Source organism: Nyctibius grandis, chromosome 9 (genome assembly GCF_013368605.1).
Source record: "Nyctibius grandis isolate bNycGra1 chromosome 9, bNycGra1.pri, whole genome shotgun sequence".
NCBI classification, from domain to species: domain Eukaryota; kingdom Metazoa; phylum Chordata; class Aves; order Nyctibiiformes; family Nyctibiidae; genus Nyctibius; species Nyctibius grandis.
The window spans coordinates 28,101,997-28,246,175 of NC_090666.1; the positions used below are offsets into that span (position 1 = coordinate 28,101,997).

The 144,179-nt window shown below is 43.3% G+C and overlaps 2 protein-coding genes across 2 annotated transcripts in view; both read left to right on the forward strand.

Annotated features, from left to right (window-relative positions):
• Positions 1-1,999: 1,999 nt before the first annotated feature.
• IQCA1 (IQ motif containing with AAA domain 1) lies at positions 2,000-116,596 on the forward strand. The gene is made up of 19 exons (XM_068408100.1): positions 2,000-2,043; positions 19,436-19,778; positions 23,351-23,464; positions 25,654-25,842; positions 26,557-26,628; positions 38,488-38,675; positions 61,362-61,446; positions 68,408-68,539; positions 73,453-73,528; positions 79,704-79,810; positions 80,073-80,168; positions 86,962-87,023; positions 89,788-89,870; positions 92,693-92,800; positions 96,774-96,973; positions 105,533-105,619; positions 107,999-108,176; positions 111,934-112,172; positions 116,483-116,596. Exons 1-19 carry the CDS (start codon positions 2,000-2,002, stop codon positions 116,594-116,596), a joined length of 2,517 nt encoding a protein of 838 aa, XP_068264201.1.
• A 12,681-nt stretch (positions 116,597-129,277) lies between these two features.
• The window catches only part of ASB18 (ankyrin repeat and SOCS box containing 18), a 15,155-nt gene continuing 253 nt past the window's right edge, over positions 129,278-144,179 (forward strand). Inside the window, exons 1-6 of the mRNA XM_068408109.1 lie at positions 129,278-129,368; positions 132,411-132,936; positions 133,941-134,208; positions 141,831-142,329; positions 142,991-143,104; positions 143,995-144,179. The exon at positions 143,995-144,179 is cut by the window's right edge and continues 253 nt beyond it. Of these exons, the coding sequence (XP_068264210.1) occupies positions 132,696-132,936; positions 133,941-134,208; positions 141,831-142,329; positions 142,991-143,104; positions 143,995-144,179 (1,307 nt within the window). The 5' untranslated portion in view covers positions 129,278-129,368; positions 132,411-132,695. The remainder of the gene's footprint in view (positions 129,369-132,410; positions 132,937-133,940; positions 134,209-141,830; positions 142,330-142,990; positions 143,105-143,994) is intronic.

Sequence of the window (144,179 nt, forward strand, 5' to 3'; positions counted from 1 at the left end):
AGTTCACATGAATGTCTATCCTTAGGTGCTTCCCTCCCTGGGACCCACGCGCAGGCTGGGGGCCGAGGAGTGAGAGCAGGAGGATGGGTCCCCTCCCCAACAGCCTATGGGTTCCTCCATGGCTTCAACCCACAGGTGGAGCAGCATCCTCTCTCCTGGGTCACCCCGAACAGCCCAGGGAGAGCAGGAGGACACGTGGGATGCTCTGAGCAAGGAGTCCTTCAAACCCTGCCCTCTGCTCTGCACAACATTTGGGGCTGCCAAGGGGCTGGCCACATCTGTTCGAGCAGGATGAAGCCACAACACACCCAGGTCTGGCCACCTGATTTCACCTGTCTCAGGCAAAATTATTATTTTGGGGCTGGACTGCTGCCTTTACAGTCCCAGATCTCATTTTCAGATGTGGGGGGAAGAAAGCCTTTGACCCATTAAGTGCCTTTGTAAAGGACTCACTGTTGGCATCCGACTCTCGGCAAAATAAATATACAGTCATTTAGGTTGGAAGGGACCTTTGGAGGCCATCTGGTCCGATCCCCTGCTCAAAGCAGCAGTAAATAAATCGCAGCACAATCCTCTGCTCATGCAGCCAAAGGCACAGGCAGGGGACACATGAGGAGCAGGGAAGGATGCAGGAGACCTCAACACAAGAAAAGCCTCTCCTGCTTTGAACACCACCATGGAAAACAAGTCTCCTATCTGAGAAGAGGCAGCTAAACCACACATTGCCCTGACTGACCACCTTATCTCTCTGACCTCTCGCTCCAGAGGCTGGGAGGGTCTTCTCTCCCCAAAAAGCAGGTTTTAGCCCTCAAGTCCCAACCAAAGAAACATTCAGGTGCATAACTGACCTGTACCTGCAGAAACAAGTGTACTTGGTGCCTTTAGTCTAACTTTTATCTCTTTCTTTCAAGGGATGATGGTATTATCGTGCACCTTGTAAAACAGTCCTGTCCCAGCAAGGGTCTACCTGACTTCATTTGCCCTATGTGGCCAACCTGGGAGAGCTGTAACTGCAGTCTCAAAGTGTTTACGCTCCCATATGCTAGTCTCAGATAAAGAAAATGCTGCAAAGCCTCTGTTAACTGAGCAAATTCACCTCTTCTGTGCTTTGATCTTGATGCAGGAAGCAGAAAAAAACCCTCTCAAACTCAGACAAAAATCTTTCCCAGTGCTTACTCCTAGCTACAACCCCGCAATAGTTACGAGCTGTTTTCTCTCAGGCCTTTTTATTTCATCTCATCATACCAAAAGTAGAGACGGGCCTGGAAACTCAATTGCAGCCACCAGTTTCATTCATAAATCTGGCCGCACCCTTGCAAAGCGAGTTATTGTTGTTATTTCTCACCATTTACCACCTCGAAACCAGCGAGTATTGTTTTTATTGCTATTGTGAGAACAAGAGAAGGGGAAAAAAATAATCTTGAGCTTCCCTTCCCCTCGCAATCAAATATAATGGGAAAAAAAAAAATCCAAAAAAACAGGGCGGATGTCAGATCCTCAAGGATTTTTTTTTTTTTGAGCTATCTACAGGAGCTCAGCCTGGTGCTGCAGGTTTCTGAGTCTGGATTTTATCAATGGGCTGCGTTGGATCCATTTGAAAGGACAGCAGGTGTTCGAACAATGAACCCGGGGCTGCCTCTACATCTGGCCTACAAAAAGCCATCGCCGTGTTTACAAGAAACAGGATAATCAAGAAAACATCCTGCCACAGGCACCTAAAAAACTCCAGCCCCTTGTTATTCATTTTTCTCTCACACCACACTGTTTATTTATAGCACAAGAAGTTGAACCAGGAGGAGGAAAAAAAAAAAAGTAAGAAGTTTCACACTCATTTCCACGCAGAAGTGACGCACGTGCGACATGGAAGGCATGGACAACCAGACACTTGGCTTGTATTGTTCCTTCAGCTCTAGGTAGGACATTATTAACCCTTGAGCTCTTGCTGTAACTAATTAATTAGCCAGGCATAAGTTGCTGGTTTTGCTTCTATCACGCAACCATGATAGTCAAACCTAACTCATTCTGGGACACTCCAGATGGAAAGTGAGTCCCGACATACTGGATGCAAAGTCCCTATAGCCTAAATATAAAGAGATGGACAATTATGGGGGAGGGATCATGAAAATTGTTCATCTGTCTTAGCCTTCAGCACTTAAGGTTGGATCCTGATGGGCAGCAGACTAAGAGAGGCTCTCCCAGAGCTTAGAGAGGACATAGAGGGTCCCCTCCCAAGATACCCTCTGGAGGAACCCCTTTCCCTGCACAATGCATCAAGCACATCTGCAGAATGAAAGGTTACCACCAAATTTCAGGTGCTGATGGCTTGTGGCTCCCTACAAAATCACTGTATTTTGGGGTTACTTTCTATTGATATTTTGTTCGTTCTTCTTAATTTTAAGCACAAACAAAGCATGACGCATCCAATTTAGTAAGTGGTTTGGTTTTTTTTTTCCCCTAAACCAAATTAGCTTTCATTGAAGATGCACCAAAATGGAACCTCTAGAACATTTCTCACCATCCTCAAGAACGACTTGGGAAGCTCCAAGGCATCTCCCCGTTCCAGACTAACATTTTATGACTCAGGTTGTCCTTACATCCAGCAAAATCAAGTATTCCCTCCCATTGTATCCTCCCTTCCCTGCTCTAATAGTTTCACTTCTGGAAGCCTTCAGAACACACCAGCTAGAGCCCCTCCTCCCCCAGAAATCTGGGGAAATGAGAGCTGAGCTGCTTGGCCTCTCAAGCAGTTTGACTTTCTTGCTTTTGAGTTGAATCAAACGGGATTAACTCAACAGGTGCTTTACTGGAGAGTGGGAGGGAAAACAAAACACAACACAATGAAACAACAGCCTACGTGCACAACTAGCAGATGAATTCCTCCTCTTCTGGGCAATGAACTGCTAAAACAGATGGCTAACATCCCCTTCTCCTTTAGACCCAAGTCACTCTCAGTTGCTGGCTTTAACGACATCAGGTCCGCCAGAGCTCAAACGCTTCCCTTCAATCAGACAGTAGGTCTGGAAGGAGATCTTCCTAATCCAGACTTAACCCCTGGAGGGCTGAGCTGCCTCCCCTGCCCCTTACTTGTGGTCTTCTCTACCCTGGTCATTCTCAGAAACACCAGCTCCCCAGCTGGAGAGCAAAGGACTTTTCAACAGCCTCTCCATGTTATGCATTGAGTAGGACAGCTGAAGCCAAGACTGCTGCCCTGTGTATTCATGATAACACCACACAGCTATTTTTTTCCACGAATAGAAAGACCATCAAACAGCACACATATAAACTGGCCACATCAGGGACCAGCATCTTCATCCCCCTCCTGCCATGGAAAGCAAGAGGCACTTTGCTGTTCTGAGTTCTCACCAACCCAGGGCTCTCCCGCAGGTTGGTCCCACCAAATCTGTCCGCTTACCACGGCATGAGACATGGGGGGTCAGGTCAGCTAAAATCCCACTGCAATCGAAAGAAGACAGTGACTTATGTTGTGTAGCATTTTCTCCTTGTTTGCTTAAAAACGTGAGAATTTTTGTGAAGTTTTCAGTGATTAATGTGCCCACACAGCCAGTATTAACAGTCAAACTTCTTGTAATTTTTCCACCAAAATCATAAGAGAGAAGTGTATACAACATTTTAAATTGCTGCCTGGTGAGCCTATAAAGTGAGTAAATGGTTAGAGGATCTGTATATCTTAAAAGAAATGAAATGGGTCTGTCCAGAAGTGCCATTTCACACACAATATCGAATACATCTTCACATTACACAACCAAAAGAAATGCTACTTATTTCCAATATTTGTTTTGCAGAATAATATAGAAGCAACCTTTGCCCTCCTCAGTGACTAAAGCTTGACACAGTGTTTGTGTTAATTTATTAAAAATTTGCTAGCTGAAGCCAAACATTCAAGCCAACCAGTTTTCTAAAACCTCTACTAACAAATTACTTGGATAATTGCCAGAAGCCCAAGTCTGATCCCTTTCTCTATTTCCTTCTCACCAAAAAAAAACATCTGATGCGTGTTAATTGTCAGTCTGGATCAACTGCTAGATTTATGCTCGTAGGCATCTTTAAGAGCAGCATCCTAGATAATTAAATAGCCAAATACTAATGAACAATTGTCGATACAGAATAAAATCAATACGCTCCCTGATGTTTCCTAATAGAGTGCTGATGCCACTTGAACTGGCTTCTTTTGAAAGGTTTAGTTTTATCGAACAACATTATTTCAGGAGAGATGATTTGGGGCTTTACTTTTTAACAAAGAGAGAAGTGGAGTGTGGCATGACATTTAATATCTAGCTGAGATTTAAAACACACACTCCTTATAAAGTATGACATTTTATACCTGAAACCACAGGAACATTTCCCACGTTTAAGTGGCAGAGGGAAAATTCTTTAAATTAGATTTGAACTTTATACCTTCTAATTCTGCTCCAATCCTCCTCCTCCATGTACCACGGTCGGGCCTGATGAACACACTGGTGCCGTATCAAAGTCTAATAGACCTAACTGCTGACAAATCCCCTTCGCTTACCCTTGAAACAAGCAGCAAACCTCCTGCAGATCTGGTAGTTAACGTTAACTGGCAAAACAGCTCAGCGACTCATCACAAGGCTAAATGAACTGGTCAGTGCAGCCCAACCAGCAGAGCCATCCCTCCTGGGTGTCAGCATGAGCTGGAAGCTGGCACTGAAGCCACAAGGCAGACCAAAGTCCCCAAGCTTGCAGCAAAGAGCCACCCAGAGCTCCTTTACACATTTTAATCCAAGCCTAAAGGAAAGTCAAACGCCCATCTGCAAGGAAGCCCTAAGCAACATCCCCCCAAGCTTGCCCATCAGAGGTCCTGCTTCTCACTTTCCTGGACTCACGGGTCTGCTGTGCAACTCAGTTGCAACCAAGTCCCCATATGGGGACAGTTGGCTTGCTGTTAGTGCTGTCACTGCCACTGTCCCTTGCAGGAGAGCTCCTCCGTCCAGCCCTCCAGGATGAGGAAGATAGTGGCACGCCGAGGTAGGGCTGCAGAGCAATGTGTTTTTTCAGTGTGAGACATCCAGCAAAATCCACTCTCCTAGCACTTCTTCACAGCCCCAGCTTCATCCAGCTCATTAGTAACATGCCAACAGGTCCCTTCAACAACCCCTCATGTCAGCAAGAGATGCCTCAGAGCACATGACATCCTACACCCCAGGGAGGTGACGCACAGATATCTCACGCCTGTCCCCATGGCCAAACAAGCAATAAGATCCTTGACTCCCAAGTGGTGGCCCAAAGCCTCAGCTCATCCATCCCACATGATGGAGAAAGCCCTGACCCCACCCTCTCCCTTAGCATGCTCTTTGGGCCAGCAACATGCAAAAAACAACCCCATTCCTCCTTCTGTCCTGTGCCTTGAGGGACAATCCAGACCTTTAAGTGCTTTGAAATATGAGTTGCAAAGGCAAAACATTTTCTCTATTATGTTCCTTGCTTTACTTAAGCCTCTACTCAATAAGAGACAGGTGCACTAAGCTCTTTGCCAGGGACTTGCCTTCAGAGGAACAAGGCCCTCCAGTTTTATATGTTATCCCCTTGTAAGCTGACTAGTCACCTCTTAAGCTCATAATAAAAGAATTTTTTGAAAAATGATGGCACCTAGTTTCCAAGGTAGCAGAACTTTAAAGCTAATGTTTGCAAGAGCCTAAGGAATTACAGATGCCAAAAGGAACACGTTGTATAAACCCCATCACCTATTCCTGCTGGATAGATTAAATAACACAGTTTTATTTTTTAATGCAAAGTGATCTGGAGGAGGAAGTCGCTATCAATGCTATACAAAAATGTACAGCATGTGGAATAACAGCAGAGATCTCAGATGGTTTGGTGCCTGTAGGGATTATTAGAGACATGTGATCCTGGAGTGGAAAGACTAAGATACTTCACTGTTTTGACTGACCATCAATGGTCTGCTGAACCTCAGCTGCAATTCAGGCTGCAGTGCTTCAGGGGAAGAGACGAAAAGGGAGGTAAAGGAAAGGAGAGGAAAGTTGGAGATGGGGATGGAGAGCAGCTGCAACAAACCTAAAGCAGAGGTGCAGCCACAGCAGAAAATGTATCACAGGGCAGGCCTTTGAGGATAGCACCATCTGAACAGCCCAGGCAAACCTGCATCCTGTCGCTTCAAAGTATTTGAAAGCTCAAGGATTCAACTGGAAACCTACAGCAAACCAGAACATTTCACGCTCCCCAGTTTCTGTTTATAAATGTCTATTTTCTCAGGCTAAACCAATTACTTATTCACTGTCGTACGCTACTCCCATTTCTGCTACAAAGTGAGCTCCTTTCCCATGGAAAAAAAAATCAACTCTGCTTATTTCATAATTAATTTTACTGCGTGACTTTTCCCAGCAACGTTATTCTTTTTTTTTTTTAAGTTGCCTACATACTGATGAAAATAAAAAGCCCCTCAGCTCATGCACAGGCTCCCTGCACACTCTCACACACATCACTTTTTTGTGGCTTAATTTCCCATTTTTAAAAGGAAGATGTTTGTTTCTCCACAACTTTTTTTGGGGGAGTGGAGAAGGAGAGGTGAAGTGAGTAACAGGCATTGCTTCATCTGTAATACAGTTTCTAGCACAATATAGACCATCCTTTGCACTGTGGCACTAAGGTGCTAACAGAGGACAATAAATTCAGATTAATAATTAACATCCATATCATATCAAGTAATCTTGTTGCTCTCATTTCAATTGCTTCAGAAAGCTTCCTGCTTTTTTGTCTCAAACTCATGCAATGGATTGCTTGGCTATTAATTTTAGAAGCTACTGAGTGATGCATTGCAGAATAAAAGAACTAAAGTAATTTTCTATTCCGACTCTAATTCCTGAATTTACTTATTGAATTGCAAGCATTACTCCCTTTCTCTTGGAGATTTAGGAACAGTATCTTGAGACCTATAGGAAAAGGTATATTGCTTAGGGGTTACAGTCAAATTAGTCCTTAAAACCACACACACTGATAGAGACAGTATTACTGGGACTCTGCGGGTAAAACTCTTGGCTGAAAAAAAAGTTTGGCAAAAAAAGTGATGGACAAATGCCCTCATTAATGGAAAGACAAATGTGACGTTCCCATCCAGGCTATGAAGACTCGGTTAAGGTATTTAATAAGAACAAAACACAAGTTACTTACTGCTTTTTGAGATCCCTCGGACTTGCAGATGGATGAGAACAGTCACTGAAAGGAAGCAGACAAATTTCTGATGTAAGCCACACCAGCATGAAGAGCCACTTTCACAGTGACACAGCTAATTACAAGCGGATTTTTACACCATTTTCCAACCCTCCCCAAAGAAAAAGCAACAGGTACTCAAGCTTGCTTACTCCCCAAAAAAAACGCACCAATCCAATACACCAAATGAAATCACACAAGGGGTATAACCGTCATACAGCTGAAAAAATAATACACCTTCCATGCTTTTTATTATGGTCTTGATCCTTCAAGATTCACATTTTTAAGCTTTTCTTCCAAAACCACGGGGGCTAGGAGTTTTATTTTGAAAACTCGATAGCCAAGAGTCTCACCTAATTATAAGAGCTGTGGCTTTAAGGGGACAAAAAATAAAGCAAAGGAACACAGACACCCAGAGATTTATGGCAAAAAAACACAATTGTTAGCAAAACATTTATTGTCCTAAACTTCTTGCTTTTTCCCTTCCCCACCTGCTCTGCGGAGGAATGCTTTTTTTCCCCCCAAAAAAATGTAACGTGCAGTAATCCTGTCTTGCTAGCCTTGATTTTTCCCCTTTTAAAAAAAGGAACCTTTTAATGTTCTCTAATGGATGATTCTCACTCTGCATACAGGCAATAAAATAAAACAATTATTTTTAAGAACTGTAGCTTCACTGCCAGCTAGACATCATTTACAAGGAGGTGAAACAGCTGTATTGCCCTCAAAACCAGCCTCCTACCAAAGCAGGGCTCAGAAATTACAAGTGCGATTTCACAGGCTACATCACAACATGCTCCCATTTCCCCCATTGCTGATTTTTTTTTTAATATTAAAAAAAAAAAGAGGAAGCAAAAAATGAGCAAACTCTGTGATGAAGTGCCAATAGGTGGGATGGAGACAGACATCGCCAGCCACTCTCGGTGTACAGATGTGCTCAGTTTGGGGATGCAGCCGATAGAGGAAATACAATGCACAAGGCAGGTTTCCAGCTGTTATGAGAGAATAAATAATAATAATAATAAACTGTTTTTTAAGTGGTACGGGAATAGAAAACCACTAGAAACTTGCCTTGACAGGTACTTGGGGGGAAGAAAAAAAAAAAAGAGGAAAAACGCTAATGCAACTGAGACAACCCCTTGGGAGGAAAAGGAAAATAAAAGGGAAAAAAAGAAAGGGAAAAAAAAGAAGAAAACAACGGTGGAAACAAAACAGAAAAAAAAAAGATGGGAAGAAAAGCGAAGAAAAGCGAAGAAAAGCGAAGAAAAGCAAAGAAAAGCGAAGAAAAAAACCAGGAAAACCAGGGGGAAAAGGGAAGACGGAAAAAAAGGGAAAGGAAAAAAAAGAAAAGGAAATTTTAAAAAAGGGGGGCGGGGGGGGGGGGAAAGTAAACCTCACTTTCTTCGCAGGACCGGTCCCGAAGCAGCACCGGGTGGGGCATCACCTCCCCCCCGCGTCCCATCTCCACGGTAACGGCGGGGTCGGCGCAGGGCGCCCGGTTGCCCGGGCCGCGGAGCAGGCGCCGCCAGCCGGGTCAGGGCGGGCCGGGCCGAGGCGGCTCTGCGGCGGCCTGGGGATCGGTGTGGGGGCGGCGGGCCCGGCGGGCAGCCCCGCAGCGGAGGAGCGGCCCCGCGGCGCCTCAGAATGTCTCAGGCGTGAGTAGCGCGGGGGCAGGCGGGGGGCGCGGAGCCGCAGGTGCCCGGGCGAAAACCCTCTTTAAGGGTGGGGGAACACACCCCACCGCCCTCGCCATACCTGCAGGGGAGAACACGGCCGGTGCTACCGCGGTGTGTCCGGGCCCGCCGGTGCGACGCCCGACCGCCCCTTCCCGCCGGGACAGGCCGCGCCGCCCGCTCGCGGCCTCCCCTGCAGGGGCGGCGGGGGTCAGGCGGCCCAGCGGTGCTTTGAGGGGGACGGGATTCGGCTCCCAAAGGAATCAGGTCACCTTATGCCCTGTTAATGTTATTCGTGCTCGGCCACTGGGCCTCTTTTCTGCTTTTTCCTCTCCTACAGACCAACGTTTGCATGTTTTGTTCTGTAATGAGCCCAATACAAAGCTTTAGAAGTTCACTTGCAATGACGGAACGCTGATGATGGCATTGCATCAGCATGCCTGCAAGGAGCCGTACTCATTTCTCCAGAAATAATACTGCGATACCAAGCCCCTACCTTAAAAAAGCAGCATTATTGCTGCACTGCAAAGTTAGAAACTTAAGTAGGAGTCTTTCATGACATTATCCCTTGGTATTTTGCTGTTTGCTGCCTTCAGATGCAGCAGTACAAAAGCCTGGGCACAGCAAACCCCGTTTGGGGCAGCTCTTGTTCCCAGTTCTGAGCTGGAGGTGGCTTGCTCAAGTTCACTAAAATAATAATAATAAAAAAAAAAACCCCACACAAAACCACACCTCAGGCAGTATTTGCTGCCGCTCCTCTCCTGCTCTGACCTGGTCAAACCTGACCATACCCAAACTGCTGCCCAGCAGGTTGTGAGCACTGCCACTGCTGGCTTCTTACCCATGGTCTTCGCCTCTGGCATTGGCTGTAGCCCCCTCAAAGCCTCCTGTTTCTTTTGCTCAGTGTTCTCTTTCCAAACTCCAGCTCTTTGCCAGGTAAAAGCCCTCAAACTCCAAAACATCCTTCCAGCCTCAGAACTAGAGCAGCTCTTGTCACCTCCACATTGGGTCTGCTCCAGCCTCCTAACTCGACACATTTGCAAGTCCCAGCCAGGTGTCACCACCAACTCCACTGCTTTCCAGCCAGGCAGCTTCGTTTTCCTTGCTCCTTGGCTCAGGAAAGAAGGGGGAACTGAAAGGAATAAAGAAAAACATCACCAAGGGCACAGGAGAGACTGTCTGGGGGCTCTGTCCGAGGACACAGACTAAGCACAGCCTCCAGCAGCCATAAGTTTGAGGAAAGTTTGGTTAGGTCCCTGGCTTAATCCAGTGCAGGGCTTGGCTTGGCACTAATCGTGCCTTGCACTGGGCACGGCGACTCAGTTAAAGAGAAATTCACAAAATAATGGATAGTTATCTAAATTGCATTGTTTAAAAGAAAAAAAAAAAAACACAACAACAAAAACAGAAACCCACAAAAGTGGTGTTTGACCTTTTCCAAGAGTTATCTCAGAATCTGTCATCCCTACTAAGTGTCAGAATCACGGCTGCTCTTATTTGAGCTAGATTAACACCAAAGGAATTTAGTTGAATATAGCTAGAAAATACTTGTGCTTCAGCTGTTTGGCCTAACTGGGTTTAATTTGAGTAGAGACAGAGGTTTTTAGCATTTCCTAATGCATTGCCAGCATTGAACAGCAAATCCATGTAAACATGATAACAGCTCTGCACCACATGACAAAAATATATACAGTTCTGTTTCCAGACGAGGCAGTGACGCTGGTAAGGGACTGCTGTTCGACGTTGAAGCTGCCTGGCTCGCTTAACTATACTCTCTCTATAGTTGTGCACAGCACTGCATTTATAGCCAGGCTAATGCAGTCCTTTGTAAATACAAGTCTCTATACACCAGTTCATCAATCATGCATCTATAGAGCTTAAGTTAAGCAATGGGCTGGATAGTTTTGTTTTTTCTACACCTCAGTGTACCAGGTTTTATGGACAGTTTGTGATTTTCTTTATTGCCCCAGCAACTGGATTCAGGTTATCACCTGAGAATCTCAGCATTCCTTTTTAAAAAAAAAAAAAAACAAACAAAAAAACAAACACATAGAAGAAATGTGAATCAGAAGTGCTCCCAAACCACCAGGAAAATAGAAAGTGCTAAATTCTTACCTAAATATATATACATGGCCTTAAAGGTTTAATTTCATTATTTTTAAATGGTTGGGGCTGACAGTGCTGGCAAATCCATAAAAAAATTAATGTTTACTGTTCGCAGCCTTGTGCGTTCCTCCCCAGCACAGAGCTGAGTTGCAATCAGTGCCAGTAGTTACGAAATAGGAGCACGCTTTACTTTTGTCCTAGGCTATCTTGTTTTGCAAGGTACAGCTAAGTTGATTCTCAAGTAAGTTACCAAGGCTACTGCTACGTGATTGTATGTAGTGAGGTTATCCTGGCTAATGCTAATTTAAAAGAATTTTAAAAGCCACGTGACAAAAACATCTTATAACAAACTGCCTTACTTGGAGGCAGTGAAGCAAAGAACTAATAATGCAATGGGTTTATGAGAAAGAACTTTGGTACTTTGGGCAAAAATATTTTAGGGGACTTCATCTTATCTGGCTGGGAATGGCTGCCTGTCTTGCCATCTCACATGTAAGACAGACTCCATACTACAAAGAGGTAGGCACAGCCGAGTCTATAATCCTGATTTTTCAATACTGTACAGCCACATCCTGTGTCCCGTTATAGAAACGCTACACAGCACATAGCGTTTTTTTTGAGCTTGAGGTAAACAGCTGCTTTTTTAGACATCTGGAAGAACAGCTGCTGCACACACAGAGAAGTTGCATGCGCCTCGTGCAGCCGGTGGGACGTGCTAGCCGTACTAAGCGTGCGCATGGGGCAGTTGTCTTGCACGCGCCCCAAGTCAGAGCGGTCAGGCGGGCAACTTTTGCAGCACAGAGTCACACTGCACATAATTTACGTGTCTGGGATTTCAGTATTTCCAGTCAGTTCATGAAGCGTGTTTGCCATCCTCAAGGCCCTGGGATTTTAACAGAGGTTGCGGAAGCGTGTTACTCCACTGCTTCAGTCAGCTTTGTATCAGGATAGAGACAGGACACTGGGGAAGTGCTCAGCTATACTCTCTGAGGGTCAGTAAGCTCCAGCAGCCAGCCAAAAGACAAGTCAGTGTGTCCAGACATGCTTGACGTTTTCCAAGGGCAGTTGTAGTGCTCACGAGCGCACATGCCCATTACAGTTGCTGTAGGGTTGATTCAGAAGTGCTGGATGTATCGCACTTCCTAAAGTAATCAAACCCCAGCATTTGCATACAGATGTGCATTCTGTTCCAGACATTGAACAGGATATTAACAAAGATTTTTTGCATTTATGTTTTCCTGCTGTGTTTCCTCCTCTTTTACGAATTTGTTTACCATTTACTTGACCTGTAGGATCTTGACCAGTAATTTCTTAACTTGTTCTAGCCGCCCTAGTCCAGACACGTTCAAAGCTAAGCCTTGGCACTGCTACCATTTCTACCAGGTTTTAATCAGTTACAAGACATTTGCCACTGCCACCCAGGAGCTTTAAACAATCAAAAAGCTTTAAAATTTAATCTCATGTCACAAATAGAACTTATATTCATTCAGTGCTTAAATATTGATCGAAGACAAGATCTTTAGCATCTCCCCTTCTGCTTCTGATAGAAACAACTGAAGGAGAGCTATGTATTTTTTTATTACATCCCCAAAGTCAGTTAAAGAAAATTAAGGTTGCAAAAACAAAATGTAAGAAAATGTCAGTGCAACTTTGAATCCCTTCTCTCTCCTCTACTTTACGTGGCTGCATTACGGTGCAGTTTCTTATGTTGTGATCACATCCTATTTTCTTCCCACAGGGCCCCAGCCTCATTCAGGAATTGGGCTGTTGTTGAAAATTTCTTTTTATCCCCTCATTCAGCGTGTGGCCCCAGGCCATATTCTTCAAATTCCATCCAAACGCCACAATTATTAGCTTCCTCCTGAGCATTCCTAGCATGTTCTTCTCTCATACATCTCCCAAGCATTCATCTTTGCCCCTCTTTCCACCCCTGGTGAGCATTAACATGTCATCCTGCTTATGTTAGAGCAGGAAAACAGAGATGGAATTCAAAATGATCACAACTAAGGCTCAAAGCTCCAAGTCCCTCCCTTGCCTCCCTTCATCCTTAACGAGCAGGTAGGGAAAGATCTTGTGCATTACTCGTATGTTGCCTCCTTTGGGAAAAAGCATTGTCAGTGGAAATATCCCAGCAGCACTTGTGCTAGAAAACAGTGAAAGAAGAGGCTACAGTTTTCAAGAAACTAAGGAGACAGCATTAACTTTGAGCTTAAAGCCTCCTGATCCTAGCAGAGGCAGAGCAGCACCCAGACACAGCATTTGCCCTTTGTGCATGCAACTGTAGGCAGCTGGACAGGCAACTGCTCACTCTTTTTGTTAAGGGAAAAAGAAAAAAATAAAGTGATGCACACAGGATGGTTAATGCTGAAATAAACTTCATTACAACACTCAGTAAAATGTGGCATAGGCAAATGGTGCTTGGAGCTTGAGTAGGTAACGTCTTTTCAGCTCTGGCCTATTTCTGGCTATCCATCTCTCAACAGAGCGCTCACTACAGTATCTGCTGCAGCAACGCTACACAGAAATTGGATACAAGTTACCAAAGCTCCCCTTCCCTTTCATGTTTCCCTGGCCAGGAGGAATATTGCTTGCAAGGGAGAGAAGGCTGCTGCTCTCCTCCTCACCTCAAAGCAAAGGGCAGCCTCCAGCCCAGGCAGGAGCTGTGGCCTGACGGGCAGAACGACAGCCCTTGGAGCCTGCCACAGCAAAGTTCAGCCTGGAATAACATCTCCCCCACCTTACTCACTTTGCTATGTCCTCCTGTAAGAAAACAGCCATTTTTCCAGCCAGCCTTATGAGAGTTTGGCTAGAACAGGTGCTGGAGACCTGCTGAGGTGCAACATTGCCACTGCTGCTTAGCAAAGCAGGCTTCCTCGCCTTCCCTGCAGTTTCCCATTACATTTATGCCACAAAATCTTTTATCCCCTATTCGCTTTCTGTCAGAGTACCAAAGACTGCAACTGGAGATGACAGAAGCATAGAGCTGTTCATGTTAACAATGCCAGCAGGCTGTTTTCTTCCCCCGTCACAACCAAAGCCTGTTGAGGTTTATCCTTTATTTTCCCCACATGCTTCAAGCTCTGTAAAACATGGCTAGAGCAAACAATGTTACGGGAAGTCATCTGGCAGTGTTACACTCACCACCAGCTAAGAAGTTTGGTATAATTGTAAGCCTGATCTTATTTTAGGAGCAAGGCAAGCCTGACTGAGCTCAGACCCCTGAGTCAGCACTGCTCCAGACTGCAGGCTAAAGGCTTTTACAACAGGAATTGATTCAGACAACCTTTCAGTCAGTTTGGTTGTGTCATAGGGCCACACTGATCTCTGCTTCTGTCTGCACCTCTCCACCCTCAAAATAGTTTTGTCTATAGTAAGACAAAAGAAAAGAGAGGGCTGCTCATATAATATATTTAGCCCTGCAATCTCCACGCAATACCTGAGCAGGTTGTAGTGGGGGAAGAGGTAACTGCTGACCTGAATAAACCAGCAGTCATTTTAAGTCTGGTGACTTTTAGAAAGAGAGAAGGAAAAAAAAAAAAAAAGAAAGAAAGCAGCAGCATCTGTGCAAGCCCCTTTTCCTCTTGGGGCCTCACTTTCCCCTCCCAACCTTTGTCTCTTGTTTCTTTATTTTACAGAGGCTGCAGGGCAGGGTTTCCCTCCCCCGTGTTTGCCCAGGGCTTAGCACAATGGCTGACCTGTCAAGCCCCCAATATCTAGAGGAGACCCTGAGGTCTGGCCTCTGCACGCACTTCCTTGTCACTTAGACCCACATCTCAGTCACCTCTCATCTGCTCGATGACTCTTGTCCTTATCTGCGCAGTGGCAAATATGTGCTGGGCTCCTTGTGCCAGCACACAGATCCCTGCCACAGCCCAGCTCCGCACCCCCTTGCTCTCACAAGCCCTTCTAGTGTTTTCTCCATTCCCTGTTAGTTGGCCCAACACAGTGCAGTCTCATCTTCTGAGACAGAAGAAACACAGGTAGCTTGCAGTGGCACCGTATATGCTTCAGAAATGTTTTAAAACGTGATTTAACACTCATTTAATCAAGAGTTTCCATATGAGGTGAAGAGAGCTGAGCCAAGTCAAAGTCAAACATTTCCCCTTCCATCTCTTTACATGTGCCCACCCATCAGAAAAAACAGTAGGGCCCATGCAGTACTACACTCTGCATTTACATGGCTGGCGTGTGAAAGCGTGAGATATTTCTGTCCTCTGAGGTTAGCCCAGGAAAAAACAGGCATCAAAGCAGCCTGGGCTCGGCCCGTATACAAATCCAGAGACAGACACAGCTTGGAGTGCAAACTGTGCCACGTCCTGGAATAACAGAAATAGCGTTCCCTTTGGCAGCTAAGCAAAAACACCAAGACATTTTGGGGGGAAAAAGAAAAACCACACACACAAAGGTAACCTCACTGATGCCAGATTCCACTTCTGGCTCCAGACTGGTCTGAAGGACAGTTTGCACGCTCAGCACAAATCCTTTCCAAGAAGAGCATGCTTAAGTCTCAAAACCAATTCAACCCAAGTAAGCAGGCTAACCTCAGCTGTACTCAAAACAGACTCATTTTTCTAAGTGTAAGAAGAGATGGGTGTCAAGCAAACATGCAGAGCTAGAGGACTCTACAATATTAAAATGAGGCAATGCATAATGTGGCAGGATTTTAAACATCTCTTTACAACGTGAGCAGAAAAACATATTTCTAAGCTTCCCTCTAAATAAGCAATAATAGGCTTTATTTTGAGCAATAAAAGTGAGATTCAAGCTAAAAGTCATTCTATGACAAAACAGTCATCTTAAGCCATTGTTTTAGATTCCATTTCTACTTTGTGGGAGTGAAGAGAAGGGACATCAGTTAGGAGGTAAAGCCTTGACCTTCCCTCCAAGCTGTAAACTGCCAAAAAGCACTCTAGGGGCTCTGGAGTTAAGTCACTTTATGTGGTTTTCCCTCATCCCATTACAGCATTACTTATTTTCCCCATAACACTCCTATTTTGTAGTTGCTATGACAATTTGCAGCATTATTTATACTGCTATACACATGCAGAGATCAAGAGACAGACTTCCTTCTTTTCCTGGATTTAATAATCTCATGCCTTGAGTAGGAAAATTATGCTCTGTCCTGCTGGTTACCTACACTAGTAGGCTAGTTAGATGCTCTAATCCAATCTAATTGTGATGCAGTATCATCCTCAGGCATGGATACAGCTCACAACCTGCGCGTTACAGAATAGGAACAAACCTACAAGCAGAATCAGTAACAGTAAATAAACAGCCAGTGTGCTCACGGCTGTGTTGTACTCCCCCTTCAGTGCATGGAAGCAATTTTGAGGGAGTTTACATCTTAATGCAGAGAGAGACCAAGCAAATAAGCAAAAATTCAAATAGGGATTTAGGGGTCGCATGCTGTCTGATGAACAGGCAAGGAGAGTCAGTCCTGTCTTTTGCTTTTAACGCGTAACCTTGAGGACATGCATTACTCCTTCTGACTACCCTTGAACACGTTTGTCACCAAAGCTGAAGGGCTCCTCAGGAATACAGCAGCTCCGCTGAGTCCCCCAGCAACACCAAGCACATCTGATCCTTCAGACTAATCCAAAAGTACTCCCATTTGGATACTAGTAAAACCTGAAATAATTATTTTAATCCTGTTTTGGGGAAGGGAAACAAATGGCTGTACATGTGTGCTCTTGTTTTTAATCAGGGTGAACCAAAGAAACACTCTTCACATTTCTGCTTGCGCTGTCCAGTTATCAAGTAGCTGCTGTTCCCCATCATGTGCCCAACGAACTGCAGCACTGGGGGCAGGGCCCCCTAAGGTGTCAGTCACCCTGACTGCAACAGGTACACAGGAGCTATTGGCTTATCACTGCTGAAAATTTAGCAGTTCCACATCAATCTTTTCCTTCAATACTTCATTTTCCAGTGGGCCTGTCCCTTCTTTTACCCTCATTTACACAGAACGTCACTGCTGCAAGAGCTACAAACATGCCTTATATCCATAGTCTTAACATCTGACCCACAGCAATGTGCCCGCAATCATCTTAATACTTATCTGATAAACTAACGCTTTACGGAAGCAATTATGTTCCATCTATATTGCCTTATGTTAACATACTCTGAAGGACTAGAGTGCTTCGCCCCCCTCCTCTCTCAAAAAAGTCATTCAAAATATAAAAAGAAATGGGATATTAGCTGGCTCAGCAGGAGGAACCACTTGACATTCCTCAGTCAGAGGAGGCAGAAAGGGAGGTTATTATAAATTAGAGTGGACAATCGTGGAGTCGGTTCTTGTTGCGGCACAATCTTGACTCCATGCAATAACCTGCATTTGAAACACTCTAGCCCGAGGATACCCACTGTTCATAAATCAGCAGTATGGTTGTGGGGACGACCTACAAGGCTTCCTCAAAGATTTATAACCTCCCCACTATCAAATGGTCTGTGAGTAGGCACAGCTAAGCAAGTACAATACCGCGTTGTTTCCTTCTGGGCTGGAAAACCCCACGAACCTCACACCAGCATACGTTCTTCCGTGTCCTGACTTCAGAGGAAGCGTACAAAACTCCCATTGACAAACCACCAGCAAAGCTGTTAGGTCAAAGCTAGTGCTAGTCTTGTTTGTGCCAACCTTCTCCACTCTGCTGGTTTTATTTTGTTTATCTCCTGCACCTGGGTTAATTGCTGCAATTGAGTGATTCGGATGGTGCAATAGGATGTAAATGAAGTAGGAAAAAAAAAAGGGAAGGGAAAAGACCTGGGTGGGCTGCAGAGGCATTAGGAAAAGCAAAACCAGCTGCATCCTGCAGAAACCCAGGTCAGCTGAAAAGTATAATATGCACTTTAAAAAGTTAATGGTGCAAATTCAATAGCAGGGTTCAGATTGTTGATGTTTTTGCTGATGGCTGCAGGGAGTCCCAGCAGCCCCATCAGCATCCTGGACATGCAGCACACACCCCACACTCAGGCGCTTGTGGGCTGGAGTTTGTCCTGTCCACCCCTCTGGTCCCTCTTGCAGCACAAGCCTCGGGTCATTCTGAACTCTGAGATTGGGAGTGATAAGATCAGCTGACAGAGCTCCAACATTTATTATCAAGCACGAGCAATGTTAACAGCCACTCAGCTTTCTTGTCGGAATTAATATACAAGCACTCCCTCAATGCTGCTCAGACCAGCCAGAGATCTGCTCTGAAAGCTCATCTAATGGAGGCAGGGGCCTTTTACTGTCTTCATCCTTCTTTGAGAGGCTCTAGAACAGCAAGCAATAGCTAGGTTAAGCACACAGATGTGTCCAGATTGCACCATTGAAGCCAACAGCCTTTGTTTCTAGGTCTAAGAAACAGAAGTCAGCTTTCCCTGTTACCTTAGCCCAGCTTTCCCCTCCTGCTGCAAACCCGGCAACATCAGTCAACTGTTTTTCTCCCAGCATAACCGAGCCTCAGTACAGAAGAAATTTCTTAGCTCTGCTAGTAGAGAAGCATTTTCAAAGACGTAAGATTTTTTGATACCTGTCACTCCCAAGAGAGTGTCTCCACTTGGCAAAGAGAGGTTACAAAGTAGAACAGGACCTAAAAGGGTCTTTCACTACCATAGACATTAGCACCTTTAAGTGACAAACCTGCTGCTTGAGTTCTCTGATGAAAAGCCTCATTGCCCAGAGTCCATGTCTTCCTCCTTTAGGATGATTTCCCACAATATTCTGCACTGATCTGGCTTTTACTATGAAAAGCCACTGACAGACAGTCCATGCTCCCATCAGAGCTCCACCTATTCCTACCAAAACTACCAAGTAACAGCATTATTGCTTCTGGAAATAAAGCTGGCCTTAGGTAACATCTGCCATGTCACGTAGTCCTCTGGCTACTGGACCAGACATTAGCAGTTGTTTAGAGTGCAACAGTTGCTGCCATAGAAATAAATTATTTTCCTCACTTCCCATTTGAAATAGTGCCCACAGCTATGCTCTAGCATTAGCACCAATACAGCCTTTACCCTATGACTAGCTCTGAGCAACCCCTTCAGAAAGGCAAAAAAGCAACACACACTTTAGAAACATCAATTGGTTCTCATCCCAAAGACAGAAAAACCTAAAAGAGACCTTCCCCCATCATAAGGGCTTTAGGGAAGTCACATTTTCTATTAAATCGTTGTCTCGGGTAGCGTAACTGAATGAAACTCACGACTCTATCAGGGTTGCAGCTTCAAGCCTATGTTAAGGACGAAGTCAAAAAGCTCAACTTTTAAGCTTTCATTAATAAAACAGGATTTTAGTATTCCTATTTTTAAAACAATCAAAGAGAAACTTTTGCTAATAGTTTTTAAAGTACATTGTAGTTAAAATCTCTTTATAAATATTAACGGCTCACATTTCCAGGCTTGCTTTTTGGAGAAATCCACATACATAGAACCCTGGCGTCACTGTGTGCTCTTACTTTCATGTTGGGTTAACATAGTCTCCTCTTTTCAAATAGCACTTACAATAAGGTGTGGGCAGATGCCCAGAAAGACCTCGACATCCAGCTCCAGAGAGAAAGAGAAGAGTTCGTCCAGCCAGAGAAGGACCGCGTAAAAGTATTCGAGATGTTAGCCACTTCCTACATCAAATATGTGCAAATCTGCTGTAAGTTGGAGACAGCCCATGACCAACTCATTCACCGGCAGAAACGGAGAGCTATTCGGCAAGTGCTAGATGGTGTGATTGGCCGGATCCTGGAGATAAAAAAAGAGATGGTGGAGCTGGAAAACTCGGAGTTTAATTACATTGATAATATCCTAGAAGATCTAAAGCTTCTCCCGGTAGGTCTGCCTCTATTATGAGCAAATTCATAGGAATTTGTCTGTCCTCTGTTTTAAGGATAGTCACATTTACTTGTACTCTGTGAAGTTGTGCCAAATGATTTAGCTTCCTGCACATTCACTAGTATTCTCTGTGATCAGTCATTATGGCATTTTTATTAAAGATTGGAGTATATTTGATCTATGATGAGTATTAGGTATTGAAGCGAGATTTTAAAAGCTGATCTGCTTGATCAGTGTGTTGCATTTCTGCATCTCCATAGCAGCACAGGCTCTGTAGATGTTTTACTGGCACATGTCCTAACATGAAGTCATATTAGCTTAGACAGCTTCACTATTAATGACAGCAGCTTGACTCTGCCTGATTTTAGTGTGGGATTAGATAGAAGAGATGGGCAACTGATAGCTAAAGTGCAGTCCACTTCAGTCTGCCCTTTGCATGACTATGAATCAGCCTGGCCTCAGGCCTCTTCCAGGGATTACAGGCAATGCTAAAAGTTGCACAGTCTGGTCTACTAGTTTGTAGTACAATGAACTACTAAAATGAGAAATCTAAGACAAGTCCCTTACTGTAAAGGAGGCAGGAGCGGGGAGCGTGTTCAACATCCAGGGTTCAGGACTGCATGATGTAAAAGCAGCCCCCTGACAGACAGCCCACTAAATGGATATGACAATAAGGCAAAGTCTTGAAGCTGTTCTCTAAAAGCAGTATGAAAAATTAGCTGCAAAGACGTGGTTACTTCTCTCGCAGACAGCTCCACCTATTGTCAAAGTCATGTACCGCTGCTTTTGTAAAGAGAAAGAAGAGTGGAGCTTTACTCCCTTTTTTTTCAGGATCCCAGTTAAAGTGAGATAAATTGCCTAATATATATAGTATTATTTTAAGGTTTACAAACATGTTTATGTTTGCAATTGCACGTGGATTTCACTCTGCAGATTTAGGATAGTAACTGCCATGAATTTTCACCAGCTCTTTACCTTCTACGTTAATCGCAGCAGAGAACTATTTTAAACTGCGAGAAGCCATAACTGAGAGCATAACACATCTCCAGGGAAATTGATCCTTCAGATCATATTTTCAAATCATTAAGCAGTACACTGTTTTCACGACTTGTCAGTAAAATCCACCTGCAGCAAAAAGTTGGCAAGTCTGAAAAGTCATGCTTGGCATCTATTTAAAACAAGCACAAATTCAAATTCCTGCACCCCACCTTAATTTTAAGAAGGCATAGCATACCTACCTACTACAAAAAAAAAAAAGTCACTGAAGAGATTCAGGGTTTTTTTAAAGAAAACATTTTCTGTAGCAGATAGGAATATTTTATTTAAAAAAACCCCATAAATCTGTAATCCCATATTCGTGGTTCCAAAACAAAAGTACTGGCCAGCACTTGACAAATAACTGCTGTTCCTTAAAGAATCTGCCCACAAAGGATATCTCTAGTCCTTCCTTTCACTGTATTATCACAGGCTAAAATCCAGCATGATTGTAGGCAAAGAACACAACAGAGGAGTCTCATTTTATATCTTATGCAATAATATCACATACTTTTTACTATATCATTGTAGCGTCAAGCTTCATCTTTCTTTACTTCTGTGCCTCATATTTTTGTACAGTTGCTTTCCAACACTCAGTCACTCCATTTCCTGGGGTAATTGTAAAAGTATTTGGATACACAAATCCCATATGGAGTCGGGAGTGGCTAAAAGGCTGCAAATTTGACTTGAGAATAAACATCACAAACTCAACTTTTCAATGCTTGGCCCCAAAAAGAGATTAGGAGAAGCAGTCTCCCTACTTGCTACCCCTTCCAGCCCCAGCATTATGGCTTTGATCTCACCTTCACAGTCCAGAATCACTTGTAATTAAAGCCCAGGTTAGACAGAGATACTCATCACCCCTACACTGACCGACTTGCACCGCTACCTGAGAACATAAAAAGTATCTTGTCCTATGCTATTGTGTCCAGACAAACCGCTTTATTTCTTATACCTAAAACCAGCCAAATTTGTAATCCATTCTAGAGCAATTTGCACTATTAAAGTGCAATGTATAATCATTTCCATCAACAGTCAAGGATGTTAGAAAGTGCAAACAGGGAGCTTAACAAGACAAATATTCAGAAAGTTTAGCAGAGCAGAGCTCTGCATTGATAAAATCACTAAGGATAAACACAGTCCTACTTGGGAGCTTTCTTACGCTGCCATAATAGGGATGTCCCCATCTGTACAGTGTGCAACTAAGGGAATAAGTAACGAAACCTTTAAGTTGGCAGTTCACAGGGCTTTTTTTCATTGGCTACAGCCTTCCCTGCAAATTCTTGCTCCAGGAATCATAAGGCCTTATTGCTCACAAGCAGCACATTTACCATGCGCTTGTGTCAGGGCAGGAGCCCCGCTTGTTCTTTACAGCCAGTGCTTTTCTTCTCTGTATCTGTCCCCACCAGAGATGGCATTAAGGCTGCAAAGGATCAAGTCAAATGTCTCCCTGAACAGGTCAAAGGCCACCAAGTTTCCATATCAGGCAGAACACAGAGCACTGATAGCACAGCATCAAGTCTTGTACCTGTCTTGGGCTCCTTGGGGAAAAGGACCGAATGTTCACATATACCTCGGGACAAATTATCGCGTGACTTGACTTGGCAACTTCTCATGAATAGCACAACAGGGTAACTACTGCCTGTCTCCCCCATCCCTCCTTCTATTCCTCTGAGTAAATCATTTGTTTGAGGAGAAATTCTAGATGTTCCTGAAACAGTATATAGGGAACATGGCACCAGTATGAACCAGATCTATGAAGACACATGTCCCCCCACCCTCCAAAAAAAAAACCAACCAATACTTACCAGTAGATATTCTTGGAGAATTATCTCTACTCTTCAATAGATAGAACAGGTTATGTCACTCCAGAGCATCTTAACTTTTGCAGTGGTTTTTTTTTGTCTGCCTGTGTCTTTTTTTCATTTCTCAACAAGAGTGAAATTCTACAGGGGAAGAATTCGTATAAATGTAAATCAGTTACATCTTTTTAATGACAGAAACAAGTAAAGACCACCACTTCTAATCATGCCTGATTTTGAGAAGTGGCTGAGATATCAGTCACAAACCGTGACAGTTTGTCTACAGGTAGAAATACCTGTAGACAAGCAGAATTGTGCTTTGGTTCCTTGTGACGGTTAACACAAAATGCAAGAGAACAGATCTATGTTTTCATGTTGATTAAAAAAAGAAGTGGGATGATCATACAACCAGAGGTATTCAGTTTGGTGGAAAATCATGTTTAAATTTCTGGCAACCCTGCCAAATATTTTAACAGTTTGATAATATAACTGAGCCATTATAAAAAGAAAGATTTCTAGGCTACTGTTGTTCAGAAACTGTGTTGATTTATTTGTTTTTTGTTGAAGTAGGCCTTAAGTAACAGCTCAGCAGCTGTTACAGAGGTCAAATTCCCCAACACTCCAAAGTATTCCACAATATCAGTCCAATGTAATTGCTTTGTAAAGGTATTCAATTAATAAATTGATTTTATCCAGTTCTAAAAAGCATCTCATGACTACTTCTTCCTCTAGCAAGACATAGAAGTACCTATTCCAAGGTATTTCATTAAAGAAAAGCTGGAAGTCCTGCAGCAAAGAGAGAAAATCCTTGATCAAATTTTGCTTAATGCTGGATTGCAAACACAGGTAAGCATACCGCGTACCTACATAATAACATGCTTAACTTTTTTAGTTTATAGCCACATGCATCTGAACACTAGCCACTGAAGTGAAAAAGTACTTTTATAGCAGTTAGGAAGTAAAAGTCTGTTTACAGATAAAGCACAAAGAAAGTAACATTCAATTTTCCTTTCTAACAACATGCAGTCACATCTTGAGTCTGGTTAAGACCAAAATGAATCAACTCTTCTTTACGCGAGTGTGTCAGAGAAAGGGCAGCACGTTGGCCAAGTTTAGTAGGTGCTTTATTTGTCTAGCATAGCTATTTGTCTTTATTTGTCTCATCACGTAATTAGTCCTACTGAAATCAAGTTGGGCTTAAGTTTTACTGAACCAGGATTCCTGACTGGAATGGGCAAAACTCAAGAGTTCAGGTCAGCGCAACTGTTAGGATTCAGTTGTTTATAACCCCTGAACAATGACTGCAGTCTCTACAGCTACAGAGCTACAGCTGCTAGGAGGAGTAGAAAATTGAGTTTTGGCAGAGCAAAAGTCATTACTGAGAAGTACATGAGCGCTCCAGTGAAGACTTTTGGATTTGATATACTTTTGACCTTTTGGAAATGGCGCATTGCCTACAAGCAGTCATTGCTAACCCCTTGAAATAAACTGTGCCTACATGTCAAGATGACTTAGATTCATAGATGTTACAGCCATAAGCGACAGTCCTGATCAGACCACTTAGTCAAACTGCTGCACTGCCCCAATCCTTGAATTCTCCACCAGTAACTGTGCTGTTGCAGGAAGTCTGCGTATTGATCCCAGAAAGCAATGGGGGGAAGGTTCCCGGGGAAAGAAACAGCACCAGTCAGAGGCAATCCACAGAGACAGAGCACAGGCTCTTTACTAGATTACTTTAATGGGCAGCTGCAGTTCTCTTGGCCTCCACAGTAAATCTCTGCTCTCCTAGTACTCTGATGTTGGTCTGTGGACATCCTCTGTTTTGGCACATTACATCTTGAAGCCTTTTTGTTTCCCACAGTTCTGCTCTCACCCCTTTTCAGCGTGGCGTCTCTTACAGATGAGACTATCTGATGTGCAGCCAGCTCACCCAGGAGCACCAGGCTCTTGCACTTTGGGCTCTGGAAGAGTCCAAGTCTCCCTTGCAAAGATGCTACAAGAGACACACAGGATTCAATAAACACGAATAAAGTAATCTCACACAGGATGAGTGCAGTGCCCTGTGCTGCACTTCCAGTTCCCTCACCGCTGGGATTGCTAGAGGGTTGTCAGCACTTCTGCATGCAGCGTAGCAAGCCATGTACACTCAGGAAATCCTAACTGCTGTGTAACCAGCCACTGTCTTCTTCAGTGTCCGCGGCAGTGCTGTTACAAGCAGTCTAACATAAATCAAAAACAGTGGAGTTCATCAGAGGAGTCTGCTCTGCAGATCATTTATGCTTCTGTGTAATTCTGTTACAGAAAGCCCTGCTGAAAGTGTACTATAGCGAGCTCCACACAATATATAGAAGCATCAAATCTGAACTGTCTCCAAGAGGGGGATTAATGTCAAGAAAGGACAATAATTCAGCTTTTCTGTGGGGAGAATAAGAGTTTAACAAGAGTTCTCAGGAGTAAGAAGGGGGAGTCCCTCTCCCAGCTGCACTGTTATGATGTTTTTCCCCAAGCCTTTACTGTTCGGGCTGTGCTGACCAGGCCTGGGCTGGCTCAGAACAGCCTGTCCTCCCCTTCAGCAAGAGAGCTGGGGTCCCAGCAGCACATCCAGAAACCCATCCCTTCAGAAAACTAAAAGGAAGACGTTCCATAGCCTAAGAAATTCTCCTTATATTAGGACAAAGCCCTATGGTTCTTTCTGTCTTTTTTCTCACATGGATAAGTTCAGTGCGATGCGTAAGCCATATAGAGCCGTTCTTGCTTCCCACTATAGCATTGGGCTTTCCTTGTCACACATCAACACGTCAAGTTCACTTTCTACTAAAGGTCCTCAGAACAACACATCTCTCAAGATACAAAACTTCCAAGATATTACAAGATAGCACTGAAACAGGAGTCTCTGTGACAGGGATTTTTTGTCTTAGAAAGTTTCCACAAGAAGTTCATTGGTTGTTTCATTTGCTAACGGAGGTAAGCAATTAACAAAACACATAACTATAATACTTTGCTTTGTCCATTCCTTTTTGGCTATGCTGTTGAAGAAATATGTCCAGGCCATAACATTTGAAGAAGCCATTAAAGTGATCCAGGTTGCAGAACGGGCTCGCCAAGGCCGTCGTCGAGTGGCATTCATGAAGCAAATTTACCTTGAAGAGAAGAGAGAAAGACAAACTAAACTTCAGATCCCGATGGGTCCAAATCCAGATGATGCTGCCACTTGCATTCAAAAGGTGAAATCTCCGATTTAACAACAGTTCTGGCAGAACTGAATAACGATGTTTGTAAGAACAGCAGTAGACAGAAATACAGCTTATAGGATGGGAAGCATCCTGAAATAGCAGCTTTCAGGGTGCCTAGCAAGGTGAAATGCATCATTTAAACCACTTAACAAAATGAGACAGGACCCTAGCTGTGAGATCAATGGAAACAGTCCTGCACTGGCAATGCAGGATGACTTTATAACCTACTTGTTTTTCCATTCCGATTTTTATGACCTCAGTTGCTCTTTCTGGCATCCCCTTGGAATCCAGTGCATCTCAGGGAATTCATGCCTTTTCCTGTGATCTCTAGGGAAAGAGTTCATTCCATAACTTGAAAAGATGAGAAAGGGGGATCACTGCTAAATTCCAGGAAAAAATCCTTGCACATGGATAATTCGGACAATTCAGCCTGGTGAGAACAGGAGCTCAGTTTAAATCTTAAGTCTAAACACTTCTTGAAACCTTCGTAGTGTTGTGTTTAGAAGCTAGATATACCAGTATGAGGGGATAAACCTCAGACTTTGTTTTTTAAAAAAATCGCAGATGGAAACCTGTTAAAGAGTAATAGTTTCAATTCTATATTGTGCCTTTCCTTCCTCTATTTGTTTTTTTCCTGTGTCTGCCACAGTAAAGGAAGCTGTAACAAGGCCCATTTATCTCATTAGAGTTTTGTTTACAATTCAGGTTTGCCGTGGATATGTCCAGCGCAAGAAAACGGAGAAAATGAGAGAAGAGGAAATGATATTTCTGGGGATGGTAAGTAGTGCTACCTAGAGAATACAGAATGCCACACTCTGTTTGTTCTTCAGACTTTTGTGATTTAGCAGAAGATGAGAAATTAATTTCTAAGATTCTTCCTATTTTAAAAGGAGCCTCTAAGGAATACAGAACTAAACTGAAATGACAGATGGCACAGAAGTAGTACAATTTGTCTTATGCTTTTGTGCTGTATATACATAGTCCAATGTATACGGCAGATGTGGAAACAGGCGGTGTAGAATTTGCCCCAGGTTCTAGGGGATTTGACCCAGGCATGACAGAGCACACAAATTTTATTAATCAATTTTTAATTCTTAATTCCAAGACACTTGAGCTGCCTTATTCCTGAAGCAGAATTAAAGCAGCAAAGTCACCTTCTCCCATCCCTTTACAAGCCAGTGTATATGTATGTCAAGAGTAGGGAAAAGGGACATTAACTACCACATTAATATATCAATATTTCCATAAGTCCATTTGGAAATAAGCAAAATATTCCTCATGTCGTACTCCAAAAATACAGGGAAATGAACAGCTGTCCATGGTCAGCTTCTGTGGGGTGAAAGACAAAAATGAAAGCACCCCCTCCTGAAGAAGGAACCTCTTCCTCCCACAATCAGAGAAGGTACATCTCCTCCTCCCACCATCATCTTCGTTCCTAGCAAGCACCTGAGAAAGAGGATAAACTGTTTACAGTTGACATTTTCTTTGGCCACCACCAATCCTTTGGGTGCCTTCATTAGGCACCAATGGGTGTCAGGCCTCACAGGTGTCTCCAACTCCAGCTGCAGTAGCACAGCCCTTGTACCAAGTTATTGTAAAGCTGCTTCACCGAACCACATTACAGAAACATTCATCACTGCTCTGTTTGGTAGGTTTGTTTATACCTACATGTTCTACGGTTCTTAAGTGATTTAATTTATAAACTAATCATTTAATTTAGAATTAAAACATGCTTTCTGCTTCTCCCAGACAATATGGATGATTTTCCTACCCAGCAATGGAATTGCCCTTAGCTACATTATAGGTTTATGAAAACTAATTGTGAATACATCATACACCTAACAAACACATATCATCAGTTAAGAATGACCTTAAAATCTTATCTTTAGGAAGTAACACATATATCTACCTAAGTTTTGCCATGTTAAATACAAATAACACCTTATGGATTATTGCCTTTAATACCTGCTGGTCATTAACAGTAAATGCAGCCAGCATAGCTAGACAGAGCTTTGGGTCCCGATTCTGCCTCTTTTTAAGACAAAGAAACTTCCCAGAGATTTTGACTAGTGTGGACCTAAAATGGTGAACATTTGGGATGCACTGAAAATGAATTGGAAATTTTACCTTTTGCAAAACAAAGGATAGTTTCCTATCAAAACCCATGACAGTTTCTATCGAGCCTTAAAACTAGAGCCTTAGGAAAGAAATATAAGTCTGGCATCAGTTATTGGAGGGTTCACAGCCAAGCAGTCTTTTCATGGTGGCTGACAGTAGGAGTAATTGATAACTAGGATGTAAATAGCCTAGTTTATGGGGAGAAAATCTATATGATCATAGGGATGAAGGGAATTAAAACCAAACACATATAGCATATTCATTTCCTGACCTTCATGTAGGAGCAAGAGAACTGATGTTTGCAACTCTGCACTCAGACTCATTACTCTTTATCAAGTATATAATAAAGGAATTGGGGAAAAAATTGATACCTCTAAAAAAAAAATCTGTTCATCTTTCCAGTGTTTTTATATTCCCCATTTGTGTTTCCCTTTTACTTTTCATCCCTTCCACAGTCTCCAAAGGAAGCGAGTGGCAAGCAGGCATTGGTTCACACTGATAGATAGGCAGTGAGCTCCAAAGGTCAAGTCCCTTTGATGTATGATCATGTCAGCCCTCTAAAAAATGACCACAGATCTTCATGTGTAAATATGTTGAATTTGCTTTTCTAATGCTGCACGACTTAGATAAATTAGAATACCTAGCCATCCATTACTCCAAGTCCATCCCAAAGGAGACTTGGCCTTTACTGCAATAAATATAATTTCTCTTATAATTATAGCTATTTAAAAAATGTCTATGTTATTTTCATATAAAGACTGCTTTACAAGAAGAGCTAGTCTACTTGAAGTTCTGAATAATGATTTTTTTTTTTTAAATTCAGTTACGTTGGCCAAAAAAAAATACAAAAATATGCACAAAGACCAGGAATTGTCCAGTCTTACTTAATTCAGTATTATTTTCTTTACTGTCTACTTCAGAAAAATTTATTTATCTTCTCTGGAATTTGATTCTGTTTCATCTTTTGCTTGATGACAGAGTAAAAGCCTGTGTTCCAGAGATTTTTCTTGGCTCAAAAGTAAAGGCTCATTATTATTATTATTTATTAAAGCTTAATTGCAGAAACAGCATGATTCCCTCAGCACATGTTTTTCTAAATCTCTGATAAATCACAACTTGCAATACCGGTTTAATTTGTAAAGAGAAGCAAGCCTCACTAAGAGCACATATATCTTGATAACTGTATCCTGACCTGTTTCCTGATCTTCCTCACATTGCTGCCACAGCGCTGTTTACTACCAGCTCCAGCACGACCACCATAACCAATGTTCCAGGCATAGGTCTGGCATAAGCCACACCGACCACACTGATGTTGCAAAAAAACCCCACTTTAAATTGTCTTAAAAACATACAGGTTTGGATAGCACATGCATTTCCTTGCTCTGACTATTTTACCATTACAGGCCAATTATAACATACCGTTTTTCCAGTTTTTAAAATGGTGTGTAATTCCACTTGACTGTTTCTGGCATTTATAAGTTCCCTATCATTAAACATCACAGTTAGAGGTTGCTGGGTTTGTTTCATTTTGCTGCAGTGCAAACTAGCTATCAGCCTGGTGTAACTGGATGTGTGAATTGGTTTTTGGCAACTACTTTGTTTCAGGGTGGTACAAAAAAGCCCAAGTCTAATAATGGATCTACACTCAGCGCTCTCGCCAATAGACTCTCCTGACAGGGTAGACCCTGCAGGAAGTTATAGTCTCGGAACACAGGCTACTGGAAAGAGGAAAAGCTGTTTTTAACATAAAATGGTAGGATAAACAGTTTGCAATCAGACTGATTTATGGACAGGTAGGAGGAGCCTAGGAACAAGGAATACAAAAAGACAAGACAAAATCCATCCCAATGTAGGGGGTCAGCCTACTGTTGCAACTTTGAGGCAGGAGTACTCTGAAGGCCTGGACATCCCCTTGCTCATGTTTTCACTTAACGAGCACAGATAATCAATCCCATTGAAGCCCAGTGCTCTACATGCCTAAACAATTTATAGGACTGAGCCCTGCATACTTTGAAAGTGCACACACGTAAACGCCTTCTTGTCTCACAGATACATCTATAGATTTACAGTTACACAGCTCTCACACTGCTCTATTCCGTAATTTCAGCCCTTACCAAAGAGTTAGTGGCACAATACACACTGACCTATGATTTCTCATGTAATATTTCCACCATTCTTCCTTCTTCTACATCCTTTTCACATCAAAGGATCTATGTGTTCTTGAATAAAAAAACCAGTTCTCTACTTCTTACCTCTTTTAAACATACCCTAATTTAGGCATGTTGTCTTGGATAATGCTTTTATTTATATCTGAGAAAACAGTCTGCCAGGCATTCCTTGTTCTTTGAATTCCTGATAAATATAATTCATTTCATCCAGTCAGAAAAAAAAATTAGCATTTCCCAGAATAGCCTTCTGTATAAACATTATAGGCTATGGCTAAATAAATGTTATATGGGATTTAACGAACTGCAAACTCCACAAGTGAAATTTAAAATATTTCTTCATCTCTTGAAAGTGGGTAGTTACAATAGCAGTACACACCAGGCCTTTTTTTATCAAGCATAAGATTAAAATGACTTTTGTTTTACTTGCAACCTAGATGACATTTACATGTCAGCACAGAGTTATGCTATTTCACCAGCCATACGTATACATCTAAACAGCAATAACTAATCTGTCCTGTTTTCAGTAAAATTTTTAAACCTGCTTATTCTTGGAATAGAAATATGCTGGGAAACAAGAAGCCTGCTAAATAATTTCACTTTCATTGGCCGGAGTCACACTAACAATGAAATCACTGTCTTTCAGAGTGCAAAACATACTTGCCATTTTTAGTACAAGTTTGACATCATGCCCAGGTATAATATCAGAAATAAACATAACCAACATTATTGTAGACTTATATGGTCATGAATATAAATGCTTTCTTGACTTCAAATTTTCTTTCTTTTATTTGATTTAAAAGTATTACATGTCAATATTTTAATATATTTTTATATATAATATACATCTATAAAACAACCATTTTCAATATTTTTCCAACTAGGCCTCTTACTACAAATGCTTTGTTTGAATGCATATGACAATTACTTTAATTGGCAAAGCCATTGAAGTGAATCATATAGTAGGGAAGCTTTAATGAATGCAATGTATTTTGCTTAGTTGTTCCTTTTTGTGCCTAATTTAGGAATTCAGCCATATAATTGATGTGGCTATCACCATTTGTGTACTGTGGAACCTATATGAATACAATCGTCATAAGACGAGAGACCTCTTTAAAATTCATTCTTCCCACAGCCACACAAAACATATTGAGTAAATGAGAAAGCAAGGACATAACTAACTCCTGCATCAAACTTCTAAAGATAATTTGGATCCCTGTTTAAAATGCAGTGGAATAACAGTCATGAGTAAAGAACAGGACCTCAGTTACTTAAGTGGTAAATTCCTTTAGTCTGCCAGTAAGGAGTTACTAGCCTGTGTAGTCCAAATGTAAAAAAAAAAAAAAAAAAAAATCTCACTTTCATGGCTGGTGAAAATAAGTGACCATTAAAAATACTTTCTTTGCTTAGGAAGTAAAGTCCTCCAGAGAAGCAAACTATACTACTTCTGAAAATAAGCAATCTACAGCAAAATGCTACACAACTAGTACATCTATCAAAACATTACAATTAAGGACAACACTGTCTATAGCAGAACACGTACTGAAGAGGTCCCATAAAACCATTCAGCATGTGTTTCAGCTGTGCTGTTTCAGAGGTCTAGGAAGCTGTCCTAAATTAAGTACCCAGTAATAAAAGCTGCAGTAAATCTACCTTTCAGCCATAATATGAATGTTTGCCTTAAAACATGAAGTAAAACAAAATGTATTTATTTCGTTGAAATGAAGACTATCTTTCCTTGCAAGTGTAGTTGTAATGGAACAATTGAAGACCAGTTAGTTCCACAGCATGGGGCCTCCTATATGTAGAACGGTAGCCTTAAGCATGTTCAGCCAGCCTGCACACCTCTAAGTGTTTTATAATGAACAATAAAGCAGTGTCTGTGTTGGAAAGAGCTGTTAAGCTGACTAAGCAGAAAGGCAGGCTTTTCAAGCTAGGAAAGAGTGATCTGTGCCATTGAGTTCCTAAGTCTAAAAGGGAAAGCTTACAGAGACTTTCAGCACATTGGCTTACCTAGGAGGTGTAGGGAACTCCTTCCTTCCTTCCTTCCCATGGTGGGGGTCTTCCACTTTCACGAAACATCAGTTCTCTTTGGGGAGGATAGGAGGAGAAGGAGTAAAAGAGCAGAAGAATCAAACAGCGCTCCCATCAGCATACTTGTGACTGATGAGTTGGAATAAAATTCTCTTTTAGATAAATGTCCATTTTGCCTTATTAATTTAAACAAGGATTTTAAAGACAAAGCCCATCAAACATTAGATAAGCATTTTAAGTTAATGGACCATGTAGTCCTATTTTTCCACAAACTCTAGAATCTTCCTATTATGTCCTATTTTTACAGCAACATCAATTATTAATACGTATACTTTCGCTGACAGAGGACCACACTAAAAATGTGAGTTTCGTTATCCAGTTCTGGGTCATTAACTGTGAAAAGCTTCTAAATATAATGGTTTATTCACATGGGAAGCCTTCATTAAGATGCATTATTCTACAACTGATGTGGCAGCATTGCATTATCAAGTTCACTGTCTCCATCTAATATTTGTAATTTGTTTCTAAGTGAGTTGCTGTTTGTAGGGCAAGTTAACAAATTTGAATTTCACATGGCCAAAGAAATTTCTTAAAGATGGGAAAAATGCTTCTTCCCCCAAGGAAAAGCTGTTTATTAGTATCTTACTGTAGAATGCCTCCCTTTGATTCAGAAGCAGAAACATTAGAGGCGCTGAGAGACGTGATGTTAGAAATAAATTGGCTTTTGCCTTCCTTAACGTGCACATTAAGTATAGAGGGCTATAAAAGCAGCACTCATCATATTGTCTCAGTATAACTCTTTAGAGCTCCAGAACAAGCATGTGGACACACGGAAAGTCAATCCGCAATACTGGAAGGCACAGGTCAAAGATTGGCCAGCAAGGAGGCATTACTGCTGGAGCTGTTTGAAACCATCCTCTCACACTGACCATCTGGTCCTAACACTCTTTCTGCCATTTCACTATCTATTTTCTCTTGCATCCTCAGATGGCCAAAGTTTTTTCAGACATACTTTCTCCTGAAGCCTGCTCCTTGACAAGAGAACACAAACTCCACCATAGCTGTCATATAGACTCTGTCTCCCTTTGAAGACCTAAGAGTGCTTGAAGATGAATATAAGGTCCCAGGTTCTTCAGTTGCCTCCTCACTGCAAGAGCAGGGTTAAGCATAGCTTGAACTCTGCAGCTGGTGAGGTTTAGGATGACACATACTTTTGTGATTAGGACAAGAACACTGGACAAAAGAAAGCAAGCTTAACGTACTGACTTTCTTCAGTTGTAAAGAAGACAGAACCACTATTCTGTAATTCAGATTGCCCATGCTATTCAAAGCCTTTGGTTTGTTTTTTGGGTTTTTTTGTTGTTGTTTTTTGGGGGGTTTTGGTGTGGTTTTTTTTTGTTTGGTTAGTTTATTTTTGTTTTGGTTTGTGGTTTTTTGTTTGTTTGTTTTTTTTTAAAGGTGTTGCAGTAGTCTAAAACACTTCATAACATCCATTGGGTGCCTGAAGACTTTTCTTTCCTCAGTTTGAGTCCCTTTTTTTTTTTTTGACAAAAGTAAAGCATTTTCTATGACAAAGCATCACAAATGCATAGCAAATGGTAGAGAATTGACAGCTAAAACAATGGTACAATCATCCGGACATCTGGCTATATCTCTTCAGCACCTCCTGCCGCTGAAGTGCCTATTTTTAGGGTAAGTTGCTAAATTCATTTCCACACTCAACTTTTATCTAGTTCATCTTCTTATTCCCTACCTATACTTTACCAACCAATTCCTTTCCTTGATCATTCACACCCTTAAGTACACTTGGATCAGTTCTTACAGGCCAGGGAAGCAGTTTTTAAGATAGTCTCCATTTTACTTAGCCCACATACACAAGTTCTTTTGATGCCTCCTCATCCTTGTTTTCCTCAAGTTCAATTTTTTTTTTTTTACGTAACTGCATTGATTTCAAAGTAGCAGAAGAGAAAGTCAGGCCAGTTGTAGAGTCGCCTGTACTGCTTTACTTAAAATCAAATAACCATGGCACACTTTCCTCACTGTTGTTCAGTGCTTGCCTCCTCCTCCTCCCCGAGAAGCCAGCCTTCAGTTCCTGACACATGTCAGCCTCCTGGTCTTCCCTCAAACAGGGCATGCTACGTCTATTCCACATTACTCAGCCACGAATCCTTCAGGACTCATTTATCACAGCCAACTCTGCTCTTCATTTCATGCTCTCCCCCACCCATCTGAACTGGAGCGTGTTATTGCCAAAGCTTTGCACTACAGGAGGAGCCCCTGGTTTGGCAACTGTCTGTCCACCGCTACTCATCTCCCTGCTACTCATCACAACAGCTTGCCTGGCAGCACCAACCCCCGCTCAGGTCAAGTGTCTTTTTGTATCTATCATCCTGTCTTGGTGGCTCCTCTCCAACACCTACTCTCCTCCCCAGCTTACTTGGCCATCCAGGTCTGAGCCAGCTCCACTTTCCCAGCAATGGAAGCAATCAAGCAACAGCACATTTCGCATCAGCGACAGCCTTTTCCTCCATGTAAATAAATCCTTTTCCATGTACCTTAATTTAGAAAATATTAATAACAAGAAGTCAATAGGATTGGGAAAAAAGACTGTGAAATGACCATATGGTCTTACCAGCTTTCCCCTTCTCATTAATTCCTTTCTTTATTAGGTTATCGCAGGTGGGTAACTGGACTCTCGTTGGTAGAAGTGGCTTGTAGTAAAACAGTCTTTGGAAAAGAAAATGAAAAAAATACAAAGGGCAAATACAACAGAGGTTCTTTTCATAAGCTGTTCTACAAGGTTATGTCTGTATTTCAGCCTTAGAGCTTCAAGTGCAGCTCATAAACTAGTATCAGCAGATATATTGATAATTGTATGATGCTCTGAAAGGTGGCTGCCCAAATATTGACTCAGGGCTTGGCTGGATTTTTCTGACCAGAGCATGTTCTTGTAGCCCTGTTGCTATCAGCATCTGAGCCAGCTGGTTTAGAGCTACCTGGACTGTATCCACACCAGCTTCATGACTCTGGACTCAAGCATAGACATGGTCTGTATTAGTTCACTTAGACAGGAGAATCTCCTACTTCTGGTCTTGCTCATGTGGGCACATTCTTGCCAGTTCAAACAGTTCTTACCTCGTGTGGCTTTAGTACTGATGAAAGATACGCTGACAGTAAACTCACAGTGATGAGTAGCTGGTCATCAAAGGCTCCCTCAGGACCCAGTAGAGAGCAGCTCAGAGGAGGAGCCAAGCAGAGAAAAGGTTCAGAGATGGCAAAGAAGAGCTCTCCTGTCTGATGCTGCATGGGCCAGCCTGCTCTCCATGTTTTTCTGGTCCCAGGCTCACACACCACTTCCCTTGCTGTGGCTCTGGCCCTCTTCCTTGGCTGGCTGATTAACCACATTATACTTGAGAATTAACCCAAGGAGGTTAAGGGGGAAGGGAAGATAAAAGGGATTATTTTCCACTTCTTTGAGAATTGTACTGGTTCACTGCATGGTCAGGTGAGTGCCAGAGCCTGTGCAAGAAAATTCAGCAGTGACCTTGGTTTCTCTAAGAATAAGTACAGCAAGAGCCTTACTGCACAACATCCCTACCGCTGCCTCAGCGATAACTACAAACTTCGAGCGTTATCAGTCCTGGAAGCAGACACTGTCTGCAAAACATGTAGTTAGTTTCAGAAAGTGCAGTTACTTAGAGGAGACTTAGCTGAAAGTAAAAATCACTGAAAGGAAAATAGGCCTGGTTTAGGCCAAACCAGGACATTGAGGGACCACACATCCAGCAGTGTGGGAGGGGAACTGCTCCTTCCCAACACCAAGAAGCTGTTCATCTAGCGAGCCATCTCATGACATTTCACCCTTAAACATTCAGATGTGTGCTGTAGAGTAGCCTGTCTTTCTCCATCAGCTACAGATCAGCCTCGCTAAAGCTGGAGATATCCTTGTGCCCCTTGCACCAAGTTGCCTAGGCTTGAATATTGATTCTGTCATTTCCCAAACAAGACACAGGAGGGGAGACCTTCTGCTCACCCAGCAAGACATCATCAGCATTCACAACTACCTTTGCTTATGGAAATACTAGTTCAAGTCCCTTTCTTGTGCTCCCAGATTTCTTTCCCTTTTCCCTTTCCTTCTAACATATGTTCAGCAGGAAACGCTGCAAAATGTATTCCTAAATGAAACAACCCTTCTTCAGCTTCCCCTGGTGAGCATCTAGTTAGGAAATCAAGTAGGTTGTTGTCCTCTGTGTGTAATGCAGCATCTGTTCAGACTGTGCTACAGCAGTATGCAAGGACATGGAAAAGTCATGTTGGCTCTAGCTGCTCATGTCTTCAGGAGCAGCCCTGCTACCAATACCTCTAGGCAGCAGTACTCTGATGGGAACTTCTCAGAAAAATGATCCCTTGAGCATTACTGTAGTGAAGCAGATAGTTGAGTGGGAAACTGCCTGAGGGAAGTGGATCTTGTTTCTAGATCTCAATCTGGGAAGCAAGCCTCATGGGTCTTCCTCTGCTTTCCAAATGAGCCCTGAGAAAACATTATCGCATCTGGCTATTATGAGGTTCATTTAATATTAGTAAGGCAGACGGTGGTGAAAGCCAGGTGAAATACAAATAAGTAGTATTAATGTTAGTTGTGCCATACTCAAAAACAGGTGCTGTTGAAGGTGGAGATTGGAAATGCTTGACTTCTGTGGAAACTGAAATGTGAGTGAAGGTAACACCTCAGGGTAAAAGGCAACGTTTTGGATCATATATTCGGGAAGAGAGCACATCCAGCTGCCTTACAAAAGCATGCTGCTCTTCTGGTTTCCTCCTGAATATTTTCTCACTGGTGGCCTTGACCAATTCCTTTTGCATAGTGCGAGTCACACACTGCAGATGCAGGGAAGGCAGTAAATTGCTTTCCTGAACAGAGGCCTCTGCGCTTACTTTGGATATAGTATGCAATCCCACCGTGTACTTTCTGAAACCAAACCTGCTTGGCACTTGTTAGTCATTTTTGGAACCTGGTCAAAGCATGGAAAAACACCGAATAACATATCTTAAATATAAGCTGGCCAAACCTTTGATAGAAGTGTTTTTGTTCTTTTTGCGGGAGACCTTTGGAAGTAGGACTTGGAGCACACTAGAAAATACATCACCAGAGCAAGGAGAATGTATCACTAAATTACTCTGAAATGTGCTGATTTAAGTACAATTTCTATACATTCTGAAGCTGGATGGCCAGAGCAGAATAGTATAGGGTTTTTTCATGCAAACCAACAGTCCTAGGCTTTTGTTCACATACGCTGCCACCTATATGCCACATAGTCACTAACTTTGATAAATAAAATGCACCATATTACAAAAACAGATCACCATATTTTCTCCTCTTTTCCATTCTTAAATTTGACATATACTATCAGACAATATAATTACTATTCCCCAAGTACATGGAAAATATTTTGTTCTAGATTTGAAAAAAAACCCGAAGCTAATCTACAAGTTAATTTTTAAAACATACTTGTCTACACTTACAAGGTAGTAATAGCTTGTAAAACACTGAGAATGTCTTAAGTTTATGAACCATTGCAAACTAAAAAATGCAAAGTTTCAGACCACCCACACAGATGGTATTTTTCATGCTTCTGTATTTGCATACCAGAAAGACTTTCATTTTCCTCTCTCAAAGTACACATGTAAAATCAATCACAAAGCAGAAATTATTGTAAGACTTTAAACTGTCTTAGAAGTCCTGCTTGCCAAGGTTATCAAATCATGGGAAACCCGGGGAGCTACGACTTTTATTACAGTGTTTGGGGGTTTGTTTATTCTTTTGTTGTTGTTGTTCCTCAAGGGAAGTTCATTTCCTAAAGGAATAGGACCAGCTGCAACAAAATACCAGGAAACCACTCACCAAGCAGTGCATATAAAAATTTCAGTGAACAAATTAAAAACAATACTGGCTAATTAAAAAGTACCAATGGGAAGTCCAAACATTTGAAAATTCAATTAAAAAAGTCTCTGGCACCTTTCTGACATGGATAAAGCTGGCATTTGCAGAACAGCAGCTTTCTCACCTGTCTCATTGAGATCCCAGGATCCCACACTGGAAAGGTTGTTTTTGTACATTGCAATGTTGTTAATTAATGCTGAAACACTAACAATAGACTATTGTGTGCATCCATGCACTTTTTGTGAGCACAGGGTTTTTTCCTGGCTTCCCACAAATAAATTAAGGCTTAAGCTTGGATTCACTGTCAACCTGGCATTCCAGTTTATATTAAGTTTCTTTTAATTGACACCTTTCGCTTTCTCCTCTTGTCATTTTCAGAGCCTCCCTCCTCACTTAAAGGCAGTAAGTGTTTCACAGATGCATGCTGGGCAAGTAAATGCCCTGCAAGGTGAGGTCCAGGAGAGAGAGGAGGAGGTATTCATCAAGGACACGCTGAGAGAAATGGAGGGGCTCAACATCAAAGAAACTCTCCAGGATCAGATTGGCCAGTGTTTCATCGAGTGCCGGTGAGCAGAAGTCAACACTCACCCCTTAATAAGTCCATTTGCCCTAAGGAGCCTGATTTTGCAGTTCTTACAAATTGCAAAATCCATTTTGCAGTGATGAGCCCAGTCCCAGCTGCAGAACTAAGTTCCTGAGCAGCAGGACTCCTAACTGGGGAAACCAGGATAATGCATCACTCCTTGCACAGCCCAGCAGGGATCAGAGGTGCACCTTGAAAGACTGACTGCAGAATCGGGTCCACAGACATTGAAGTGGGAACACGTTCAGATCGCGTGTTAGCTTGGGCTCCGGCTTTGTAATTATAAGCAGCATACTTAAAGTTTAAGAACACTGACTTATTTCCCTCTCTGCATACATAAGGTTTAAGAGAGAGAACACAGTCTTCCATGAGATAGAAGTATAATTATTTGCTATAGCAAATCACATCACGTCACTGGTACTGCAATCCAGGTGCCTGCTGGTGGTATTATCCAGCAGCCGATATGAAACTGAAGTACATTCGTACTTGAGGCCTGACCTTCAAGACACTCCTCCAAATGTAACTTTAGTTAAGTCATGCTGCTGATCTCAGTGAAACTTCACGTCTCAGTAGAGTTAAGCACATACTTATACGTTTTTAAACTGAGTGCTGACACCTATATAGTTCTCTTTGGAAGTTTACTTTAGCTGACAAAGTTTTGAGACTGGCAATTTTAATATGGCAATACTGTAAGCCTTGTACTGAGGAATACAGGTTGGTTTTATGACATAGGTAATTTTTTTAGGATTTACCCCAACCAGTGGGTTAGTACATAAAAGTAAATTGGGAAGCAATGCCCAAAAGTTCCAGGATTTAGCAACAAGGTTTCAGCTGCTCTGCATAAAACTGCTCTGCAAAAACACTTCCAGTGGTTTTGTGTCTTGAGCTGCTTGGTGATATTACAGGGCTTGTATTTGTCTTGTGGACTAGTGTTATGTCCATTACTCATTCGGCATTTTTTTTCAGCATACTGGACCTGCCTTCAGCACGCAGTTTCCAATTGGAAACACAAATGCATTCTGGTAAAATCCTGCTCTATTTATTCCTTGCCTACTTTAATCAGGTTTTGATAGTGTTAGGAAAAAAAAGGCAATCTTAAAAATAGCACTCTGACAGGTCTGCCACAATCTATTTCTCTTCTTTCTTGTAATTTTGCCTCTTAACAGACACTCAAGACTCTGGCATATATTTACTGCATCTAGCTCTCCTTTAGAAAAAGCTGCTGGTTTTAGAAACCTCAGTTATTACAAAGCACTTCCCCCTTCCCTAAATCAACCCTGTTCCTAGGGCCTGTTCTGCACACTTCTTGAGCTGCCATTTCCTGCTGCTCCCCACAACTCCCAGCATGTTCTGAGGTACAGAAAGATCTTATTTCCTTTGCTTAGTATTACTCATCTAATGGTAATTCTCTAACGTAGGTCAATCGTGTCCAATTAACTTGGCTCTAGAGCTTGAGAAGAACTAGCTGAAATACTGTGTGAACCAATAACAATGTTTCTTTAGCAGATTAGCAGAGAATAGTCAATCTCCTAGAGAATAAGGCTGAGCCATAAACATCTTTAAAGACAGTTATGAGATATGATTAAAAGTAAAATCCATTCCACAGAGACACTTAACAGCAGAGCCAGCCAAGAGCCTAACCAATCCAAAGGATCATTTGGAAGAAGCCAAAGCCATCATTCGATCAAGGGAGGTGGGGAGGAATGACTGAATGAGCAGTTCATCAAAACCCTTGCTGCCTAATGTATAAGCAACCTCAGTCTCACATACCTATGAAATGCTCTGAAGATGTAAGGTGGAGTGTAAATGCTGAGCTTTCTTATTCCATAGCCCTTACAAGGGAAATGGGACCCTGTTGTTACATTTATATCCCAGATGTGCCCAGGGGCCCAACTTTAGGTGAGACTTCAAGGCTATCGGCAGGCATAGTCAGTATCCCAGCATATAAATATGTGATTAAACAAGTTATAAGGAGCTCTTTAACTAACCTTTAAGTTGTCTGGTCTGATCGAAACAGGTTCAGTAGTCTTGAATCTCATCTAGACTTGAAAATGAACAAAGATTAAAGCAGATGTTTGAATATAAGCACCACATTAACTGATCTTGGATAGCTTTCCTGAGCAAGTGATTATATTAAGTAGAACTAAGATATACCCACAGAGTTAATCAATGACACCACTGCTTACAGACAAGCCTTTAGTAAGTCATGATGTTCTGCTGCAGCTGAGATACTGAGAAAACAGCTCCCCTCCTACATTGTAGGATAACCACAGAGCAAGCTGCTTCTCTGCCCACCCATCTGAAACTGATCAGATATTTTAAAAAAATAACCAAAGCAGTTCTAAGATAAATCAGACCATTTTGGTAGAGCACAGTTAAAGAGATGCTTCATGTGCAGTTACACAGTGTGCCTGAGTGCAAGGTCACCTCTGATGGCAGAGGAGCAGTGGCAGACTCCATGCAGGCAGAGCCAGCATGTTTGATCATACTCGCTGTTACTCTCCCCTTTGAAATTAACTGTCCAGCATCATCTCTAAAAATCAGTAAGGCACATTTCAGCCAAGACTGGACAGATCTCATTGATAAAAGCTATTCTGGTGATTTAGCAGCATTGTAGATAAAATCCTACCCCCAGTGAAGCCGGTGCTGCTTCATCAGCAAAGGCTTGACATCACCCAATATTTTAGTTCCTTTGAATCTGGCTGAGTGATGCAGTGATTTACAGGACTGAGATGAGTCAGAGTGCACTGCCTGCCATCCTGCTCTTCACAAGAGGCCTGTATTTAAGTGACCAAAATAAGTTTCCCCGCAGACCTATTCACTTGCATCCAAAATAGGTAAAAAAAAAAAAAACAATCAAATTTCTACACATGGAGAACATGTGTGTCACACAGAGCCAGGCTTTCCATGTGGCGCATGCCAGAGACACTGCAGCACTAGCAGTTGTGTCCTATGGGCCGGATCTGAAGTGTCAAGGTTTGCATTAATTATTACCTGCCAGGATATATTTTGGCTCTCCACTAAGCCAGTCTGCAAGATCAACAGCTAAATGTAGCTTATAAATTATTCTTTAACTAGGCTTTTTGACAGAGTTTACCATTTTCCATAGTCTATTAAATAAACAGCTAAAGGGGAACAAAGATTCTTTTGAATAAATTTTGCTGTACGTACTAAAAAAAAATAAACCCAAACTTCCATATTTTATCCCTCAACTGGAAAAGGATGTGATAGGAAATACAATTAGCAGGTATTGTCTTTCAGCACAGCTGCTATTAGATTACAAAAGCAATGAGCATGTATTAAATTTCTCTACTTGTAAGAACTGCTATAAATATTTACCACTTTCTTTGCACGAGGGAACAATCATTTCAAGACCCAAAGACAGCTTCTTATGAAGATAGGTTCTAAAAAAAAGAAAAAAAAAACACCACCAAAAAAACCCCCCAAAATAAAAGAAAACCCAAAGGAACAGATTAAATGAAAACATTCCAGTTGCTTATAGCAGTCCCACTGCAGAGAAGACAATGTTTTTGATATAACACTGTGCATTTCACAGCCTTACCATTCTTCATTCTGTTTATCTCTATTGACTTCTGTCAGCTGTTCTTATTCGGCTTGCAAATTATTCACATAAAGCTTTCTAGATTTCTGTTTGGTCTTGTCCCTATGCACCATACTAGAAAAGATAGGTATTTTTTTTTTAAGGCTTTTTTAGAAAAGCATCATGCAGTATACCTACGGGCCTCCCTTTTTTTCAAGATAACTACATGATTTGTAGAGCAGGAGTACAAGCATTCCAAAATTAACAGTCACTATTGATTATACACATATGAGTCCAGATTTTAATCACTCAACTCCTGCAGATTCCGTCCTTTACATTAATAGCAGAGTTTCATATTAAAATACAGCAATTTCATAGCTGGGGTTTTAATGTCCTGTACTATTCCAGACCAGAAACATTGTTCTCTAATGTCACAGAGTTTTGCACTGCATATGCAAAAACTGTCATCATCATCACCTCCACTCTACCCACTGTACATGCCAACAGTTCCCTAATTACAAATCTTCCTTGGAGTCGTCCCTGAAATAAATTAAAAAAAAAGCGGTGGGGAGAAGCAGGGAGAAGGATCCCCTTATTATACAGAGAAATATAGTAGTATCTTTGTCTAAGAAGAGTCTTTTCTGACAGAAATCAATATGAAGGATAGGAAATCAAGATGAGGTTTTTATTACCAGAGATAGCCTCAAGAATCACAGGGGAGAGCCAAATACACAGGCTTTGCTGTAATGTATCTCATGCCCTCTAGCTGTAACAGATTACACTGTGAAGTTCTTGCAGGATATATATGCCGCTGCTCGGTGCTCTGGGGAGCATTTCATCAGTGGCATTGCTGACCTAATAACAGGGGATCTAAGTAATAGCAACTTTTATGTACATTATGCGTTATTCCCACAGATCTGAGGATTGGTTTTCTGGAGGAAGAAGGCAGCGAGGGGTAAATGTGCTTTCATAATAGGTTTAAACTTTACTGATTAGCTTTGAATGATCTTCTTGCTCTGCCTGCTGACTTGAGTGCTGTCAGAAAAAGAATTGGCCAAGCTTCATGGTGAGTGAATGAGACTCCTTCTGAAGCAGGGGGTTCCTGCACTTTATTTATTTATTTGGAACATTCCTGACAGCCAGCCCAGGCTTTGATGCAGAGGAAAGGAGAAAGAAATAGGAAGTGATCGGTGTTCTATTTCCCTTTTTCACAAGACTGTTGTGGAGCTGAGTTTACTGCCAATACGTCTGTTCACGGGGCTCCCTAGGTAGCAGGGGGTGGGGAAGGAGGAAGATGAATGGAGATAGAGGTTTTGCACTGAAACTCCACAGAATAGGGAAAGTATTCATTTGTGTCAGGCACTGCCCGTATCACATTTCACACTCTGTGCGCACTGCTTTTTATGAAGTTAATGTTAACGTGCATGAAAGCTGCCAGGCGATCCATCAGCAGCTGAAGTCTTGCCAACAGGACAGAGACAGATGACACCTCGGCAGTGCCAAGCACTGGCACCCCCTCAGCTCTAGTTCAGAGGGATTGTTACTTTAAGTCCATCCGGACCTGTGATGTTTTTCAGTCCTGTCTGGCTCATGGTACGTGCCCCTCGGCCTGCCAGAAATGCTTTCCAGGTAACCAAAGAGTATGGAGTGCAGTCTCTACATGATAAGGCAACAGTTTACAAAACAGCTGATAGGAAAATTGCTTAATAACCAGTTTTAGTGCAATGAACCCCTACAGCAAACAGTTCTCTTCAGGAGCAAGCTCCACTCTGCAAATCCTTGGAACACAACCAGAGACATCAGCAGCCCCTTAATCACAGTCCTCTTTCCATACAATGCCCCATTACTCTGGAAAATGCATTCCCTTCTTCCCTGCCACTCCTGCAAGGGCATTTCTCCTGTAAGAACCTACCAACAAATGCCTCTCTGGTACCTGGTACTTTATATTCAGCACAGATAGGAGTTACTGCCCACAAGAGCCATTTATAGATGGGTGATGAACCGCTCTCTTTCACCTAATCCATTTTGTCATTACTTCTTGTACCTGTCATCATTAAAGGACTGTCACACACTCACAAGCTGCTTGTATGTCACATTCCACTCAGGAGCAAAAATTACCAGCCAGAAGCACCTGTGAGCTCACCAGAAAAATCAGGATATTCTACAAATAGGGATAAATAAGGGGTTGTCCGCTGATTCCATAAAATAAGGAGCTGAACTAAATTAGAAAGAGGTCTGTATCTGCACCACAGTTTTCTCCTGTCCTTACCCATTCACTGGAGTTGAATATATCTTCTCCTACCCTCTTGTATTTTGTGCACTGAAAGCCTACACAAAACAAATTCTTTAGGAAATAGCACAAAACCAGTTGAAACTTCTTCTGAATCACTCTGTAGCCAGTCTGGGTTGGGTATCTTCTCTGAGCCTTATCATTTTCCTTGGAAGAGTGAAGACAAGCTTTGAATTGTGGAGATGAAGCTCTGAAAGAGGATGGCACAGGCTTGGGTGTCCTCCTCTGCCCAGATATTTTGTCTTCCTGCAAAACTACAGAAACATTAATAGATACAGTGAGCGGGCACATTTGATGAATGTTGGATAATTAATAAGCCGCCTACTGTGTTGTTCTTTCATCAGGCCTGCTGCAAACAAGAAAGCAAGCTCAGGAAAGCTGAAAAATAGTATTAAAAAAAAAAAAAGAGAAAGCCAAAATATCTCTTCCACAAAGGAGATATTCCTGTTGATTTCTAAGTCAACTGACAGAGAATAGATGGCATATTTCACACTGGGACAAAACCCATCTTTTACAAATCCTCCAAGAAAGGGAGGACAACATCCATTTTCTCAATCAATAGTTTCACCTCTGTTTTCTGACAGAACTAACAACTTCAGATTTTGCAAAGGCAGCAATCTCTGTATCACAACAATTAGTGCTGGTACAAAGTGCTCTCTGAATGCCTTTCTCCCATGCCAAAAAGCCATTCTGCAGGAGCATCTTATATTTACCATCAATCTTCCTGAGCATGGCTCAGCCTGCTCCCACGTTTGACTGTACCTCGTCCAGACAGTCAAAGCTAGCTTCAAAATCCAACAGGAACAACACAGCCATGGTAGCACATAGCTCTAGCAGCAAAACCTGTCCAAGACCCTGCGTAAATATTCTAGCAGCTAGACCGTGCGGAGCTCCTCGCTGCAAGCAGCCATGCTGCTGAGTTTAAAGTACATCTGTGGGAACTAAAATCCTGCCTTTGGGCTCCCGGGTGAGACAACCTCTAAGACTGATTAATTAACATAATTAGGAGCTGTAAACATTAATGGGTTATGTTCAAGCCTTTCCTAACACATTCTTAAAGCTTCCACTGAGTAGTTATCTATTGACTAATTTTGGCAGACATCTTTAGGGCTGGAAGGAGCAAGGGAATGGAATGCAAATGCATCACTGGCTTACCGTAGGAGTACCAGAGCAAACAGCCCACCAGGTTTGCTTTGAACAGAGGGAAAATAAGTTATCATAAACAAGAGGATTGTTTGTGTATGCCAGGGAGAAGTGGAGCCCACAGCTCTGCAACCTGTTTTCCCATTGATTAGAATCAACTATCTAGCTTTGACAGCCATTTTAAAAGAAAAAAATCAAACCTTCAGTCCTTCTTTGTTGCACATGGCAACACCACATTGTCCACTTTTAAAAGTGTGAACCCCTCTAATTCTAAAGGAAGGACAACTATTATTAAGTCCATCTGCAGTTAATCTACTTTATTGGGTGTCCATGGATTTACAGGAGGCAGGGGACACCTGTGGAAGCTTCTGTGCAGTGGCAGAAGTTTCCTGCTTTGGTGCATGCTAAAAATTTATGAGAGTGCTGACATTAATGGAGGTGGCTTGATGGCTTTTGGGGGGATCAGCCGGAAGCCCCTGGATGCATATATTTCTCATATGTGGTGAAACACAGATAAATCTTGGTGGTGGATATCTGAAACAGTAAGACCAGTTGAACCCTGGTGTCACACCTCCAGAGAGGCATTGATAACATCTCTAGCTCTGCTTTCTAAATCACCACAAACTCTGACATATGTTGCCTTTCCAGTTTTGTAAGACTCCTTGAATTCACACTTCAATTTATGATTGCCACCTCTATACAGTGATTAAAAACATATGCAAAGGACTCTGCTGCTGATCCTTAATTTTGCTCACTGAACTAGCAAAAGTTCGAAATAATTAAGGAACAAACAGAAGATTCTTAAAATATCTCAGGTGCAAATCAAGATTCCCAAGGGGTTTTCAACATAAGTTATCCTCATGAACTATTATTTAATCACCAAGTGCACCAACGCTGCACATAAGCACATCTTCACCAGCTTTCCAAACACTACTATTCCCTTCCAGAGAGACATTTAGATATCTTAAATCACAAAGGTGTTGGTGATCTTCCCTGAACGATCTCCCTTTCCCTGATAGCTTGTTTGCTGACTTCCCATTACTGAAAGTAGGGTCAGGTCCTGATATTGTTTAACACAGCTAAGTCCTTATTCTAAGCAGACTCCCATTAACTTCCAGGGGGGTTCATGGAATAAGGCACTGTTGTTTCTGAGCAAGTTTGTCAAAATCAGAGCTTTTTCAAACACATACTTTTGTTCCCCAAGGACTTCACCAGCAGGACAAGATCAGGGAAAACTGTTCCAGTACCTTGGCACTTTGGGCTTTTCCACTGAAAAGCTGTCATAGGCTTTCTGTGATGGGGCCTTTCCTCAGCATCTTACAGGTATGCTCAGAGCTTCAAGCATCTGCAAGCACATTCATCTCTTCATCAGGCATGATTTGCATTGCACACCTCTTGCCATGCTTGCATATAAATTACACATTAAGGACATTAAAAGCGCATTCAGATCCGAACAGTCACACGTAAGCAAAGCCATAATGAGTATGGTTCTTCTTCAGATCAGTCTTTCCTCCTCCACATTTCAACCTGGTTGCTTCTAAATCACTTTGCCCAGAAAGATTTAACCTTTTCCCCACCCCATTTCAGTCCCAGTTTCTGTCTCTGCAGTTTTCAGCTGTATAGCTCTAAATACTCTGGTGACTGTAGACCAAAGGCAAAATTGTCCAGAGCCTACAACTCTGCTTCACGAGGTAAGATTTTTACAGGGATAGCAAAGATATTTCTGTTCCAAAGGGCAAGACAAAACTCCTTGTTCTAAATCTTGGGAGCAAAAGGATGGGTCCAATTAGACAATTTATTTAGCATAAGCAAAATTATGGCTTTAACTAGTCTCCATCTTGAAAAAACCTGAATCATTTGAGCCAGTATTTTCAGACCTATATATTGTAAGTAGAATGCTCAACATCTAAACTTTCAGTCCAAATGGTTAATTGCTTGACAAATCCATGATCAACTGAGAAACAGAACTTTAATGGATCGTGTCAGGCAGTGACACTGGGGAAGTGCTAAAACCAGAACTGAAAAATTAGTACAGCTGTTTTGGTGCTGTCAGTCCCTGCTCAGTGCACTGCAGAGAGCACACAGCTGTTCACACAAGACAAGACCAGGATAAGGTTAATCATCAGAGGTTAGAATGCAAGAGGGACAAGAATGAGTGGATACTTGAGCACATGAGACACGTCACCCATGAAACCCCAAATAAGACACCAATGACAGAGGAAGCAAGTTTTACACCACCTTTGTCCCCCCTCAGTGGTGTCAATGACTGAGCTTTCTGAATCCCATTTTTGGTGCATAATTCTTCCAAATATTGTATAGGTACCCACAGCCTCCCAATTATAGACCCAGCAAGTTAGGCAGCATAGCGTGGTGACAGCCATAGGTGTAGTTCTGCACATACAAACAGTACAACCCTTTGTTCTCACTCTCTCATTCCTAAGAGCACAGTATAATATAAGAGTAAAATGGAGGCAATGAGCAAAGCCAAAGCAATAAGCCTCAGTGCACATATTTGGTGGTACAGCTGCTGTTCAGCAAGGAAAAGTTAGAGGACCAAAAACACAGTCTTGGTACAAGGGCAAGTTGATCTTTGTCCTATCCTGCTAGTCACTTCTAGCCCTATTTTTACAGACATGCCCATTCTGAGCACTGTTCTATAGGATTAATTCCTGGCTTCATTTACTTTCTGCTTTTTCATTTGTAGCATTACAGAAGCAACACAGGCCATTACAACAAATCTAGATTAGATTCCCTTTTCTACCTTTCTCAAACAGTTGAAAATGACCCCCAGAGTCCACTGACCTTGAGTCTAAGCCTCCCACTTAGCATTAAAGCTCCTAAAAATATTCACTCTTTTTTATGTCTGGAAGTCTGGAATCAGCTAAAGTAAATAGCATTACTCTGAGTTGGTCCCAATTGCAAACAAGAACAAAATCTTGTAACTAATAATTTCATTTTCCTAAAGTACTCATACCCATCTATAGTAATGCTTAGGAATTAAAAGTCTGAAAATGCTAAGTGTTACTGGCATAGTGAAACAAACCCCCCACTGATATCAAGGACACTTCCCAAACATTAGATTTATTTGTTGTCATAGATACTTACACAGACACAAACATCAGTTACATTCAGGGACTCACACTTGCCAGCAGCTTATTATAATACAGCTCTACATGTTTTAAAGACTGAATGGGGCTTTTTCTGCAGTAATGTGCCCTGTTCAATGGATGTGTTATGTTGCAGTTCTCCCACACTGCATTTTCTTTGTTCCTTTCTCAAGCAAAGTCCTAAAGCAGCAGACAGGATTTCTGAAGGCAGGAACAGACAAATGGGGTGTTTAAAACTGATAACTGGGGCCTGATTTTCACCTCAGAGCTGGTTTCTGTTCCAGTAGTCCAGCTAGACACCTGCTCTGCTCGGCCCAGAGGGGTCTGCTCTACCATCTGTTCTTGGTTTGACCAGCATAGCATAGTTCTAATCAATGAGAAAGGAAGAAAGGAATGAATCCCAAGGGGAAGAGGAAGAGACCCAGCTCAACTATTTTTTCACTCCACTGCAATAGGGAGAGGTGTCTTCTCCAGCAAGTTAATGCAGAGCAGGTGGAAGAACCTATTTTCTCACTTTCCCATTTCCAGCAGCAAAGTGAATGAAGATATGCTGGGATACAGGAACAAGAAACAGGCAGGGGAAAAAAGAATCAGGAGTCCCACTGGTGCCTGGTAGAAGGACAGAGAGGCACTGAAGAGCCAGTGGCTGGCAGAGGAGAGGTGTTTGAGAGATATTCTGGGAAGAGAAAGACTAAGGAAAGGCTTAGAAGTAAGGAGAACAAAAATGAACACAAAGCACAGAGCAGTGTCTCCCAAGCTACAGCCCTTGCTCCACAGAACGATCTCTTTGGAGAAGCAAGCAGAGGGGGTAGAAAAACACATTTTCTGCCTTGGCTCTGTAGAATATGAAGAAGAAAGGAGGCAAGTGGGGAAAAGAAGAAACGTGGGATGGACTGACACAAGGAGAGCAAAGGGGTAGCAGAAACAGTCACAAGGAGCTAGAGAAGCAGAATCAGAAGAGGAATGAAAGGGGTACATAAGTGGGAAAGAAAACCTGTATAAGTTATCAATTTGAAAAATGGGGATAAGTGAGAACCAAAGACTGATAGAAAATATTAAGGGTGTCCAATGCAAAGACAAAAGACCAGTCCCCAAACGTGTACGCCAGCAAGCAAGCTTAGGTGGGTATATAAAAAAAAAGACTTGGTTATCAGGAAGTCAGATTTGATGGAGAGGATGAAAGCATGCATGTTATGGCTGGGAATGTGGCTGTGAATGACAGCCTGTTATTCATTCTCACAAGAGAAGAGGGATAGATTTAATGGTGAAATAGAGTTGTTTCAGTGTTTTCAGTGACAGTGGGTTTTTTTGGAGTTTACGTACTGGGGACTGTAGCAGCAGAGTGTCTGATGCAATATAAGGCTGATTCAGGGCATTGTGGCTTCAATATGCCAACGTGTTTATTTGAGAAACTGTTGACAAGTTACTTAAGTGCTTGATTTCAAGTGAATTCCACACACAGGAGACTAGCATAGAAGCATCTAGCATAGACAATCCAGGCTTACACTGGAAATCAGTGTAGTATCTACCACATCACTGAGAGCACATCCTCTCCAGTCTCATTTCTCCTTGCCCTCCCTCACCCATACCTTGGACAAAAGAGCTTGTTTCTTTTTTTTGAGTCAAATGCCAGACATGCAGTTAGACTCCAACTCAGCTGCCATAAGGTGCCACTAAGGTTGAGTGCACAATTTTAGTGAAAGCAGGTTCTTAGGTGGTTAATAGAATATCTGAATTCCAGTGGGGTTAAGCAGAAACGATGGTGAGTTGAAGGAGGGGGAAGGACATGGGTGGCAGAAGCAGGTTACCCCCATCAGCCTCTAGACCTCCATAGTAGCCTAGCTGCTACAGGCTCCAGGTGACATCCATACACTGACTGCAAGCCCAGGGTTGGCAGGCATGTCAAGGGCACATGAGGCAAGGCCTATTTTTTTTTCTCCGAGCTGATTATTTCCCTCAAGAACCCCAGACTACCCCTTTGTTCTGCGGACAGCGTGCTGCATGGTTTGGTAAGCGTCTAGGTAAACTCTTCCCAATGCATAGTTAGCTTTAAAGTTGGCCCATCCAAATCTTATACTTAGATTGAATCTCTGATTAACACTGAAAGGGTTTGAAGGTAGTATTTTTGTGGGCAGAACAAGAACTTGCCTGAAACCTAAGTCTCATCCATTCCTTCCAGAGTCAATATGTTTCAGTTTTACTGAAAATTTCAGTGCATGGGAGATTAGTCAGACTCCATCAAGCAGGTTGTTTTTATTATCCAGGTCAGAGTCCAGGGCTTTTAAGTCATGCTGCATTTCAGTCCTGGGCAGATACAACAGAAAAATCTAATTATTGACAGTAATTTAGTTTAAACACACCCAGCTATTAGCATCACAAGCTAGCTATGTTGTGCCTGCTGTGTCAGGCATCTTCAGGACTTATGCAAGAGCAGTATTAAGAGTTATCATCCCAGGCTGAATAAGAGACATTTAACAGTACATATAAGGAGGGTTGCTAGTTCTCTTTAGGCTCTACTTGTACAAAATAACTATGTTGGCATAGTACCGTTCAGTAAGATACCGTACCAAATACAATATTGACTTGGACAAAGAGCATAGCACCATAAGAGATCTGGGTTCAGTATTTACTGAGATATTTACTTAATACCAGGAAATTGCATTACCCTTAACTAAAATCTGTTCAAATACTCCCCTCTCTCTTCTTAGAGCATGTTACTGACGCAGTGATCCTTTGGTGGCTTGGAAAGGAAGTTTACTCTCTTTTTTTGTGTTCCCCATCACACAGGGAGACTGGCTCTTTCCTGCAGATTTTTCTGGAAAGTGTCTATTCCAGCAACCAATTTTGAAGATACTGGTTTAAAGCATGGCTATAAGTTAAAGGCTACAGTCTGTGTAGCTGCAGGAGTCCTCAAAGTATTCCAAGTTGAAATACAATTGCTCCAACAGAGCAAATTCCAGAGCCAGAGCTTTGCCATCTTTCATATTGCATACATGTGCTTCCCATCATTGGCTCAGCTCTCATAGCTGCTACAGAGGGGGTAACGCTATGCCCAAAATATCATTTCACCTTCATCCTCTTCTGGGAAATCATGTATAATGCATGGTTTTATTCTTTATGTATTGCAAGGTTTGCAATCACAGGAGGCTGGGAACTAGTGGGAGTGAAGGTGGGAGCAGCCGATTGTAGCCTCTCCCACGTATGCACCTGTATTTCATTCCTGTCCAAACCTAATCTTTACATTCTTTGCCCGGGGGAGCTTTGCTATCCTATAATAAGGCCATTCCAGGCAAATGATTCTCTGTACAGGCCTGTGCAGCAATACATTTAGATCCCCAGTACTGAAAAAAAAATACAAGAGAGCCCTAAGATATAGCAAGTGAGTAAACCTGCCCTTCAAGTCTCAACCTTCACATTGCACTTCCCACACCAATTTACCTGTTAAACTGCTTTGACAGAAAGGAAATTACTGATGTTTGGGCACTTTGTTTCTACCAAGAGTGGGCTGCAGTTCCAGAGGACATCCTGTGCCTGTCCCAGGGTCTCCAGCCAGGTGTCTGCCTCTTCTGCCATGTTGCCAGCAACTCGGCAGCACAAGCCACATCTACCAAAGAGATACTTAAAAAGCACATTATTAAGCCATCATTTAAATGGACAATAATAAAAAAGTGTTCCATTTTGTGCTTATAATCGATTAAATTTGAGTGCATCCCACTGAGTAGCACATGCAAAAGAATTCAGTCATTTAGAGAGGCAATGCCAGAGTCCTACAAAAGGCTTTCGATTCTTTATCAGTCTTTAAGGTTGTCCACATTTTCAGCCAATTTAAGGAGACTATAGATCACACACCAGAGACACACCAAACAGGTACAGAAATACAGCACTCCAATTTTTATTTCACAGAACTAAAAGGTGAGGGTTAATGAAGTTAGCATCTCAAGGCATTACAATGTGTTTCTTGGACAGCAGAGATGACTGGGTTTTACAGTTAACACTGGACGCTCTTACTACCAGCCTGAGACTGGCTTCTAGTTGAGCTCATCTGGACTGTTTCTCCTTGTCTTTTCTTACACTTTTTAAAAGCAGAGATTCTAAATTATTTTTCTTGCTACTGACCTATTTGGTTATTAGCATTGACTAGGAGTCTGTAAACATCTCTAACTTTATATACAGATTCTCTGCAACATTCTTCAATATCAGTCTCAGTTTTTTCCTGGTTTTACACTCTGTACATCTGATAGTGATTTATTCAAATAAGGCTGCACAAGCCAATTGAGATGAACATTGAAAAAAATCAAGCACTGTGACTGCTTTCATATGCATGAAATTGCCTCAGATTTATCATTAAATAGTTCATTTAAACACTCAGGCAAACCACAGAGAACTGGGTCTCTTTAAGAAGACAAGAATGTTAGCAGCAGTAAAAGAGAGAGCAGCATATTTGTTTGCCTTCTTTAAAACTTAGGAACACACTATGTGCCATTTTCAGCTTCTCATTCCCTGGTGAAGTTTTTCTGCTGCATCAAAAGTGCTTTTCAAGGAAGCACAGTCTTAGTTACAAGTAGTGCCATTAGAACAGCACTACACTATTGGTCTTAAATGAAGTAGCAAGCCACTCTCCCAAGCAGTAATGTGATGCCTGACAGATGCTGATTACACATTGTCCTTTACAAACGCTTAAAGTCAAATCATGGGCAGGCAGCAGGTCAGAGGCACAGTGATCCATGAATGGGACAGCCACGATGTAGTGGTTGAAGAGAACAGGATGCACATACAGATCATTTTAATCCTGGGAGACAAAAAACAAGGCAAGTTTAAGTTATGCCAGACTGGACTGTATTTCTGCATTAATACCATAGACATAAGGCAGACTTCGAGATACAGCTACTGAAATGTGTCTGATGCTACCTTCAATATCACCTCAGATTTAACCCTCTTCTTCACACTGTGAAAGAATGCAAGCAGTTGCAAACCAGAATCACTTCATTTTACCACACTTGCATCAGACAGGCTGGGTTGTTTTAACCACTGACCCAAAAGGCCATGTATTAATCTTACGTGCAGTGCTGTATTTATTCCAGTATTTAAATAAGGGTAGACCAAAGCACAAAGCTTCTCTGTTCATTTTCAAGCTCTTGTTCCCCAATTTTTTAGACAAAGGGTGCATATGCTGCATAGCACATGCAAGGAGTTTGACATGCCCCAGGTGCATTGAATTTATTATGCATGCCCACAACTATCCATCCAGCATATGAGCAATAGGTTCAGGGAGACCACTCAGAGTTTTTAATCAGCTAATACCCTTGAAATACTTAAAGTACCTTTCACAGGCAGGTGGTGGCAGAAGAAATACAGCATATGCAAAACCATTTCAGAACAAGGAGGAGGGCAAAGTCTTGAGAGAGCTGACGCAGAGCTTGGGTGCAAATGGCACTTTTCCAGGTGGGCAACCTGTCCAGGGCACCATTTCTCAACCTTCCCCCAAAGCATTATCTTCAGGTTAAAGTGATGGGCCATGGCAAAACAATTTAAAGCAGCCATGCTCAGTCTACAGCCTTCTTTCCCTTTCATAGAGATGCATTTTGTTTTGCTAACACCTTGACTTCTAAGAAGCAAAAGTGATCGCTTGAGTTTCTCAAACAAATCCAAAAAGACAAAATGCTCTCTACACTCCATTTCACTCCAAATCCCAAAGAAACTTGTGATGTTGGAGGGCAAGTTATTTCTTTTGGCTGGCCTTGCTACCAAAATCGCATGATTTTCCTCACTACAGTATTCATATTGTGTTAATAAAGTACTGTTGATCCCCTCTGGCTGACTCTGCAGGAACGCTATTCTTGCAAAAGCTTCTAGTCCGAGTTAAAGTAATCTTGCTTAAAACGGGTCATAATTGTTTCAGTCTCTTAAATTTAATACTAAGCACAGGAAATATTGCCAATTTGAGTCAGGGTTCGGCATTCTGTGAAGGCAGGATAAGCTGACCAAAGGTAAGGAATTCAGTAAATGCAAGGGGAATTTGACCTGGCGTTTCTCTGAGCCAGCTTCTGTATTGTTGACCTCCCTCTAAAGAGAATGGAAAGAGAGAAGAAAATAAAAAGAGATGAGAGTTTTATGAGAGCTGCACTCCCCAGTATGCTCATTACTCCATCAGCCAAGTGGCCCAGATATGGTGCTGGGCCCTGAGGGGAGTTCTTCCTACACAGGAAGGATTGCTCAACCCACTCCCCCTTACAGCCAGGTTGACAGGATCGCATTCCTCGAAAGGCTGTAGACAGTCAACAGGAAGCTGACACTGGAAATAAGCCTGGGGACAGTCTGGCTGTGAAAAAGGGGTAGCAGTCCTTCACCTTTTGAGATAGCCCCTCGAGGGAAATAGCCTGCTTCACAGCTCCGGTAAACACAGGATGATGAACAAGTCCAAAAGAGAAGGACAAGCACCAAAAGAAGCGTAGACCTGGGAAACAAAACACGGGTGCAGTGTTGGATGTCAGTATCTGTTGTGTAGCTTTCAGAGGAGCAAAGAGGCAGGATTTCTGGTTCTCTCAGGCCTGTTTCTGATAAGCAAGGTTTTACCCCAACACAAATCCATACAGTTAATTTGATGAATTTCTCACTAACAAGGCAGTTACTGGTAGACCTGGCAATGCCAACAGCAGCAGTACTGCAGACCAGAGACTGTTATGTGACACCATGACATGCCCTGCTCCTAGCTCAGAAACCATTCCCTCCAGGAGCAGCAATGGGACATCCAAGTGTCCTTGGGTCCACCAGAAGATGCTTTCACTCTTAACTGCAGACTGCCTCACACCGAGCTTACCAGCAGCTCTGCCCAAGTCTGTTCTGCATTGCAGGAGTCAGGCCAAAAGACCCTAAATAACCTTATAGGAATCTGCTTTCCAGTCTCTTTAATCTTATTTCCAGTTCCATGCCATGGTGTGTCAATTTAGTACTCATCTTTCTCTAGGTTTGTTTAAGCTTTCAGTAGGGGTTGGGGTGTAATTAACTGTCACAAAAGAGTTCAGTTACTTAGGTCAGGATGTGAATTCTCCCAGTCATGAGTTAATTCAGTTTTGAGCTCCAAGAAAACTTTTTTCAAGCTCTTCTTAGGGGTAAAGAGGGACATGCAAAATCAGCAGCACCAGAACATTTTGCAAGTGTTGATATGCCAAATTTTTCTTCTGATTTTTTTTTTTTTAATTGAAGCTAATATTGGAACTGCAAAATAAACTTTTTTGTTTCTCCTTGGCATTATGCATGCCCATATTGCCTTTTATTTCTATTTAAAAACTTAGCAGTAATTTTCAGTGCTACTTTCCCACGTCTCCAATTCATTTCAAGGGGAAAACCTATTGCCATTTTAAACCAGGAACAGTTTTTGTCAGAATTTTTGAAGTATAGAATAGGTGAAAAAATCCTTTTCCCTCATAGTTCACAGCAGGAGGCAGGATAACCAGGAGTCCTGTCAGAGAAAGCTCATGCTCAAGTCTGTCTGAATGGGAAGAGATTCTCTTTTTTCCAGTCCACTGATTACCTATTGCTATCCTTAAAAGACCAGGAAGACCCTTGAAAATGTAAAATAACTTTATGACAAAGCAGAACAGACTATTTTGCCATAAGAACTCAAGAAGCTTAAGAACAACTGTACTGGGTCAGCCAAAGGTCTACCTTTCCTGGCCAATAATACTACATGTAATAAAACTATCAGTGAGAATTACCACATTCAATGTTTAGGTCTCTCCCCTCCAACAACTGTTCCCAACTATTACTTAGCTTTGAAGCTCACTTCTACCATTTCAGATCTAAGACAGGCATTGCGTACCCAAAAGACCATCTATTGTTTCTAATTATGTTGGTTACTGTAATAAAGGATATCACCTTTCACCACAAACCTTTCATACTCATTCCTCCATGGGAATGTTTCTTCTTGCACATTGTTGGTCTCACAACACTTGATCTTAAATTTTTAAAGCTGAATATTTGTCCAGAACAATAAAGTTTCCAATCCTCCAAACACTTCTCCCTGCAAGTCACTCCACTGAATTGCTTCCATGCATAACGATCACACATACAAGCAAATGCTTGGAGGATCAGGACCTTAGATAAAACCTAAGTTGTAATATGCCTGTGTCCAAACTTATTAAAAATTACAAGAAGCCTATAGAAATTAATCTTGCTTTATAAGTAATTCTATATTTGCATGGGTTATTTTTTCTGGAAGTGATTTTCAGAGAAAGCACACACACAAAAGGAAAGCAAGTGTCACAGCAAAGACACCTAAAATAAGCCAACACTGCTGTTTGAGAGAACCTGTATCAGGTGGGATTACAGGAACAGGCAAGAGCTACAAAATAGCGAGGGGTTTATTTCTTTAAAGATTCCCCCCCACCCTTTGTTTGTGTTCCTTCTCTGCACAGAACACTCTGCTGTCCCTGCCTAGAGTGTACAGCCATCATTCATCCTTTTCTTCTGCACACAGCCCACATCCTTTCTTCCCCTGAAAAGAGTTAAACCCTCTTTTTCCTCCAAAGAAAAATTTTTTTATTTTTCCTGACAAGGCCTTTTATGCAATTAGGTAGAGAAGTCATAGCCAAAAAGAAAGAATAACACATGTAAAATCATGCCAGAGAACAGAGTAGGTAGTAACTTGTTGAGTCTATTACCAGACAAAATATTTAAATCAATGGTGTGTTCTCATAAATCAACAGCCAGACTTAGCCTTAACTATAACCATCCCTGAGCAATGTGGAAGAGAGAGAAAACACTTCAGAAAAAAAACAGTGATGCTCCTGAAACAAGGAGGGGAGGGAGCAGCAGATGAGATGAGCACAGTGTAGGGTCATCAGCCAGACAAGGAATTTATTTTATGGGTCAGAATCAAGGTGCTGCAGCATTCAGGGCTGAGCAGAGACTGCCAATCACACCAACTCACACCAAGTCTTGTGGTGATTTGGAGATGTTAAAGAACCATTCAAACCTAGTTAAAACCTGTGCATTGTGCGCTAAAACAAAATTGAGCCCAGAAGAGCCAGAACTCTATGCTACACGATCAGAGACAAAAGGGTTTGCGTTGCAGACCATAAAAGATCATTCTTTTTCAATTACACTTGACAGATCTAAGTTATTATAAAAGAAATAAGTTTGGAAGAGGGGAGAGCAGTAACAGTGAACCAGAGAACAGAATGTAACTTGAGAAACAGCACAAGAATCTCATCAGATCCTTCTCTTTTTTTAGCTGGGAGTGGAAAGTCTTTTTTCCCTCCTCCATCTTTGTTCATCCCCCTTACTCTTCCAGTTGAGCTGCTTTGATTCAGATTTAGGGCCCCCCCCATTCATTCCAATTAGATGGCTTTTCTGTAAAGCTGTTTACCAAACCCATGCTATGCTCCCCTTGACAGGATTTCACTGCTTTCCAGAAAAGTAATGGATTTCTCACATACTACAGTTTCTAAAGGTCCCTTCTCCACAGCCCTTCAGCAATGTCCTCCACAGCACAGAAACATTCAGTAGTTCTGTTGAAGCAGTGGCTCCAACCTAAATAAAGATTTTGCCTACTGTGAGCTCAGTTTGATTTGCAGCAGTGCAAGCAAGGCTTCCAAACACAGGTTTCTGTTCAGCAGCCTGTGAGCAGCCACAAGGAACAGGTCACCCACAAGAACCAGCCTCAGCTCCTTGCCTGTAGACTGGGAAGCAGCAGGCTTTGGGGTCTTTAGTATGTAAGGGGCTTCCTGAGGATTGCTAACATTTCTCACAAGGTGGAGGTTTCTTCCCAGCCCTGCCCTTCAGTCTTACCTTATTTGATTTCTGTGCAGCCATCAAGTCCACTCCTACCAAGCAGCCATATTTTCTTACAAATTTCATTTGTTGATTTAGGCAAACAGTTTTAGCATCCTCCATATGAAATCTGATGGTTGCGATAGAATTTACTTCTGCTTTTGCTTGCAGTCCTTAACACATTGTCAGCACTCCCACTGAAGCAATGGTGCTGAAAAAATAAGAGTTGCTTCTTCCATCTGGCATTTACACTTTTTTATGAGAAGCTGGAAAAGCATAACTGGATTTTTTTCCCCTGCAAATGTTGAGACAATAATAAGTAGCAGATTGATCGTTTTGACTTGCCTCAAAACCAGGTGTTTCTGACACGTACCATGTCTCTCAAATACATTACATACTCCAATATTCTTCTTACCAAGAGCTTAAGCTTTTTACAGTCTTCGCTCCCCCTCAACATGTAACAAGACTTTCAGACTTTCCTGACCACCGGTTTAGTTTTTGCATAGTGCTGCCTTTTCAGTGACATGCAGAGAAAGCATCAGGGTGCGTGAATTTTGTGGGTAATCTATCAGCTAGATAGTGACTGACGTGCAAAGAAAGTGTCAAAGTACTACAAATAGCAAAAATAACTACTGGGAAGATTCTGTGCAGATTTACAGGCCAAATGAATCCCTGGTTTAACCTCTGAACTCAGAGGGTTTCATAAAGAGAGGAATTTGTCTGTAAGGGTCACGCATGTGCATGCTTTCCAGGCATTATAAGATTGAAGTTGTAGTCATTTAAGCCTAGAAGATAAAGAGGAAAACCCACAAGATGTCAGATAAGGAAATGAGACTTAAGAATACTGTTCCCTGACCATCAGACAGCAATTGATATGCTAAGCAACAGCACACAGGAAAGGATGAAGTTCAGAAAGAAAAAACATATGTCCTTGAAGAATTAGCATGACAGAAACACGTGGTAGGTGTTTGCTCTCAGGTAACTCATGACCATGGGAACTTACCTTCTGCATTGCCTGCACCCAAAGACCCAGTCCCCAGTAAATGGCTTAACACTTCTCTTCCACTTGTGTGAAAAGATTGGCATTACCTTCTCTTCACCTCAAGTTATTTTTCAGCATAAGTGCTTGCTGTAGCTGCTACAAAGAGATGAGCCACGTCATTCCAAACAGCTGCACCAGCTGTGAGAAGAATCACACAAATACAAATTATAAACAAACCGTAACACACTTCCAAATTTGACAATTTGATGGAATTTCTACAGCACTCAGATATACGCTCATCATACACATCCAAAGGATAACTATTTCCATCTCCAAGAGCTGTAAATGATTTAAAAGTGAAAAGCCAATACAAATACCAAATGTAATACTAAAATATTGAAAGCTGGCACAGATACCACATTCAGTGGGCAGTGGACTCCAAACTGATTCTTCACCCACGGTGCATATTGCCTTTCCTTCCTCTCAGCTGGCATTACTAAAGTAGCACCAGCTTTAATATCAGATTTTGAGAGATTTGTTGCTGTAAGCCAGGCTTGCATCAGCATTTAAAAGAAGATTGTATTTAACATAAAATCGAGCTGTTTTCTGTCTGTTTGTAAAAAATGAAACATGATCTAACATTAAATGAACCAGATGATGCAGGTTTTTAAGGCCAAAATCCCATTCTTAGTGTATTTTTTTAAGAAAATCTAGTAACAATGACACCCCTTTGTTCATGCAGACTGATTTCTGGGAATGCAATGACCAAAGTTTTGCATCTGTTTGCATATAGAACTAGTAATTGTTGAACACTCAAGTCAGAGCTTACAATCACAGACAAATGTTTGTTTATTCTTTTGTAATTTGTATTACATTAATACTAGCTAGGGATCCAAACCGTACACATGGTACTATAGAAACATAACTGATGCTCTGTTCCAAGGATCTCACTTTAAAATTGAGTCTACTGCTGAACAGTAGGCTAGGAAAATCCCTTAAGGTACTAGTTTTTTTAAAAAAAATGAAAGCCATTTTTATGAATCATTGACCTTTCTGAGCTATTTTCTTCTCAAGGGAAATTTCCTTTCATTTAGAGGAAACATTACCATTTTGTTTGAAAGTAGCACAAGGATTTTTATGAAGTTTCAGAATTTTCTTTGGAACAGAAAATCTTCCTGATATTACCAAATAAACAGAAAGTCTTACTGATATAATCCAAAAAGCTACAAAAGTGAAAGAAGTGAAACATTCTTAACCATATAACTGGCCTTCAGATTGTAAGTGTTATTTATATCTTTTAATCTCTTCCTGAAAGGTCTGGAAGCACCATATGTTATCCATGCCATCCATGAAATTGTAACCACAAAGCCCCTCATTGCCCCCTCCTCAGCTTCCATCACCGCCTAATTTTGCAAGGACGCTGGAAATTTTTGAGGGTGGACAGCTTCACATGGAAATAAAATCTGGAATTTGTAGATCAAAACCTGATTTAAATAAAATTATTTTTTTTTTTTTAAAGCTGAATGTTGAAAGCAGAGAACAGAGGTATAAACATAAACACTAAGTTAAGTCTCTCTGCTATGAATTGATGCACAGTCCTAAGAAATTCCCTGAGAACTTTCAATGTTTGATGGGCCACAGGACAAGAGACATGGGTTAGTAAATGTTTTAATGAATTTACTGGACAAAACACCACTGTCATAAGAAGCAATCCAGCTGTCTGTTTTCAAATAGGAGGTGAGGGAGGGTGTGCTTCCCTGCCATCTAACATATTTGTCAACCAGTTGAAAAACTATAAATTTTAATTCATTTTCCATCTATTGTTTCTCACACAGGCATATCATAGGCAAGTTTCCTGACTATCCCACTGAAGAGGCAGGAGGTTCAATGGCTATTCTTTCTGAAAAAACTCCAGAGCAGGTACTGTCACTCCTTTAATGAAAAAGGTTAATGGGATTGGGAAGGAATTGCCACAAAACACGTCTGTTTATAGAAGCAGCAATTTTTCATAACCTGCTTTGGCAGGGGGTAGGACTAAATGATCTCCAGACATCCCTTCCAACCGTAACCATTCTGTGATAATCTCTTCCTCTGATCATCTGGGTGTCACCTAAAGAATGTGATTAAGGCCAGTTGGAGCAGTGAAGGCAATGGTTGGCCCTCAGAGCCAATTCCACCCTCCACAATCATCTCAGCAGGATGATGAGTCTATTGAGGGAAATCATAAACAGGAAGCCCTGCACACAGGAGCAGGATTTGGCCCCTGCATGAACCAGGCATGGTGGCTACTAGTGGGCTAGGAAAACTAAACTGTCAAAAACTGACCTCTCTGGTCCTTAATGCTGCCCTGTTGAGACAGACTGTTGTGTTCATTAACTACCTGCAGCTAATGGTCTAACACAGGTATGATAAAGCAATATTTTGGATTCAGTCCTTCCTAGAATCACAGGGAAAAGCCTGGGGGATGCTAGCAGGATCTATGTGGTTTGAGGGGATGTAAACACAGACTAATGCAGCATAAAGCACAATACTCTAACCATTAGTTACTTTGCTTACAAAAATATGTAAGAAAACCACTACAAACAGCTCTCTGTGCCTCACTAAAACTGAGCTCAGGGCATACTCCTGATTTTAGCTAAGTTCAGAATACGCTAAAGTCAACCCCACCTGCATGTGTATCTAAACCACTCTGTTGTTCAGTCCCAGACAGAGTGAAGGAGACCTGTCAGTTAAGTTTTCAGCATCTAAAGTAGAAACACATGCCAGAGTCAAGGCAGCTTTGCTGGCTGCTCTGAGCAGCAGGGGAGCCACCCAGCAAGTATGGCTTATTGCTGGAGAAGGCTTCAGGGGACTTTAGGCTAATTAGACCAGCTGCCACCAAGGGTAAACACCATTCAGAAAGAAAACGTTACAAGAAATTGTACTGAACAAAACTGAATATGGTAGTAAATTCTGGAGAAATATATTCTTCCTGTCCTACTCCCAGCTTTGAATTCCCACCTTCAGCTATTTTGCTGTCTTTCCTGGGCATCTGCGTTCTCCTTGTATAAAAAAAAAGGAAGCCAAAAGTCTAGAGAGATTGTTTTACTACCTGTTTTTCCCTTCATAAAAGAAAAATACCTGGAGGAAAAAAATGCAGCTATTTTCCCAGCAAATTTTCACTAGCGATTATCCAATTTTCAAAGATTTTTAGGCCTGTTTTTTCTCCCTTTTTAGCCAGCACAACCAAGAGCAGAATGTATGTCACATAACCTTAACAGATATCCAGAATGCAGTTGGCAAAAAAAAGTTTAGTATGTTCATGATTTTACCTGAATGTCAGACAAGTAAAACATTTTTTCTTCAACTGAGTCATCCACATATTAAAAATCCCTAAGGCAGCTGGTTTTGTTCCACATGGGTCTACTGGGCAACATAGTAAAAGAAATTCTGGCCCCATTGAAGTTAATGGGAGTTTTGTCCTTGACTTCAGGGGAGACAAGATTTCACCTCTTGTATATATTAGCTTCTGGGGATGGGTTGGTTACTCCCAAGTTAAACTCCATGAGAAATCAGGACCGAACTGTATTTAAAAAGCAAGCATTTTATAAGACTTAGGTAAAGACACTTTGGGGAAAATAAAATACAAATTAATCACTTCACGAACCATTGCTGCATTATTATACATTCTATATTTCTTTACCCTTTGACAACTCTGACCTTACTTGACTTTGTAATGTAGCTGGCCTTCTGCACAAACTGCTTTCATGACATTTTACAAATACCTTTCAAAAAGATACACCAAAGAGATCCCAAAGCAAAGTACTTAGTGGTTTAGTCAGAAAAATATGTAGTCTCTTGACGGAAAAAGCAGCTTTTCTCTACTTTACATACTCTTCAACAGAAATTTAAGATTCTGCAACATCCGTGTAATCTGCCTGCATCTGTTCCAGATGTCCATCCCTGATGGCTTTTTATGTTTTGCTCCAAAGATAATCATCAAATGTGGCAATTTTTAGCTTTGCCTTCATACTGCTGCCAACAACATTATGATCTCTTCCTGTAGTTCATTAAGTCTCATCACCATGAAAATAAGCCAAGAGAGTTGCCATTTAGCAGACATTCCCCTTCTCCTAACTCCCCCTCATTTCCAATATTAAATAACTTACAGGAAAATAAGGCATGCACTTACCAAGATTTTGATTGTACATTCAGTTGCTGCATGGAGGACAAAGTCATTACCACATGACTGTAATGACAGTATCTGATCCAGCAGCATCTAGAGAAGGGGTGAGAAAAAGTATGTGTTGGCTGCTGTGCAAACATATGCTCCTGATCCTCACTTGGCACTCTGTGCAATACTATGCTGCTAATTAGTATTCATTGTTACCAACAGCTGAAGATCCCCATGAATCCCAGTAATCAGTTTGATTGTGAATGGTAGTGCAAGAGATGCCCAGTAGTTAGTTAATATTTAATTAACGTAACTATTTCCCAGGTAGGGTCAGTAAAATGCCATCAAGTACTGCAATATACACACACATGCCGCCACGTGTAATCTCTTATTCACTTTTACCAAATGAATAGATCACAAATAGCTTGAAAGCATCAGAGAAGGATTCAGGAGGCTGTGTAGAGTTGTACTTTCTAGTATCCAGCATTTTGCAAATATGCTTTTCTCTTGACAGCAAATATACCAACTGTATTTTTCAGTAGTAGACATAGATGCCTACAGTTACACTCACCTTTATTTCCTCTGTTCCATGCTATTCTGGATGCTCCTTTTAGAAATTATCAGGCTGGATTTTCACAAGTGCTAAACACATAGTGCCATCAGCTGGAGCTAGGCACCTCAAAGCCTTAAAATATTCTGATTATTTCAAGTTAACCACGCAGGAGGAGGGAAATTGTACTCTGTCTCTGTTAAGCTACACAACAGGAAGACGTACTCACTTCCAGGCAACGATTCACTACAGTGAAGCCATTCAGCAGGTAGACTCCTAGTCCAGCAGCTCTCCACTGCCTATGAACGTTGTCTCTGTTGGCTGAAGGCAGTAGTCTAGGTTGGATGCCTAGAGCCAAGAAGTATCAATAACCCCTTTTCACCTTATTCACCCACCTTCCCTAAAACAAAAAAACCAACAAACCTACACCAAGCAAAGCTAACAGATTTTTTATAAACACATTCAGTGGAGACTAACGTTTTGAAGTGTTTGCCAGGAAACGAACTCAAGAGTGAGTTTAACTGGCAAGTTAAACTACATTTGGGCCACATCTGCCAGATGGAAAAAGGACTAGAGCATATATCAATCATGGACTGAAATGCATGACTGTTGAAGCCAACTGTAATATTTTGCAAGATCCCATAAAGCCATGAAATCCCACCCAACATTTTGAATTCGTTCCTGCAAGAAACACATCACAGGGATTGTTTTTAACAGCTTAAGCTTTGCTTGCAGGTGCACACCCAAAAGTAAACAACACTCAGAAATGCCTTGCCAGGAGAACACTACATTGTTAAAAACCACACAAATGGATTTGCCTGTGAAAGGAAACAAATCCAGAGCACTGGCCCTCAGCTACCTCAGTGGGACAGAATCCCAGGCCCACAATGATGAAAATAACATCTCCTCCAATTGGCAAAAAAATAACATCACCTTACAGAAATAATCAGCCTATAGAAAGAGTTGTAATTAAACGTCCTCAAGCTAGAGGGGGCAGGATAAGGGGAAGCACATGTACAGCACACTGCATGTTACATACAAGTGATGCAAATGGGCAGTCTGACGCTTGGCATGCTGCACTGGGATATGTGGATGGCATCTCTTCCCATCTCAAACAGTCCTGGTTTCTTCAAGAAACTTTTTTTTCTCCCCTTAGATTTCAAAATAACTTATTCCTGTAAAGTTAATACTCAAAGAGAGCACATTTTCTCTCCAAGAACACTAGGCTATGTGCTTATGAAGTGTTTCTGTTCAAAATGGTTTTAGAGCCAGAATTGCAAGGCTCTGAGGCTGTCTCTCACCCACCACACCTGGAGATCCAGAATTCCCAAACTCACTCTATGCCTGCATTTCATTTATGCCCATACCACTAATAAAGACAAGAAGTTCAAGTAAGGTCTTCTTTCAAGGGATGAGGGAAAGGCTTATTCTTGAGGAAGAACATTTACCTCAAGCATCAGCTTGCCTGAGCCAACACCAAGCTTTCTACAGCTGAGGAACACAGAACATGAGCATGTCCTCCTGGCAGCTGGGGGTTTTCATATACTTGGCTCATAAACCAACATCAGGCATTTCCGTTCATAGGCTGCACTGTTTTAGTGCCCCTCCCTTTCACAAAAAAGCGTATTTGCACTGCAAGAGTTTAGAAACACACTTCGACTGATGTATGAATAGAAAAGCCAATTCAACTTCTGTGGGATATCAATTTAGTGGAAAATGGCTTTTCAGCCTTGGAAGAAAACATTACTGAAGAAGAGTTATCACTAGCATGACAGAAGTCTTACAGCAAGACTAGAAAAAAAAGGAGACAAATTCATCTGTTCTTACTGATGCACATTCTCTTCCCCAAAATTAAGAGTTTTCTAAGTGCTTTCAGCATCATTTCAAAGAAAGGCAACCTGGCAAAGAAAAGGGCAGCCTAAAATAATTGAGGAAGACATCTGCTTTTGTTTCCACTATGAAGTTTTCTTCAGAGGAAAAAACTGTATTATAACATGGGTGAATTGCTTAATATCTCAAACTAACCTTTGCTCACCCTTCCCTTCCTCTTCTCTTGTCAGATTCTTCAGGCATCTTGTAGCTGGAGGGGAAATTGTTCTGTACAGAAGAGTACAAACCATTCATGCTCAGGTACACAGCCAGCTTCACCCCAGCTCCCAGTCCTCTGCAATTATGGAGCTGCTTAGAGCAGGGGTGAAAGCAGAGCTGGAGAAGCTGCACCAAAGGAATATAGAGGAAAAGGTGTATCTGACACAGAAAAAGAAAAATTTGTTTGCTCCATCATTCTCTTCTGGGAAGCAGAGAGCCACTGCAGAAAAGTCAGGGTTCTGCATGCTGATAGCATTGCCAGCTGCGTGGCTTTGGAGCATTTCACCAAAACTACTTGGCATCTCAGATTACATACATATTGCCAAAGTATTCAGGAAAGAGACTGTACAGGTGTTATTTGGATGTATGCAACCTCTGCCTGCAGTCACTGTGCATGTTTCTGGACTTGGCTTCTTGTGTTACTGTACATCTCACTCCATGCTAACTTCAAGCACCATTTTTCTCTGTCCCCTATAAGATCAGTTGGGTCAAGACTTTGCACTGTAGCTCATACTGCAGTTCTGAAAGTAGTAAACAAAATTTTTTTTCTTGATACTTCACAAACTTGATGAGGGCAAGACAGAAGGATAAGGACAGTCCAACAATTCAGTCCCATTATAGCAGGTTCATGAGAACAGAAACTCTATATAACCCCTCTCAGTATAATTCTTCTGTATAAAAACATGCAAGGAAGTCATTCCACTGAGTCTGGATATACTTAAAAATATCGCCAGTAGAACTCGGAAGCACTCCCTAAAATTAAAACCTTTTGTCCATCGCATGTGTGCTTACAGGTATCCTGCTGGATAAACCCGCCCCTGAGATGCTGGAAACTGTTACAGTTACCCTTTGGGGTCAGAGTAGAGGGTGGAGGTGGCAAGGTTGGATTCCTGGCAGGGTACTAGCACTACAGTAAAGGATACACTTTGAGTAGCTCTGTTGGTTTTGGATACAACAGGCCTGCTGGGACACTAAAAACCTATTTTGAACTCTAGTCAATCTGTTAATCTATCTCAGGGAATGAAATGCTTCACTGCTTATCACCGCAAGATGTGACTGAACAGTGCTTGGGGTTTAAATTACCATATTTAATTAAATGTAAGATACTGAAATGCTTGGGGAAATCTACTAATGAAATTTCACTGTCTGCAAAGTATAGCCCTTGTCCACTGTCCAATTTTCAATAAATTATAAAAGGCATTCTTTAGAAAATAAATATTTTTACTGTTACAGGAAACACGTCTTACAATTGAAAATTTATTTTCTACTCTTTCATGGTACTGCCAATATTAATAGCCCATTAATAAACTTCAATGCTATTCTGATTTACACTCATCAGTAGATAATCTTACAAAAGAACACAATGAACAGTGCCTGGGAACAAGAGAACAGTAGAAGCAACAAATTTCACCCTCCACCTTTTTCAGATATTAAGGTATAAATGGCCAGGAACTAAAATTATGGAAAATGGTGTAGCTATAACCCAGTTATCAGCTGCTACTGGCTTGCAGGGATAAAGATGCTGGACGATCCACATATATCTGTCAGAATATCTCTATCCAATCTCTCTCACCCACTAGAACAATTTCAGTCTTTAGCCACAGATTGAAATTAGACATGCCTCAGGGCAGTCTCTCAAAATCCATCTCTATAAAAATCAATCCACCTTAGAAACACTAGAAAAAATTCATAATCTGAGTCCAAGTCCAGAGGGATCTTTAAGTTCTATGTCATTAGGATATTGTGCTTCTGGGTGGTTTCAGGAATTGGTCTTACTCCATAAGAGCCCTCATGGTTTGGGACAGAAATCACCTCTTTTCCAATGATGCATTGGGATAGGCAGCACCTATGTTAAAGTTTGCAGGTGGGAGTGCCCTCAGCACAAATTAAAAGGACTTTCTCTGTAATGGTCAGCCACTCTGAAGTTCATAGAGAGCTACTGCGCAATGTACTGGGTTGCATGTTTCCCCGATACTGGGAAAACTGCAAGCAAGGGAGGAAAAACACACACTGGTTCATAGCTCCTACAAGCACACCTTGCACATGAAAATGGTTGCCTAGCTCTTCACATTCCTTTCTTTCTCTTTCAGGTTGCTTCAGAACTGGCTGCCAAAAAGGAGATGGCTTTGCAGAAAAAAGCTCAAAAGGGGGAAAAAGAAAAAGAAAAAGAAAAAGGGAAGGAAAACATGAAAGGAAAAAAAACACAGAAAACTGGAAAGAAAGTAAGAATTCCTGGAGTAAAAATAGTTGGCAGTTTGTGAAAACAGAGCCAAGTCCACTTATTTAGCCATGTGTGGGCAGAGGCTATTAGTTTACATTAGACTGGTCACCAAGGCTTCAGAAGATACAGGAACTGCCTGTCCCTCTCAGCCTTTCAATCACCTTGATGATTCTGGGGAACTGAATTTTACCTCTTATATTTTAGGAATGACCCTTTGCATGGTCATGACTCATCCCAGTAGGAAGAGCTGATGGGGGTGCAGATTGCCAGACATAGGTGAAGGGAAAAAATAAACTTTATGGCTTTGACATTGTTGCCAAGACAGTGTGCAAAATACATTCAAAAGTGTATACTTTTGAAAGCACTGTTGCTTTTTTTTTGTGCAGATAACAAAGTGGTGCCCAGCTATCTAACCAAGCATTTCCACTTTTAGTGTTGGGTACAGAGAAGTTAGTTACTGCCACCCCTTCACACAAGAACAAGGAAACAAGAACCTTGGTCTCTGTCAAATACCTGCATCAGAGCTGCATACATTTCAAACTAATTTATAGGTGCAGTTCCATATAGGCCAGCTGTGTCTTCTGTACTGCAAGCCAATATTTTGTAAGCCTGTAAATAGCAGACATATATTTTCAGCCCACATTCTTAGGGTATGAACTCTTTTTTTGCTTCAAGTCACAGTGAACACCACCTAATGTGATATACTCCCTGAAATCTTTGATATCCTAAGGTATGGTTTCACAGAAGGTATGCTTCCAAATTATTTCAGGAGCAACTTCACTGAGGAAAACACCTGTGAAACAGACCAAAGGGCATCTTCAAAAGCGAGCTATGCAACAAAAATTATAGGCTTTTGCTGAAGCAGCAACTTTTGTTTCTCATTTACTTTATAGTATAAACAAAGTTGAAACAATATTTTTTTTTAATAAGGGTCATTAAACTCTCACCAAGTATGTGAAGGAGAAGGGCGAGTTTTCTAGGACAAAGCTTACTCTTCCCTGCAAGTTTTACACAAATTAAAGTCCTAACCCTAGAACAACCATGTAACAAAAAAGATGCTTTTCTTGGACAACCTCCATTAATTTGGCCAAAGCTCTCATAACAGCTAGCCAGGAACCTAAACTACATGAACGTAGGAAGCATCAGTCTATCTAGTTGGGATGTAGATATCTAAGTGTTAACTCGTAACTTAGTGTTTTCAACCAGCAAAGATGCTATTTGGGTCATACAAAATAAAGTTGGGTTTTTTGATCTTGCATTGCCAACTAGGAAAGGAGAGTGGCTGCTCATGTGCAAACAGGCAATTTTTAAAGTGCACTCACACATGTCTTCAGGCAGTTGTTTGTCATCAGGGTGATGCTATCACAGGGTGCACTAGCACAGCATTAGTGAAGACATAATGCTGCAAGCAGTGGAAGGTGATTACTGGTACCACTTTAATGTATCTTAGCAAGAGAGGAGAGCCAACCTGGGGGAGCAACACAGGACACAGTGTAATGCCTGCAGACCTAAGCCAAATTATACTGATATTGTTTGTTGTCCATAAGACTTCTGGTGACTTATACTAGTGCCAAGTTCAGCTCTGTGGGATCCCTTCATGGTGTAAACCCTTAAATCGGCACATACGCTGCAGAACTCAATGGGAAAGATCAGATAAAAGTACATGTATGAAGGCACTAGCTTAGAAAAGCTTTCAAAATTAACAACTTTAAAAACCATTGTCATTCACGGTTATAGAACTCTGTAGCATCTCAAGCAGATCAGTTCCTTTGGGGAGCATTCACAGGGGTGTCCTCTAATGTCTTTGCCCTTGTCCTTGCTCCTTCCCAACTCAGCTGGCCCAGAACAAACCCCTGTGATGCCTCTGGTCTCACACAAGCAATGAAAAAGGCTGTTCCAAACACTTCAGCCTAAGTCAAAGTGAGACATTAATGTTCAGGCATGCTGAAATGCCAAACCCAAGCCAAACTGCTGAAACTGGGTAGCAACTCATTCATCTGCTTAAAAACCTGACTTTCATGGGATAAATTTGATTCTTTGTTGTTTTTGCACATTTCACTAGGTAAGAACCAACAATACCAAAAATTCATCTCCATCCCCTCAGAGCCTCTGCAAGGTTGTTTTGAAATGGGGTGAAATACCAATATAGAGTTCTGGGACTTTATAACTTGATGTCGTTCTCATCTCTTCAGCCATCACAAGTCCCGTCAAGGAAAATTCTGAGCTGTTATATCAGGTTTTCTATGGTTCATTGAGAAAGAACAAAGGGAACATTCTCTCCAAGGTTATAATACTGACAGGGAAAAAAATAGTATCTAAGGCCAGCTGAGAAGTATTTGGAAAAGTTCTAACAGCAGGACTCTTATTAAAATAAGTACAGGCTATAAGTCATAGGGATGCAGGCAGAAACAAAGCCCTGCTCCTAATTTCAGTTCTTAAAGAAAACAAGAGTTTGATCCCAGAAGGAAATTTAAATATTTCTGAAAAGCCTGATAGCAATCTTTAAAAAGGCGTATTTGATATCAAAGTAACTTTGTTTTCTTTTCTCTGTAAGGTGCTGATTTGATTTCCCATTGGGCACCTAAGGAAAAAAAACCACCAACTTCAGCACCATGTGATCCCTCTTTTCAATAGCAGAACACACATTAGGCGAGGCTGGATTGCTTCACCCAGTAACATGCTGCAACCTGCCTGTCTCACCAAACACAAGCAAGGCTGTGCATCCCTAGATTTCATCCAGAACTGTTTAACAGCAAGACACATTTTATCCTCAGTGAAACCCATTAGCAAAATCTCCATAGCAAAAGTGCACAATGGGGTCAATTCACAATTTTCCCTGCTGTTGGATGAGAATCGCCTAGTGTGGGCTAGGCTTTGGAAAGCTTCAGAAGTATATTCAAACTGTTATTTCCATATCTCTCCTTCAGTTGAAACCTATATTGTTGGTTCATGGTGCCTTAGCACACTTAAGCACAGAACAAGCATGGAATCAATCACCTGAGCATAGAAAAATATCTCATCCGACTTCAAAGGAAAAGAAGTTCTTTATATTACATTGAGTCTTATGTTGTTAATAGAGGCAAGAGGGAATACAGAACAGCATTCTGCAACTGTCCTTTAGAACACAGTGGTTTTGATTAAAATCAATGAAACTGACACAACAAGATTATTTACATCAGTGTATAAAATCATTGAAGCTAGTAATTGAAATGATTTATTGGCTTACAATAAAAGAAATGTTAATGTGTCCTATGCTATTAAGAAACTAAAAATTAATAGCCCATTTTTAGGCTGTTCCAGGGCTTTTTTTTTTTTTTAAATAGTTAGCAATTATCAGTATATCCTCTCAGAGCATCATGATTTAATCTTTTTCTATAAAATGTCATAGGAGAATGTTAGGAGAAATGTATTCTGCCTACCGCAAGAGATCTAAGGATGAGTCTCAAAACGCCACAGCCTACAAAAATTGAGAGTATGTTAGAGTAACTGGGAATTTGAGCTCTGGGTGTCAAATTCTCAAACACTTGGTTATGCTTTACCAAAATGGTTCTTGATGTTTAGTGAAGAAACTCCTGAATCACAGAATCACAGAATGTTAGGGATTGGAAGGGACCTTGAAAGATCATCTAGTCCAATCTCCCTGCCGGAGCAGGATTACCTAGACCATATCATACAGGAACGTGTCCAGGCGGGTTTTGAATGTCTCCAGAGAAGGAGACTCCACAACCTCTCTGGGCAGCCTGTTCCAGTGTTCAGTCACCCTCACCGTAAAGAAGTTTTTCCTCATATTTGTGTGGAACCTCCTGTGTTCCAGCTTGCACCCATTGCCCCTTGTCCTGTCAAGGGATGTCACTGAGAAGAGCCTGGCTCCATCCTCATGAATCTTCCAAATGTATCTATAGAGCATAGGGTAGAAATGATAAATGTATTTAGGTTTTGCATGTCCTTCTGGGTCCAAACTTTAATTACTGTAATAACACTTTAATTAAAAACAGATACTCAATAATTCACATGACCTGGCTGAAACTGTATCTGCTGATAGCAGGTATGCAACGGCACCTAATTACAGAGGCATATTTAGGGGGTTTGTTTCATTTTAAGTTATTCCAGGAGCTGCACTTTATATCTTACTGCTAACCAGTGGCTTACAGGCTACACATTGGTTAGCAAAGCCTGACACAACTTGTGCTGTCTCACATAAATCCACATTCACCTCCTCCCCAGTGATCTAATTTCCCCACTAATAACATTACCTTACTAACATGTTGAGAACTTATGACTGACACAACATGTAGAAGCTTTCATCATTTTCTGACAAGTTTTTTTATCAGAAATACTGGTTCAGTGAAATTAAACTGTTTAAGAAGCATGTCAATGTCATTTACTTTAGACAGGAAAACACCAAAATGTTTTGATAAATTTGAAGCAAAATATTTTGTTTCACAAGATACACCAAGATCACTATTTTTCTTTATGATTACAGATTAAAATGAGGTTTCAATGTCTTGGAATTACCCACAAGCTGGGAATTCCTTTTGAGGGCAGGGGAGCAACCATAGAATAAGAGTAGCTGAAAAAAATAGCAAGGTAATTTCGTTTGCACCTTGCAAGTCTCCTACCTATACTACATGTTCAAACAAGCCTAAGTTAAATTCTTGTAACTTCTATAGTTCAGCTGATGAGCTGACACCCCCTCTCTTCACTCAAGGAGATAAAGCTTCTTTATAGCCTGCTAGGAAGATTTTACTTGATGAAACAACACTGTCTTATTCCTCAAATTAAAATAAATCTTTAAAAATCCAGTGAAAATTATGACATTTGTATACTTGCAAGGTTTCTACATATTAACATTCTGATTTTTCTTTTCGCACCACTACCCTGCCCACCCCAACCCACCCGCCCCCCCCAATCTAGGAAGAGGAGGAAGGCTGGAAAATGGCTCCCAGTAATTTCCTTTCAATAATGGAGGAAGGAAACAGTCAATACAAAGGTCAGTAGAAAAAGATAACAATTACAGCTGGAATGTTCTTCTAATTCAGCTTAATCTGAATGTCATTGCTATAAGGTCAAGCTGTGCAGCTGCCCAAACTATGGAACATTATAGAAATGGGGACATTAGGTAAAATTGTATTTAGGGAGTCTCTCAATACCTTCAAGTCTTAGGAGTCTCTCAAAATCATCAAGCTAATCATATAGGAAGGTACATTTCTATATGAGTGAAAGCAGCCAAACTAGAACCAAAGTGCTTTGATGTACACGCAGGGGCTTTCCTGGATTTTCTGAGGACAACAAAAGTGACATATGAATAGCAGATAACTCAAAAGCCCTTTAGTGTAGGTCAGCATTACTGTTTTCATGTTTCCATAACTCTTTATTCAGTCTTCCTCTCATTCATGGAAATTGTCCATGGATTCATTCACCTACACAATCTACAGCTAATGAAATTATTTTTTATTACGTTTTAATGGGAGGATCATCTTTTCAACCCGAGGCATGAGAAATGCTGCTGGACTATGGATATACTTGCTTCAGTCAGAGTGTGTGCAACTTTACAAGCATAACTCAAACTTACGCTAGGAGACTGGCTGGTTTTTCACTTTGAGAAAGCATCCAAAAGGAGGGATTTTTTTCAAATTTAAAAAAAAAATCATTTTCACAAAAGGACATCTTGATCTTTTCCATCTCTCTTCTACCCTCTCCTCTACACTTGATACCTTTGTTTATCTCCTACCTACTTGTCTTCAGTGTGCTCCCTAGATACGCAAGTGAGTTAGCAATCACTTTGCTGGGCCTGGAAGTGAGCATGGAAGTCATGCACTTGTCTGAAACAGAAAGGAGCACTTGTCTCATGAACTATAAGTGAACACCACAATAGGACTCCCAAGGTCAGATAAGCCAAATTCAAGTCCTCCATTGCAAAAGTGTGCCTTATCAAAGCTTTCAGGGGTTATTTTTGCTATATTTCATGCAGATTCTATTCTCAAACAACTATGAAAAATATCTTTTCTGCTCCCCACTCTGCAAAGCTAGTGTCTTGCTAAAATTCCTCATACAGAAAGTCTCCATTGTTCCCTCCTGCTGACAAATTACTGTCATCAAGTTTTCTGCCTGATTTGAGTTGACCAGAGAGAAAGAACTTACTTGCTAAATATACATCAGTACAGTTTTGCCTGACTTCTGACTTCTAACAATTAGGATTTTCTTACATGTTATAAATCATAGAACAATTTTATGGCTAAAGAGAAGTGCTTTAGTCCCAGACTCTACTCTTGAATGCTACATCAGAAACCCTTTGAAGTCAGCAGGACTTTTCACTAAGGATCAAATTCATCTATGCTTCTTTCCTTAACTGGCCAAGAACATTACTTATGCTTTTCTATGCACTCAGGGTGAAATAGCACCTTGCAACCGGAGACCAGCAATAGCAAGAACAGTGTTTCCCATCCAGCAAGTCCCAAGAGCAATAAAGCAGCAGCGTAGAGGCCGTGTCTGTTGGGAAGCAGCAACAAGAGCACAGGAGGGTTTCACATTGCTGCATAGGCTTGGCTGTATACTCATCCAGCACTCTGCTAATGAGTAGGTGATGTAGTAGCTGTGCTTCCCAGCACTCCCACAGGGCTCTTTGCATCCCCTGCTGAGGCTTTGCAGTCTAGCAGTCTTCAATACAATGCTGGACTGCAAATGCACAAACTCCTTGTATTTGTGCAAATAACTCTCCTCCAGGCTGTAGAAAACATGTTTGGCTGTAACCTCACACAGAGGCTTTAAACAGTGCTTCCCAGCATGGCAATGGATGCCAGTGTTAAGAATAAGAACACCACAGAGGTCAATAGGCTAGTTTAATAGCAGTAGAGACTCCCAAATTTCATAACTACCTCAAGTAATAACAAGTCAGGGGATTTATGAGAGGATGGGGGACACATTTGTCACCCAGACTGTATCTCAACAGCCGTACTGCCATTCCTAACAAGGTACCTGCTTTGAGCTCTGCAAGTATATAACTTTTTGGAGTTACTTATGCTAATTTTTTACATGAAGTGAACACTGAATTTCTCTCTGTCTCACAAGGCCTCCCGAGGGCAACTCAGCAGCCTATTAACTGTCTGTGGAGCCAATGTTCCTATTCCAGCACCTGAATTGGATGCCTAAAGCCAGTCACTGTCAGTTCCTCCATCTGCCCATTACATACTGGCAGCACTTGCAGGTACACTGCAATAACGTGCTCAAGTAGGTCAGGCACAGGCAGCATCCTTTTGTGGTAGATACAGACTCGAGCCTGGCATTCAGAGTTAAACACCGATGCTCATCTCCAGCCCATCCTGCCAGAGCTGACAGCTACTCCCATAGCTCTAAGGGCACAGAAGAAGGAATCATTTTCTGAACAGGGCACAACCAGAAATCCTCACGGTGGAAGGGCTCTCTTGCAAGCCTGCAGTTCCATCTTATGCACAGTAAGAGCCTATAACTGTTCAGTTAAACTTCAAGTGGTTTGTTTCGTTTTTGGTTTTTTTTTTTCCTCCTAGTAAACCAAGTCTATTTGACACCATATTTTTAGTAAACAGCTGTTAGTTCCTCCAGTGCAGCAGTCCCCTGCCTCATTCACAAGCACTTAGTGCTTTTTATTACAGGTTTCTATCACAGTACTATCTGGCTGTTGTTCTGAATAATTTTACTTTTAATCTGGCCATGGATAAGGTTTCTTTTTTCAAGGCCTCCAGAATCAAATCTAAACCAACTTCTGACCAGAACAGTGTAAGCAGTTTCTCATATTTTAGATTTTAGCCTGCTTTCATTTCAGTAGCAGAATTGTTTAGAAAAAGAGGTTTGAGTTTGGTCTTTCTGCACTGGGAACTTCTTTCTATTCTTACGTAGAAATGGCTCAGTTACTATCACAATTTGCACAGAAGTTCATTAGGGCATAAATCTTGAAAGCATCACTGAAGTAAGGGAGCTTGATTAAGAAAGCCTTATATCAGATACCTACAATGGAATCATATAAAGACCTAAAGTTTAAAGTGTCTAAAGTTTACCTAAGTGGTTGCTGACCAAGCATTTTTGTTTTGTCTCACACACACAACCCCAACACTTACAATTAAGAAAGTCTTCCCATCCCCTGAAACTGGTTGCTTTGGTCTGAAGTTAAATATTTAAAAAGATGCAGATCAGTTTTCACAGATCTAAGCATTTTAGTTATAGATTTCCCCCCCCCCATTTTTTCCCCCCACCATCTACCAAGCTAGAACTACTACCTAAACTTCACTGGAATTCATGAAGACTTCTATTCTCCTAAAACTGTATTTGGCAGTTTTGCTAGTTGCTAAACTACATTTGCCAAGCTCAATCTAAAACACTTATTTTATATATTGTTGCTGGAAACAGCCAGTTTGTGTGACATCTCTTTTACACTGGAATAGCAAGAGTTCATGTGAAGCAAATGTAAGCCGTCTGAATAATTACCCCCATCTTCCTGGGTTTTATTTTTGCAGTACCCTGTTCTTTGAGGCAGCAATGTCCTATTTTGCCCATTATACAGATGGCCAGTTGCTATTTGACTTGCTCACAGTGTTACAGAGGATATTTGAGTTCAACCCAAATGCCCTGTGGCCCAAAATTTAAGGTGTGATGACACCGTGTATTTTTAACCAGGGGTCAAAGGATTCAAGTCTTCTTGCCAGGAGGTTGAAAGTAGTAATTTTAAAAGCTTCATGTTTCAGATAAATATATTTCAATTATTAGTTACAAGCTGTTCTCTGAAATCCAGGGATACTGGAATTACCTACCAGTCTGCAGAGTGAAAACTAATACTGCTGACATGGTGATGTTAACAGTCACGTTAGTGGGCTGGGCTGTGTTTTGAGTCCTGAGCTAGAGAGGTATGCATATAAAATAATTCAAAGATAAGCATGCACTATTTTAGAAGAGGTGATGGAAATTGCACTGCAGACACACACACACAAAAAATAGCTCCTGTAGCTGGATGACCCTGTCTGTAACAAAATACCAGCCTCTTTTGACCAGCCAGTGAAAACATAACATCCTTAGCCTCCTGACCTGACTTTAAAAATAACTTTGAAACATTTTGTTGATCTATAAAAGAACAACATAGCATCTAACACCCATGAGTTATTGATCTCTTTTCTAAAATTAGGGACCTCTAACCTAGTGGCTAATATAGCACTTAGAAAACTCGTTGCCACGCAATATCAAAGGCAGCTGCCTAAGCTGGGGGAACTGTCACTGGTTTGCCTGCAGTGGATATTAACCACTAATCTATTTACAAAATTACAATAAACAGTTACAAAAAAAAAAAAAGAATAAAAATCTATGGATCCCTCTATGAAAAATAAATATCTGAAACCTAGTACTCCTGTGAAAACATAGCACTTGCAACCCGATGACCCAGTCAGGAAAGTGTTTTAAAATTCACATAACTCCCCTGTTAATACCCTCTTTCCCCACAGCTGAAATTCCAGGCAGGTAACCCTGGAAGAGGTACCTTTTAACTAGGGCAAATCAGCTTTCCCTCTTGAAATATTACATGACATCTGTCATGCTATCTGATGAACCCACAAGTAATTTAAAGAAATTAGTGTCTATACCTTGGAGTTTCTTTCCTCATTACTAAAAAATCCACTGTCCTCCTCCATCTCTACCATTTTCAGTTGTGAAATTAAGACTACTCACCTGCAAAAACTATTCCCTGAGTGTAAAGCCACAAATACTGTGCACATAATTGGACTCTGAAAATTCATAGGGGTTGGAAATAGCAGCCAGTATTGTTTTAATGGGACTAAAACCTGAATGATCTCCTATGGGCACTGTGAAAACCTTCCTGAATTTATAGTGCCTTAGAAATGGCAGCGGGTACAGGAAAGAGTAACCTGTACAAAACAGATTCATAAGGGAGCCTATGTCTTGAAGTGGAAAGTTGTCATTTTAAGTCAACTGGAAATTGAATTAGCTCATACTGCTGGAGATTAGCTGTCATTTATAAAGATACTATCGGGGCTTAAAACACAAGGAAATGAAAGAGATTAATCGTCCTCCTTTACATTAGCTCAAAAAATGTAGAAAGAAGAGAGACATTTCTATTGAAAAAAGGTACCTTTTACTAATAGCAGAGAATTCAGATACACACCGAGCTTGCCAGACTTTATTTAGTTTTCTAAAGAGCAAATTGCAGTTTACCTCACAAAAATAAAGAACTTCACCTCAGAATCATTAGGTACTTTATCATAAACAGGTTTTTTTGGATCATCAGTTTGCACAAGCTTGCTTTCTTCCTGGAGTTTGTTGTCCTTATTACTTATCCTTTGCACAACACTAAGAAATAGAGGTGCTGTAACAGGTGGGCCTTGTCCCTTGTTGGAAAAGACTTCGACTGCCTCTTAATTGCTGCATCAAGCTTAAAAGTCCCCAGATCCAGTTAAAACTGTGTGGCGTCACTTGCGGGTTGGGTGCAGGTTATTGCTGTCAGACTCCCTGTCCTCTCACTCACATTTCCACGTGCTCAGTGCAGGCTCTTATGCCTATTCCAGTGCTCCTGGCTGATATTTCATCCTCATGTGGATTACTACAAAGGCTAACTCGCAAGCTTGCAGCAGCTTTAACTTGGCATTAGATAACTGAGCAGGAAAACACAGGATTTCCTGGTATAAATTAAACACCTTACTTTGGTCCCCAAGCCTGCATTATGCCAGCCAAGAGACATGCATAGAGAGCACAGTCTTCAGGACAGGAGTCACCTTTGTGACTTCTTCACAGTAAAGATTTAAGCACAATGCTATTAAACAGAGAGAAAAGGAATGCCAACATCAGGCATGATATGGTTCAGCTGGTACTGTAATACCTGCTCTTGAAGGTGAACACCACTCCAGGCGTTCAGCTTTACAACCAGAAAATGACAACCTCCATATCCCATTATCCTCCTGATATCTGGTACCAATTTAAAGCCCAAGGCAAAAAAAAGAGTCAACCTCAAGATTTAGAAATGCCAGCACAACAGGGCTCTGAACTTGCTCAGAGTCCCTAGAACCTGCTACTTTCATACAGCTAATAATTTAATAAAAGCCATCTACAACTACCTATTTTTTGCCTCCAGAAGCAGTTGGAGAAACCAATAGCTTCTGTAACTTCTCTCCCCTTTTTTCTCTTTTGGATAACAGCCGTTTGGCAAAACAGAGATGAGGGATGGGATTTTCTCCAGGATCACGACCCAGAGCTGATCAAAGAAGAGAAACGGGAAGAAGTAGAGGAAGAGATCAGAGTTCAGGTGTGCTTACAATAGTAAGAAGTAGAGGAAGAGATCAGAGTTCAGGTGTGCTTACAATAGTAAGAAGACACTAATAATGTGCATTGCCTGTGTATATTTCTCTATAGCTGTCAGAACTGGCCCTGGCATAGACCTTACCCCTTCCAGAGTCCCTGCTATCCGTTCTTTGCTTTAACACCTGTTTAGCTCAACAGTTGTCTGAGGTGTGGTGGGACAACAGAACAGAAGACTTAGAAAGATTCAACTGTGTTTGTCTGGATAGGTTGATGAATTGATGCAACAAAAACTGGAGAATCTCAGACTGGCTGTGGATGGAGAGGAGAGTAACAAACGGAACAAAGGAAGAAAAAGTGAAAAGGTAAGAGCAGCAAGTTGGGAGGATTCAGGGTAAATATTGATTCTCTGCCCAGATACAGTGGTATTCAGTACAAGCCTTAGTCTCACAGATACCAATATCAAAATGTCTACTCTAAACATTTACTGAATCTTAAGTCAGAAGCATTTAAACATCTATTCACCTGTGGCTTTGTTCGGGGCCTTTTCCTTTAGCTATTATTATTGCTTACTTTTATAAGTATTCCTTAGAAGTTGAACTATTCCAGAGATAAATAATTACAAGATAGATCAGATTTTCAAGAGGGATACACACCCTGTTGAAATCCTTTGATCCAGTCCAACAGGAAAGTCCAAGCAGTCTCTCTCTTTCTTAAGGTGACAGGTTCAGATTAATACAGTCTTCCAAGGAAGACCCGGGGGTCTCTGTGCCAGTAAGTTTTCCAGTTGCTGGCTGTTTTCCTTTTAAGTGAGGACTGGTTAGTGTGTTTCAAAACTGTACACCCAAAAAAAATTCACTTTTAATGTCTTGGTGTAACATTTCATTTTTCTGTAACAACACATAGATCACATACAGCCTACACGTTGTTTAGCTATGTTACTACTTCAATTGAAGGGTTTGGGAACTTGTGATTAAGCCAAGTTTATTTAAGCATATAAAATAGGTTAAAGACATACATTATTTTAATGTATGTTACTCACTGAAACACAGAACACATGTTCACATCTAGTTTCAGAGCATTACCATATGCAGAATTCCACAGCTCATGGTTCCCTGAATTCCTTACCCAAGCATTTAAACTATAGATCATGTCAGTGCACAATAACTCCAAGCTTGCACACCCTACCATTCAATCAGCAGATCCAGTTAAAATCCTCAGGGCAAATAGCCAACCCTAATCTCATGTTGTATTTCATTTCTATAATCCCTTTAGCATGCAAAGACTTGCTGTTGCAGTACTTCTACTCAAATAATCTTTAAAAATGCTCTTTCACCTGACAAAGGTGCAGGGGCAATTTAATAGTGCAAGATTGGATCGACTCTGAAAACTGATACCAATTGGATTGCTAAATCTGTGTCAAAAATAGCAAGACTTAAGATACATAGACAAAATATTGCAACAGTCTTCCCAAAGTTGCCACGGGCAGGTGCATTCAGATCAGCTGGTTAAAACTCTGCTTTAAAATGTCGCATTAGAATTATAAAGCTTTGTATTAGGGTTTGTTTTTTTTTCCTTCGACATAGAATGGTTTTGGGTGGAGGGAGGTTATTTAACTTTTGTTTTCCCAAGTTGTACCAGTAGCCTGAGAGAATAAGGGAGGAGAGGAGAGGGGAAAGAAATACTAATTAAATAATACAAGTTCCCTAAAGATTTTCTCTGGAAAAATAAAAAAGTTATTTTTTTAGGAGTGAGGAATGGAAGGACTTATCCAGTTTTAGTGAAAACACATCTTCCCTATGCACAACTATTTGAAGTGGCCGGTCAGCATTGGCAAAGACTACTTAGTATTTGCATAAATATCTCAGTCCATAAACAAACACAGTGTGTGCATACCTGTGCACTAAGACTTTAGATCTACTTTATGATAATCTGGCCTATATAACAATAATACAAGCTGGAAAGTTTTGGAAGCAGCTTACTAATTTGTATTCAGCAAAAATCCTCTAGTTTTTCAAGGCGTGTGTTACCACGTCCTAGGTCGCATACATCTGCCCCCCAGCTATGCAATGTGAAATAACAGTGGGTTTGGATTCTCATTGTAGCCATGAACACATCTGGAGCACAATGTAAAAGATTATTTTTTTCCCCAAGAAGAGATATTCTGCAAAGAAAAGCATTCTCAGGAGGATTCAATGTTCTTCAGAGAATACAAACCTTTGTCTGCACTCTGTCAGTGGGGAATGGGCAGAAAGGGTCATTTCTTTAAGTGAACTCTTACAAGTGGAGTTTTCTGTCTAGGTACAGTTAAGCCCATATTTATGATGCCACATCTGGCCTCCCCTCTGTTGTAAGGAGGGATTTCTTCTACTTTCTTTGCAGAAATACGCCACAGTAGACCTAGGGTTTTTTTTGTTCTCTCGGAAAGGGTCACTAGCCCGTGGTGTACAGGGGAGATGTCCTCTGCCTTTTCGAGCACACCTTAGGACAAGTAGTTTACAACTTTAAAAAAATTCTGCCAAGTCCATATTAAAAAAAGAGTCTACCTGACCCATGGGAAATAATTTGAGTTTGAAATCCAGTTTGAGAGTCCCTTCTGTGGGGAGTTCATCAAGGACGTTTTGGAATCAGACTCCAAAGGGAAAGCAGAAGAAAGTTAATTGCTCCTTCCCAGTCAGTATTTCAGATGGCTCAGGTCTTAGATAAACAAAATTTAACAGCTCCAGGCATATGTGTAGGCCACTCCTTTATTTCCGTTCACTGTACTTTCTAGGCTGAACTTTATCACTTGCTCCCAAACCTTCAAATACTACTTAATACTAAAAGCTGACACTTAACCCTATCAAGAATTGCTCTTACTGCCCCTGAGATAAAAAGCCCATTTGCCACCTTTGTGGAAGAATCATTTTGGGTGGAAGGACAAATTGCTTTTCTCATTACAAATGAATCTCCAGAGCAGTAGTTTAGGTATTTCCAGACCAGCCTAATTAGATTGCATCTGATATGCAACAAGCCACACCACATCATCTGGGGTGCAGATCTCGCATGCCTGTGTCCATGTTGGAATCATCTCACCCTACAGCCTGTCCCACTATTATTTGTCCTCATGATCCAGCATTGATAAGGTATAGAGCACAAGCATCCTCATTCAGAGACACGCTGCGCTGGGCTCTGATGGCTCCAGATATCTCGTGATTGCTGACTGTCACAAGAGAGGGGGTGAGGATACAACAGAAACAAATTAATGTGGTTCAGCTCTGCTGCAAATTGCGTTTTTCTTCACTATGGACAGTGGCAGCTTGTCATCTGCCCAGCCGTGGATCAGCAAGCTGGGATTGTAAAGCACCTGTGTAAAGACAGGCTGAGGAAAGATTTGAAGGGAGATTGCTTCCTAGTGAGAGATATGATATTGATGTCTAGGAAGGCTGGCAAAGAGATGTCAGAAGGTTTAAGTCCTTACCCAGCCTAGAGGAGCCTGTTGTAAAGCACCTGAAGTTAAAGAGAAATTTTCCACAGTATTTTATTTCTAAAAAGTTGGTGGCATCCTTGTGCCAGCGCAAACTTTTAGTGAAATGTTGTTCTTATGAGTCCAGCCCTTTCTGCTGATGGCCCAAGCTTCTGATTTGGGTGGCTCAACACAACCCACCAGCTTTACAAATATTTCTGCTAGATGGATGCCATGTGCCTAACCACAGCACCCAGAGGGCTTAGCAGACATGGGTGTTTCTCTTGGTAATCTGCAGCCAAGTAAACCCCCACAGACCTAGCTTCTTTAAACTGGCTTTCCACCCAACATAAGAGCTGACAGATCAGCTCTCTGCAGTTACTGACCTGGAAGTTACATTAAGTGCTTATTGGAGCGCTTTCTGTCAAGCCCATTGTGCTGCTTTTCCTGCTCTGCTCCCCCAGGGATTCCAATCCAACTGCAGGTAAAGCAACCCATTGCGAGTTAACACACCCACACATACACAAAGGCATGGCCAGAATTCAGAAAAAAACCCCCACAAACAGGAAGAGGGGACATGAGAACCTAAGTGTGTAAAAATTGCTTCTGAAATAGGCCTTGCTAGCATCTCAACACAGCTTTGAATATCCCTTTTTGATGCAGCTGGGCAGAAGCAAAGAAAACCACAAGGGGTTAACTATAGCAATGGCTGTGACAAGAATACTGACATCAGTCTGAAGACTTGATAAGAGCAAAACCATAGTGAATAAGGCCAGAAGACAGACAGGGTTTCAGTACAGTGATTCACAATCCCTGTTGTATTTTCTGTAGCTGATGGCAATTAGCACCCAGAGCTCTCAGCCAGCTATCGGGGCTGTAACCTCTTTGGATCCTGTAGCTAAATCCAACAGGGATTACAAATCAGAGCCCCTCATTTAGCAAACACTTAATAATCAGCAGGAACATCTTTGTCTAAGGACTTTTTCAGTACAAGTAGCAGAAGCTGCTCTCTATATTTTTACATGGCCAGAAGAGGCTTCTCAATCCAGAGCAGATGTACACGCAGGGCAAATCTGCACTTGCTCAGCCTCCCATCCCAGCATCACACATGATCCAAGGAATCATCTCAAGCTCTTTATAGACTGCTGCTTATACACTGTCATTCCCCTTAAATCACAGGAGTACTTCCCTCTCTTGTTACTTTTCCACATACTTGGTAGCAGTAGCTGTGGACAGCTGATGGCAGCAGGACTTGTATGATCACAACCAGAGGGTGACACAGATCCTCCAGTTTCAATGGGGAACAGTTCCCTCAGTGAGACATTTTGGCTACCCTCTTCCTTCTGGTGCCAGAGGCACTCTGCTCCAGAATCTGGTCTGAAATCAGGTCTCTGTTTGCTCGTAGCAACCTCTGAGCTACTCAAAACATTTTCATGAGCCCGCACAGTAAGACAAGATACCACACTGAGAACAGAAGACAGTCTTCTGTCGTATGCCAGCTAATAGCTAATGCAGTTCACTACATGTGACTTATCAAATCAGAAAATAACCGAGTAAATAGATGTCTACACAGAAGCTAGAGTGACATTTCAGAGATAGAAACAAGGAGATTTTCATTATAAATTATAAGCATCTTCACATTCATTAAACATTATCGTTTTCTAAATAAAAGCAGTTCCCAATAAGACATTTTGGAAGAAAGCCATTGCCTACAATTCATATTTCCCCTTATCGCATCTCAGTGTTTGCCAAATTTCCCATAAATGCTGACATTAATTAGGAAAACACATTTTTCCCCTGCATAGTTCATTTTTGTTTTGCTCTTGAGTTATTTTATTTGTGAAGCTGCCTTGAGGACAATACCAGTTGGCCAATAAATTCAACATATGCTTAGTGTCTTTACATAGGTAGAAATGAGCTTTTCTTCTTAGTCAGACCCCATGATATGTAATTTCTGGCTTGTTGGAAGAAAGGTTAAAGAGACAAAGCTGTGGGAACACCAGAAATAAACTGCTGGCAATCTCAGTATTTCTTCAGTTGTTTAAACATCATGGCATATGCTTTGTTCTTCCCATTCCTTTTCTTTAAAAAAAAACCCCGCTGGCGCATTCTAATGATTATTTGCTGCCAAGCTTATTTATGTAAAGAAACCCGAGGTGTAGTTCTGTAGATACAGAGTTATTTGCATTACTCTAATCCAAAAAACTTAAAACCATCACCTTTTCCCAGTGAGCTTATCCATATAGTTCTGGGTTTAATTTACATTTTTATCTAGATTCTCTGTTGCATTTTAAACAGTAACAGGTGATTGAACAATAGGTTATTTATATTGCAACTGTCCTTGAAAACTTACAATTGATATATTTCTGAACACTGCTGATCCAGTCTAGAAAAAAAACCCCAGCATTTTCCAGATTATTGGATAGTATTTTTTAACTCTACAACATAGCCTCTAGAGCTCTGCAGAAGTATTCACTATTAAAAAAAATAAACCACTGTATTCCCAGGAAAGCGAACATAAACTTTTGGAAAGAATAACCTGTCCTGATCAACTGAGCATTTAAGCACATACTTAAAATTTAAGCCATTGAAGAAATCTCATGGCACACAAGTGTCGCTGTGTAAGTAGTTCCACTGAAGTAATTCTAAAGTGCTTTGCAGAACTTCAGTATGGACACCAGTGGTGGGCACTAAGATGGATGATTGCTGCCCTCTCCACTACTAATTATCCCTAACCATATTTATGGCTTGTGAGCCACAATTAATGGAGGGGCTTGACATTACTTATTCACATCTTTATTATTTATGTTTTCCATGGGGTTTTTGCAGTAAATAAAGAAACTAGTCAGACAAGTCATAAAATCTTCCCATAGTGAAAGTGTGGTGAAAATATCAAGAGAAGAATGGGTAGTGTTCTTCTGACCTCTTCAAGCTTCTTCCCTGAGGCATTAGGAATGAGAAAGCAGAAGGATATCTAATGGTTAGGAGCCTAGCCAGACACTTGTAAGGGTTGGTTTCAGGTCCTGGCCCAGTTGTAAGCACCCTGCATGACCTCAGGGGAGCTGCTTATGTATTTCACCCCAATATAAAAAAAAAAAAGCATGAACAGTCTCTGGAGCAGCTACTTGGACCCCACACCCTTTTCCTTCCTGCTTCCCTCGGGTAAGGACCATAATCACTCAACCACAGAGTCACGCTCCAAAAAAAGAAAGAGAAGTTTTCTCTTGGGGAAAATGACCCTGGGATTATTTTGTATGCAACCACTACTGGAAGGAGCAGGACTGATTGCTTTCAAGTACAATGCTCTTAGGCTCTCATCAGGGAGGTGGCAGATATAGGGTATGTATACAGGCTCCCTGAGCAGCTATATTCTTGAAGGAAGCAACAGCCACCAGGTTACTTCAAGAGCACCTGCCACAGGATCTGCATGAGATTCATAGGTTGGACACAGCTCCTCATCCCAGGGTGCTTCACCTCTTCTGCGCCTTGGCCAGGCACTTACAAATGGGAACATCTTCTGTGCTTTTATAAATGGGGACATGACTTCCTTCCCTCAGGGCATTCAAGGATGTGCTTTTTCCCTTTGGGTTCCTTCAGTAACAAGGACCACATTCAAACACTGAAACATTTGTTGTTCTGGCCCTCACTTTGCTTCAGTACATGCAAATATGTCTACCAAGGTCACTAATTCCTGCCTGCTTTTGTTTCCTCAGAAAAAAAAGATGACCACAAGGAAAAAGATACCCGAGATGGAGCAAGATCTAACTCCTGACAGGTAAATAGAAGACCTGTTTAACCAAGATTCAGACAATTAGACTGCATCCTCTTTGGATTAGATATACTGTCAGCCCTTTTAGTTTTTAATTATACAAGGAGCATCTTAACAAGCATCAGGAGCCCTACAATACATAAAACCTCTTACTAACAGCTGTAAGCATCCATAAAAAGCCTAGACAATAAAAAAAACTTTGACAAACTTGAAGCACACACACTTTAGCTAAAACCTTTTTTGCATTCCCAGTGAACACTACAACCCTCCTGCTGCCCCTCCCCAACTGATGGCTTCACAGCACCACAAACAACAGGACAACAAAACACTGCTTTAATGGGACACAACGCAGACCTTGTTTTCCCACCATCTTGAACAACGCATACGAATTAAGATCCCCATTCTGCAACAACACACCACTAGGGTCAGTCTTCATTAACTCTAGTCAGTTGAATTCCAGTATCCAAAGCTAAGCACATGTAACATTTAGGCAGGATATTGGCCCTGTTTGCCTCTTTCCCATCCTCTCTGCAGGTGTAGCAGCACCTGGCAAGTTTTGTTGACTGTCAGATTTTCCATCCCAGCTGAAGCCTGATAAGGGAGGCTGCAGACAGGCCCCTGTACTCTATAAATCACCCTTCATGTCAGATGTATAACATACATGTCATAAATCAGTCTTATTTATGAATAAGAGTTCTGGCAGACCCAGCAATTTCTTGTGTACCCTTGTTCTTTTAAGCACCCTTATTTTATTTGGAGGATTTTAGAGGATTTCTTCTTTTGACATTACATTTTCAGTGGGCTCATGATGCATTCACTGATAATCCAGCCGTTTTTCACCTGTACACATAATACAGACACCTACACAGAGCTCTCACCACTGAGACCTGCTGACCTAGCAGCAGTGCAGGGCAGGAGCAGACCCAGCTCCCAGGAGAAAAGGGCTAGAGAACAGCATGAAGACAAACACACTCAGTCACTGCAGGAGGAAGCACATGGGATTCACCCCACAAATCCATTTGTACAAGACATGCACAGCAAGACCTGGACTAGATCATTTGGGTTCTAGGAGTACGCAGTCAGTCAATGATCTCTTTACCTGCTTTAAAATAAAAAACCTCTCCAAACAAATATTTAAAATAAATGTATCATGGATTATAACAAAGTATAGCCTCTCTTACAAGAACAGTGCCAAAGTCTAACAAGTATGCATATATTCTGTGCTTTTAAAATTACTCTTGCACATACCTGCTTCTATGTATATAAACTTAATACAACATACAGCCATTTAAGAACACAAGCTTTTTAGTAGCTACTTTTTAATCAGAGCTTATATGGCATTTTGGCTCCAATGCTTTGCTCTTCCCTGCTGAGCAGGGAAGGAGGAAGCATTTCAGAAATAACCAAGAAAAGCTCAAGTTCATCTCTATTTTGGCATGGTGGAGGGGACACAGGGGGCTTTTGTAAACAGAGACTGATCAGTCACACTTACTTGGAGGAGACTCAGGGCATGCATCATTAAGCTTGCACAGTAAAAATAATAAGACAGGAAAATTAGAAGTCATGCTCCTAACAGAACTGTCAGGTTAGTCCCATTCTACCTTCTGCTTGTTTTATGATGCACACTCAACATAAAATCACTAAGAATGAAAGGAAGAGTCAGAGTGGCAAAATCGACGTGGTTGAAGATGCGTTAAATTTTGTATTTGCTTATTATTATTCCTATATTAATTGTGCCACTGCATAAACATAAAACTTCCTAACTGAAATAGAAAAAGGCTGCAGACCTCAGGTTATATATGGAGTTTTATTAGCCAGCTGAGAGTTGCTATTAAATATTTTTATTGTAGTGATACCAGAACATCCCAATTAAGACAGGTGACAGACAAAAAAAAAAAGCTCAGTTATTGAAGGAAGAGGATGCAAAAAGTGCACAAACAGTGAAGGACCTAAAAAGGCTCAGATCAGTATTGTTTATACTAACAACACAAGAAGTGTTTCCAACAGGCTTATTCATTTTGTGTAATTCTTGAAGCAGTATCAATCTGTAAAACCTGGTGCCAGAAATGTCATTGAAGCTCATACTTAGAACTCCAAAAGAGAGAGCGTGGAGAACATCCACACCAACAGAAAACCAGATACAAATGTAAGTGTATTAAATCCTCAGTTACTGGGAGCTATTTCCAGCCACTAATGGAGAGAGGAACAAACTGTTCCACTGGAGAAATTGTGCCCATTTCTACTGTATGTTTTTCCCCCCAATCCTCCTTTGGCCGGCATGACCCTAACACTGCAATAGGTGGACCACTGATTGCTCTGATCAAGTCATTCCCAGTACATTCCCAACAAGACGAGGCTGTCTATTGCAAACAGAATAAATTCCAAGAAGAATTAATGAATTACTACTAATTGGAGAGCTAAGTGAATAGGTACAGTAGTGTTAGGATTGCTATTATTGTATAATTTAAAAATAATTTCTCAGTAATTGATATTAATTAATGAGTCTATTACACAAGTCATAACTGATCTTGCATCACCTGGAAATGGGTAATGGAATCTGCATAAGATGCAGCATGTAAGGTAATAAAAGAGAAAACTGTACTTATTGATTCCATTATGATGGCACTAATCACCTTTACCTCTGAGCTAGAAAAATACATTTATAAAGCTGAGGAAACAATAAATAACTCTCAAGCTAGTTCAGTTATTGAAGGACTGAGCTTTTGCTTACAGTGCCCTAGAATTTCTGAGTGATGTCTCTTGTCTGTAGGACCATTGATTCTCTGTACAGGGAACTAGTGGAAGAAGGATTACTAATAAAAGCCAAGACCGTGAATCTCTCCGATTATGTTGGTAAAGTACACATTTTACAGCTAAAATGATGTTTAATCTAACCAAACCTCTGGCCATTCAGTGTTCACTGACCCCCATTTCCAGTCAAGAGTGAGTTCAAGAGCAATTGTACTTTCAGGACTTTCAAACTTGAATATCTAAAGCCATGTATGCAAATCAAGTCTCTTTCTGCAGGATGCTTAGTACCTTTCACTTCTGCTGCTGAAACCAGGACCTGTTTGTAAAGCTGGTGCTTAGCTCTGAGCACTAACACCTGGGAACCTTGAAAGTTTTTTGGATGTTACAAGCCACTCTTAGATGGAACCAGGACATCCTATAAGGAGCACTGGCAAGACAGTGCAAGTTTCTCAGGCTAGGGGTCATAATCCATACAGAATATTTCTGCAGAAGTCATACCTTCAGCATTTGTTCATTCAGCAGAGAAGACTCACCCCCTTACCTCCACCTCCCTGACTGCCCCTGAACTTAGCAGTGCTTTGAGGCATATCTGGCCCTTGATCTGGGTAAGATGTGTCTCTGCCTAGTTCTGCATTTCGAAGTCCTCTTGCCCAGTTTCTCTTACCTGCAGCTGCAGTCAGAGGCACTTGCCCATGCTCTACACAGAAGAAAAAAAGAACACCCCACTTGCAGGCTGCACAGGGGTCTGACACCGTCTCCAACAGCATTTGACGATGTACAGTAAAGTCACAGCAACCTCAACAGCAAGTAACCCAAAATTCAGTTGTTTCAAAGGCCACCATTATCTGAATTTGCAGACATCCAGAAGCCACAATGCCACTGGCTGTTAGTGCAGTATGTATCTGAGCCAGAAAAGCTAGATTCTAATACATCACCTCTAAATACCATGGTTATATGAACTCTTAAAAGCACCAATTATTGCCTTCAGAGTCTTTGCCCACTCTGTTGAAGGCTGAATTAACAACTATTCCATCCATTTTATGCTCATTAAAGATCATGAAGTAGAATAACAGATTTTCATTATTCCCTTGTTCACCCAACCAGTACCATCATCAAGGTCACTTCTGACCAGACATTCCCCACCACAGATGTTTTTGAAAGCACATCTTAGCCAGTGGATAATAATTAACAGCTGGTAACATCAGACTTGGAAACAGGCTGAGATGGCTTTGGGCCGTCTTCCCTTGACCCTGAGGTTTGAAGCCTTGGCTCCTCTGCAGCATAAAGCAACACAAGGGCTGCTCCAAGCTACACTAGCAATATTCACTTCCCAGCAGCAGAAGATACAGGGCACAAAAGTGCAGACTAGCGATATTCACCTGCCCTCCTACACCCGTGCCAGCTCCCACACGTGTCCCAGCCAGATCCTGGCCCATGCAGACCCAGCAGCAAGGAGGTGGCCCAGACTGTCCAAGCCAGCTCTTCCCCACTCAAAACTCAGTCATGCTTCTTGAGCTGCCAGAACAAGACACAGAAGGCATTTAAAATTGGCCAAGGATTTGGACCTAACTTTTTTTTTTTTAAATACCAAAAAACCTCCTCCTTTAAGGTTCCAAGGACACAGTCAAAGCCTGCAGAAAAATAAGTCCTCATCTGCTCTGCTCTTACACAGCTGAAGTCTAAGGAAGGTCACTCACTCCCAGTTCCTGGGAAAAGGACAAAGAGTGGAATTGCACTACACAGCAAGTAAAGGCACTGAAATGTCCCCCCTCTATGACAAACTGACATCACTGAACTAATTTTCTTGGTGACCTTATCTAAATTAGTCAGAGAATATCCACTGTGATTTATGTTCAGTTGCAATTAAACCCTTTGATGCCTTCTAATTAAATCTGTGAAGATTAATTCCTATCCAGTTCTTTTGATTTCTCCTTAAATAAAAGATAGAACCTGAAATGAATTTTATTCTTCAGAGGGGAGGGGGCAGTTGCACCAGGGCTTGTCTGCCTTTTTGCCCCCAAATTACAACTCCACTTTTTCTCTTAACCATTGCTAATTTACCTCTTCTCTAGAGAGCTCTAGTGCTCTCCCCTTTTTATCTCAAATAAAACATAATATACTATTATTTTTCAATAATATTCACCATAACAACATGTAATTTAGGCTAAAAAATAATAATTGACTACATCATCACAACTAGCTTCCCCACTTGTGGCCCATCCTTCTGGATCTTTGTTCTCTAACATGTCTTGGATATGGACTTTGACAGGGCAAGCAAAGTGATTATGGCTCTGTAACAAGAGCTGAGGCAAGATTAGTTTCTTTCAGTTCATGTCAGGGATTTTTAGGGGTTTTTTGGGTTGTTTTGTGGAGGTTTGTTTTGAACAAAAAAGGTGAACTGCAAAGCAAAGAGCCCCACCAAATTAGGTGACACGCTTAAATGTCTAACATAGCAAGAAGCTGTGATGTGATGCAGCCAGGGAAAAGCTTGTTAAAATATCTTTTCCCCCTTTTTGAAATCCTTTTGATAGAGCATGGTTCACTGGGATTCCAGCCCTGCAAAATCCCAAATCTAGAAATCCTTTGCCAGCAGTGTGATTTATGGTGCTACTAATGATGCTTCTCCACCAAATTTCTTTAAAAGGTTACTTGAGACCAACTGCTCTGCTGAACACCTTCCACAGTCTGGAAGGGGAAGTCCACAGTGTGTTTAACTTCATTTTTCCTTTGCATTTCACCTTTCAAACTTCTCGGGGCCACATTCCACCACAATATTGCCCTGTTTGAGTCCCTGTCCCTTGACAGTACTGGGTTTGCTCAGAGCATGTTAGATTGGTATTCTATGGTAGTTTTTCATTACTTGAGCTATGCATTTTATAACAATGCAGTGTCACATTTATTAAGCCCGTGCTTCCTCCCTACAGGCGAGTACAGCTATCTGGGGACCACGCTTCGTCAGGTAGATATAGAGCCAATGCCCTCTCTCGCAGATGTCAGACAGCTAATAGCCTTGTATGGAATATTGCCATTGGGTAAGAGCACAGCCAAAATTACTAGAGGGCAGAACACAATGGCTTTGCTTCCTGTCAGTAACGTGCATTTTTACTGGCTTTGACAGGCCTTGATTAATCGTAATCTAAAGCATTTTGCGGTATAATTGTTTTTCAATTAAGCCTTCTGAGTGAAGACCATATCATTTTCATAGCACGTAAAGGAGCTTGCACATGCTGTTGTCAGGTATTGTGTTTCCATACCATCTCTGTTTGCATGTTAACAGTTTGTGAATAGCAGCACATAAAAGGAAATCACTTGGGAAAGATAATAGCTAAAACAAGCTCCAGTGATCAAAATTAATCAAGTTAAGGGAAGGGCTAAGGTTGCAATTTACCTTTTACAAACTGGCTAATGTTACTCAGTACTAAACGATGCAATCATTTAAGGAATTAGTCTGAATACATTTTGTCCATCAGATAGAACACTTTTAAATGCCCTTGCAGTTTTAATGCCAGACTTAGCCAATATCTCACAAGGCTTGGCTGGGTCAGGTTGTTTGCTTTTAATGTAAAAATCTATCCCATATTTTACTTGGGAATGGCATTAAGCCAAACTAGTGATTGCAAGAAGTGCCTGTCTCAAGGGCCTCTATTCATACTTCTCTTGCATCCGTTTCCATTCCTGATTGGATTTTGGGGGGATTTTAACTAGGCATATCCTCCCCCAGGCTGTGTCATGGTCTGCTCATCACCTTTATAGGGCAAAATAGCTGACATCTCCCTGCCTCCCATTCTGGCAAATGGAGCAAAGCTGACAGAGACCTTCTGCTTTTCCCTCCCCTTCGCACGCTTTCCAGAAAGACCAGTGCTCAGGCTATTCTGTACATACATGCTCTGTGGCTCTCCCTCAGGCATTTCCTGGCTCCCCATCCCCAAAGTATGCTCAATGTACTGTAGAGAGCTCAGTCCAATAGTGTACAAGCCTGCTTTGTTTGGGTTGTGATAGAGAAGAGTGCTTTTGCTGCCCTACAGCTCAATCTTAAGAGTCAGGTTAACAAACAGGATGCAAGCAGCACCCCTGCCTGCAACCTAGATAGGGCTTTTCGCATCTAAAATGCTCTCAGCTGGTTTTGGGCAAACCCTCAGGGGTTGACTGCAATCAGCTGAGAGAGCTCAGCAGTTATCCCTGTCTGCACTGACTGCAATGTGGTATTTCACATATCAGGTAACTCCTCCAAGCTTATGTTTTAACCCCATCTAATCTAGTGAAATCAAGCCCCAAGACACCCCCCTGAGGCAAGAGGAAAAAGAACCCATAAATTTCCTGCCATTTATACAATTAGCAAAAATTCTAGGGAGAAGAGACCTGAGACTAGTTAAACAAAGTATTCGCAATAGCAGTTTGAAAAATGCCTTTCAGAAAACAAAAAACAAAAAAACACCACACACAAAAACCCACACAACTACATGAGCCAAAAAAAAGGCACAGGAATGGTTTCACCTTTTGGGTGATGTGTTATGGATGACATTGTACTTAATTGGTCTCAAAACTAGTTAATCATTATATAGTTATGTGTAGAATTGAAAGTTTTTCTCAAAATAGTCACCTGATGGCAAGGAAAGCTCCAGCTTTAATGTCATTAAGAAAATTATAAGCAGCTGAAAGGAGAAATAATAGAAGATAGACTTCATCTTTAACCACAGAGGAGTCTGCTGCTCCCCTCATAATAAATCTCTGTGTAATAGTAATAGATTGGTATGGAATGACCAAATATTAATAAAGCCTGGGTGGCTGACAAGTTCACTACATCCTGCACAGTGCTAAAATAATGGCATTCATCTTAGCCCTCTGTTCATTATCATTTATTTGGGACATTAAACCATTAGGACACAGATAGTCAGCCTGATTGGATTTGTTTTTAAATCCTGTTCTTACCTAGCTGTCCCCCTGAACCCAGAGAACTTATCCAGGCTAAGCCCAAGGCTCCCTCTGTGGCCCATCCCCTTTGGGGCCAGTTTCCCCCACCAGTCCCATAGTCTGGTAGACACCAGTCTCAAAGACCTTCAGAAGCAGTGGATGCTCACACAGATTTTTCAAATCTGACCTCGTAACAACCACCACTACTGGCACAGGACCTTTTTAGGCATTGAGACAGGGATGTTACTGGACTACCAGTGGGTATGGATAAAGCATTTGACATGTCCTGCTACTTCCATCTCTGGAGGTTCACCTAGACCTAATTCATACAGTGACAGAGCTTCAGGAAAGACAAGTTTATCACCATCAACCACCTGAATCTCTCTCTCTGGTTCTGTTTTCACAATACAGGCATTTCTGCTAGGCTTTCCCAGGTGATAAGGCATATTTCTTACAGCCCAGAATGAATTTACCTGGAGCAGCCATAGAGACAGATTTAGAAATGCTGAGCAGTCATCACTGACAGCAGAGCAAGCAAAGCATAGTGACCCTGGCATTTGCTCAAAGGAGTAGAACAGAAAGGGATCCTCCTTCTCCTAGCAGATATATCATACCTGCTCTCCAACATGCAACTGCTATGTTCCCTGCTGGGTAATAACATTGGCTCCTCTGCAGATTAGCTAGCACTACACTCAACAGGCACACATAGAGGGGATAACAGCAGTGAAGGGGGAGCAGAGCTAGCCTCAAGTGACAGTCTCCTATGCTCACTGAACAGCAATAACGTTTAAGAGAAAAAATTACCCAAAAAAGGGAGGTGCACCCAGAAGTTAAAGGAGAGAAAATAAAATCACAGAATCACAGAATCACAGAATCACAGAATCACAGAATCACAGAATCACAGAATCACAGAATCACAGAATCACAGAATCACAGAATCACAGAATCACAGAATCACAGAATCACAGAATCACAGAATCACAGAATGTTAGGGATTGGAAGGGACCTCGAAAGATCATCTAGTCCAATCCCCCTGCCGGGGCAGGATTGCCTAGACCATATCACACAGGAACGCGTCCAGGCGGGTTTTGAATGTCTCCAGAGAAGGAGACTCCACAACCTCTCTGGGCAGCCTGTTCCAGTGTTCAGTCACCCTCACCGTAAAGAAGTGTTTCCTCAAATTTAAGTGGAACCTCCTGTGTTCCAGCTTGCACCCATTGCCCCTTGTCCTGTCAAGGGATGTCACTGAGAAGAGCCTGGCTCCATCCTCATGACACTTGCCCTTTACATATTTATAAACATTAATGAGGTCACCCCTCAGTCTCCTCTTCTCTAAGCTAAAGAGACCCAGCTCCCTCAGCCTTTCCTCATAAGGGAGATGTTCCACTCCCTTAATCATCTTCGTGGCTCTGCGCTGGACTCTCTCTAGCAGTTCCCTGTCCAAAATACGTGGTAACATCTGGTTTCAAAATCACTGACAAACGCAGCTCCAGATAGACCCACTAGTTTGGTTTCTCTAAAGATGGGGAAGTTGGAAAGCGTCATTTCAGACAGCAGGAGGAAGGAATTCTGGTAGTCCTGTGTGCAACAGGAATCTACACCCTCGTCCGATGGCAGAAAGTGAGGACCTGCTCTGACAACAAATGCAAAGCTTCAAGCCACAGGCACATATCTAACTCTGCGTCTGCCCGACAGCTGAGGGACAGCAGTTATCCCTGTGCAGAGCACCAGGCCTGTCCCTACACATAGCCACCAGCAGCAGTTCCATTGCAGTGCTCTTATCTTGTGTCTGTCCTCAAAAATTCACTAATTACTGTTCTTTTAGCTCACATAGATTTAGAGCTGAAGTTTGCCCATCAGAAGGTACAAATAAGGGTGGTTGAGTTTTGCTGCAAACAGGGATGTTAACTCTGATGTGCTATGGTCACAGCTCTGGTTATACAGAATTGAGCTCAAGAGCACTTGTGCCATGTTAAGGAAACAATGAATTCACATTATAAATTATTTACAGTGAAGAAAAAAGGAATAATTGTTCTATTACCTTTATGGCAGACTTAAATGAAAACAATAATAGTGCTGTATTACTTCTTACAGGTTCTCAAACAGTCCATGAGAGGGCTCCTTTGGTGAAAGCCTTGTTACTAGCTGGACCTGCTGGTGTTGGAAAGAAAATGTTGGTCCATGCCATTTGCACAGAAACAGGAGCCAACCTCTTCAACTTATCTGCTTCCAACATTGCTGGGAAATATCCAGGCGAGAATGGCCTGCAAATGATGCTTCACATGGTTCTCAAGGTATGGTCTTTTGTATACTTCTCTACAAAGTTGGTTCAGTTCATTACATCTTTTGTGGAACAAGTATGGAATTGAATTGTAGCTCCTCCATACCGAGGAACATACATATCAGTCATACAAGAGCAAAGCTGCCCAAGGTCCAAAAGGCTACCAACATAATTTGAAATTCCCTCCTTGCTTCCAAGTTTTCAAAAGCACTTGTTAACATCCAGTGTGTGCACCGCTGTGGAGAATTTAATACCCTTTGAGAAATCACTCGTAGTAGCCACATTTTCCACATTAATATTTGTGCAAGCTTTGTGTTACCTTGAATATGAAAAGCATCATAGATAAAGAAAATTCTGTTCCCTGTTTATATGCACATCAGTCAGGAATGCTTGCCATGCAGCATTTAATCAAATAGTAGACTGGGGGTGGTCAAAAATTTCCTCTCTGGGACTGTTGCTGTAAAACAGCTCTCCCATATACTGCTCCCTGTTTACCTATCAGCAAGCTTTTCAAAAGAGGGAATCCTAGTTCAGGATTACATTAACAGAAATGTATGAGAAGGCTGGAAATGAAAGAAGGCATATGAACTGTGAAGAACATATCCCAAATCCTCTTTAGAAAAAAAAAGACACTATCCTGGCAGGATTTCTTCCACATTCTAAGTCCTCAGTCTTTCTGCTAAGGAAGGAAGCTAGTAAACATTTCCAGACGAAATACTCTTAGAAAGAAAAACCACGGCGCATACACTAGAAAAAGCCAAATACAATATTCTTCCAGTGCCAGGGGCCCACTAAAAGTCTGAATTCAAATTGGCCTTCCCTGGGATTTATCAGATGTATTTTATTCAATCCAGTATTATGGCAGGTTTTGTGACAGGTGCCTTCATCCCCAGAAAAGACAGGTTTCACAGTTAAAAGCAGAGCAATCCCCAAGGACCCCATTTACTTGCTGGTCAGAGCAGCACCTAAGGAAAAGGGACAGGAAAAGCAACAGTGCTGTGATCATGTACCTTTGATGCCGTAACACTAGCAGTTGGTCTAGCACTCCCTGACACAAGCTAGTGCCATTAGACTGAGCTAATACTCCCTCTCCTCTGCACATTTCACCCTTCTCTGCTTAGTTTCTCTGCCCTCATCAATAGCAAAGCACATGTCTGACTGCAGGCACAGCACACACACCATCCTTTCCATCATCTAGTCCCTGCTAGAGCACAAGGCTTTTAAACACAGGAGAAAGGAGGAGAGCTTTTTTACTCCTATAGAAGGTTCCAGCTGAAGATATTAAGGTTTTTTGTATACATGCATATATATATATAAAAAAATATATACAATAACTGGAACATACTTAAAATGTGTGTGAATATCTGTAGACATTAGATTTGTAAGTATATATACACACATTATGTAAATATGTACATAAGTACAGATATAGGCATATAAAAACCTTTGCATTTTTCCACATTGCTTAAGAATAAATGGAAACATTATCCAACACCTCCCCCAGAATTATGGGGAGCAGTCCAAGCTTACTTCTGTACTGTAGCTCTTACAAAAGCAGCAATGACACTTCGGTGAACCTCCGTGAGTTACTGGGATGGAAGTTGGTCGCAGTCAATCACACAGAATAAGGGCTGTCCAGGCACTTACGTATCAAAAGGTGACTCGTTCCAACTGCAACAGCAGTACTGCTTCAAACACTGCTCCTCTAATAACAGAGCAAACAGCACAGCACACAGTATCTCTTTCTAAGGGATACTTTATCTGCATGCTCATTTCTCTGCAAACTTATTGGCATAGCACCAGCCTGTCTTGGTATCATGCAAATCAACTATGTTCAATTTCCATTCCCAATTCCTTCAGTTGTTTCACCTCTCTCCCTGCCACCTTCTGCCCCTGTGGCCAAGTCACTGATTTGTCCAGTCTGCCAATTATTTAGACTCAGATTCTGTAGGTTCTCAGAGCCAGGTCCTCCATCCACACAGGCTCTCACCTCTGCAGTTACAATCCCTCTTTCTTTGGTCTCGACAGTGCCAAATGTGTCTCATTTTCCCTGTCTCTGGGAACTCTCAAGTCCCTGCCACAGCCATCCACTCCATTTGTCCTGCATCGGTTCCTGCCTCTTTACAACATCCAATGCTCCCATCCAGTATCATAGTCCTACACTGGGATGGAGTAACTCCATGCAACAGCACAAAGAGGTCCAGTCTGTAGCCCACCAATTAGCAGCTTTGCAGGAAAGGACAGGGGGTTCTTAAGGACAGCAAGTTGAACATGAGTCAGCAGCACGTCCATGCAGCAAAGAGTCAGCCACATATAGGCCTATATCAGCAAAAGTATAGCCAACCACTTAAAGCAATTAATTATTCCCCTCTATTTGGCACTTATGAGACCAGAACTGGATACTGCATCCAGTATAGCACTACCCTGTTACAAGACAGGCATTGACAAGCCTGGTACAGAGAACAGAGCCAGACTTTTCTCAGAGGTGCACATCAATAGGATAGGGCAATGGACACAAGTTGCAACAAGAGAAATTGTTTATATGTTAGGAAAACAACTTCACGGGGAACCAAAGGATAAGGAATCTTTTATATCCCAGTTTGCAGGAATCTACTGTTACCCAAGCTGAAGCAAACACAAGGGCAACACACATTGTAAACAAATTCCTTCACAGGAGGAAGCTGAACACTGACATTTGTCCAAAAAAGTTTATTTTTCACCATGGTAAAAAAATTCTTATGTAAACATATTTGGATTATTGTAAGACTACAATATAGTGTGGCACATGCAAGCCATGAAAGCAAATTTTATCCTGCAGCTGATGCATAGTATTTAATATTCACAGCGCTCAGTCTGACACACCATAGTACACCTTGTTAAAGCACCTTGCAGGCAGATGAGCGCCAAAAGATGCGCTGCATCTCCATAATCAGACGCTTTTGGTCGTGGGTTTTTGCCGAGAGCAACTGTGACTGTTGTCAAGCAAACTTTCTACTCCAGCTTTCCAGAAGCACCTTTATATAGAGGTAGCCAGGCAGAATACAGACCTTTCACTTACAGTTGTAAGTGAATAACAGAAAAAGAACTGTTGTGTTTCCTGTCATCTTATGATCCATGTAACCATTGTTGAACACCAAGATTTAGTAAATAAGAATTAATGATTCTCTGTGATAAAGGTGAAGTAACCTCACGCTTTCAATTACCTATCACATCTGCAAACAACAGAGTTTCATAACGAAAGGAAACTCTGAAAAGCATAAAATGACCATTAGGAAACCTTCCATTCATAACCGAGTGTTGACTGCTGGCGGCTGTTTTGTGGGAGACACCCTAAACAAGTGAATAGCATTGGAAAAAATGAAACTTTAATTTGTTTCAGATGCAAGAGCCAAATTCTTTTTTTCCCCTCCCTTATTTCGGGGAGGAGACTTGCAAGAGACATACCAGCCCTGACCCAGAAGAGAGGCTTGTGTGTTACTCAAAGCAGGCACTTTAAATGTCATATGGAGGAAATGACTTCTCATGCCAGAACAGGAAAACACAGACATTTCAATCTGACTGTTCAAAGGAAATGTAAGGAAGATTAATATTAAATAAGAAAACGATTGAAAGAAGCTGCAAACACCAAGCCCGAGCACTTGTGTTCTCCATAAAGACACAGTAAAGCCTGCCAGGTCAGCTCTGCTTTGGAGTGAAAAAGAGAGGATCTGTCTCTAATATAGAAGTGCTTCCCAGCAGTCCCCAAAACAAAACTTGTCCTTCAAGCGTGAACCAGAACTTGCTGCAATATTTCAATTAAGCCACATTTTCCACATATTGAGCCAGCTTGAACTCAAAGAAGCTCTCTGACAGCTTGTACCAACTGGTGGCTTGGCTCTACCGTGTTCCTGTCAAGGCACAAAACACTGCAACAGCACCACAACTTACATAAAGGATGCAAAGAAGGATAGTGAAAGATACATGGAAACAAAAGCAAATCCAGAAAGGATTGAGAAGGTGGAAGGCATGACTCCGTGACACAGAGGTGCAAAAATGCAGGTAGTTCCTAAGGCTTAATTCCAAGGCAATAAAAGTGACAAGCACTGGCCTTCCATTAGCAACCAGAAGGCAGCCATCAGGTTAATCACTACCAGGTGAAACAACCCCTCTCAGGTCCTTTACCAGGGCCACAGCAGCACACAGAAAGCACATTGTATGAAAAGCCACACATGGGAAAGTGTTATTAGTGCAACAGTGACCAGGCTAAAGGGTTGGGAGAGAGGTGGCCAGGAGGAAATACCAGCAGAGAAGTCGTGTATGTGTATCAACAGCTCAGTGTGTGCTGTGCAGCCATCTCTACTGAACAAGGAGTTTTACAGAGCAGCAAGCTGCAGAAATATTTCAACACCATCACTGTTGGGGGACTCTGCTATCAGGCTATTTGGTTATGCTGTTTAGCAAGTCAGAGGTGACTATAAAAGTGTTATACCAAAGAAGGAATAACATGGAGTTTATTTAGTATTAAATTATATAATCCCAGCATTTAGAAGCAACATAATTTAAGTTGTCATTAATTTTTTTCCACTGAATCAGGTTCATTTATTTATAGCCACTGCTGTATTGTCCCTTCAGACAGGTCATTTTTCTGGCAGTTTGAACAACCAGGTATAGGTTACCCTAGCACATTGACAGAAGTCTCTGTGTATTTAGCATTTCCATGCCACACAAGACTCTTCCATTGCAGTTGTAATTTGGGAACAGTAGTGTCAGCCTTCCAGGCATCACTGAGCAATTCTTTTCTCTTGGTGCAGTTCAGCCTGCTGGAAGCCTTGACCATTGAAGTGCTAAATATCACCAGTGCTCAAATAAACAGTGTTCTTTCTGTGATCAAGCAGCTTTACACTGTGTTACTCCAATGTCAAAACATGAAGTGCATCCTGTTGGAAGACAGCATTTATAGTTATTTTCTGTCTAACAAACTAGACTACAGTGGCATCATCACTGTAACACTGGAATATTTGCCTGGTGAGGCTCCCACAGATAAGGTCTAATCACAGGTCTCAGCACCTTGCTGCCTTAGCTGCTTTGGAACATTTCTGTAAACATAAACTACAGAGGATTGAGTAGTTTTCAGCAACAAATTGAGCTTCCAGAAAATCTTCGTCTTGGGCCTTTTAAATTCCATCAAAGCCTTCAAGTTTGGAGGAACCTTGTGCACATCCCCTGCAAGAACCAGGTTTCTCTATTTTCCAGCATAGTAATTTACCTGTTAAACTTTTCAAACCGGAGAGGCAGAGTTTAACCCGAGGCTTTCAGAAAAATGCCGTTTCATCTTTGACAAATGTTCATAGACAGCAAGTCGAGGCGGCTTTTTGCCATAACTATTTTCCTGAAGAGCAAATCGAGCCTCCATCACCCATGGGAGCGGGGTTTGGTGGCCGCTGGCTCGGTGCGGTATTAGAAGGGTTAAGGAGCCATCTGCTGGCAGCTCCAACTAATGGTCGGATATAACGTTTCAATTGCTAATTAATTATGTCCTGTGCATTTCATTATTCACGGATTCAAACCATCCGTGGATAATTCAGCTGAAGCACTTTAAACAGCGGGGATATACGGTCTGCTACGTATCTGCCAACAATTTAAATTAGATGCCAGTGGATTCTGGGTGTCTGATCTGTCTTTAAAAAAAAAAAGCAACAGCCAGCCCCAAATACAGTGTGTTGAATTTGGTCATATTAATGTTTACCAACATAAGAAAATTACATACAGGCCACTCTATACATTTAGATCATTACCTCAAAACAGAAAGCACAAGAAAGTATCTCTAGGAAAGAGGCAGATCTGAACTTATTAATTGTATTTCTACTTACTGGGTGGGGAAATTAAGGGGATAAAAAAAAGACAACTACAGGTGTGAAAACAGTTATCACTCTTCCTTAAGAGTTAAAATGAAACTATAATCTGATTATAAACTTAAAGCTCCATTTTAGAGGGTGGCTAACCACAGAAGCTGTCTCTAAGCCAAATGGGGAAGATCAGCACCTTCCCAACTGCAGTGGCCCCACCGAATGGACAACATGGTTCCCTTTGAAGTACACAAGCAGAGTTCAGCCACTGCCAACAGCTTTTATAGCCCCTGAAACCTCTCCCACCCTTATTCCCCCATCACATTGCACTGCAGCATCACACAGGTACAGAGAATATATTGCAGAACAGCTACATGGCTCCCCAGACTTCACACAGCTGCATTACCTCACAAAAGAAAAATACCAGAAGATGACTGTTCTCCTTACAAAGCAAACGCACAGCCCCTCTTTGGTCATAAACATGATCAAACCAGGGAGAAAGCACCACAACAACAGCTGATCCCACAGTGAGAGAGTCTGTCAGGGTGGTAATGCATGCACACACACAGAGTCTGTAAGCTTGAGTAGACAGCATGCCACCAGCCCAGCCTTCACTCAGGGAAAAGACAAGCTTCAAGGGGAACAGTTTCCCACTGCCTCATCTCCCTCCTGACATTCTCTCCAGGCACGCACAGTGCAGGAGCAAAAATTGGTTATCTTGTGTTACAGAAGGTAAAAGTCATCATCAGAAACAGAAAGCCCCAGCTGATAATCCATTCATTAGCGGTGCCATGTTCAGTAAGGGTCTCTGAGTCAGACTTTCCACACATCACAGTAGAATTCATGGTGCACAAAATGCAAATGCAGTTCTTTAAGAAGCTGTAGGTTTCTTTTAGCAACTTAAGCTACACCTATATTTTTCTTTCCAGTTCTTAATTTTACAAAGAATGCCAGTTATCTCTGCTACATGACCATGGTACCACATTACTCTCCTCTCACCTCTTGTCTCCAAGCCTGTTTACAGACATCCAGGAGCTAACTGAAATCACCTGCAAGTGCGAATCAGGAGGACTGACTTGCATTTTCTGCAGGTGTCTGAGCCCTTGACTAGCAGGATACTCAGCAGAAAATCCCCAAGTCTAAGGCTGCTGCACAGCTCAGTTCAATGAAAGCCACAACCTCGCCCTGTCAGATGTACCTTGCAGAGTGTGTGGAGGCTTAGGAATACACCAAACATACCTCTGAAAAATAGATAAATACAATAGATAAAAAAGCATCTAGCCTTAAAATGGCAGATATTATCACTGTGCGACTTTAATCTGTCATTTCATTCCAGCTTGTATACCCCATATAATGCTGGATTTAGAAGTTACCCCTTAAGTTGTACATGCAGATAAATATTCATACAACTGCCTAAGTCCACATATCAGTTTCTGCAGGATTTTCCTGTTATCTTTCATAATACGATGTTCTTATTTTTTAAATCCTCATTATTAATGCTATACATTTGAGTTCCTGCCTTCCAACAAAGGAAGCAGCTCAGTTTTCCTCAATGAAACTGTTCTGAACTTGGAGGTACCACTTAACATATTCTGGGACTGATGAGCTACTGCAAATAAAGCATCACATGCTGAAAATGGCATTGTTTCCACTTCACCCCATCAGCAAACAAGTTTAACAGCCCTCATCTACTATTCTTTTTCCCTGTCTTCAGTCCATTTTTACTGTACAGACACACACACACTTGGTGCTTTTGAAATGCATCCATAAAAATGAACTGTGGTGCTTTGAAGAAATGTTCACGACTTAATTCTTCCTGCACTGGCTGTCAATCAGACACTGAGCTTATGATGTATACAACCTATGGATTTTGTAAGCATCCTTCCTGGAAGCAGCAGTTTCAACTGGGGGCGGGGGAGGAGTGGAGGAGGAGGACAGAAGAACGCTTGCTCTCATTACCCATTGACTCCTCAAGCCATCACTTTTGTTACTGAGAAAACTAGCAGGGCTCAGAGCCGCTGGAAAGTGATTAAAATTTGGCAGCAGAATGTCTAAACCACTGGCGTTTCTATAGCAATAGGGCGAGTGCAAGATGTGAAAAAGCCTGTAGCATTGCTGCCATCCTGCTGTGAACCAGAGGTATAGTGCCTCTGACTTTGGAGCTGGAAAGCCTGTTTGTATAGACCCCTTCCTTCACATTTAACAGGTTCTATTTTAATTCTTGGGCTAACTGCAAATTAAATCCTATTTTGTAGTCCAGAAGATTGCATATCAGCCTGTTTTGCTTAAAGATTAGTACCCTCATTTCTCATGCAATAGCCATGTCTTGCCTGTCCCCCCCATCTGTTTTGCCCTTGGAAAACTAGGGAGGGATCCTACAAGCAAGGCAACCAGTCTAAAGCTGCTGGTGGTCTGTCATTTGCCATTGAACTCCACATTCAGGCTTCCTTTTGCAGAGCTGCAACCAAATTCGGGTTGACAAATGCAAGATAAGCATAGTAGTCAAAAGGATCCAGTTTGGGTTGGGTTCTTAATGTTAGATTCCTAACTAGACACAGTTTGATTTGCCAAGACTGCTGAGGAGAGCCAGTGCTATCCATGAGTGCTGAACATTTCCAGAAAAAAAATAAACCAGGCTAATTTAGCTGTTGAAATATGGATTCAAAAGCATAATTATAGGCACCCAGGTATGAAATTGTAGCCATTTTAAATCAACTTCTTGCCTTCTCTCCCCCATTTTCTCTTAGGTGGCTAAGCAATTGCAGCCTTCAGTCATATGGATTGGAGACACAGAAAAAATATTTTTGAAAGCGGTGCCAAAGGGTGAAGAAGCGGTGAGTTGCTCCTTTTTTATTTCAGTGCAGATAATTTCTCCTGTTGCATTATAGCCAACACGAAGGAACAAGTGTATTTCTTAGCTTAGCACATACCAGTATGACCAGACCTGCCAAAGTTTGCTTGATAATAGCTTGTCTCACTAACATTTTTTTCTTTTAAGAGAGTCTTGTGACTTCTAAAAAGCCCTCAAGAGGTCACATTTCTCTCCTACACACCTATACTTGCTTTATTTAAAAATAGTCCCGTCACTGCTCATCAGTGCACTGAAAAGTAGAAGAGAATAATGGAGAATTTCAAAATATGAGGCAAGAAACTAAAAGTTAATATGAGCTTAAATTGTTCAGCTCTATTAATTTGAGAAATTGGGTGGAGCCAAAGTGAAAAATAAAGTAACAAGGATGAATTTCCACTGTGAAAACAAAGAGTCTATGTTAAATAGTTATGTTTACAGATTATTTTCTTTGGAATCCCAGGAGTCCTATTGCCATTGCTTCTGTTCCTTCCTCCCTTGTGCAGCTTCCCCACTAGAAAGAAAATTAAAACACTGCCCAATAGGCACAGGAACTCAACCACCACAGCAGAGAGCAATTCACCTGAAATCCTGATTAGATTCATGCTGCTTGCAAAATATTTTACTTTTAGAGCTCCACGTGAAAAATTAAACCTTTTCTCTTTCAGTGAGTCCTGTGTTTAGACTGGGGGATAGACACAAGTCTGTATTTTGGAAGACCAATGAATCATCACCTGGGATGAGGCTGTTAGTTCTGCAAGGGCTGTATGAGCTGATGGGTGTGCAGTTGTTGATGCCCTCTAGTGGTCCCCACACCGAGAAGGTGTGCTCAAACCTTCACAGCAAGTGCAGATGGGGCTAAAATTAAGGGCCAAAGATTGCCTGGAGTATTCATGATCTTTGCCTGCGTTAGTAGCCACCAATAAGGAAAAATTTCTCCTCATGTCCACCTCAGCACCAGGGGTATCACCTCTGTCCCTGTTATCACATCCATAGACCTGCAGATATTTAACAAAAGGTCTCATGTTCTTGGTGGGGGTGGGTGGCTCCAGGCTTGAAATCACTCATGTCCTACATAGTTCACAGCATAACCCATATTTGGAGCCAAAGAGCATGAAACAGGAGGGACAGACACAGGTAACTGGCAGTCTGGGGAGCCTTCCTTAGGAGCACTTGGGTTTTAGAGAAGACAAGCTAAGTTCAGCCCTCAGAAGCAGCCAAAGTGAGTGGAAGTCACTTCACTCATCCCAGCATGACATTTCTGTCACCGTGACTGAGAACCTGGTAAAAAGGAGCCTTAAATTCTTCAAATATCCACTAGAAAAGTATTCTTTCTCCAGTCCTCCCTAGAGGATGCAAAGCAGTCAAATATCAAGTACATTATGGTAACCCCATTGCCAAGGATGATGTACAAGCAGTTCAGCTGCTCGTGGTTAAACAGGGGTTACCTTCACAATTCACCCCACTTTTCTCCAGCTGAAGTCATAGCTTGCATCTTCAACAGAGAGATCTAGAGAGTAAAGTTTTCAAGTGGGTGTTGGTGACTTGGATGTTAAGTCTCAATCATTTCTGAAAAGAGGCTTCCAAGTCATTAAACTTCTGATACACTATCCTAACCCAGTTATTCACCTACAGCTTTAACAGTAGAGTGACACCACAGCAATTTGATTAATCTTCTCCAACCAATATTCACTTGGAACATGATCAAACATAACTATCCAATAACAGTTTTTGCTCGATACTCATTCTCTTCTGTAAATAGTAGTTAAATATTTGTTCTAAAGTCAAATAATAAATTATTGCAAAGAAATGAATCCCAAGTTCAGAGAGCTTGTGTTCTCAGGTTAGAGTCTCAGCAAGCTAGAAATCACAGCAAAAATTAGGGAGTGTATTTTTCACATTTAAGCCATGGGTAGGAGCTGGTAGATCATAACCTCAATAGCTGGGAGGATTCCACACCCAGTTACATACCCTGGCAATTTTTCCATCTGTAAAGGTTCACCAGGTACACAGGTCCAAGCAATATTTCTCCTTGAACTGGAAATCAGGATTTTCTTCTTTAAATGAGTTGTTTCCTTCCTGCTTTTCAATAACAGGACCAGCAAATCCAACTGTGAAAGGGCACTAGCACAAACTCACAAATACATAAGCAGAAATCAAGTGTTTACCTGACTTTCAGAAGACAGAGGCTTTCTACTTAGGTCAAGCATCTAGTCTGCTTATCCTAAATGCAACTAGACTACTAAAAAAAGCACAGAATCCTGTTGTATATAGTGTGTCTATGTACAAATTCACCTCATTACCTTTAAGCTGTCAGCATTAGTAACAACTCTTTCCTCCTTGTATTTACATGTAAACGCCAAAGATGAACCCAAAACGACTGGTAAAGATCCTCCCCAAATTCCTTAAGGCTTTGAAAGCCCAGGACAGAGTGCTGCTAGTTGGAACTACTAACCGTCCCTTTGATGCTAATCTTAAGCCTTTCTGCAAAGTCTACCAAAAAATTATTCCGATTCCTAGGCCTGACTACGCTTCAAGATTTGGCAAGTATTTCAAATGATCCTGTTGATTACTGCTGTTTAAATTCCATGCTTGTTGTCTGGTTATTCTCAGAACTGGCTTTAACCTCAACTTGTATCCCAGGTATGGATTTTCAATTAATTTCAGTATTGCCTAAATTTTCAGTTCCTGAAAGTTTAGGTAATACTGATGCAGGCTACCCCAAAGATCAGATAGTAAAAGTGGAAGCTGGGAGAAGGGTTTAAAATACTGTTCTGCAGTGATTAGCATTCTTTGTGAGTTGTTTAGCATGCACTGACTTCATCCCAAGCTGTTTTTTCACTGTAGGAAAGATAAGATCCTATTTCAATACACACTTTCTATTTTAAGCTTTTCTTTTTACACAAGGATTCTGAATTTCTGTTATTCCTATCCAGTTTCAATACTCTAAACAATACACTTCAGGGCCTCTCCATAAACAGAACCATGTCTGGAGAACTGAGTTTTGTCACTATCAAATTCCCCTTTTCTACTTACAGATCATGAGAGAAATTATAGAAACATCCACAATTTTGCATGTCTAGTCTATGAAGTGGTGATAGGCCCTCCCGAAGTCTGACAAAGTCATTGAGGACCCCATATGCTGAGAGTCAAAGCTTGCAACAAAAAACCTATCTTATTTTCTACCCATGTAAGTTGGTCTAAAAGACAAACTTTCAAGTATGCAAGTTTTTTTTCAGGTTTGAGTCATTTTGAAGTCCGCAATAGCTCAGCATTGACTAGGAAGAAATGCTCCAAATTAAGCATAATAGTGGGAATCAATTACTGCAAGAAAAATGGTAGTTTGTTTGCATCCTTCAGAACTGGCTGGTAGAAGAACTTTTGTTCCCAGAACTATCATCTTCTTTTTCCTGTTTTATCACAGATATCATGTGGTTTGATACACTTTTCTGGGTACTAAGGAGTCTGGATGTGGTAACTCATAAGCAGAAGGGCCATTTAGGTTCAGTCTAAAAATCATAGAATTGTTTTGGTTGGAAAGAACCTTTAAGATCATCAAGTCCAGCCATTAACCCAGCACTGCCAGTCTACCACTAAACCACGTACCTAAGCACCACATCTACACATCTTTTAAATACCTCCAGGGATGGTGACTCCACCACTTCCCTGGGCAGCCTGTTCCAATGCTTGACAACCCTTTCAGTGAAGAAATTTTTCCTGATATCCAATCTAAACCTCCCCTGGTACAAACTTGAGGCCATTTCTTCTTGTCCTATCACTTGTTATTTGAGAGAAGAGACCAACACCCTCCTCGCTACAACCTCCTTTCAGGTAGTTCTGGAGAGCAATAAGGTCTCCCCTGAGCCTCCTTTTCTCCAGACTAAACACCCCCAGTTCCCTCAGCTACTCCTCATCAGACTTGTGCTCCAGTCCCTTCACCAGCTTTGCTGCCCTTCTCTGGATTTGCTCCAGCACCTCAATGTCTTCCTTGTAGTGAGGGGCCCAAAACTGAACACAGTATTCGAGGTGGGGCCTCACCAGTGCCAAGTAAAGGTTTTGGGCTATTCGGAATGGCACCAAACACTTTGAGTTAGGACTCCCAAGGGTGTGTTTCTTCTACTAGTGGCTCCTAGCATGAGTGTTCCTATTGATCACCATATCAAGGAAAACAGACTCCATGCCACTTATCTCTGATGGCTCACATCCCAAAAGACGACAGTAGTAAAGAGAACCACATTCAGGTCAGGGACCTCACTACACAATTGTACCTTGACTGCAATAATACTCCATGTAGTCACCTTATTACAAAAATCATGCAACTGTATTGTGAAGTCCAGTTTATACTGCCTTTCATGGAGGCAGCCAAGGTACTGACGTGATGCACATTTGGGCAAGCTCAAGACAGGTTTTGACTGCCTAGCACACTGTAAATCTCTCCCACGTTTAATAATTTCCATAGCGTGGATGGGAAATGGTCTCTAAGCAAGCTAACATGTGTTTCATGTTACATTACAGCTCTGATAAATTGGTAGCAGATAAGGGACATGAATAAGACCTAGAGAAAGGAGGTGATAGCAGCTGAATTTAGCTGTGTTCACTTCTGGGGATTGAACAGTCACATTCTGGGATTCTCACCACTAATTTGGAGTTAAAAAAAGGGCCAGCCAAAGGGATCTCAACTGCAAACTTAAAAATGCCCCCAGAAGTTAACATTTTAAAGCAGATTAAACTTGTAGCTTTACTTCTTTGACATCGTCCCATTTAAGACAGTGCCTGTCTTGTTCTTTAGCTCCAGCCTTCCCTGAAGTTCAATGGAAATATGATCTTTACAGTACAGAGCACTCTCCTTTTCCAATCTTGACAATTCTCAGTGCCCAACACCCAGTTTGAGAACTAAAGAAACTTGTTTTGACAGGAAAGCCACGACATAAATATTCATAGCCACAGTGCACAATCTTACCTGTCTGCTACAACCCTCCATTTTGTTACAAACCAGAATATTCCACTCTGCACAACAGAAACAACAAACATACAATGGAAATCATTAAACTGGGAGAATTCATGATCTGTACTGGTGTCTTGCTATTAATCACACAGCAAGTCAATATCTCATATTACGTGTGATCCTACCTGCGACAGAAGCTGCGGCACACAATACATGGCTGTGCAGAAGTAGCACTCACTATTGTGTGCATCAGTTTCTCTTTTATGAATTAGTGATTCAGCCAATAATTATTGAGCATAGTTGTAATACAAGTGGAAGATCACAATTTGCCAGAGTGAAAAATGTAGTACAAAGTCGTCAATACTTATGGGCACAAGTCCATAGTATTGACATTACAATCGAAGCAAGAGTCAGGCAGGTTTTCTCTATGACATAACTACCACCGACATCCCGTAGCATTAACTTCCACCCAGCATTTTCGTACTACATGTGAGCATCCAAACACAGGATACTCAAACCACAAGTTGTCTGTCTCATTCAAGAACCTTTTTAATCTCTATGCATAACACTATTTTTTTCCAAGCATTCTCATTTAGGGCTTTAAAGCACACAGTGAGATGGCATAAAAGCTTTACTAAGTTTTTCTGAGACAGACTTACTTCACAGAGGATAAAAGAAAAACATTTATTACTCCTATTAATTTCAGGTTTTTGAACCAACATCTCAGGCACTTCACAAACACTAAAAAACCTTCATGTCACAGAGGTTCACAGCTAAAAGATACAAACAGTTTCACCATTTAACTAACAAGCAAAATGCCAATCACAGAAACATACACCTGGCCTTTACAACATGTGCCTGCATAGCTGGAAGCCTTTGGCTTCCAAACCAGACATTGAGTCCCCATCAAAGCCCTCAGAGTTCAGCAGGAGTAACCTGTGATCAGGGTAACAGAAATAAAAACAGGCTGTTAATATAGGTACTTAACTCTACACACCCAAATGGGAATATTCTGGACAAATTCTTTCTGTGTATGCATACAGGCATATTTAAATAGTTCTTTCCATTTTTTACACATATCCACCTCATGTTATGTGCCCTTAATGACTTTCTGAAAGCACTGACTTGTAGCCAACAAATGATCACAAATGGTTTAAGAACAGATGTGCCTAAAGGCCTCTATGCTACAAGTCTGTAGATGAAAGAAACCACAAACAAGAAAAATTTGAATCCTGGCTTTCCTAACTGATACCCCTTATTTTCCTGTTTCAATTTCAAAATGCAAAAAATATTTCTCCTGCTTTCCTTAACGCATGTCCTTGGCATTCTCTCTTTTTCTGGGTTCTTATGAACAGTGTTATGGAAACACATCATCCTGCAGAACGGTGGAGCGATCACCAACTTGCTGAACATAAGCTGCCTAGCAAAGGTGTCTGACGGCTTCACCCAGGGACACATCGTCCAGGTGGTGCAAGCTGTCCTGAGCGAGCTACGCCTCCTGCAGATGACCAGGAAGCCACTGAGGACTGCCGAGTTCATGGCTTCTCTGGCCAGAGAGAACCCAGTGTACAAAGAGGAGGAAGAAACATTTAAGGTGACATTAAGAACTATGTTAACTGGCTGTCTTTCATCCTCCCCTGCCATGTCCTTGTCCAGGCACATTTGATCTAGAGACCCGCTAATTCCGTTGATGGGTTGGCACATCACCATTTGAATGATGGTGTATGGCTCAACGGCACCGAACACCCATCTACCCCATTTTGATATGTTTGGCAGCCCGGGCTGCTGGGCAGCTGGACATGCCAAGCAAACGGTCATTACTACAGGCAGTAACTCTGCATGGGCAACATACCTGGCACACTGCTTCGCTGAACCTACTGCCTGTACCCAGCTCCGCTTGAACAGGGTGGCCTTGACAAGCACAGATAAATTATGCAGGTGCCAGTTAGTACAAGACATGGGTCCTCTTTCTTTCAGAGCTGATGTGTTCAGCAAGCCTGGCTATATTTTCTTGAGAAGGCAGAAAACTTGGACATGTAGGAACTGCAGTGCTCCACATAAGGATCAAGTTTTAAGTCCTTATTTAAAATTATTTCAATTTTCTTCATTTCAGGGTTTAAAAAAAATTAGTTTCTGCCTCAAACTCCATCCCTTTTCCTCACCCTCAGGGCCATAAAATCCTTCAGGCAAAACCTAGTGCATTTGAGGTGCATTACATATACCTCAAATACACATGGATCGCCCTGCAAACAACTACTTTTTCCACATATAGCTCAGTAATAATTACTCTCTTTCCCCAGGCTAAGATTATTTTTATGTAGTGGTTAGTTCTGCTTTCACTGTATTGCTTTTGGTTTTCCTGATGATGGGAACAGTTTATCAGGCTTAAATACAGGTCTACAGTTTATTGACTGTAGTGACTTCAGTGTAGCTTAGGGGTAGCCAAACTGGGCTTGAACTAGCCAGGTCAGTGCAACACTACAGCTTAGCAGCACTGACACCCCAGAAAAACAACACAACGCTTGATGGAGACACTTCAAGCTTACTAAACTCCAGTAAAAGCCTTGGCCACTGAGCAGGACAGCCTTGCTAGGTACCAAGCTGCAGGCAGCCCACATCAGGGCCTCCAAAGGGGATAGGACTTCTGTACTGAAGCCAAGAGACCCCAAAAGAGCTTTCTCAGTCCTATACACCCCCAGCCTTTACCCAGACATGCTATTAAGTTCTCCTGGCTAAAAGGTTTCCTCTTTGTTATGCTCTTTGAATCCCTACAGCACCTCAACAGCCCCTCACACAATAAACAAGATGCACTTTCTAACAACTTTGTCCAAGCCTTCTTCCACTGCTAACCTAATGATAGTGCATATTTCTCCCAGCCCTGTTGAATACTTTCCAGTTTCCATTTAGAGCCATTTGGCTCACTCAACACAGGCAGCATTTGTGATATTTGGCAAATTACTCTTTTTTCCTCATGCTTCCTATCTAAACCAATATCTTTCCTCAGGGAAAGCCTAGTGGTTCAGTGTTGCAGCAAAGAAAAAAACACCCTATCATTCCCAGCTCCAAGTAGTAATACATTTGTACCCTGAAACATGAGATCTAGTATTTAGTGCAAGTTTAACTTGAAAATATTATTCCACTTAGTATAAATGTGCCTGTTTTGTACAGCACTTCATTTTGAACACAGATAAAATGATACTGTCCTCAGCGTCCCATGGCAATATTTTCCTTGCATTAATTACAGCCCTTAAGAAAGTATTTCCTTTTATCTGTTTTCAATTTGTTTCCCTTAAATGTCATGGAACCTTGCCCCAGCACCTGTAATATGGCACAGGGGAAGAGGATTGTCAAAATGGCCTCGTGCATTAATTAACTCCAGTGTCTTCATCTCTTCTCACACAGAAGCCCCTCTTCCTGAGCCTCTAATCTTTGCCATCGCTGGACCTTTTCTGTTGCTTTGCGTCCTTTTTGAAGTGGGGTGGCTAAAACGCAGTATTCAAAGCAAAGATTAGTGCTGTGATGAATCTTTCATTTCTATTCACTGGAAACATGAATCTCCCTGTTTGACGTTTATATTCTGCCAGTGTTCCAAAGTGAATATAAATAATGCAAAATTTGTGATAATGTGATTTCTCCATTCAATTTACTCAAATTTCTGCCCCAATTATACATCCACATTTTTGAAATGATAAGTTATTGCACCAGTGTGATCGATACAAATCCTTAGACAGAACTAACAGCAGTCGTGGAGGAGCAGAGGGCAGTCCAACTAGCAAACTACAAACTCCTACAAAATACTTATCACACATAAGAAAACCCATGCCAAAGACTGCAGACATCATTTCTCCAACAAGCAAACGTTTTAACTCCAATCACTTACGGTCACGAACTTACATCCCCAGTTCAGATGCCAGTGCATTAGTGATAAATGTACTTTTATTTTAATCATATCTGAGGAGCTCGCTTCATTAATCCCCCATAGCAGTTCCACTAAAGAGTCAAAAGCAGCCATCAGCCCATGCAAACAGGCAGGTAATTTACTGCACTGAATATATGCACAAAGAAATGAGAAGGGAACAAGAGAAGCCATCACAAGTCACTCTGCTCCTCCTGCCACATGAAGCAGGTTCCTTTATCAGCAACACAGAACAAGCCATGAGATGACCTCTCCCCAGGCTGCACCCACTGAACAGCACTTTCCATCCTACCAAGCTCCCAGCAAGCCTTTGGTAGGGGTTTGTTCTTCTTTCCATTGTGCACTTAAGGTCTGGAGAACATCATACCCAGGACAACAAACCTGGGGTGAAAATAGAATTTCTATAGCCTATCACACATGAAAGGCCAGAGACATTGCTCAATTGCTACCTACTGCTGGGTAACTCAATCCTTCCTGAACCAGTAGTCACAGCCACCACCTTGTCTTTCTTACCCCGCTGATGTGAAGGGCCAAGAAACAGCCATCTCCAGACCTCTCCGTGCCCAATCCTGTCCCAGCTGTGTCTGTTCTCCCTGACACAGGAATAGCTTGGCCCAAGACAATGTTTAGGACAGCAAAATTCAGTTGCCCAGGCCACTGCATTGAAAGCCCAGGGGTTTCTCCCCAAAACCTCCCACAACACCATCTAGATGGGGATGCATGAGAGGTTGCACGATGTTTTAATCAGCAGAGTCAGTGTTCTTGGAGGAGGGAAGCTCAGCTAATTGGGGCAATTAGAGCAGAGATCACAGTGTTAGGGCTGCTCAGCAGCCAGCTGGACATTTGACAGCTGCCAGACTTCATTTACCTGCTGCCAGTATTTAATCTAGAGATAAGAGAACTAAGTAGGGTGCCTGTCATCAAAGCCTTTAAGAAGCACAACACCAAGAACCATCTGGGACCTGGAGAGGAACAGCAGGGGTTTCACTTCCCTCTAAACTTCCAACATGTACTGGGAAACTGGACAAGGCAAATTCCTAGGGCTCACCTTATCAGGCTCAAGCTGGAGGCAGCATTTTGGATGGATCATATGGAAAAGGTGAACTTTATAGGATGCCATGTTAGTAGGAAGGTTGGAAGCTACAGGGGCCTGAGTGAAGGGCCAAGGAGATACAGGTGTAGCATTAAATAGTAGCCTGTGGTCAGAGGAAAGACATTCCTGGGGCAGCACAGGAATGAATACAGTCAAGAGGGAAGGCATTTTATCAATCATGTCAACACCTGGCAGCATTTTAGTCTCTGCTATAGGCAGAACTTGGTTGATAAAGGTTCCTGTACATACATGTGGGGAAAAACTGATTCCTACACACTACTAACTTTAAAGCATTACCCTCTCCTTCATTTTACATTATTTTCACATGGCCCAGAACTGCCGTGTTGACATTACAGTCCAGGAGCTTGGCAAGTTTGCACAGCAACTATACCAAAATCATTTACAAGTCACAGGGCTGTGAACAGGCATCTGAAAGCAATAAACAGGTTTTTAATGTTCGGGGTTTGTTTTGCTTCTTAAGCTCTCTTTGTTGAAACAAAACCTGTCTGGATCAATTTGCAGAGCCAGGAGAAGTATATGCTTTGTCTGTTGCCAAGTTTGAGACCAGAGGGAGTTTTGACAAGAGCTATATACCTTGGAAATAGGGTTGATCAGAGAAGTTTTAACATTTCCATAACTATAGCAACACAAATGGCCCAGCTAAGTGTTCCTGTTAATGAGACACACTTCAAGCAAGCAATTGCTATACTTCTTGTTATAATAATGTTCTCTAGAGATCTGAGGATTTCATTTCTGCTTCTCCACAGGCCAGCTAGGATTTTAAGATTTTTTTTTTTTTAATTTAAGGAATGCTCCATTCTACCAGTAAAGTTTCTGAAGTGTTCATTCTTTTTTAAGTTTTAATAAAACATACACATGCTTTTTGATTCTCCAGGCTTGGTATGCCAAGACACCGCTGGGTAAAGCAAGAATCAAAGCACTGGCAGACCGTGAGGAATCAGGAAAAGGAAAAACAAAAGGAGGAAATAAAGGAAAGGGGAAAAAGTAACTTCCTCTTGAATTTTGCATCTGACAATACCAGTCATGGCTCTACTTCACTGAAAACAAGAAGATAGTCAGAAAGCAGACACATCAGAATAATGCACCCCAGGTCATAGCTATTCCAGGAAAGAAAATTCCTTCCTGAATGAATTTTAAAATGTTACAAAAATCAGATGAGACTTTAATGTGACATGTAGTTCTCAGAGGAGAAAGAGTTAATGACCATTGACTTGTTCAAGCATTATTTATTCTAAGAGATTTTAGGGGGCAGAAGGGTTCATTACTCAGGACTGTAACATGCCACCAACTTTTAGGCTCTACTCATTTATTTCAGCAAGTAACTCTCCTTAAAACTTGATGTCACATTAATGTCTTTCATTACTTTAATATCCTATATGCTTTATAAAACTAACTGCTTTATATATCTGTAAGTCTAATGTGTTACAGTTCTCAGTAAAACTATTACAGCTATAAAGACTGCTTTTTAATTGGGATGGATTATAAGGCACTTAATGCAATCTACCACAAGCTGAATATTTACATAGCCACATGAGGACCAGCACTGTTTCCCCTTTTGATACCTCCTCATGGAGAATTCATATACATAGATGTTAGCAGAAAACATGAATAAGCAGAACAAAAGCAAAGCGGTCAAGGTGGTGTTCATTTTGGTGGATGTCCTGAGAATCTATAGAAAACAATGCCCAGTTACCTTGCTTGCACAAATGGCAATATACCCGTCAATTAAGAAGCCATATATGTAGCAGCACAGCAGCTGTAACAGGCCTGTTGAGCTTTCTAAAAGGTGGTTTTATGCCATGTTAAACCCAATCCACCTAGACCTGCTTCAGCTTCTTCTAAATCCAGCTCTGCAAGCTCTTGTTTAAGTAGCCCACTGCTGAAAAATCTGCCCCATGACATTCAGACCCCACGCATGAAGCCACATACAGATGTAGCCTGTTGGGATCACAGCAGCTGCTTCTATGTGCTTGAGCACAGAAATGCAAAGCTCTGTTGCAGGAGCGTCTTGTGCAGAGAAGGACCTAAGACACTTGGAGGTAGAGATCACCTGGTCTTGTGGTTTGATGTAGTGTCTCCTACTCAATAGAGAGCATCAGGCCCAGTATCGACATATCAAGTAGCAAGTGCATGGAACTAAACATTCTCAGAAACACAACACACCAAGTAGTCCATGATAGCATTTGAGAGTGTTTCAGTTGATAGGCAATCTTGTTTGCTCACAAATCAGCAATTTTGAGGGCAAGGTATTTATAGAGTGGTTAGAACACCCTAAAGCTTTGGGGCATCCTGTGTGGTGCTGAAGGAGCCAGCACCACCTTTATGTCAAGTACAGGATTTCACTCACCAGGGTCTTCTACAGATAAAAGCCACAAATACCTGCTTTCACCTGTAGCATACCTATATTGACTTGACAAGTAACTTCCAACACCCATTTAAGTGGAAACCCAGGGCACATCAGTCCTGGGGAGTCAAAGGACCTCTCTATACCTTCACTATAGACAGGCCAGGAGGTACAAGGAGGGCTGCATTGCTGTAGGAAGCTACTCAGGTTTCCTCCAGCACAGATCAGGCCAACTTGCCTTTGGGAAAGGGCAGGCTGAGCACAGCACATCACACATACTCTGCCAGTTGCAATTCACTCCCAAGTATAGCACTGCTCACTGCTTATTCAGATCTCACTGATCCATCCTCTACATAAAAGGGAATGATCACATTTTAAACACTTCTGCATCATTGTACTACCCCAACCCCTCACTCCTCCTGCATCCCCTACTAGAACATGGTTATTTCACCAAAAACATGGTGGCAAGTGACTTGTAGGCAATGTGCCCTTACTCAGATGGTCAGTCCACAACATATTTTCGGGCAGAAACTCTGCAAAAAGCCAAAAGCCCACCTGAAAAGCTGCTGGATACGATGCTCTAACAAAGCTTTCCGGGAAAGGGATGGTATAAGCAGGAGAGACGCAATACGAAGAAACTCACTGGAAAAAGATGCTCCTGGAAATGGCAAAGTCTGAACAAAAGGCCAGAAATGTTCTTACATACAACTAACTACACAGAAAGTAACCCCAGTAATCACATCATTGACCACAGCAGAGGGAACTGGATGGCTCTGGTTAATAAAGTGAATTTTTTCCCCAAGGGAAGAACAGGCTGCCATGCTATCACAGCCCCAACTCAGGCTTTTTGGAGTCCTCTTTGGCTACTTCCAGCTGTCCAGTACAGGGCTCCCCTGGATTTCAGCCTTCCAACCCTGACGCTGCATCTTCAGCCCTGCCAATGGGATCCCAATGACAGGAGGGGAAATGCTTCCACAATCTCCTCAGTACAAAACATTCCAGGGTACACAAGTCCTTCTCCAGCCATCCCAGCAGTAATCCAGCTGCTAGAGCCTCTTCATGACCCACACAAGGGACCCCATGAGTACGAGCTGCCAGGCCCTGGATCTAATCACTTGCAACAGAGCGGCTACAAACTTTGTCTTGCTTTATTTTTTCTTTGCAGAGGCTTACTTGCAGCAGGCTGCTTGCTTCAGAGATTTGGCAGCACATTCAAATTCAAAAAAAAAGGTGCTCTTCAACTTCATTGGTGGTGAGAAGAGCCAGAGCCTCCAAAGAAGTGGCAGGGTTTGCATTAAAAGCCTTATCGCTCCTCTCATCTGCAAGAAAACTAATTTAGATAATTCCATCCTCAATCTTGCCGACAGTGGAACACTCCTCTCTACAACAGGTTTGACAGCAGAGCGTGATGTGATGAAAAGAGCACATTTAGGTTGGACGTAAGCAATCCCATTAACTCATATTTCAGCAGGTTCAGTGCAATCTCAATAGCAAAGTAACACACTGACTGGTGACATCCATCTCCCAGGCATGACTCCAACCCCATGCAGAAAGGATGCATGAACCTCTCACCATCCCACGTGTGGTTGGCAGGGCAGAAGACTGCACTTCTCCTGCAGTATTCACCAGTTTATGGGGGAAAAAAAGCAGCACTGGGGCAATTTATCCTTTAGGTGTACCTTGCAATGGTGGCTGCTTTCAGTGTAAACTGCATTGCTTTATTTTTTTTTTCCATGAGGATCTGGGAGTCACAGCTGGCGTATCTACAAACAGCTCCATGGGTGCCGTGGGTGACAGAGAGGCAATAAAGCAGATAAACTCTGCCCTGCATAGCTGCCAAGCCCTTGCTCTCCCTTAGACAGTCCTCTTGGGGATGTGGGGAAAGAAGAATGCAGAGCAATTGTAATGCTGTTTATAATTATTACAGAAAGTGCAGCTACTTGAAAATGAAGCTGTTGCATCAAGCAGAGCCAACACACAGTAATTTCGGTATCAATGGCTGAACTATTCAATTAAGTGGCCCCGGCTGGATCTCTACCACCTGTCCCACTGGGAGGCTAAATAGTGCTCTCACAAGGAATGCTGCCAGAGGTGCTCTGCCAGGCCTGAGTAGAGCATCTCTACCCAGACATCTTTCACCACAGGGAAAGAAAAAAGAAAAAAAAGAGGATTATGGCTTTGCTAAGCCCAGCTGCAGGGCAATTGCTCTCTGCTTTCCAGCCACAGCAATCCCTAAATCTGATGAGGTAGGAAAAATCCCCTTTGCTACACACTGTCCCTTACTTAGTTTCCAGCAAGAGGTGAGTTTTGGGGATGGCGGAGAGGGGTGCCAGGCTGCTTTTCCTTCTGGTGTGGTGGTGGGAGGTAATCCAGCAGCACCAAAGTTGAGAAAAGAAGCTGTCATGCTCATTTATATATGTAAGCGATCTAGAGAATTATCGGCTAAATTATTTAAATGTGCCATTACTATTAAATTACTGGGCATTCATTGTAAGAACAGTCATAATACAGTAACTAATTTGGTATTAATGTGAATGTCAGTGTTTCATTGCAGTTATTTTGTACTTCATCATAAGATAATTTACCAATAAATTAATTGGCTTAATTGCTTCCTCCAAACCCAAGAGAACTACATATGACATGACTTTCTAAAAGTGTTCGTGCTCACTCCCTATCTTTCTGCTTTAACCACACCAAGCAGGAACCCCCCTTTGAAACACCTGGGGAGGAACACCCAAGAAATAGGGAGCAAAGTGTGACTTCACTCTCCCAGAGGCAATAAAGCCTTAGCATAACCCTGCCCTGGGGATATTAATGTGCTTTAAATATAGCCCCCCAAAGCCATGCTTGAAGCAGGATCCCAGGTTTCAGTGCCAGCTTTGCAGGGTCCTGGGTGGTGGGCAAGAAGCACAGCCCCAGCACTCAGCCTCCCTCCAAAGCAGAGGCAACACCTGGGAGCCATTCTTACCCACCTCCCTGTTGTACAAATTCCCCCTCCCATAACCTTGGCCTCCCCAAAATGCCAATAACCCCCAACCCTCATCACCTGGGCATCAGCCAAACCAGAGACTCAAGCTGCAGCTGACAGACCTTCTGCTCCAGTTGGAAATAAGTTGCTACAAGGCAAAAAAAGTGCCATAATCAGGATTTCAGGTGTGTAGTAGATACCCTGCCTCAGATGAGATGTCTGCCAGCTGATTTAAACCCTATCAGTAAGCCCGAGGAACACAAGCAGGTTACCATAGAGCTTGGAATAGGATGAGTGAGAAACCAAAAACAAATGGAGCCTTGAGTCACAAGGCATCATCTCCATAGCACCCACCAGCATCCCAAGGAAGAGCCCCCAGTTTCTTTGCAGACCTCAGGCACCACCCCATGGGCATCCATGCAGGAGATCTATCTACCTCCCGGGGACGCAGCTGACCCAAGGCAGCCCTGATCCCAGGGAGGGCTGCATCCTCACAGCAAGAAGGGAGAAAACACAGTCCTCACAGTGTAAAAGGCAGCAGCTATTACCATGAAGTCATGATTTCACAATGTGCCTTGGATATTATTAGGTCCCTGGCTCATGTCAAGCACTCAGATTATGCTGCTATGGCCAAATCCCTTTAATCAGGCACTGTAACTCCTGTTCAAAGCCCTGCCAGCCCTTGTCTCTGATCCCTGCCAATTTTGCATGAGCTATTCTGCCTTGCTTAGCCTGTACAGACTGATTTAGCAATAGGGTTATTGGGAGTGCCATCACCTTCCCGAAAACTGGCTCCTCCAGCACTGGGATTTTTACAACCAGCACTGAAGCTCTCTGGCAACCACAGTGAGTCTCCAGGAGCTCCCACCCCTCCATTCCCCAGGAGCTTAGGAAAAGTTTATTGCTGTTTTCTTCTCCAGGAGATGGAAAAAAGCTCCGTCGAGAGCTCAGAGGGTAAGGACAGCTATTTTCTCCAGTTTCTTGGTTTAAGTATTTTTTAATAAATTAAGAGGGCTCTTTCACAAAGCGCTAGGAATAGATTGCACCAAACTCAGCACTTTGGCTCATGCTCCTCCACCATCAGGGAGGGATCAGTCCAGCTGCAAAACACTGCTAAGCCTTCATGATAATTTACCCTGGTCCTGGGCAGTCTGCATCAGGCCAGGCTGGCAAACACTCCAGCTCCAGCTGGGAACAGCCCAAGGGAATACATCTCCTTCCAGCACACGCAATAAGTCCCAACCACACAGCACCTGTTGTAGCTTATTGTTTAAGCTGCCATCAGAATTAAAAAAAAAAACAAACCCTGACATTTCTCAGAAAACCCCCACAAATCCGGTAATACAAAGTGAAGCTGACTGTTCTATTAACTCCCATCCTGCATCAGCAATTTTCTAAAGTGTGGAAACATTATAATTGACTTTTCTGCTAGTAGCAAAATGTCATTTTTTTCCTTAATACTTCCTAAGTCAGTAACACATTTCAAAAGCCTCCAATGCCACTACCACAACAGGACTTAGAAATTAGCACATTTTTAGCTTTTCATTAAACACAATACCAAAAAAAAAAAATGTCATTGTATTAGGGTTTCTCTGCTCATTATTGAAAGTACTGCGACTTTGGAACTTCGCGTAGCAAATTATAATGCGCTCAGCCTGGGTCCATTGTAAATCAGGGTTTCAAAAAAGGTGTCATGTAGTCGGGCTCTCTTTAAGTACTGAAAATATTGGAGTCTATTTGAAAACGCCTTGTGTAGCCTCTCACTAGCCTTGCAAATCATCACTGCACCAGGTAGAGCTTCCTTTTATTTTTTTTGCCTCATGGCATCAAGCCATTTCTATTCCAACCAAAAAAAGAGGATTATTTCTTGCAGAGATTTCAAAAAAAAAAAACACCACCCCACACCTAAGATAACAAGATCCTCAAATCGTTTCGGGCTCTTGTTGAGCTTCGCATGGCATCCGTGGGGCTGTTCTGTCCAAAGGAGAGGGGGGGTTCTCCAGCTGGACCCCCGGCTCGCTGCCCTAGGATGTCCCCAGCCAACGATGCTTTTCAGAGGCCACCACACTGCAATCAAAGGCACGGTGCCAACGGGGCTCTAGCTAATTCCCGAGCTTCATATTAAAACACCACTGCCCCAGAACGACACTGCAGAAGAGGGGCCGTTTCTTTTGCAGAGCAAAAAAGCACCAGCCCATTTTGTGCAAAAAGCACCAAGCTCAGCCTTGGTTGGCCTTCAGCATTACAGCCCTCAGCTGGAATCCCCTTTCTTGGCAGAAAGGGAAAAATAATACAGGATCTGCTAGCACAGGAGCAGGGAGAAGCTTGCACCCCACTCCCAGACCCCCCCAAACCAGGTGCCATCCCAGGGCAGGGCACTGCTGGGCTCCGGTCCCACCTGCATAGCAGCCTTGAGGATGGGAAATGCAAACTCCACACCCTTTCCCCATTCCCTAGTCCTCTGAAAAGAGGCTAAACACACCCCTAGTCTCCCCTGCACAGCTTTGCACACCACACACTTTCCCATAGGTAGGCTACTTCTCTCCTTAAAAACATTCATGCTTAAGTTGCTCCAACTGGCAAGAAAGTCATCACTAACAAGACAACCAAGTGCACCCCAGCAGCAAAGAGGAAGAGAGACATGAAATAAGGCCATTGCTTCTCAGGAGCGCAGCTACAAGCCAACAGCAAAGTAAAGGGCATTTCCTAATGTCCTTTTTCAGCTCTCTTACTTTAGGCTTCTACTCCGCCTCAGTTTCAGAATCAGAATCAATCAGGTTGGAAGAGACCTCAGGGATCATCGAGTCCAACCGTTGCCCTTACACCACCCTGTCAACTAGACCATGGAACTAAGTGCCATGTCCAGTCCTTTTCTTAAATACATCCAGAGATGGTGACTCCACCACCTCCCTGGGCAGCCCATTCCAATGTCTAATAACCCTTTCTGAAAAGAAATTCTTCCTGATGTCCAACCTGAACCTCCCCTGGCGAAGCTTGAGGCTGTGTCCTCTTGTCCTATCACTAGTTGCCCAGTAGAAGAGGCCAACAGGGAAAAGGCAACCAGCAGCCACATAAGGCAAGGATTAACAGAAACACTAGGAATGAGCAAAAAACACCTCACAGCACAAGCAACAGCAGCACTAAAGCCAAAAAGAAGCACCAGAGAGCAAGGAACTGGGAGAAAAAGGACCTACAGAGGAGACCCAGATACCAGCATCATAAAAAAAACAAATACAAGGAACTTACTTTCTCACCCTTGAAGGGTCACAGCTTCTGCACAGACATAGTTAGCACATAGGAACCAGAAAGGAAAAAGCCTGCAAGTGCTGCTTTGCCCATCACTGCCTGAGAAACCCTCCAGAGCCCATAGCCAACCAACCAAACCTGAAGAGCTTAGGGGCTGAAGCTTTATCTGGCTCAGTGGATGACCTGCAAATGGGAAACCCAGCCCACCTGCTGCCCCCACAGCAGATGAAACTCAGCTGCTGCAACCGGCGGTTAGCAAAACCTCTGCGTCATGAAACCCAGGGACCTCAGCTGGTTCTCCTCAACCATTTTCTCTAGCAGGTGTTCAGGGTGAGGTCGGAGCATCCACATCAGGCTGTCAGCATCTCAGCTGGGTCTGGTGCTGGGTAGAGCCTTTTCTAGAAGTTTCCTTCTGAAAGTGCAGTGTGAGAGAAAAAAATCTTTTGAGAGTAGCAGTGAGAAGGCAGGTCCTGAGTGCACGGGACAAGGGGGTGTAAGGGTCTCCCCAAGGTCCTTGCTGCCCTGTTGATCTGCTCATGAAAAGAAGGAAAGGCCCTGTGATGAACAGCCATGTGTGGAGCTGCCACATGGGGCAGGGACGGACATGGAGGGGGTACAGGACCTCCTCCACCTGCAGTCCCCCCTCCTCTCCTGTGCTGTGGTCTCCATCCCTCTCCATAAAGCCCCTGTCCTGCCCTGCAGCCACAGCATGGTCCGGTGGGAGAGGGTTGATCTTGGACTAGTTGGGGCTTTACCCACTTCTCCTAGATGAAAGCAGTTCAGGTCTGGGATCAAATCAGGCTGCATCAGCTACTTCCAGCAGCATTTTTATCCACGTTTTGGGGCAATAAGCTCTTAGAGAAGAGGATCAGAGGTGCTGGTTTTCAAGCCCAAGAACATCGTTATTTGTCCCAGCTCATGGTATCCTGAATCATATGAGGCGAAGCCACCAAGCCTGCCCACCCAAGGGCTCCTTAATGGAGTGGGAGTTTTGCTTTCTAAGTAAAAATAACTCAAGATCAAACTCCAGGAAGAAAAAAAAAGATGGACAGGAAAGAGAATGGGCTGAAACAAGAGGAAAAACACCAAGAAAGACGATTTGGAGAGCAAGGGAAAATCTAGGCATCAGCCATAGATCGGAGACAGTGTGATGGGCCAAGCCCCAGTGAAGGCTTAATGAGAGGTTAAAGGTTGGGTGCAATCCTGTCCTCTCGTTAGGAGTAACTGGAGTGGTGAATGGACTGGAGGATTAGCAGGAGGAGATGGAAATCATGCAAATGAGCTCTTTGGCCAGCAAAGCCATAGCCCCACTCAGCACAAAGTTTGGCTAAGTTACACCCATAATTGCTCTAAATTAAAGGTGCACTCAGACGGCTCCATCCTAAATGTCGCTGCTCAGACAGCTCCCAAAGAGCCTCTCACAGCAGGGCCGGTCGGGATGGGGTGATGGGCAGGCAGAAATGCTAAAATGAATCTGGCCAGCCCAAAATCTGGGGTCTCCATGGTCTCATTTCAAAGCCCAAAGGAAGCCTATGCTGGTGTGGTGGCCCCCCCCACCCACATTAGCCTAAAAACACCCAGCTAGGTTCAACCCCTCCTCTCCTGTCAGGGTGTGTTGGAGGGGCCACATGTGTGGGCACACCACGGTGCCACCTCATGGCCCAAAAACCTGCCCCATCTTTACAGTGTCTTCTCCAGCCCACCCAGGAGATGCCTCCATCCCTAACCCCTCAGGCGGTCTCCTGCCCTGAGCCAGCATTTCATTTTAGGCTTACAAAGCCATTACTGCTCCATCACCAAGATAAAGCTCCCAATTCTGGGATGTCCCCAACCCACCTGTGACATGCCACCCCCTCCAGCAGTCAACACATCCCCCTCCCCCTGCTAACGAAGCCCCTTGCAGGGGGAAGTTGGGGGCAGCCCAAAGCCCTGGCCCCCTGCATCTTCCACCCGAGCCACCCTCCACATTCAGCAGGGAGACCCTTGGCATCATCGAGGGCTCAAGGAGGGCAGGGGACGTGGCGGTGGGGGCGATGGGCTGACAGCTCGCCCCGCTGAGTGCTGCCGGCGTGACGGATGGTCCAGGTGCTGCGGCCAAGCTCTGAGAACCGTCTGCCTCGTCCTACCACGGCAGCAACCTGTAATTTCCGAGGCGGCGTCTTCAGCCTGTACCCCACAAGTGATGGGAAGAGAGGGAGGCAGGAATGGAGGCAGAGCCGAGCAGGCAAACCAGATGTCTCTGTCGTTAAAGTGCAGCTGCGCCAAAGAGAGGTCGGAGCCGTAATGAATCGGGCTGAGTCCCCGCTAATTAACGCTGACAAGCAAAGTTCAGAGGTGTCCACTGGTAAGGAATAAATCAATCCCCCCAGAATGGATACGGCCAACAAGGAATAGTTGAGTTTGTTCTTCTGTGTCCCAGAGGGCAAGCAATTATCTCCATAACTTTCTAGTTAGTGTGCACTTGGGAAACACAGCTTCCGATCCATAAATACCTCCCTTCCACAAATACATTACACTTTCAGGTGTCAGGAGCTAATTTTGCTCAGGAGCCAAACAGCACGGGACAAGACGAAACTGAGCGAAGGGCTTGTTGAAGCTCATGATGCCATTCAGCTCCTGTGTTCCTACCTTCCGTAGCATTTTGGCAAAGAAAAGCCTGTTGGGTGGCAGCAATGTTCCTGCTGGAGAGCCAGCTAAGGGAATGGGGTGAATCTGCTTCAGTTTCCATGAGTTTGGGGAAGAGGATTGGGGTTTGAGTCCTGAGGTACCCAGCGCTGGATCCTCACCCTATAATCATTTGTAAGTCCCTTTGTAGGTGGTCAACCTGTTGACACATGGCACATCACACCCCTGGTGCCTCCCAGCCCTGGAGGGTGGTCCTGCGTTACCGACCTGACAAGGAGCCTCTAATCCCTTCCACCTTCCTCCTGTTCAATCGCACCCTCTCTCCTCCACCCCAGAACCACAGCCGCTCCCAGGGATGCCGTGGTGGGACCCGCTGGCTAGAGGGCACCTGGCAAATGGGGGAGGGTCACCCACCTTGCACTCCCCCACATCCCGGGAGCCATGGGAGAGCATTGATTGCAGCGCTGGCTAAACTGAGAGCAAACCCCGCGCTGTGGGGGTGCTAAACCTTCCCCCACCTCCGCTCACTGCCAAAAATGCCTGCGTGACCCCAGTGGCTTTTTTTTGGGGTGCGCAGAGCTGTTGCCACCTTGTGCTGCCGCATGAGCTGCTTTGGTCAAACGAGCTGTTTGCTCTGTCCTTCCATCCTACCCTGTTGCATAGGACGATGTTGTTTCACGTGTCTCCCTTCCGCCTCTTTTTTTTTCACCAGACCCAGGAGAACTGAACATGGAAACGATGCTCTGGTGCCGTTAAAGAGCTGGTGGAGCCTGGTTCTGTGCCGAACCCAGCAGTTTTGAAACTGTAACCACAGGAACAAACTTTTTTCCTGAGCACTCACAAGATGCATCTTGGGTTTGTGTTCTGAGAGATGGTGTCAAGGTTGGTGGCATCTCCTGGGCGAGTCCCCCAGGATGGCTGCTCTCCTGCCCTTCCCCATTGCACACAACCTTCACAAAAGGAAACTGTCCCTGCTTTTCAGAAGAGGGTTTGTTGTGCAGGTTTCTATTCAGCATCTCATTCATCACTGGCTGCTTCCCCTCTCGTAAGTCCCAGGTGTAACCATAGCAGGGTTGGTGGTTTTTATAGCTGCCCTATGCAGGTAGGTGCTTAGATTGCAGCTAGCCAGCTTGGGGCATCAAATTTTGAGGTGGGCAGGGAAAAAAAAGAAGTATTAGGTGGCAAAACTAGCATCGTGGCTTTTGCACAGGGAAGGACCAATCCTGGCACTGCTTACATGGAGTTAAACCCTCTTGGGTGGGTTCAGGTAATCCGCAAAAGCAAGCACAACCCTTGGACTGTCACTACCCAGCAGCTGAGCTGGTCAGACATATGCTCTCTAAGAGAACAGGGTAGCAAAAGAAAGAGGGGAAAAAAATGCAGGGAAAAACTCAAGCCTCCCACTTCCCCAAATCTAAGGTGAACCCAGCTGGAAGCTTTGTGCCTGCACCCGCTCCTGCCGCACACCAAGAGCCTTTTGCAGCCCAGAGCAGCAGCGACACTGTGGCAGCGATGCTCAGTGCCTTCCTTTGCCAAAGGGCTCTGATATTTTAGGGTAAAGAGGGGAAAAAAAAAAAACAAACCAACTTTTACAGCCCACAAACCAACAACCTCAAGGGTGATTGCTAAAAATAACCTGGTCTCCTTGCTGCCGGAGACGAGGGGCAAGCTGCTAATTAGCAAATGCCACCACCCAGCCTCATACTCCAAGGGAGCCACGTGAGGAAGGGTCAGTCCGAGACGGTTTGCCAGGCTGGCACTTGGGGTGACATTTCACGGGTGCATTACTGAGGGGTTGCAATATTGGCCGGGCTCCCCTCCGCCTTTAAAAGAGGATGCGCACCAGGATCGAATTCCCAGGGGATAATTAACGCAGCTGCAATTCTTCAGCGGGGACAGGGTGGGGGACAGAAGGGAAGACGAGTATTTTTAGTTAAGCTAAGAGCTGTAGGTTTCTTATTCCTATAATTGATGGAAAAGGCAGGGGGAAGGAAAGAACTGCATGGTTATGAGAAAGGGTATTTTTTTTTAATTGAATTGAATTCTTTACATTTGCCAAAGAAGGGCCACTCTAAACCAGCCTAGCGCAGCATGCCTTTCTGTATTATATAGAGCTGTTAAAGGGAATTGTTTTGGCACTGTTTAAATATTATCTAATTTCCAATAAAAACTGGACAAAATCAATGCAGCCTCGGGACGAGTTTATATTTCACCGGGCAGCAGTTTGGAAGGGAGAGCTGGTCCCTCAGCAGCAGCCTGGCCAGCTCTTCTCATGCAATTGTATCTGCAGAAGTTTTCGGGGGGGGGATTGCAAAGCATGATCCCCCACGGCACAGACGTGCGTCTTCCCAGGCGTTAATCCTGTGGTCTGACCCCCTCGCTCAGCCACATAACTGGGTAGTGCTGTCACATGGAAGGCGGGGGGGAGTGCTGGAAATATAACCGTGGGGACGGTTCGGTGACAGGTTGGCTGTTCGCAAGGTGGCACCTGGCTCTGACAGAGGAGATCAAACCTCCCCCCCTGCGCTGCACGAGCATCTCCTGGGAGAGCCGCCCTCATGCTGCCGTCCCTCCAAGGTAGGCTTGGGCAGCCGATGGTTTATCTCGTGGTGTGGCGGCCTCGCCATCCCACCTGCCCACCTCCCACTCCCCTGGCTGCAGGCACAGCATCCCCTCCTCACAGCCATCACAGGGAGCTCCGCCACTCAGACGGCTCATTTTAATGATTTTGGGGGGATAAGGGGGGTGCAAGATTTAAATCAGTCACGTGTTGCCATCCACGCTCGAGAGCAGCTGGAGGAGGCAGTGCCACAGGCTGCCAGCCCTCGGGCTCCTTCGCCACGCTGGAAATTTCCCAGGAAAAAAAAAATATATATAATGCCGTTCCCCGCTGCTGGAGGGCAGCTGTAAATCACGGCGGCAATGCCAGGAGCACATCTGGACTCGCTGAATTTTTTAAGGCAGCTTCACCGCTTTTTTGAACCGGCAGGGCAAGTTATTATGGGCTGAAATCTCCCTGGTGTGAGGACTAAGTTGTAACGCGGCAGCTTAACGTGAGGAACAAGCTTGTGCTAAAGTCATTTTGCTTATGTGTATCGTGCTCCAGGAATGAGTTTTCCTCGTAATGCAAAGCCGGCGCAGACAATTTAAGTCATTATTAATAGATACACTCCATCTGAGGAAGTAAAATGCTTAATGTTTTGTTAAATGAGGTGTACTCTGCAAACAGTCGTACGCGGGGAGAAGGTTAAGACGCTACCCCCGCGTTAGAGATTAATGAGCACGAGGCTGCTGCTAATGAAGTGCTCATCCTTGCCAGCATTTGGGGCCCGGTTCTGTGTAGGAACATCTCTCCTGAAGTTGTTATCCTTATGTTAAGTATCCTTAACACATAAGGATGATCCCAGGCTTAACTGGTTGCAGGATCAGGCCCTCGGGTCCTCAGGGTCTTGATGCGCTGGGAGCGGGCTGCTGGGAGGAGAGGTGATGAACCCATGGCCATGCAGCACGGCGGTGGCAGAGAAGAGGGTAGGGCTGCGGGGTCCCAGCCTTCCTGCACCACCCAAAACCGCTGCCCAAACACGACAAGGGGTTTATAAGCAGTTGAAACTCCCCCTATTTTCCTTCAAAACCCAACTGGGGGCTTGTCCCCCTCTCCTGGGCAGCCCCAGGGTGCTCTGCAGGTGTCCTGGCTGCCAGCTCCTCTCCACAGTACATCACTCCTGCCTGTATGACAGCGTTCCCCTGAAAAACACAGCACTATCGGTTCATCCTGACATCATTTTCCACTCATGGGTGGAAAAAGCACTTAATGTGGCTGGCAGGAGCTCCGGCTCGTGCATTTATACGTGCCACTCAGATACAAGAGGACCTTTTTCTTTCTGTTCTTGCTGGCCCTGGCTATTTTTAACCCCCTCCACCAGCGACACTGTTTATCCTGTCATTACCATGACCCAAGAAGTGAGTGTTATATGCAAATAGATGCTGATAAAAAGGCTCATGAGAAAGGGTCACAGGGTATTTCAACACGCTCTCGACAGCAGTTTAATGCCAGGCGCACACACGTACACACACCCTTTGCAAAAATTAGCTCACGTCTGATGGAAAAGGTCTAACTCCCCGCTCAATACACCCGGCTGTCAGCACAGGAGGTGGTCCATGCCGCGGGAAGGCGATGCCCTCGGTGCGAGCGAGGGCACGTGAAGGCAGGCTTCCTCCATGCCACCGCGAAAATATTACAGGTTTGCTAACAAGCAGAGAGGGAAAGCGAGCCAGGGCTGCAGAAACATGACCCAGGACACGTCCCCTGGGGAAAACGATCCCAGTCTGTGCTGTTCCCTGAGTCTCCAAACCATCTCCTGCACCGGCTAAGGGACTCCAGGGGATAACGAGGTTATTTTTCGTACCAAAGCAATGCTGCTAGGAGGTGGTTCTGTTGATGCCGGAAGGGTGAAGGGGCACAGAAAGGCTGGAGGTAGCAGAGTAACAACAAGTGGTAAAAGAAGAGAGAAAGACGATGGGATTTGGGGGTTACAAACCCACTAAGCAGTTGTGGACAGACAGCCAGGTGGGAAGGCCAGCCTTGAGTTCAGGGGGAAAAAGAAAACAGGAAAGACAACATAGGTCAACCTCAAATTAGATCCCACTGAAGCTGAACAGGGACCCCAAGGCAGGGAGTCCTTTACACAAGGGACTAATTTACACAAGGACCCCCAGTCAGACCCCCCCCAGCTCAGCACGACTCCAAACTACATGGACACACTGTGATTTTTTTTGTGGCTTCATGCTCTTCCCATGGTCTCAGGGGCCAGATGACTGGATGTCACCACAGACGTGCTGAGGACACCCAAAAAGAAACCTCGTATGACTCTTGCAGCGCGGATGTGTTGGCCCAGGGCTGGCACAAGGATGCTCATGGTCACCTGCAGGAGCCCAGCGAGGTCCCCACTTGCAGAAAGCCACAGAGAAGGTCCCAAACATTTCTTCCAGCCCCAGACTGACTCCAGACGGAGCGAACCACGAAGCGTTTCAGCAGTCCCTCCACGTTGGGTTGCTTAGATATAGTTTAACATCTTCCTGAGATCTGCTTTGATCACGTTTATTCCCCGGGGTTGTGTGTCACCCCAAGCCTCTGAGTCACGAGATGCTGAGGTCTATTCTCGTCCCCGCTGCAGACTTCTCCCGTGACCTTGAGGAAAGGAGCCACGAGCCTCGGGGCAGCAGGACGCTGCGCTGGCGTCTGTCCCTGTGCTTAAATGGCAGCAGAGGCTGGGCGCTTTCTCTCTCCTATACAAGGCATTGGCGGGGAGAGCGGTTCCCCCTGCCAAAGCCCCTGGAGGATTCGTCCCTTGCTGGGCTCTGACGGGTGCTTTGCATCCCTGCAGGGACACACCAGCGTGCCAGGCTGCGTCGGGTTGGCCACTAATGCAACGCCCAGATTTTTCCATATAGCAACCATGAGCCTGGAAACAGGTACGGTTGCCTTAAAGAAAAAGAAAAATACAGTGTTAGGCAGAGGAAAAAAACACACTCTCAGAGCACACAAATAAGGTTTTATGGGGTTGGGCAGCCAGGAGCTGGCTAAATTTCTTTTTTTTTTTTTCCCCCCTTAAACACTAGGCACCGTTTTCCTCCCAGCCTAAATACCCACATCCCAAGCTGCTGCCTGCGATTAAACCAGCAGTTTAACCCCAGAGGTGCTGCCACGACACAGCCCAGCGACCGTTTGACCCTCGTCGTATCGCGTGCCCATTATCATCTGAACCCGCCGGAGTTATAAATACAACAACAATAGAGCCTTAACTGGATTATAATTAGACAATGAGCCCAGGAGGATGGAAACAATGAACTATAAAAGCCCGTCTATCCTCCCAGCTAGGACCCACACACACAGGAAGCACTGGAATGGGCGAGTTACCGGGACCTGTAACAGAAAAGCTACAGATTTCCCCCAAATTGGATTCGGAGAATCCTCAAACGGCTCACAATCCCGCCACCAGGTATTACACAGCCCTGGTCACGGGAGACCTGAGAAGCCTCGAGGTCCTGACTGACCGATACTATCAAGATGTCAACCTGTTTTTTGAGATCAGTAAAAATGAGCTGGAGTGGCAGGTGAAAAGCCAAGCATCTTATGGACTCTCAGGTACTTTTCCTTTAAAGGCCAGTCCAGGAAAAATTTAAAAAAAGACAGGTGTTTACTAACCCTAAATAGGAGAGGTGCAGTGCATTTAAGTGCCTAACACTGCTTTTATAGAGCCTGTTCCTGAGGTTGCTGGTTTCTGACTGTGCGCTGCAGCCCTAGCCATAAATTTTCACCACTTTCTTCTATTATCTTCCTCTCTTCTGCACATACTAACCCACCAAAGGGGCAGGGAATTGTAAAAAGCGTGTGCCCACATAATTTTTCCAGGTTGGACTGGGGCACTCCATGGCTTAGGCATGCTTGCAAGAGGGCTCACAGCCCAAATTCCCCATGCAGGGGCTCAGAAAGAGCAGCCCGATCCTAGCTGGCAGGAATAAGAGGCTCCCAGTGTAGTGGTACCTGGTGCCTCCCAACCTGAGATGGTCCCTGTGGTCCCAGATGCTCACTGGGAACCGTGCATCTAGAGATGGTCCCGGAGATGCTGGGAACTGCGATGCTTTGCTCCAGCTGAGCCCAAACCCAGCTCATCCCATGCCCAGCCCTGCATCACCCTCCCAGCACACTCCCACTCAGCTTGGGTGCCTTCAGGGCCAGCCCCACCCCAGAAAAGACAGTTTTTTCCTCCCCTGGGTGTGGGCAGGGAATTTGTGAGCTGCCTTTTAGCTCCTGCCAGCAAGATCTTGCATGCAGGGTCCCCTGTGCAGCTCATATTGATTTACCCAGCTCGTGCCATATGAAACCTCGCTCCTGGATGGGCACACGCCAGGGGAGTTTTGCTCCCCTCTTGCCAACAGCACTCAGAGCTGCCCCCAACCATAACCAGGCTCTCCAAAACCCCTTAAGATGCCAGGGATCTAAAAGAAAAAAAAGGAAAAAGAAGCAGGGTTTTGACCTGGTTTATTCGCAAGGCTGGAGCACAGGGGATGGGAACATCCCCAAGCCCCATCCCTGGTGCCAACCCCGTAGGTCCCCAGAGGGTCAGCCCCGCTCCCTCGTCCCCGCAGGGCTGTGGTCGCTGGAGTACAAGCGGGAGCTGACCACGCCGCTGTGCCTGGCCGCCCGCCGCGGCCACACCGCCTGCCTGCGCCATCTCCTCCGCCGACGCGCCGACCCTGACCTGGCACCGGGCAGAAGCGCGCCCCTGCACGAAGCCTGCCTCGGGGGGCACATCGACTGCGTCGAGCTGCTGCTGGAGAACAAGGCTGACCCCAACCTGCGGAGCGACGAGGGCCTGGCCCCGCTGCACCTCTGCACCACCCAAGACTCCCTGGGGTAAGGAGAAGGTCCCCCCATCAGCATCCCCCCTGCCAGTAACCTCTGTCCACATCCCCTGCTTGCAGGCTCCAGCATTTTTGCCTCTGGGAGGTGCAAAAAAAAAGATGCCACGGTCCCCAGCAAGGCTTCCCACATGCTCCCACATCTCCCAGCTGCTGCGTAGCCAAAAAGGGACATTGTGGTGCCAGGCACATTGCATGGCGCAGATCTCCTTCCCATGGACAGGAGCAGTCCAGCCCAGCTCTGCACTTTTCCTTCCTCCTCTATTCTGATGATTTCTCTCTAAAAAAAAAAGAAAATCGCTACGTCCCTCATCCCAGGTCCAGCATGCTTTCCCTCCAGGAGATGCTCAGGATGGCTCCAGTCATGGGGCACACCCCAACCTCCTGTGCTCCTCAGTCCCATGCCAACCCCATCCATGAGGGATGCCAGTGCCAGTCAGGGCACCCACTCCTCCTGAAATCCCAGCCCCAGAGCTGTAACGAAGGGATGGGGTCCACAGGATGGGAGCAATCCTCCCACCTCCTTGCCCCGCACAAGCCACGTATGGGTCCACCTTGGTTTATAGTCAGGGCTAAGGCTGGGCCACATGCATCCACTCCCTTCTCACACTGGGCCAGCATCACACAGAGATGAGCATAAACTTTGCCTTGAAAAAATAAACTTTCCATGCATGCGTGTATAGCTTGGTAGGAATTTAAGTGCCTGAATCATTAGACCCACGGAATCAGGCTTGTTTTTTTTTTTTTAATAAAGAGCTCAGCCCCTTGATATCCTGATGAACTTGCTTAGAGCCGTAGAGAATTTCATGGCCCATCAGCTTCAGTGCAAAGCCACCCTGGCTTCAATCCTCTCCCCTTTAAGCAGGCAGCAAGCTTAACTAGAACTAGGTGGTGAAGGCAAGGTTCCCATGACAGATCCAGGTGTCAGGGAAAGACCTCTGCAAAAGGAGAGCAGCCAGAGAGGAAAAGGTTTGCAGGCATAAATATCTCAAGCCCGGCTTATAAATAAGAGTCAAGTCTCTGCAAGACAGCCAAAAATCAGATATTAATCAAATTATGGTTCAGCCAAAAATCTAAGGATTAATCAAACGCATCCTTGGTGCGATGAGGGTTGGAAGGAGCAGGATGGGTAAGGGAGATGCTACAAGCAGCCCTCATCATTAATAAGGAGCTACTTTTAATTCCTTCACCCGAGCTCCCTTTTGACCTTAAAGCCTTCAGTCTCCAAACCCCAAGCCATCCCTGGGAGGGTATTTTAGGTTTCACCAACTTGTTCTCACCCATAGAGATGGGACAACGAAACCAACCTGGTGCATGGAGAGGACCCCATGGCCCACAGAGGTCCAGGTTTCTTGGTTTTGGCCAGGTGCTTCCCAGCTTGGGAAAAAAAAAAAATATATATATATATACATATTTAAAATGAGCCGTTGTCACTTATTTCCCCCAGAAGGGTGGAGGGGGATGGCAGGTGAGCCAGCAAACAGCGACGCGGGGATCAGACAGACGCAACGTGGAAACAGCTGAGTTATAAGTCCTTGAATATTGGGGCTTTATAATGGAAATGCTGAGAGACCCTCAACTACGCTACCTGGCACTCCGGGGGCTTCTACAATAACTAAGCCAGCTCCCTTGAAAGATCAAAAATTAATAGACATTTCAGACAGGTTTTGAGGTTTTGACCACTGCTTTTCAATCGCAAAGACTTTGCTAAAGTTAGAGACTGAGGAGGTCAAGCTTTAGGTAACACAAACATTTCCTCTTTGATTAAGGGGAGACTACTTTCCCTTGCTTTTTTTTATTTTTTTTTTTTTATTGAGTAGTAGATTTTAGGTCATCCTTAATTTTTTACTGACAATAAAGAGCAGGTCATTGACCTACATAGAGAGCTATTTTATTTTTCTCCCTCTCGATAACAATGGCCAGAACACCTATGTGCCAGGTTCTTCTGTATTCCCATCTACTCGGCAATTCACCATGGGGGCAGGACTTAAAACCTTTGAGCCTCTCAGTGACTGGGATAAAAAAAAAAAATTATCTGGGCTTCCTTCCAGCCATTTGAGCTTCAGAATCCATGAGATTTCAACAAAAAAAGATATCAGAGCTTTAATCTAGGAGCTTTTTGAAGAGATGGAAAAAAAAAGTTCCAGTAAAGTTCAGTCTTACCTTCTTCACTTTAGGAGCTGTTCATGCCAATGTCGGCCTATTTAGTAGAGTTCCTCTCCTTGACCTCTTTTTTACAGCGGAGATAATTAACATGGTGGGGTAAGATGAGTCTCTAAATTCACTTCACTCTCTCCCTGGCGCTCTCCCGTTTCCCTCTTAAAGCTGGGATGATTAAAGGAGTCTGCCTTTATTGGCATCCTGAAAAAAAATAAAATAAAAATAATTGAGGGGGAGAGGAAGAGTCTCCACTCTCCCAGCGGTGCTGGGGGGAAGAGCAGGCACAATGATGGCTGCGCAGGGATGCAGGATGTAGCCCCCACCTCCCATCACAATACCCACAGCAGAAGGGACGGCGAACCACATTTGTAGAGTCCTCCTTCAGATCTGCGGGTCGGAAAAAGCTCTCTGAAGATCTCGGGTTTCCCATGCAACCAGGGAGAGCCTACCTGGAGACAAATCCCCCAGGGCTTGCCTTCCCCAGCCTGCTACAGAGGGAAGGGGGCTTGGTCAAGATAAGGGACGAGAAAAGAAGATGGCACCCCTACCTATGTGCAACTTGGACTTCTGGCTTCACTTCTTCAGGCTTTGTCTCCACCCTGGGAGCTGAAACCAGGGTTGTCTTCTGGCTCCCACCCTCCAGCTCTGAGCAATGGGAGAGAAACGGTGAGATGAGGCAATGCAGGAGGAGACTCTGTGTCCAAGGGGCTCTGTGCAAGAAATGATGGGGTAGGGAGCAAGAGCGGCCTGCTCAGGGAGACAGGACGGGTTTTGATTAGGGGATGTTAGATGAGGATAGCTCATCACAGGAGGAATTAGCACACAACAGGAGCCGAGCAGGAAGGCAGGTACCTAAAAAGGCAACACTATCAAGGTAACAAGGCTCCCAAATGCCAGGGCGATGGGCACTAACCCGCCGTTGGTGGTCCCAGCCTCATGGCACCCTCTGGCTATTCCAGCATCAGCCCGGACGCGCTGCCCTTTTGGGAAGGAAGGAAGCGTTACCACAAATAAAAAAGACAGCGAATCTTAGAAGCCGGCATTTAGCATCATCTAGTGCTAAACCTCATCTTCTGGTCTATTTAGTGTTGCTAAAATACAAAACTTGGAGCATATGGAGCCATTGTTGCTGTGGTTCACTGGTGTGCTTGTGGTGCTCGAAAAGATTTTCATCTTTTAAAGAAAAACAAGCTTCCTTTCTCCTTCTTGTAGGAAAATAACAAGAATAATCCTTGCATTCAGAGGCAGGCTTGGGGAAGGGTGTTTTTCCAAGTGGGATCAATCCTGCTATAAATCACCAACAGATGTAGAGACAGTCACTCGGATGCCATGAAAAACAACAAAGCGAAGGACGGGAAAGTCTCACTCCGGCCCCAGGGAGAAAAAACTAAACAGGAGGGTTTTTTCCTTAAGAAAACTGAGGGCCTGAGTGGGATTTGGGGACAGGAATTTTCCTCCAGCCTCAGCTCGCAACCTCCTGCTTGTTATTCACCACATCCCATTCCAAGGGAAATCCTGCTTTCCCAGCCTGGGCATTTTTCATCCCAAACTTCACAGCATCCCATCAGGATGCTGGGAGCTGCAGCCAGCCGGAGCCATCCCAGCAGCGAGAGGGTAGGGGAGGGCAGTGGGCATGTCCTGCCCAACGTTGCACTGATGTCTGCCCTGATTCTATTGATGAATGAAGGAGGAAAATAAAACCCAAATAATTTTATCCTGTTTATTTGAGCCAGGACCCCAGCACAAGGCAGACCTGCAGTATTAACACCAGTTATCACAAATTAGTGTGATTTTGACCTAACGAGTGACTTGCCCAAGCAAGGAGACATTCGGGTGTGTTACCCATCACCCACAAATGAGTTAGGAAGGGTTTGAAAGCAGATATAAACTAGGCAAAATTAGGCACAGCTGTGTGCAAGGGTGGCTCTTTGAGGGCTTGTTCCATCCCTGCTGCCGGTGAGTTGCTCATCCAGGTAGATGGTACCAGCCTAGATGGAAGAGAAACTGGTTTGCTTTGCCACCCTGTGTCTGAATTTCTGATGAACTGAACCTGTGTCTTCTTGCAATATTCCCAGAAAATGGGAGAGGAGCCCTCAAAAAGCAGCAAGTGATCGCTGAGCCTTTTTGAATGGGATTTTAGTCTAATCTGATGGTGAACAGGGTGTTAATAAAAAAAAAAAAGAAAAAAGAAGCCAGAAAAATGCTGGCGAAGTGTTGGAGCGTATGAGTTCATCGATGGAGATTATAGGCTGAAATAGAGCATAGAGCCAGCAAACATGAATGGCATCTACCCGGCACCTACTGATGCCCCATACATCCAAACGGGAGGCACGTGCTCCGCACAGGTGCCCACCCTTTCCATTAACCAGAGGAGATCACCCCTTATTTATAGCCCCTCACTAACATTCCCTCTTTGCCGAGGGAGGAGTGTCCAGGGGGAAAATTCAATACAAGCCCACTCGGGTTCCTTCCAACAAGTTAGCCATTGAACTTGCTGCTAAATAAGAAAAACCCTCCAGGAAAATAGCATCTGGGAAGGGTGGCATGTCCACCCTCATATTTCTAGAAGAATATTTGGGATGTCTAGCAGGAGGCTGAGAGGAATTGAACTCCCTGTAATTGAACTCCCATCTGCTCTTGGTAAGGGAAAGCCCCGTGGCAGAGCGAGGATGCTGGGCTGGAGGGTCTGGGCACAGCTCTTGTCTTTGCCAAGCAGCCCATGATGTACCACCCTTTATCTGGAAATTAAGGGCAGGGGAATATTCCCTCTGTCTTGCCTACACAGATGTAAATCTTCAGCCTGGGCTCTCTCAATACACAGCACTTGCCAAAACCGGCACGGTGCTTGTGCTCGGGGTCTCTAGGCACAGCTGCCTCCTCACCTGCGAACGAGGAGAGATTCCTTAAGCATCATCTAAAAAAAAAAAAAAGAAGGGATTTTTCCCCTGGACTAGGCTGCTGTATGTTTTCCACCCAAGTCAAAAATACTTTTTTTCCCTCCTCCTCATTTTTCCATGCAGAACTGTCCCTTGGTTTGCCGAATACGTTATTTTAAGGTGCCAGAGCTAACTGTGATGATAGGATGAAGGTAACCCGGAGAGGTCCCGAGAGAGTCATTATAATTAAGGCTACAAATCCCTGCTGTCAAGGACGGACAAGACCAGTAAACATAATCAAGTCATGGTGTGATTTGCTCCAGGAACAAAACCCCCTCCAACAAAGTTTTACCGACCCACAGCAGACAGCAAGCACCAAAAACCCTCAGTGGGACAAGCCATTGCTTGAGAAAGGGATTCAGCACATTTTAGAGTAAAAAGGGAATTGTAAAGTAAGGATCTGAGGGGTTTTGGGGCTGGCACAACCCCACACATGATTCACTCACCCACAGCTGCATCCCCAGCAAAGAGTATCCGTGGCAGATGCCTCCGGCGAGGACCAGTGTGGGCTAGCAGCATCTGGGACCATCACCCCGCAAAGGCTGCAGACACAGCCCGTCCCCACAGATTGCGCAGGATTTTTTCCTGGCAAACTCAGGTTTAATATGCATGGAAAAAGCAGCCCAAGGGGGTATTTGCAGATCCTGCACTGCCAAGGGCAGTGAACGTCTCACCAGCTCCTATCAAATCTTGGGGGAGGTGATGCTGCAGGTCCAGAAAGATTCAAGTAGCATTATTATCCCCACATACATTAGCATTCCTGCGGGACAGAAAAAACAAGCAATGCCCTGGCACCGTCCTTCCTCCCTGGGGCTCCTCTTCTTCCCCATCCCTCTTGCTGGAGTGATCAGGCTGGGACTGTGCTCCCCCACAGCACCCCCACATTTCCCTTCTGTATCAGCCTAGAATCCCACTTAGAGCTCTGGGTGACACCTGAGCTGAAAGAAAAGCTTATTATAGGAAAATAAAGCGGGAGGGGGAGGGGGAGTGGGTGTTAAAGGTTGAATCACCTCCCTAGACTCCAGCCAGCCACTGCTAAAGCTTCCTAAAAGACCGCTCTTCCCACCTCACCACAGCAGCTCTTGGGAAGCACAAGCTGGCCCTGTTTTCAAGGTCTCATTTGGACAGAATGTGGGTCTGGCCCCCATCCAAAAAATAACTCCTCTGTGCTGCAGCAGTGAGCTCAGACCCACACACTAACCTGGCTGCCAACAGCCCTGCCCGGGTGGTGACATTGAGCCACACTGGCCCCAGCAGCTCCGGGCAGGAGATGGAGCAGTCACTTTGATTCACTTAGACTGGCTGATCACATCCATTTACTCACAAACACCAGAAAAAAAAAAAAAAAAACAAACAACCCCACTGGGGCACACCAGGCATATTTAATCCCCCTCCGTTGTCAGAAGGATGCAGGCAGAAAGCTCTGATAGGAACCAGTATCCCCACTTTACAGCAGCCACAAACTCTCTTTGCAACTACACACAGTGATGTTAGAGGGAATGCTGGGTATGGGGAGAATTGCTTACCTTGATTTATTCCTCCTGTGAACGACAGGTGCTGCTGCTCCATCATCACTGGGTGCCAAACAAGTCATCAAAACTCATTTCTGCAGGCTTAAACCACTTGCAAAAGTGTTTCGGTTCAGGAGAGGCAGAAAACACAATCCTTTAGTCCTCGTTGGGGCAGGAGCCCAACAACAGGCATTTGGGTCCCTTAATGGGAGAAGTAGAATCCATTTTTAGATCCAAGCAAACCCACACTGAGCTCTCCTGCTGCACAGAGGCGTTACCAAGGGTTTCCCTCCATGTCAGCTCTGTCCCAGCACAGATTAGGGTGGAGGCAGCGGTTTAGGGTGTTTTCTGCTGAGAAGCTCTGTGGATATCAGCCAAGAGGTGGGGTTTTGTAGATTGTCTCCATAACACCCCAGGGCTGTGCCCGTGCTGGGAGATGAAACTCCAACTGACAGATTGATGGCACAAAGAGCCCCATCACCCTATGTGTCCTCATCATGGCCAGATGCATCCCGCACCCCTCACCAGCTGGGACAGACCCAGCTGGCATAGCTAACCACGGGCACTGCTCCCAGTGCTGCCCAACCACCAGCACAGTCGGGACAAGGATCATCGTTTCCTGGGGGGGTCTGGGATGGTGGGACCCTGGTGGGTGAAGGATGGTCAGGGTGGTCAAGGATGGTGCAGGATGTTTAAGGTGGTCAAGAATAGTCAAGGATGACCATTCATGAATGATGCTGCTCAAGGTCAAGAGGGAGATATTGCTCAAACCACCATCACCACCACCTCCATGGTGGGCTCCAGGGAAAAGAGTCACCCTCCCCAGCCTCTGCTGCCCCCTCCCAAAGTCCTCAAGTGCCACAGCTCCCATGGGAGCTCAGCTCCAGCCTGATGCCCATTCTCACCCACGCCGCCTCCCACCCCATGGATCCCACTTCAGCCTACACCCCCCCCCCCAAAACCCATCCGGGCAGTGCACACCCCCCCCCAGCCTCCCCCTCTCTTTGCAGATGCGCCAAGAGCCTGCTGAGACATGGGGCCACTGTCAACCTGCCGAGCGAGGACGGTGGGGAGACGGTGCTGCACGTGGCGGCCAGGCACTGCCTCTGTGACCATGCCCGCCTCTACCTGCGGCACGGGGCGTGCGTCGACGCGCGCAGTGCGAGGGAGGAAACGGCCCTCAGCATCCTCTGCGGGCAGGCGCCAGGCGCCGGCGAGGGCTGCCTCCAGCTTTGCCGGCTGCTGGCCACCCATGGCGCCGACATCGATGCCCGGGATGAGATGCGGAGGAGCCCCTTGCACAAGGCGTGCGGGGCTGCCAACGCCTGCCTGGCGCGCTTCCTCCTGCGGTGCGGGGCCGACGTCAACGCCATCGACTACAACGGCATCTCCCCGCTGGGTTGTGCGCTGCAGAGTGCCGCCTTCAAGAGGGAGCTGCGGCCCCACCTCGCCGTCCAGCTGCTGCTCAACCACGGCTCCCAGAAGATATGGCCCCCTGCCTTTGTCAAGGTACCCACCCCAAAACAGCCCCTGCGCATTCCCTCACACCCAGGATTTTGCAATTGGGATCTGGGTGCTTTGGGAAATAAAAAAAATGAGGGGTTGGGAGAATTTGGGGGAGACTTCTGGTCTGGGCAGGGAGAGGGGACCATGGCATCAGGGTTGGTGATGCTGCTGGGGATGGAAATGAAAACACCCGCGCAGGGTGGCAGTGGGGAAAAGAAGGCAGGGCAAAGGGCAGAATGGAGCCCGCATGGGCGGGGGGGACTGGGACAGGATTTTTTCCTGCCTGAGGATGTCAGAGACAGGCTTGGTACGTCAGCCATCACTGCAGCCACCATACAGCTCTGCATTTCATTGATTTTACATCAAACAATAAAGAAAATATTATCCTGGCTTATCACACACAAGCCAAAAATGTGAATAAGAAGCCAGGGCCATATCCAGATGCAGAAGTGCCACAGCAAGGCAGGTCTTCCTACCTCTTCACAGATGGAGAAAGATCTCCAAAGTATGCCGGGTCAAATCCTACACCTGCCTCGTACCCACATGGGACTATCCCAGCCTGGACCACGGTGGGGTGGGACGAGCCCCGGCTACAGCACGTGGATGCTCTGCCCCTCTAGGATGTGCGTCTCTGTCTGAACCCCCTCATGTTGCCCATGACTAGGTGCTGAAGTCCTGTGCAGCCGTGCCGGAGATCATCGAAGTCCTCTTCAATTCCTACTCACAAATCCCCGTCTCTGAGAAGTGGGCCGAGGCTGTGCCGGAGGAGGTGTTTCAGGTGAGACAACACTGACAGTTTGGCAGGGACGGCTGAGCCCTAAGGTGGGGTTTTACCCACCAAGAGGATTTTTTTTCCCCACCCAAACTTCACTTGAGTGGGGAAAAAAAAAAAAAATAAAAGGAATAGTCCTCGGAGCACCATGGCACACCTGATTCATCTCAGCAGCTTTGCATCCCGTTGGCTTCATCAACACCAAAGCCCCCATTCCTGCCCCTGGGCCGTGATAAAATACAATCCCAACAGCTGGAAGTGACCCTAGAGCCCGACCGCTGCCCAGCAGGAGCCCACACCACCAATTTTGGTTTTAAAAAGCTTGATCCCAGCCATGCAACAGGTATGGCCGGCCTGCTGTTGCGAGATCTCAGATGGCCGCCTTGTCCCTGCAGGTCTTTGGTTGGCTTTGCTGTGAAGGTGCGGGGGGGGGGGGGGGGGCGGGGGGGGAATGCTGAAATGCAGATAAAGCTCTTCAGCATGTTCTAGAGGATGGGAGAAATTATTTTTATTCCCAGCTAGGGAAAGGCTGAGGCTGCACACACCGATCCTGCTTTGTTTCCCCATCTTAGAAACAAGCAGGTCTCTCCTACGTCAGCTCTGAGGCTTTCTACAGTGATGCTGCTGCTGTGGGCACGAAGGCATCCTCCCCAAACTGCACCGGTGGTGAGGCTGGGCTTCTTCTTGTGTGCATCTGCAGGAGAATCCCTCATTCAGCCTTTGCTTGCAGGAGCCGCATCAGCACACGGATCCCTAACACATGGGCAAACATCGCCAAGGGGTTTCTTACCTCCTCCCCTTAGGTCTTCATCTTAAAAGTATCTCTGCCTTAATCACGAAAAAATCAAACCAACTGACACTCATGTTTTTTCTCTTCTCTCTCTCTCTCTCTGCAGCAGCACCAGCTATTCTACGAGTCCTTTTTCCAGCTGGCGGGCACAGTCCGGTGCCTACAACATTTATGCCGCTCTGCCATTCGGAAAAAGTTTGGCAGCAAATGCCATTGCCTTATCCCCTTGCTGCCCATACCCAAGCCTTTGCACGATTACCTGCTGCTGGAGCCCGAGGGAGTCGTGCTGTG

Bases quoted from the DNA above. Each gene is read 5' to 3' on its own strand.
- IQCA1 (XM_068408100.1), top strand. From the start codon at position 2,000: ATGATAGTCAAACCTAACTCATTCTGGGACACTCCAGATGGAAA. The intron at 26,629-38,487 runs GTAAGTAGTGCT...TGTCATTTTCAG, and splicing joins AAATGATATTTCTGGGGATG to AGCCTCCCTCCTCACTTAAA. The intron at 61,447-68,407 runs GTACTGTCACTC...TTTCTCTTTCAG, and splicing joins CTGAAAAAACTCCAGAGCAG to GTTGCTTCAGAACTGGCTGC.